The 121,896-nt window shown below is 47.8% G+C and overlaps 1 protein-coding gene across 1 annotated transcript; it reads left to right on the forward strand.

The window, feature by feature from the left end:
* The first annotated feature begins 12,995 nt into the window (after positions 1–12,995).
* PPT2 (palmitoyl-protein thioesterase 2) lies at positions 12,996–117,884 on the forward strand. The gene is made up of 9 exons (XM_069237186.1): positions 12,996–13,170; positions 18,861–19,062; positions 78,281–78,434; positions 94,499–94,594; positions 99,626–99,733; positions 100,946–101,029; positions 108,378–108,462; positions 111,032–111,086; positions 112,267–117,884. Exons 1-9 carry the CDS (start codon positions 13,034–13,036, stop codon positions 112,408–112,410), a joined length of 1,065 nt encoding a protein of 354 aa, XP_069093287.1. The 5' UTR covers positions 12,996–13,033; the 3' UTR covers positions 112,411–117,884.
* Positions 117,885–121,896: the final 4,012 nt, after the last annotated feature.

Genomic DNA, 121,896 nt, shown 5'->3' on the forward strand with positions numbered 1-121,896 from the left:
CAGTCTTTCAATTTCTGATATGGTGTCCATCTGCCTGTCCCACACTCCTCCTCTACAGTAGGGAGCTAGATTCTGGTTCCAGTACCCCCCACTTTTCTGCCTGGTTTTTAGATGCAACCTCGACTGAAGTGCACTGGGTTCATGCTAACCAGGTCCCCTGTGCTAGTGTTCCTTCCCTAAAACAAGGCACCTGGTCACTTGATACCCAAGTGGCCAGGCCCTTCAGCCCCTGTAAGTCCCTAGTAAATGGTTCCCCTGGTACCATGACATGGGTACTGAAGAGGGCCCCTCAGAGCTGCAGCACAAATTATGCGACTCTGAGGGACCCAGCATCAAAATTATGCAGACTGCCATTGCAGGCTGCGTGACAAGGTGCTCCCAAAATTTAAAACACAACATAGCGTACACTTGTGTGCCTTGTCCCACACAACACTGCTTGGAATATCTGTAAGTCGCCCCTGCAGCAGGCCTTCAGCCCTAAGGCAGGGTGCATTATATTACAAGTGAGTACATATATGCATGAGCAAATATGCCTCTACTATGTCTTTGTCGATTCTTAAACATAGTAAGCTTGCAGGGAAGCTGTTTTAAATACATGTGCTGGACGCTGGTCAATACGAGTTCCACAACTACATGATGGCTTCTCAGAGCCCAGGGATGTTTAGTATCAAACATCTTGCATTAATAAACCCTCACTGATTCCACTGCTGGTGGGGAGAAAATGACTAAGTCGACATAGCACTCCCCTCAGAGTGCCATGCCAACCTTACACTGCCTGTGGCATAGGTAAGTCACCCCTCTAACAGGCCTTACAGCCCTAAGGCAGGGTGCACTATACCACAGGTGAGGGCATATGTGCATGAGCACTATGCCCCTACAGTGTCTAAGCAACACCTTAGACATTGTAAGGGCAGGGTAGCCATAAGAGTATATGGTCTGGGAGTTTGTCAAACACGAACTCCACAGTTCCATAATGGCTACACTGAAAACTGGGAACTTCTCAGCACAATAAATGCACACTGATGCCAGTGTGGAATTTATTGTAAAATGCACCCAGAGGGCATCTTAGAGATGCCCCCTGAATACCAATCTGACTTCTAGTGTGGGGCTGACCAGTTTCTGCCAGCCTGCCACAACCAGACGAGTTGCTGGCCACATGGGGAGAGTGCCTTTGTCACTCTGTGGCCAGGAACAAAGACTGTACTGGGTGGAGGTGCTTCACACCTCCCCCTGCAGGAACTGTAAACCTGGCGGTGAGCCTCAAAGGCTCACCCCTTTTGTTACAGCACCCCAGGGCATCCCAGCTAGTGGAGATGCCCGCCCCTCCGGCCACTGCCCCCACTTTTGGCGGCAAGGCTGGAGGAGATAATTAGAAAAACAAGGAGGAGTCACCCACAGTCAGGACAGCTCCTAAGGTGCCCTGAGCTGAGGTGACCCCTGCCTTTAGAAATCCTCCATCTTAGTTTTGGAGGATTCCCCCAATAGGATTAGGGATGTGCCCCCTCCCCACAGGGAGGAGGCACAAAAAGGGTGTAGTCACCCTCCAGGACAGTAGCCATTGGCTACTGCCCTCCCAGACCTAAACACACCCTTAAATTTAGTATTTAGTGGCACCCAAGAACCCAGGTAATGAGATTCCTGCAACCTGAACAAAAGAAGAAGGACTGCTGACCTACAAGCCTGCAGAGACGACAGACGACGACAACTGCTTTGGCCCCAGCCCTACCGGCCTGTCTCCTGACTCGAAAACCTGCAACCAGCGACGCATCCAACAGGGACCAGCAACCTCTGAAGCCTCAGAGGACTGCCCTGACCCCCAGGACCAAGAAACTCCCGTAAGCAGCGGCTCTGCTCAACAACCTGCAACAAACTTGCAACTTTTCTTCAACTTTAAAGACCTCACTCTTCCTGCCGGAAGCGTGAGACTTCACACTCTGCACCCAACGCCCCCAGCTCAAGATCCAGAGAACAAACACCACAGGGAGGACTCCCTGGCGACTGCGACCCCATGAGTAGCCCGAGACGACCCCCCTGGACCCCCACAGCTACGCCTGCAGAGAGAATCCAGAGGCACCCCCTTACCGCGGCTGCCTGTAACAAGGGACCCGACACCTGGACCAAGCACTGCACCCGCAGCCCCCAGGACCTGAAGGAACCAAACCTCAGTGCAGGAGTGATTCCCAGGCAACCCTCTGCCTAGCCTAGGTGGTGGCTGGCCCGAGAAGCCCCCCACTGTGCCTGCCTGCACCGCTAGAGTGACCCCCGGGTCCCTCCATTGAAACCTATTCAAAACCCGACGCCTGCTTTGCACACTGTACCCAACCGCCCCTGTGCCGCTGAAGGTGTGTTTTGTGTGCCTACTTGTGTCCCCCCCAGTGCTCTACAAAACCCCCCTGGTCTGCCCCCCGAGGACGCGGGTACTTACCTGCTGGCAGACTGGAATCGGAGCACCCCTGTTCTCCATAGGCGCCTATGTGTTTTGGGCACCTCTTTGACCTCTGCACCTGACCGGCCCTGAGCTGCTGGTGTGGTAACTTTGGGGTTGCCTTGAACCCCCAAACGGTGGGCTGCCTATGCCCAGGAATTGAGACTTGTGTCTTACTTACCTCACAATCTAACCAATACTTACCTCCCCCAGGAACTGTTGATTTTTGTACAGTGTCTACTTTTAAAATAGCTTATTGACATTTTAACAAAAACTGTATATGTTATTGCTCTGATTCAAAGTTCCTAACTTACCTGTGTGGAGTACCTTGCATTTTATGTATTTAATTAAAATCTTGAACTTGTGGTTTTAAAAATAAATTAAGAAAATATATTTCTCTATATAAAAACCTATTGGCCTGGAGTTAGGTCTTTGAGTGTGTGTTCCTCATTTATTGCCTGTTTGTGTACAACAAATGCTTAACACTACCCTCTGATAAGCCTACTGCTCGACCACACTACCACAAAATAGAGCATTAGAATTATCTAATTTTGCCACTATCTTACCTCAAAGGGGAACCCTTGGACTCTGTGCACACTATTTCTTAATTTGAAATAGTATATACAGAGCCAACTTCCTACATTGGTGGCAGCGGTGTGATATTGGGTCAAGACTAGGGTGACCAAGACTTCCACAGGGGGTGACCAAAAGGAAGGGGTCACAAAGCCTCCCCAGGGGAAGAGTGTTGAGACATCCAAGGGAAAAAGTTAAGAGTCTTCTACATGGCCCCAAAAACCTGCTCAGGAGGGTGGGTCCAAAGCCTCTTCATAATCCTCATTTGGGTATAAGCGTAAAAACTTTTATCCCAAAAAGACCTGGTGTTGCATCTGTACTCAGCATGGACACCAAACTGGAGACAAGGCCTGTCCCAAGAAAAGTCCCACTACTACTACTCCAGTTAGCACTGGAATAGCCAGTCTCCAGGTGGGATCAACAGTGTGCCCTGAGCAAATCAGGGTTTACACTGAAGCTACATTAGACTCAGAGGGTGGGGTGGACCTAGCCACCCTTGCTGCCTGGCCGCCTAACATGCAAAAATACAGGCAGCAACTCTTAATCAATGGCACTAGGGTAGAATATCTGAGGGATACAGGTGCCAGTGTCACTATGGTGGCAGGCAAACTGGTTTCTCCAGGACAATACCTGGCTGGACAGACATATCCAGTCACCAATGCTGACAATCAGACTAAAGTCCATCCCATGGCAATGGTGACTTTAGAATGGGGAGGAGTCACTGGCCTGAAACAGGTGGTAGTCTCTTCTGCTATACCAGTAGAATGTCTGCTTGGAAATGATCTGGAGTCCTCAGCATGGGCTGAAGTAGAACTCAAAACCCATGCAGCCATGCTGGGTATCCCTAAACTGGTGAGTGTCAAGACAATGGTACAGTGCAGGGCCCAGGGTGAAAAAGGAGTGTTGGAGTCTGGAATAATGGCCCGACCTTCCAAGAGAAAAGGAAACAAGACTGGGAAACCAGCTTCAACACAGCACAAGAAACAGAACCTCTCTTCCCAGGAAGAAATTCTATCCTCTGAGGGAACTGAGTCCATGGAGCTGGAACCTTATTAGGTTGAGCTCATGGGCCCGGGGGGACCCTCAAGGGAGCAGCTGTGTAAGGGGCATGGAACCTGTCTCTCTCTTGAAGGCCTGTGACAGCAAGCAGCTGAGCAAAAAAAAAGAAATGTCAGTGGAACACACAGGGTCTATTGGGAAGATGGACTCCTTTACACTGAGGCAAGAGATCCCAAACCTTGTGCCACTAGGAGAGTGGTAGTGCCTCAGGAGTTTAGGGAGTTCATTCTGACCTAAGCCCATGACATTCCCCTTGCTGGGCATTTGGGACAAACCAAGACATGGGAGAGGTTAGTCAACCATTTCTATAGGCCCAATATGTCCCAGAAGGTAAAGGAGTTTTGCACCTCCAGTGTCACCTGTCAAGCCACTGGTAAGACAGGTGGCCATCCAAAGGCCCCACTCATTACACTTCCAGTGGTGGGGGTCCCCTTTGAAAGAGTGGAAGTGGATATAGTGGGTCCACTTGAACCTCCCACAGCATCAGGGAATCAGTATATCCTAGTAGTAGTGGATCATGCTACTAGGTACCCTGAAGCAATTCCCCTTAGGTCCACTACTGCGCCAGCAGTAGCCAAGGCACTCTTTGGTATTTTTACCAGAGTGGGATTTCCTAAGGAGGTGGTTTCAGACAGAAGTACCAACATCATGTCAGCTTACCTGAAACATATGTGGAATGAGTGTGGGGTGACTTATAAATTCACCACACCATACCATCCACAAACCAATGGCCTTGTTGAGAGATTCAACAAGACATTGAAGGGCATGATCATGGGGCTCCCTGAAAAACTCAAAAGGAGATGGGATGTCCTCTTGCCACACCTGCTTTTAGCCTACAGAGAGGTGCCTCAGAAGGGAGTAGGGTTTCCCCCTTTGAACTTCTGTTTGGCCATCCTGTTAGGGGACCACTGGCTCTTGTAAAAGAAGGCTGGGAGAGACATCTCCATGAGCCTAAACAAGATGGATGTGGTGGACTATGTACTAGGCCTACGTTCAAGGATGGCAGAGTACATGGAAAAGGCAAGCAAAAACCTTGAGGCCAACCAACAACTCCAGAAGATATGGTATGACCAAAACGCTGCTATGGTTGAGTTTCAGCCAGGGCCGAAAGTCTGGGTTCTGGAGCCTGTGGCACCAAGGGCATTTCAGGACAAATGGAGTGGCCCTTACCCAGTGCTAGAAAAGAAGAGTCAGGTCACCTACCTGGTGGACCTAGGCACTAGCAGGACCCCGAAGAGGGTGATCCATGTTGATCGCCTCAAACTCTTCCATGATAGGGCAGATGTAAACATGTTGATGGTTACAGATGAGGACCAAGAAGCAGAGAGTGAACCTCTCCCTTATCTCCTCTCCACTGACCCTAAGGATGGCACAGTAGATGGAGTGATCTATTCAGACACCCTCTCTGGCCAACAGCAGGCTGACTGCAGGCAAGTCCTCCAGCAGTTTGCTGAATTATTTTCTTTAACCCCTGGTCAGACACACCTGTGTACCCATGATGTGGACACAGGAGACAGCATGCCTGTCAAAAACAAAATATTTAGACAGTCTGATCAAGTTAAGGAAAGCATCAAAGTGGAAGTCCAGAAGATGCTGGAGCTGGGAGTGATTGAGCACTCTGGCAGTCCCTCGGCTAGCCCAGTGGTCTTGGTCCCCAAACCTCACACAAAAGATGGCAAGAGAGAGATGCATTTTTTTCTGGACTACAGAGGGCTTAACTCTGACACCAAGAAAGATGCTCACCCCATTCCAAGAGCAGAGGAACTAATAGACAAATTGGGTGCTTCCAAATACTTAAGTACCTTTGACTTAACAGCAGGGTACTGGCAAATAAGAATGGCACCAGGAGCAAAAGAGAAAACAGCATTCGCTATACCTGATGGGCACTACCAGTTTACTGTGATGCCCTTTGGCTTAAAGAATGCCCCTGCCACCTTCCAAAGGTTGGTGAATCAAGTCCTTGCTGGCTTGGAGTCGTTTAGTGCAGCTTATCTTGATGATATTGTTGTCTTTAGCTCCAACTGTCAGGATCACCTGGTCCACCTGAAGAAGGTTTTGCAGGCCCTGCAAGCAGCAGGCCTCTCTATCAAGACATCTAAATGTCAGATAGGACAGGGTACTGTGGTTTACTTGGGTCACCTTGTAGGTGGAGGCCAAGTTCAGCCACTCCAACCCAAGATCCAGACTATTCTGGACTGGGTAGCTCCAAAAACCCAGACCCAAGTCAGGGCATTCCTTGGCTTGACTGGGTACTATTGGAGGTTTGTGAAGGGTTATGGATCAATAGTGACACCCCTCACAGAACTTACTTCCAAGAAAATGCCCAAGAATGTGAACTGGACCGTGGACTGTCAAAAGGCCTTTGACACCCTGAAGCAAGCATTGCGTACAGCACCAGTTTTGAAAGCTCCAGATTACTCTAAGAAGTTCATTGTGCAGACAGATGCCTCTGAACATGGGATAGGAGCAGTCCTGTAGCCACCCTCCGGGACAGTAGCGATTGGCTACTGCCCTCCCAGACCTAAACACACCCCTAAATTTAGTATTTAGGGGCACCCAAGAACCCAGGAAATGAGATTCCTGCAACCTGAACTAAAGAAGAAGGACTGCAGACCTACAAGCCTGCAGAGACGACGGACGACGACAACTGCTTTGGCCCCAGCCCTACCGGCCTGTCTCCTGAGTCGAAAACCTGCAACCAGCGATGCATCCAACTGGGACCAGCAACCTCTGAAGCCTCAGAGGACTGCCCTGACCCCCAGGACCAACAACCTCCCATGAGCAGCGGCTCTGCTCAACAACCTGCAACAAACTTGCAACTTTTCTTCAACTTTAAAGACCTCACTCTTCCCGCCGGAAGCATGAGACTTCACACTCTGCACCCAATGCTCCCGGCACGAGATCCAGAGAACAAACACCACAGGGAGGACTCCCCGGTGAGTGTGACCCCGTGAGTAGCCCGAGACGACCCCCCTTGGACCCCCACAGCGACGCCTGCAGAGAGAATCCAGAGGCTCCCCCTGACCGCAACTGCCTGTAACAAGGGACCTGACGCCTGGACCAAGCACTGCACCTGCAGCCCCCAGGACCCAAAGGAACTGAACCTCAGTGCAGGAGTGTTCCCAGGCGACCCTCTGCCTAGCCCAGGTGGTGGCTGGCCCGAGAAGCCCCCCCTGTGCCTGCCTGCACCGCTAGAGTGACCCCCGGGTCCCTCCATTGAAACCTAATCAAAACCCGACGCCTGCTTTGCACACTGCATCCGGCCGCCCCGGGACGTTGAGGGTGTGTTTTGTATGCCTACTTGTGTCCCCCCCAGTGCTCTACAAAACCCCCCTGGTCTGCCCCCCAAGGACGCGGGTACGTACCTGCTTGCAGACTGGAATCGGAGCACCCCTGTTCTCCATAGGCGCCTCTGTGTTTTGGGCACCTCTTTGGCCTCTGTACCTGACCAGCTCTGAGCTGCTGGTGTGGTAACTTTGGGGTTGCCTTGAACTCCCAACAGTGGGCTGCCTATGCCCAGGAACTGAGACTTGTAAGTGTCTTACTTACCTCCAAATCTAACCAATACTTACTTCCCCCAGGAACTGTTGATTTTGCACTGTCTACTTTTAAAATAGCTTATTGCCATTTTAACAAAAACTGTATATGTTATTGCTCTATTTCAAAGTTCCTAACTTACGTGTGTGGAGCACCTTGCATTTTGCGTATTTACTTCAAATCTTGAACTTGTGGTTCTAAAAATAAATTAAGAAAATCATTTTTTCAATATAAAAACCTATTGGCCTGGAGTAAATCTTTGAGTGTGTGTTCCTCATTTATTGCTTGTGTGTGTACAACAAATGCTTAACACTACCCTCTGATATGCCTACTGCTCGACCACACTACCAAAAAATAGAGCATTAGAATATCTAATTTTGCCACTATCTTACCTCTAAGGGGAACCCTTGGACTCTGTGCACACTGTTTCTTACTTTGACATAGTATATACAGAGCCAACTTCCTACACCCACTCCCCATAGGAAGTGGTCATCTAGGGTGTATAGTGACCCTCTGGGGAAGTAGCCCATTGGCTACTACCCTTCACTACCCTTCATGCCCCCTAAATTGAGTATTTTGGGGACCCCCTGATACCAGATCATCAGATCTTCGCTGGACCCAAAATTAAGGGGACAAGATGAATGCTGGACCTGAGAACAGAGGAGCCCAACTGACTTGGCGCCAACCCTGCTGGCCTGCCTGCTGCACCTGACCCTCGAGGAGCACCTGAAGCCAGAAGACACCCCTGCACTTACATCCTACAGCCCGAGGAGGAGTGGACTGATGGTGTCCCCATGTGCCTGAGGACCTCAAGGGTTGAGCCCCCCATGGGCTCCCCTGGACTGTCTTCCTGTCCACCCTTGCAGCGACTTTGTAACCGGACTGATCCTCATAGACTTGAATGGGACACCCAATGCCGTAACACACCTCTGCACCCGGATGCACCGGGACCTTGGACCTTGACCCAAAACCCCCTTAAGCCCAGGAGATCGGTCCAGTAAGGCGTTGTACTCTACTTGGATTACCATATTTGTTTTCCTCCATAGGATTGCATTGCAGCTTCCTGAAAATGCACTGTCTACTTTTAAGAATTATAAAAATTCATAACTCGAAATGTACTTACCTGACTCCGGTGATCTTGGTATCAAGGTTTACATAAAATTATGTGTTATTTTTATGAACTGGTGTCGGATTTCTGTATTGAGTGTGTGTCTCAGTTGCTGCATGAGTGTGTGTCTTACATACTTAGCACTACCGTTTGATATACCTAACTCCTCCACTACCCTCCCCAAAAAGAGAGCATTTGGGATGTAATTTGTGCCTCTGTGATACCTCTGGGGATTGCTTGGACTCTTTGCACAGTGTACCTCATTTTGGTCCACCATATAAAGAGTCAGCTTTGTACAGTCATTCTCTTTCTCACTCTTCTGACCCTGTGTACCCTTCTGTCCCTTCTCTAGTGATGGCAGAGTGAACAATATTTGTAGACACCAGACTGTGTGCAGACAGGTTCCTCCCTTCTGAGGTTATAATGAACTTCTGCAAACAAAGTTCTGTTCTGTAAATGTATAAATACACACCTACATCTCATAGTGTGAGGGGAAGTGTAACCAGAGCAGAAGGATCCAGCCCTCCACCTTCATCGAGTGGGGCAGAACACCCAGAAACCACCAAGTCCAAGCTATGTGAAAAAAGGCTGCTTTAGTGAGACAGGTGCATAAAATCAGATAACAAACACTTAGCACTTTGTCATTACAGACTAAACAGCCCTGGTCTCACCAAACTCTTCAATAACCTACAACCCTCATGTTCTCCCTCGCCTGAAAAGTCCTTAAACACCCCTCTTTATAAAGACACACTCTAATAACTCCAAGGTTCCATCCACCTGAAAGATCTCCATATAGTATGCAACTAGTATCCTACTCTTGACTTTCCGATCGCCCACTCATGCCACTCAGTGTGATGCTCCATGTAAGCAAATTTGGTTTTGAGTCCTGCAAATTCCTCTCAGAACCTGCCTACCCATACCTGTTGCACCTGCCCACGGTATACAATACCTCCATAAAAGCTACACTGCTCACAACTGCCTCACCAACATAGCCCAAAATAATTCCAAGTAGGAAAAACACCCAGGAAACCGCCTCTCTAAGGGGAAGTGGGGAGGGAAAAACTTGCTGCCACAAGACAGACATGCCTCCCATCTATGTGAAAAAAGAAGCAGTCAGTATTAACTACCCACCCCTTTGAAGCCCAGGCTCTGCACATCCCTACCAACTGACCAATGATGCCCTGTCCTGACCACATCACCCACCCGAAACACCTTTGGGATAGCACTCCCATGTAGCCCCTGCCTGCCCCCCAAGCGCTCATCAGGCGGCACAGAGCATCCAGAAACCACAGAGTGAAAATTATGAGAAAAAGATTGCTTTAATGAGACAGGTGCATACAATTAGGTAACTGGCCCTTGCCAGTACAAACTAACCACAGCCTCAATAAACATGTCAATAACCTACACCTCTCCCTTTCCCCAAAAAGTCCTTAAACATTCCCCTCTACAAAGACACACACTCATGACTACAAGCTTCAATTAATCCAAAACACCCCAACATATAGTCCAGTTGATATCCTACTCTTGACTTTCCATCTCCTTGACCTCTTGCCTTGCTCCACATACGCAATCTTGGTTCGAGTCCTGCAAATTCCTCTTGGAAAATGCCACCAGAAAAACCCTTCTATGTCACTATCCCCCCGCCCCTCCCAAACTACAAATTCACTCCCACCAATGCGCCCAGCACACTTCTCAACTGAAGCAAGTACAACTCCATGCCAGTAACAGACAAACGAACCCCATTGTCTCAAAAAACTTCGATCTCAAACTTAATATCTGGTATCTCAACCCTAAAAATACCTTCCTCTTTGCAAAACGTGTGCATTTCCCTATTGACCTTCCAAAGCACGCTATCAATTGCCCCTGGTTTCCTCGTGTCATGCCACTCTCTTCTGGCTAGAAACTTGTCCACAAGATGAAAGTACCCATCCACGCCCTCTTTACTCCAGTAAATATCCTTTAATGCACTTTAGCAGTGCCAAGCCTTTCATTTTCACCACACCATTCTCCCCTAGGTGTATCAACAGCGCATTTGGACAATAACAGCTACTTGACAGAGCATTCAACTTTTGCAATAACCAGGGCCACTGGAATTATGTGGCTGAAGAGAACCAAACTATGTGGCAGGGTTGAATAAATTATGCTGCAAGAAAACCAAATTATGCGGCATAATGTGGCCTATTTTGTAATAGTATTACTTCATTATTTCATAATTTTTTAAAACTTGGTAACACTGTTAAATTCTGCATATTTTGCTGCAGATGATGGATTATGTGGCAAATGTAGCAAATCTATACTTGTGCGGAAAACTCAGCATCTGCATAATTGAATAATTCCAGTGGCCTTGGCAATAACTCATGCCAATGCATGCCCCCTTTTCCCAACCCATTTAACTTGGAAACTACAGTTATCGTAGCCAAGCTGCTGTCCAGATTTCCTTCTCTCCCTCTGATATGCCGCCCACTTTATGAAGGAGTGGCAGTAAATACAAATCTCAATATGGTCTCACCTGGGACCCACAACCTATAATAACAAACAGCAACAGACGAACATTTAAAACAGGTACTTCTTTAATCCAAGGATCACATGGGTCGTACATAGCACACATAGTAATCAGATTTCCACTTCCCTAACCTGTGATATCATCCCATGTACCACCCCTCATGTCTGCTGCAGTTGCCATCAGTATGTGAAAAGAATGTGTACTGAATTCCACAGGAAGAAATTAGAATGCCAAAAAGGAAGGGAAATCAGAGAAAAAAGACACAGGGGTAAGTGGTGATGACAGAGTGGATGAGGGTGAGACGGAAAGAGGAACAGAGAACAAGAATAAGGAGGTAAAAGACAAAAATGGCTATACATCAGCATTACAAAACTTTTCGGGCGCATTTAGTGGCGTCTACCAAGGAGTGCATATGGAAAGGTGAATATATTTATGCAATGTTTTAAATGGAAATATAGAAGTGCAGGTAATTACTATTTAGAGTACCTGTTTGCTCCTGGGAAGTGTTGGTACGTTCTAATTAAACGTATTGCTGCAGTGCTGAGAAGTGCTGTGCTCTCCCTTTCAAATTAAAAATGTGTAGGTGTTCAGTACCGGACAATACCTATGCATTTAAAGCACTGTTTTTAAGTCTTCAAATTATTGCACCCAGAGGTCAGAGCAAAAGAAGGTTATAAGGAAGATGAATACGAGCTTTCTAGCTAGGGCAGTCCATCCCTCAACGAAGTCCCCTTTCTGAGGCAGGCTCGCTCAACAACTTCTACTGCTAGGGAATCTGATAAAGATAGGGATTACAATTACATTAGGGGCAATTAATAGTTTATTCATGAATGAATGTTAGTTATAAAGCACACGGTTATTCTCAGAATGTGATGGCTGACGCGAATCTCAAGGGGAGGAGCGCGGGAGAAAAGAACTGGGATGGTGGGGGGCTGGGAGGGAATACAAAATTAACCTACCTCTTTCCGTCGCCACTGCTGCCACCTGCTGCCTCGATCCTCTTACCATCACAGGCTCTCCTGCAATTCTGGCGCTGCTTACATGCTATACCGAGCAACAGTCACTGCCGCTCAGACACAAGCCTGGGGGTCTGTGCAATTTCTCCAGCCGGGCTGTGTATGCAGCCGGGTTGGAGAAACTTAAGTGTGCATGTGTGTTTGGATGGCCTCAGACTGCCAGCCAAAGACATGTGTACCTCATGCACTCTCCCCTCTTCCCCCCTCCCACAGCGCGGCCCTGCCCCTTCCTGCTCTGCTGTGCCAGAAGCAGAAAAATAAAACTATAGCACACCATAGCGAAGGAGCCGCCCCTGCATGGCACTACCCATATATAATGGGTACAACATACAAGAGTGTCAGAGAGCGGAGCATTCATTCTGCCAGAAAGCTTAGCACAAAAGTGACTGAATGAATGCGAGGTTCTTATTTAGCGCACAGCTGTTCCCGGGAGTGTCACGGCGCCCATTACTTATGTGTCACGGTAACACCTATTAGACACAGTTTTCACAAGAGGCAGAGGTGTAAAGGTGAGTACTGGTGTGACATCAAGGGGGGGGGCACTAGAAGGGGGGCTACATTGGATTTTCCCCGGGGCGCTATCTGAGCGAGGGCAGGCAGTGGGTCCGCTGCACCGGTAAAGCTGGAGACCAGGCATGCACGGTGCCCGGAGCGGAGCGCACGTGGCTCTGTGTCCATAGACTCCGCTGCCACCGGGGCCTGCGGCGTGCCCGGTTGCTACGGACGCCTTGCCGGTTGCCAGGGCCTGACCGGACGTGACGTCAGGGGGTGGGCACCATCTTGCCGGCAGCCGCTCGGCCGGTTGGTTCTAAATGGGAAGTAAACAAGAGGGAGGAGAGCAAACAGCGGGAGGTGGTGGAAGGGAGAGCGGCGGCAGGAGCGCTCCTAGCCGGCGAGAGGAGGGAGGAGAGAAGGGACGGGTGAGAGCTCCGGGCCGGCACGAGGGCAGGTGAGCACTGAGAGGGGCGCGGGAGCGAGGACAAAATAGGGCAGGAGGAGGCGAGGGCACGGGAGGGGGTTGGGAGCACCGGGACAAAACAAGTATAGGGGTTAACAGAGGGGGGGGGGGGGGGGACCGGGGCAGGCCAAGAGCACAGGGGCAGTGAAAAGTACACGGGCGAAGAGAGGGCAGAAAAGGGGCTTGATGAGGGGCACGGTTTGGGGGCGCTAGAGAGAGCACAGAAGGCGAGCCTGTGAGAGCACGGAAGGCGCAAACCACATCGGAAAATTCGCTCAGTTTGGCGTAAGTGACTTTCACGGAGAGTAGATCTCGGTGGTCGATTTCTGTGGCCACCGGCAGCCCACACTGCCTGGTATGTGTCTTTGCGCCCCCCCCGCCCCCCTCCTCCCCGTACACACAGCCGTGCCATTCCTACAGAGGGCAGGCTCTCTGTCCTGGTGTGTGGTAAACTCTTCCCTTGACCTTACCCAGCCCTATCATCTTCATAGAGGGCTGACCCCGCTGCCTGGATCAGTGTGTCCCTTCTCGTGGCCTCATGTGCCCAGTCGTTTCATCTCTACAGAGGGCAGTCTCCGCCGCCAGGGTCTGTGGGTTCCTTCTCGTGGCCTCATGTACACAGCCCCATCATCCATATAGAGGGCAGACTCCACTGCATGGGTCTGTGTTTACCCCTTCTCGTGTCATCATGTGCACAGCCCTATCATCTCTACAGAGGGCACACTCCGCTGCCTGGATCAGTGTGTCCCTTCTCGTGGCCTCATGTGCACAGTCGTATCATCTCTACAGAGATCTGTCTCCGCCGTATAGATCTGTGTTTTCCCCTTCTCGTGGCCTCATGTACACCCCCCTATCATATCTATAGAGGGCAGACTCCGCTGCCTGGGTCGGTGTTTCCCCTTTCTCGTGGCCTCATGTACGCAGCCCTATCATCTCTACAGAGGGCAGTCTCCGCTGCATAGATCTGTGTTTACCCCTTCTCGTGGCCTCATGTGCCAATCCCTATCATCTCTACAGAGGGCAGACTCCACTGCCTGGATTAGTGCGTCCCTTCTCGTGGCCTCGTACACTGCCCTATCATCTCTACAGAGGGCTGTCTCCGCTGCCAGGGTCTGTGGGTTCCTTCTCGTGGCCTCATGTGCACTGCCCTATCATCTTTACAGAGAGCTGTCTCCGCTGCCAGGGTCTGGGGGTTCCTTCTCGTGGCCTCATGTGCACAGCCTTATGGGCTCTACAGAGAGCTGTTTACTTCTTCTCGTGGCCTCGAGTAAACAGCCTTGTTCTATCTACAGAGGGCTGACTTCACTACCTGGGTCTTTCCTCGTGACCTCATGTAGCCAGCCTGTTCCTCTCTACAGAGAGCAGAATCCGCTTCCGTGGCTCCTTCGCGTGGTCTTATGTGCACAGCCATATCATATCTACAGGGGGCAGTTTTTCTACATTCCCTAATATGTGTATATGCATTCCTCCTGTACACAATCCTTTTTCTCTACAGAAAGACTGTTTAGGTTGCTTTGTAAATGTTTTCCCTGCAGTCCATTTATTAAACTCTCTGGTCTCTGCACAGTGTATCTCCTTGCTGGTATATGTCCCTCTTATCCCACCTTTTTTAGGTCACAGCCTACCACGCAGCACAGCTGTCTGGTTTGTTAAAGACTTCTTGGGGACTTTCAGAAAGGTGACCTGTGAATGCATTCCGCTCATTGATTTCCATAGGCTTTGTGATTTGTAACCCACACTTGCTGGATTTATTTGCTTTGGGCTCTCCGGGATGAGTTTCTCCTTCCCTTGCCCAAATCATGTCTTCTGTATACTTCCACAAACTTGCTTTATGTTAAGAGGCATTTAAATCTTTTTCTTGTTTTGTTATATATTTTCTGTGCATTCAAAGACTGAGGTCAAATGTCAATCAAGTGCTGTCTTCTAAGGGTGTTTGTTTATGTGAGTGTCTTGTTGGACGGGAGTAGGAAAGAAGTTTTTTTCTGGCACATGACAATATTTAAATGAACTATGTAAGTATATCAGAGTTATGAACGTACAAATGAAGAACAGTTTTTGTTATTTCTGAAGTGTGTTGGAAACAAATATTTTAATATGATCAAAACAAATCATTAAACTAGGTGATGCAATTTCCACACATCTTAGTCGGTACACTGTATAGTTCTATTAAGAAAACTGTATGAGTGTGCAAATGTAATGGTCATTTCAATTGAAAATGTGTTGTCTGTAATAGCAGTGTGCTACCACACCACGAATACTCCACACTACACCACTTCACTGTACTCTGAACCACTCCACTTTACACCATGCCACTGAACCACTACACTCTGTGCCACTCAACTCTATACCACTTCATGCTATGACTCTCTACGCTACCCTGTACCACTCTACTCCATGCCAGTGAACTTTTTGTCACTGTACTCTACCCCCCTGCACTCTTCGCCACGCCAGGCCACACCAATCTACTCCACACAAGTCCGCTGTACTGTATACCACTATGTAACACTGCACTTTATGCTAATACACTTTATGGAAATTCACTTTACTCTGTAACACTCAACTCTATGCCTTTGCACTCTATGCCGATCAGCTCTATTCTGCACCACTGCCCTTTGCATCCCTCAACTCTACGCCACTGGACTCTGCACCACTGGACTCTGCCCATTGCACTCTACTATGCTTCGCTCCTAATCTGTGCCACTACATTCTACTAAGCTATATTGTATGCCACTGAATTAAATGCCAATGCACTCTACATTACTATATCCTGCAATGCTCTACACAAGTCCACTCTACGCCACTCCAGGGTATGTCACTATATGCGACTCCACACTATGGCACTCCAATACATGACAATCTCTGCCACTCCACCCTACTCCACTCTTTGCCACTCTCCTCTTAGCCATGCTGAACAGCAGCCACGCTGGTGAACAATATGGCTGAAGCACATTGGCAAAGCCAATAGCTCCTGCATAGGCGAGTTCTGCTAGTGCTATATGCCCTTGAAACTAACTGTCTCCTGCTGTTCTATGGTATCTGCAGATTGCAAGTGCCCTGCCAGCATGTGGTTTTGCTCATCCCTTGCCCTGTAGATGCTTGTATCTTCCTGAACTAGTTGTCTCCCTGTTATTGAGCTCTGAACTTTTGTTTGCTGGTTGTGGGTGTTCATGAGTGAGAGGACTTTATGATGTCAGTTTTCCCATTTGCTGCAGAGTCATCTTGTCTGCCTTAGAAAAGGGCTTGTATGAAGAAGCCTAAAGTCCCAAGAAAGTTGACTCAACTTCTGAGTATGCTTCTTTACATTATTCTGCCTGTTCATTAGGGTTTTACCACCGCCAGTCCAATCTAGGTGTAAAATTCACCATTAGGGCTGACTCGGATGCCCTGTCCTTCTGTTTCCGGAAGGTAGCACCCTCCTGGATGACCTCCAAGATGTCGGGTGCTCATGATCCCTTATGAGGACCTCATATTACCAGAGGTCGAAACGCCGTTGACAAGAGACCTATATAGATTCCTATATATTGCATTAAGTAATTTTTAGGAGTACTGTATCTTTTTCATTTGCTATGCACGTTCTTTCTTGCTCCCTTATCACCTACCACTGCACCCCTCTTCACTAGAGTGTGAGCGCTGGATCTTCGTTAAAACACTAAAAGTATGCAATGAAATAAAAAAAAATTCACTACGGTATTTATCGCCTGCCTGCTTATTCTTTACGTTGGACAGTTGTTATTGTTCTGTCTTCAATTATTGAAGAATGTGTTGTTTTTTCTACTGGTACTGATGTCCAAGGGAACCATTGTTTTTCATGATATATTACATTACCCCAGGTTGTCTTAAATATTGGGGTCACCCTTGTTCTTAATACACACTAGATGAGTACATGCCCTCTATGCCGGGTCACAGGTATTAACCCATACAGATTGCTGGAGTACCCATATGTCTGATTCCTGTTGGTCCCATAGGTGCCAGTGCTATAGTGCAGTGCCTAGAGAAGGTTAGCGTTTTCCATAGCAACTGTAAGACGCAGGTTGGGCGTCTTGGGAGGCCCAGGGTGTCAGCATGTTTGACGCATAAGTGTCAGGTGAATACATGTATGTTATCTATGAACTGCTCAATGATGGAGTTTGTGCAGTTGCCCACAGAGGGTGGGTTGGCTCTGTATGTACTGTACAGAACGTGTGCAAAGTGGAACAGTATCTGGGTAATATGCTTTGAGTTCAAGCTTTCTATTAGGGTATGGTTATTTTGGGTAGTACCCTTCCTCTTGAAGGGGGAAAGTTCAGTAACGGGGATCCCTAAAGAAGACCTCTGGTCGCCCCCGCCCCCATGGCGAGAGCATACACACCTTAAGGGCGAGTGGGTTAGTCCACTTGCAAATTAAAACCCATTGTGTGCTCGGTGCCCTAGAGAGAGGCAGGCCACAGATAGCCTTGGCGGACATGTTGGTTGTGGGACCCTGCTGCAGGTGATTTGTACTAAGAACTCCATTCACTTTACATTTGCATTTTGAGAGGCATCTCTTTTCTGATGTGATTGTTATTCCAATCAGTTGATTGTGGAACCAGGAGACGTCAGTACTGCCCGCTACTCCTTGAATGACCAAATATGCCACACTACCTGTCAAAATTGGGACCACTCACAAATGTTACATTGTGCAGATTTGTAGCGTACACTATGCCCGGGAGGGTATCCTGGTGCTAAGCAGGTGTGAGCCTAAGCACACCTAGGGCCTAGTGGGACTGTTCAAAACGCCCGGTCTTCAGATTCTTACGGAATTCAAGAAGTGAGGAGGAGACTCTTATGTGTACGACCGAGAAGAGAGGAGGAGACTCTTATGTGTACGACCGAGAAGAGAGGAGGAGACTCTTATGTGTTCGCATGCTGTAGGAGTGAGATACCAGAAGGCTCAACAGCTGGATCTGGTTTTCTGTATTAGTGGGATGTGTGCACTTTTCTGTATTAGTGGGATGTGTGCACTTTTCTGTATTAGTGGGATGTGTGCACGTAGGAGTCTGGATTAGCCGAGGTATCTGGAAGGTTTGTGAAAGCAGATGCAATTGATGAGGTATACTGGGCCAGTGTTATGTAGTGCCTCGAAGGCGTGGGTGAGAAATCGGTTTAACATATTTATTATGCACTCCATAACAAGAAACGCTGGGCTTCTACACACACATTCCATCTGCAGGCCTCTACTAATGCTGAGAGAGTTAATGTACTGACATTGTGTTCCCTCAAGGTGCCAACGCCCCATGCGTAAAAGCAGGAACTAGCAGCATGGCTTGCTGACAGCAAGATTTTATAAAGCGTCTCCTTCCTCCAGCGTAGTCTTCCCTTGTGTGCTTCTTACCACCTTTCCTCTCCATAATGCTACACAATCTCCGTCAGTTCTAGGTTAAACATTGGCTGCTGCTTTAAGTTTATAGATTGTTTATTTTTGCATTGGTGTTTGCCAGGCAAGGTTTTCAAGTGTGGCAACTGAAATCTTACCTCCTAATGCTCCCAGTTGTAACTGGGATCTGATCGAAATAACTTAAAATATTTTGGCAAAAAACTTTAGTTCCTCCACACTATAACAGGCGAGGCTACGTTATGGACCTCTAACCTCTGCTGCATACTTGTGCTTGTTCTCCTTTTCCCTTAGGCCTGTCTAATATTTGCCGTCTTCTTCTTGCTCGCAGGTTGTCGGCTGCTGGGGACAGGATGGGTTGCCAGGTCTGCTCCATGCGCCTTTCCTGGGCTCTCTCTGTAGCCCCCCTGGTGCTGCTGCTGCTGTCTGCCCTGTCGGAGCTGCCAGTGTCGGGGTACAAGCCAGTCATCATTGTGCACGGGCTCTTCGACAGTCCTGCTGAGTTCAAAACCATGCTGGACTTCATCAACCAGGTGAGTCACATCACGCAGGGTGGAACGGCTTCTGGGCTGAGAAGGTGTCCCATTTACACAGGCTTTCTGGAAGATCCCACTGTAGTAGGATGGGGCCTTTTCCCCATAGACCAAGGTTGCAGCAGTAAATGGTGGTAGCACTTCAGGAAATGACTATAAACTTGGCCGCCTTCTGCAAACTTCCACTGGTGGATTCTTGTTATTGACCAGAGGTCTGAGTGGGCAGTTACAATGCTGCACTTTGCAGTAGCTGATTAGGTCACAGGAGATCTTTGAACTGCGGCCGGACATGGAATAGTTAACCTGAGAAAGTATCATAGTTCCATAAGTACCAGATGAAAAATGTCAGTAGCAAGATTAAATTGTACAAAACTGGTGCACTAGTTGGAGATTTTGGTAGTTTTATTGTTTTTTCTTTAGGTTTCCATCTTCCCACGAGTTACTTGGTAGATTGCTCAACCTATTGACTGCATTGCATTTCAGTGAGCATGTTTCTTCACACACTGATATTCGAGGGGATATGTTGCACCTTATTACTAATGTTTATCTAAATATTAACTGTTGGCCAATATTTTTCTCAACCAGACCTGCTAGGGTTATTTTATGCTAAACTGTTTTGATTAAGCCAAAATCAACCACACAGTACTAAAGTCAAACTTATTTGAAGATCCTTGCCTGCATACCTGCTTTGGTTGCCAGAATGGATGACTGGTTCAGTTAAATGTTTTCGCATCAAACAGTTACAGATGTGAGTGAAGTTGCTCTCATCCGTTTTCCAGACTTTACTTCTGAAGTGCAAATGCATGATATTCTGGCTAAGCTCTTAATTTCTCTGCTTTTGTAAATACAAAAATAAAAAGTTTGGTCCAACTATCCCCTGTAACGTTCACTCTGTTACTAGTCGCCAGATTTCAGGCAATATTATTGATAAAGCAGACGGCAGGTTCCCGGTTTCTAGCCAATAGACTGCCACAATCTCTTGAGTATGTTCAAGCAGATGTTCCTCCAAGGCATAGCAAAGAGACCGACAAGCTTCAAGTGATGGACGATCTGATATGAACAGCTGATAGTAATAACCTTTGCCTGCCTATGCTGCCGAATCTCCTAATGGCATGTGCTGTGGTTGATCACAGAAAGCCTGATCGCTGGATTAGCATGTTGGATGGGCTTCTGTCTTTGCTAAGGACATAGATTGGTTTTTGTGTGTTTTCTCTTCCACATGAACATTTACTTAAAGTCGAAGAGACTCTCACAGTGGGACCAAATTACATAAAAGATAGCAGGGGAGCATGGGCAAGGGACACTGATACCAAGCAAGGCAGCCCTGGACATGCCACAATATTAATATTTCACCAGGTCCTTGCTTTCACAGTCCTTTAAATCACCAACATCTGGGTAGGGATACTGCACATACAATCTGATTGTAACCCTTGCCAGTTGTGTTGTGTTAAAAAAGGGGCGGGGGGGTTGTATATCTGTCCACAAAGTAGTCTCTCGTAAACCTTTATTGACATTACTCTCCAATGCTTCTCCTTAAAGAGCTCGTCCATTTAGCCTCTAACAGATAGATCTAAGTTCCTATGTCACATTGTGTCGAGTTTGTTAAACATCTGTGAGTGACAGGACATCAGGGGTCTAGCCAATGGCATGCCGACTTTGCTGGATCTTGGTGTCAGGAGTACTTGTGCTTGTGCTGCCATGCACTTAGATGAATCTAAACAGTTTGTGATTAATACGAATAAGTGTTCAAACAAATCCCAGATTAACCAGCAAGAAAGGGAGTATTGTGCGCAATCTTCACACATAGACCTTACTTGGTCTCCCGATGTATCTGCGTGTCTTTCTCGGTCCCTTTTGAGTTCGTTTGGTCTCCTAGGCTGCTCTTTCAGTGGAAAAATACTAACATATTGTTATTTTTATATAAAGCCTCTTCCCTACCAGGCTGTAGATCTGGGAATATATTTCATTAAACAAACACAGCCTCCCCCAATAGTTTCATTTCTCTTTCTGCCTGTCTACAGGTGTCTAGATGAACGACTCCTCGTATAACCTGTGGGTTAATCATTAACCTTTTCCCGATTCTGCATCTTTGACCTCCGAGATTAAAAGCAATACTTCAGCTGCAGCCTTCAGAACTGGACACAATACTTCTGCTCTAGCTTCCAAAACAGAACACATTATTCCAGACAAGGCCTCCAGTGCTGGGCTTAATGCTCCAAATGAGGTCTCCAGCATCGGTCACAGTATTCATGCTATGGCCTCGCTAGCAGCTCAGTATTTTCCAGGTGACTCTTCTGGAAGTGGACACAGTGGTCCAGGTGATGCCTCCAGAGCAAAATGCAATAGAGCTGGTCACCGAAACATGACACATGTAACCAGCTAAGGCCCAACAAATTACGTGTTATGCTTCAGGTGTGGCCTCACATCTACCTGTGATATTTAATAGTGGACCATGGAAGCTGGACACTATATTCCAGGTGAGGTCTGGATAACTGGATGCAGTGGCCCAGGATTGCCCTCCTTGTAGGCCCTTGGAACCTTACACAGTGCACAGTTAAGGCATAAACTCCTCTTGCTCTGTTTGTTGTCACAATTTTGTCCACTTTGCAGTAATCTGCCAAGCGACTCAGGAACACTCTTTTAGTGTTTGTCATGATGGAATCGGTTTACTGAGTCGGAAAATCAGATGATTGGGGCATCGTAAATCTAAGAAATGTAGTCATTGTCTTACAAATCTTACAGAGGTATGTGGTATAGGTTCTAAGGTAACACTGAGCCCAGATTGGTGTATCCACCTTAGGTTGATATTTTCTGGTTTGTAGCTGGAAATCTCAAATTGTCCCAACAGGTATTTCTTTCCAGTTGTGATCTCTTTATTGTGCGTCACTGTACACGTATTACACTTCAAACATGGTGATGGTTTCAAGCTGTTGATTGTCTATCAGTGGCTCTCTATGATCCTTAATTTGATGTCGGTGACAGCTGAGATTTGTGATTATTCTTGATGATTGCAAACTGTTGTTTGTACATTGATGACACAGTTACATCTTGATGACGGCTGAGCCCTGTTGATTATTCCGTGATTACATAGACACTGCTGATCTTTGCAGCAAGTGGCTTGAGAAAGTTGGAATTTGAGTTGCTTTTTAAAAAAAATCCCATTCTGATTAGAACTAGCCTTCGTCCGTACCTTATCCTTTTCCTGCTGCATGCTACATAGCATATGTTGTGAAACAAATAACTCTTGTTACAAATAACTATTGTATGTGCTGCTAAGTCTGCAAGTGCCAACGTGACCATGCTGAGTAGATTTGTGTGAGATCACAGGCTTTTTGGTCCAGAGTCTTTGGTGCTGTCGAGCTTTAGGCTCTGAGATTGCCTCCTATGTTGAAAGGTTCTGTTAAAAGTGTTGTAAGCGAGTTAGTTGAGGTAGTAATGGCAGAAACTAACATGTTTTTGCATTGCTGGAAAGGTCTTTGTTCTCTACAGTCTGGAAATCCGGGGCCTACTCTTGCAAGGGACAGAGTCACAAAATGTAGAGGACAATGGTCGTAGAGAGAACCATGACCTGGTTACTGGATTTTTAGCGATGTTAATGGAGTCGGTAAAAACCTCACCTATAAATGATGGAAGGCCCACACCCTCCCCTAGGTAGCAGGCTTCATCATAGGGACCCTCCTCACATTGCTCAAGAGTCCAGCCCTTCGCTCCTACCACCTACCAAACAGCAGTTCTTCAGGAATACGGAGTATCGCCTGTCATCACAAGACTTCTTTTAATTTCTAAAGGAGCCCCTCTTCAGTGTCAAGTTCTCCTCCCTCCAGCTTCAGGAACGTCATCAGTCCTTTTTCACTGTCTGGGAAAACACACTCCTCCATTTTGCTCACAAGTCCAGGCTTGGGGCATCCAGAATGGATCCCACAAGCCTCTGGTTCAATAAGACACACTATGCAGGTGCCACGAAGGCCACCTACAGACACTCACCTGGTGTGTTAGTGTTAGGATGTGGGTTAGCATGTAGAAGCAGAACTTTACACTAGTGGGCCAGTAGGGCATGCACTGCTGTGAAACGTGTAAAAAGGCATGGTCAAAGTTAAACTGTAAACTTCGCACTTGTATAGTGCACTACTCACCCATTAGGGTCTCAAGGCGCTGTACGCATACCGCTGTGGAATCCCTCCTGGCTTTTCCCTGTGAAGCACCCACTCCTGGACAGCCCCAGGGTGAAGCCAGGCATCCAAGCGCTGTGATGGCCGTTGTGGAGATTAAGCAAGCTATTGCCCAGAGTTACAGAGTGGGACCCATTAATTAGATGAGGCACCAAGGAAGAATTATCTGGTTCAAGGGAATTGAACCCTGGTCCTGGGCCAGATCTCTGCATTAGGGTCTGCCGCTCTAACCATGGTGCCACACTCCTCCACAGTTATAGATTAACAAAACTCGCTATGCTGCCACCACCACTCTATGCCCATGACAAGGTCAGTAGTCCACTGTGATGGCACGCCCATCCAAGTTACAGTACTGATCAAGGACCTCAATCATGCCAAGAGGCCTCTTCACACACATTAGATTAGTGTGAGGCTAGGACCAAAATCAAAACCTGGTTACCAGATACATTTCTGGGCACTCCAGATTAGAGAACATAACTGTACACCAGTGGTTCCCAACCTGTGCGCTGCGGCTCCCTGGTGCGCCGTCAAAACTAGCCAGGGGCGCCGCACACAGTCTGGAAACCACTCGGAGGTGCTTTGAATCGGTAGCTTTTCCTCGTGGTATTGGAAAAAAACACCCTGCATTAATTATTCTGACCAGCGGAGGGCGCCAAAGTACCATTAATAATATCCCTGTAACAAAAATTGTTTCCAATAAATGGTTTTCAGCAACGTGAAGGAGAGAATAAAGAAGACAAACGGTAAATAGTGTAGGTACAGGTACAGGCTGGGATTACGTTCCCCCACCCACCAAAAAAAGTAACGTAACGGGGAGCCGTGGCCAACACGGCCAATAGGTCAAAGGAGCCGGGGATCAAAAAAGTTTGGGAGCCACTGCTGTACACCATGCACGAAACAGTCCATCCAAACGTGAAGTGTCTTAAATGGTAACAAAATGGGAACATATAAAGAAGATAAAACTAGCTGTTATTTGACAAATGTTTTACTCTTGTATCTAGTGAGTTTGTTTAAAAATAAAAACCGCAGGGCAGTACTTTGACCCTGCTGTGAGCTCAGTATATTTTAGCCAGAACATCAGTGGCTTACTAAAGGGTCCTGGGGTTTGCTTCAGGACCAAACCCAACTCTCTTTACATCCCCTTTCAGTAGATGCTTTTTCCTTTGTAGTATCAGTGAGTTACTGTGACTTTAAAAAATATACACTGAACAAGGTGAAACCGTGACTATAATAGCTTTTCACCGTCCCTTGGAACCTTCAAAATGAAAAATAAACAACGTGAAACAATATTAAAAAGTAATGTAAAGTGTACATAACAAAGTGGAACATTATGTCTTGGGTGCCCTTATGCAGTGGGTCCCAAAGTATCAATGTGTAGCTTTGTAACCTCTTGCAACAAACATACTTCAGCTCTTATGTGCTTTGTGACCATCTTTCATCGTGATCACATTGTCAGCGTTTCCTTCAGCACCCCTCAACTGCGGTGGGGGTCACGCTTGCTACTGGAACTGCTGAGGCTCAACACAACCGGTCCAGATAAATGGCTTTGTGTCTGTGGCAGTTGTGTCATCTGGGTTGGGGTCAGGTCTTTCACGTCAGCACTGATTGTGGTTTCTTGGAGGAGTACTCCCATGTCGACAGCAGCAGCAGACCTGTATGCATGCTGCAGGGGTGCCGGATGACACCCTGTTTAGTTTTACATGCTTCAAGACATGAACCCTGTTCTAGGAGGCCAGGCGTGTCCCCTTACAACTCCGCTTAGTACCGGCGATGCTCCCACTTAGCAGCTTGCTTCTTCTTGGTGCTCCAAACGCCGGGAACATGGCGGGGCTTCTGCTCCTGGCCAGTCTCACCTCCCGCAGGGCCACGCACTCTCCTTCCCTCTGAGCAGGCAGCTGGGCTTTTGGGCACTAGAGTACATTCTAGACTTCAGCTGGTTTTTCGCTCATCTATGGGATACTGGCTGACATGCGAGTACCAGCCCTGGTCGTAAAAATAGCTCTTCGAGTACTCTCATCCCTAGTCAAAAAGGAGATGTAATTGTAACAAAGTGTGGGATGGTTGGGCCCACTCTCATATTCATTTTCCGAACAGGGAATGTGCATCCGCTGTGTAAGGTCGTGGAACATTGGACAGTGAATCCACAGGCTTGAGATGTTTCCCTCTCAAATGCCACTTCGCAGCCTAATGTAGACAAATCCTTAGTGCAAGGTGATGGCTGTTACAGCAAGCAGTGATGTTCCTGGCTCCGAGCAGAAGTGTCCCTCATATGGGAACAATGAAGTGTGAAGGATCATCCTTCCTGAAGTAGCACTCGGGAGTGGACAAAAGGGCAGGTCCTACTTAAATAGAAACTTCCTCATCATTAACAACAGAAAGTGCCGACTCTGCCTTTTCTCCATAATCCACCACGACAGTGCTCAGGAAAATGTAATCGTCAATCCCTTGCTAAAAGGTCCTCATAGAATGCCGAAGCTCAGGACTATCTCCATCCTCATCCACGTAAGAGCCTGGTCCTTCTTCCTGCAGCCACAGCAAGGTGAGTATTTTACTTCTCCTACCTGGGGAAGCTGCTTCCATCCTCGATCTTGTTCCACGCTAAACCAGAGGCCATGCAGACTAGATCCTGCGGATCCCAGCAAACATTATCACATTGCATATGATCTCGTTGTCATCCATGTGCCACATATGCTCAATGTACATATGCACTGGGGAGACGCATGAGATGTCTGCTCGAGAGCTTGGGAATTACACTGAAGCCGAACCTTCACCATGGTGGGGCCGGTAGGTTCTTCCTTCATGCCACAGAGAAAAGGTCTGTTCAGGACTATTCATTCTGAAAAATCAGTATGCTGCCACCAGCACTCCGTGTCAGGAGCCCAGGACATCACTGTAGCCTAATGCTGACCAAAGAGGGCACGCTTGCTGTGCCCCTCCAGGCCGCTGAACCAGCCTTGGACCTTGGCATTACAGTGAACCAGCCTGGGCTGCAGCAAGCACAAAGGTTTAGCTGCTAGCTGGGCTGGTAAAATGCCAGGATACCATTTTCACATGCAGTTTAGTTACTCGGGGCAAAGGTGCGTGCCAGTCTACAATGCAAGGGACGTTCTCTTCGTAACAATGGTACGTAGCTGTCAATTGAGGTTTGTTGTTTCAGTAATCATTGCCATTTGTTAAGTGTTGGGCGACGTGTTGGCTGTTTACTGTTTGTTGTAGAACAGTGGCAATAGCATCCTGTTAGTGGTCGATGATGATTATAATCTGTTTATCGTACCTCAGTGATGATGCCCACCTGCAGATCACATGTCGATGGGAATTGTGATCGTCGGAGTGTGTGCTAATGGCTGCTGTGAGCTGCTGGTTTATTTCATCATCAGGCACAGCGTCCTCGGCTTGTCCGGTTGGACCGGTCAGATCTTGTATACAGACCGCTTTAGCTGTGTCATTGACAAACCTGTTGGACTGAAAATATGCCCTTCGTGTGATTGGCCCATTTTGTGTTCGATATTCATCGCACCTGCTAAGTGATAAAACTGTTGCATGTGTTATTCATTGGGTGTGGTCATGTATTTTTCCCTAAAACGGGGCATAGTATGAGGATTTATGAGTGGGCGCCAAAATGTGCGTTGTTCTGTATTTTCTGGGACTTTTTCTCCCTTTGAATTCCTGAAATTTAACACACACCCAGCATGTAATAACAGGAGTTACAACACATATCTGACTTTATGGGGGCACTCAGAATTAGGCGGGACTGTTGGTTCTGCTCAGGGTCAGCTCACCTCAAGAAAGCTTTGGCTTACTGTGTTCTTTCTGTATCAGCCAGTGGCTTTGGAAGTTGTCAGTCATATTTTAGATCCACCCAAAGTGCTGTTATATCATGCTTGTTGTGTGTTTTAATGTGCTTGTTTAGGGGTCTATTTTTAGTTCCCTCCCCCTTTGTCACTCTCCCTTAGTGGCCTAATGATGCTCTCCAACTTTCCGCTCTCCATCCCCCCCCACTCTTTCTTCTGCTTTCCCGCCCCCTGCAGTCACTTGGTCCTTCATGTGAGGGGTACATGTTGTTGCATCTTTTATTCCTTCACGTTGCTCTGACGCTACTGCTTTTGCCCCCACTAGCTTTGATTTTATGCTGCCTCTGCGCAACAGTATTGCACAAAAACTTTGTTAAGGCATTGGAGGAGGACACTCACCTTGAAATAGTCCTGTTTTGATGATGTTCTTAAAATGGTATGTTTGTAGTACGTGTACCATTAAAGCACGACTGCCACATTAGTTCTAAACGCAGCACGTACATGCAGCGTGATTGCCATGGAGACGGGTCCTTTGGTACCTAATCGTCACCTATTGCTCGGAGTACTTGGGAAGCTTGCGCGCCCTAGTGGAGGCGATAGAAATGCATTTCGGATGTTGCGGAGATGTTGGGCGAAGGTGTCTGCAAAGAGCATGTGTGAGGGTCCCATACTCGGCTGACATATCTATGGAGACATGGGAGGTCCTACCGCAAGGGTGAGACTGGCGGGGATATTATGTGGCCGCAGGAGCGTCAGTTCTAGGTGACGTGTTCGGGCTGAGGTGCTCCTCCCATTCGAGGAGTTCCGATTGGGGCACGATCTGTCTCTGGGCAACTTCTGCCCCTGGTGCCGGGATGGCTGCAGTCCGTAGACCCTGGGGTGCGGGCATGTCAGAACCGCCATGCCACAAGAGCTGTCAGTATATAGTCCTGTCGTCCGCAAGAGCTGTCAGTGTATAGTCCTGTCATCCGCAAGAGCTTGTCAGTATATAGTCACGTCATCCACAAGAGCTTGTCAGTATATAGTCACGTCATCCACAAGAGCTTGTCAGTATATAGTCACGTCATCCGCAAGAGCTGTCAGTATATGGTCACGTCATCCACAGAAGGTCTCGGTATATAGTCACATCATCCGCAGGAGCTGTCAGTAAGTTTATAGTCACGTCATCTGCAGGAGCTGTCAGTATATAGTCAGGTCATCGGTAGGAGCTGTCAGTGTATAGTCCTGTCATCCGCAGGAGCTGTCAGTATATAGTCCTGTCATCCGCAAGAGCTGTCAGTATATAGTCCTGTCATCCGCAAGAGCTGTCAGTATATAGTCACGTCATCCACAAGAGCTTGTCAGTATATAGTCCTGTCGTCCGCAAGAGCTGTCAGTATATAGTCACGTCATCCACAAGAGCTTGTCAGTATATAGTCCTGTCATCCGCAAGAGCTTGTCAGTATATAGTCACGTCATCCACAAGAGCTTGTCAGTATATAGTCACGTCATCCGCAAGAGCTGTCAGTATTGAGTCACGTCATCCACAGAAGGTCTCGGTATATAGTCACATCATCCGCAGGAGCTGTCAGTAAGTTTATAGTCACGTCATCTGCAAGAGCTGTCAGTAAGTTTATAGTCACGTCATCTGCAGGAGCTGTCAGTGTATAGTCCTGTCATCCGCAGGAGCTGTCAGTATATAGTCCTGTCATCCGCAGGAGCTGTCAGTATATAGTCCTGTCATCCGCAGGAGCTGTCAGTATATAGTCCTGTCATCCGCAAGAGCTGTCAGTATATAGTCCTGTCATCCGCAAGAGCTGTCAGTATATAGTCCTGTCATCCGCAAGAGCTGTCAGTATATAGTCCTGTCATCCGCAAGAGCTGTCAGTATATAGTCACGTCATCCACAAGAGCTTGTCAGTATATAGTCCTGTCGTCCGCAAGAGCTGTCAGTATATAGTCACGTCATCCACAAGAGCTTGTCAGTATATAGTCCTGTCATCCGCAAGAGCTTGTCAGTATATAGTCACGTCATCCACAAGAGCTTGTCAGTATATAGTCACGTCATCCGCAAGAGCTGTCAGTATATAGTCACGTCATCCACAGAAGGTCTCGGTATATAGTCACATCATCCGCAGGAGCTGTCAGTAAGTTTATAGTCACGTCATCTGCAGGAGCTGTCAGTATATACAGGGAGTGCAGAATTATTAGGCAAATGAGTATTTTGACCACATCATCCTCTTTATGCATGTTGTCTTACTCCAAGCTGTATAGGCTCGAAAGCCTACTACCAATTAAGCATATTAGGTGATGTGCATCTCTGTAATGAGAAGGGGTGTGGTCTAATGACATCAACACCCTATATCAGGTGTGCATAATTATTAGGCAACTTCCTTTCCTTTGGCAAAATGGGTCAAAAGAAGGACTTGACAGGCTCAGAAAAGTCAAAAATAGTGAGATATCTTGCAGAGGGATGCAGCACTCTTAAAATTGCAAAGCTTCTGAAGCGTGATCATCGAACAATCAAGCGTTTCATTCAAAATAGTCAACAGGGTCGCAAGAAGCGTGTGGAAAAACCAAGGCGCAAAATAACTGCCCATGAACTGAGAAAAGTCAAGCGTGCAGCTGCCACGATGCCACTTGCCACCAGTTTGGCCATATTTCAGAGCTGCAACATCACTGGAGTGCCCAAAAGCACAAGGTGTGCAATACTCAGAGACATGGCCAAGGTAAGAAAGGCTGAAAGACGACCACCACTGAACAAGACACACAAGCTGAAACGTCAAGACTGGGCCAATAAATATCTCAAGACTGATTTTTCTAAGGTTTTATGAACTGATGAAATGAGAGTGAGTCTTGATGGGCCAGATGGATGGGCCCATGGCTGGATTGGTAAAGGGCAGAGAGCTCCAGTCCGACTCAGACGCCAGCAAGGTGGAGGTGGAGTACTGGTTTGGGCTGGTATCATCAAAGATGAGCTTGTGGGGCCTTTTCGGGTTGAGGATGGAGTCAAGCTCAACTCCCAGTCCTACTGCCAGTTCCTGGAAGACACCTTCTTCAAGCAGTGGTACAGGAAGAAGTCTGCATCCTTCAAGAAAAACATGATTTTCATGCAGGACAATGCTCCATCACACGCGTCCAAGTACTCCACAGCGTGGCTGGCAAGAAAGGGTATAAAAGAAGGAAATCTAATGACATGGCCTCCTTGTTCACCTGATCTGAACCCCATTGAGAACCTGTGGTCCATCATCAAATGTGAGATTTACAAGGAGGGAAAACAGTACACCTCTCTGAACAGTGTCTGGGAGGCTGTGGTTGCAGCTGCACGCAATGTTGATGGTGAACAGATCAAAACACTGACAGAATCCATGGATGGCAGGCTTTTGAGTGTCCTTGCAAAGAAAGGTGGCTATATTGGTCACTGATTTGTTTTTGTTTTGTTTTTGAATGTCAGAAATGTATATTTGTGAATGTTGAGATGTTATATTGGTTTCACTGGTAATAATAAATAATTGAAATGGGTATATATATTTTTTTTGTTAAGTTGCCTAATAATTATGCACAGTAATAGTCACCTGCACACACAGATATCCCCCTAACATAGCTAAAACTAAAAACAAACTAAAAACTACTTCCAAAAATATTCAGCTTTGATATTAATGAGTTTTTTGGGTTCATTGAGAACATGGTTGTTGTTCAATAATAAAATTAATCCTCAAAAATACAACTTGCCTAATAATTCTGCACTCCCTGTAGTCAGGTCATCGGTAGGAGCTGTCAGTGTATAGTCCTGTCATCCGCAGGAGCTGTCAGTATATAGTCCTGTCATCCGCAAGAGCTGTCAGTATATAGTCTTGTCATCCGCAAGAGCGGTCAGTATATAGTCTTGTCATCCGCAAGAGCTGTCAGTATAAAGTCGCGTCATCCGCAAGAGCTGTCAATATATAGTCACGTCACCCACCGGAGCTGTCAATATATAGTCTTGTCATCCGCAAGAGCTGTCAGTATATAGTCTCGTCATCCGCAAGAGCTGTCAGTATATAGTCTCGTCATCCGCAAGAGCTGTCAATATATAGTCTCGTCATCCGCAAGAGCTGTCAATATATAGTCTCGTCATCCGCAAGAGCTGTCAATATATAGTCTCGTCATCCGCAAGAGCTGTCAGTATATAGTTCTGTCATCCGCAAGAGCTGTCAGTGTATAGTCCTGTCATCCGCAAGAGCTGTCAGTGTATAGTCCTGTCATCCGCAAGAGCTGTCGGTATAGAGTCACGTCATCCACAGGAGCTGTCAAGTATAGAGTCCTGTCATCCGCAAGAGCTGTCAGTATATAGTCTCGTCATCTACAAGAGCTCTTAGTATATAGTCCCATTATCCACAGGAGCTGTGTCAGTATATAGTCACGTCACCCACAGGAGCTGCCAGTCTATAGTCACGCCATCCACCGGAGCTGTCAGTATATAGTCACGTCATCCACAGGAGCTCTCAGTATATAGTCACGTAATCCACAGGAGCTCTCAGTATATAGTTACGTCATCGCAAGAGCTGTCAGTATATAGTCACGTCATCCACAGGAGCTGTCAGTATATAGTCACGTCATCCACAGGAGCTCTCAGTATATAGTTACGTCATCGTAAGAGCTGTCAGTATATAGTCACGTCATCCACAGGAACTCTCAGTATATAGTTACGTCATCGCAAGAGCTGTCGGTATATAGTCACGTCATCTGCAAGAGCTGTCTGTATATAGTCTTGTCATCTGTAGGAGCTGTCAGTATAAAGTCACGTCATCCACAAGAGCTGTCAGTATAAAGTCCTGTCATGCGCATGAGCTGTCAGTATATAGTCACGGCCTCCGGAACTTTTAAAGCTGTCACCTGCTTATTTAAGACGATCAGAGAGCACTCGTTGCCGCCCCTGACCTCCCTCTGAACCCCATGGGAGACCTGGGGAACCCCAGACTGAGACCAATTGGGCTGGTAGATTAGAAAGAGTACCCAAAATATTGAGGACCGCCCATTTTAAACACATTCATTTCTATGTTCTACAAAGGGCGTACCTCACTCCCGGAAGAATAAATGGATACTTTCATGCAGCCGATGCGAAGTGCCCGAGGTGTGGGGAGGAGGGAGTTGAATGTATACATATGTTCTGGAATTGCCCGATGCCCACTGCCTACTGGGATGAGGTTACAGGTATGACGGCTGGTGTCATTCAGAGGGAAGTCCCATGCGCTCCAGGGCACTGCTTATTGAGCTGGTTTCCACATACTGCCAAGTCCAATGCCACCTGTAGGTTTCAGGACCCAGCTTTTATTCTTGCGAAGCTAGAAATCACCAGAAATGGGAAGGCTCCAGGGGGCCCTGGATGCTGGTATGGCAAAGGGAAACTGAAGGATGGGCAGGCTATGAAAGAGCAGTGCTGCTCCAGGAGGCTAGATGTGGGTCACTAGATATGGCCAGGGCCTGAGAGGCGCTAGCAGATTGTGTGGAACACCCAGATCTCCCGTCACCAGGGGCATCACCAGGTACTCACTAGGGATGACTTAAAACGTAGGTTGTTGAGGTAGACGCCTCGATAGGCCGCCACTGGACCACAAGCTCAGAGCGAGGGTTCTTTGGCTCTGATTGCGCTGTGATGATTTACACTGGAAAACCAACCTAAGCAATGAAGATGAGGGGCACGACTGACGGTGGTGGGTGGGCACTGTGACCACAAGGGTAATGCAGCTGCTCTTCTGTCATTGGCAAGTATACGAGGGGGAGATTATTTTATTTACCTTGACTGTGTGTTGTTCTGAGATGATAAAAATCAATAAAACGCGTTTAAATAAAAATGCAGCATGATTGCCATCTTGGGCTGGCAGATGCATTAAAAAAACAACGTCATGGCCCATCATACTATTACTTTGATAATGCTTGCGCTTCAGTGGGCCAAGCATGGACGCAGGCAAGATTGGAGCAAAATTAAGAAGACTAAAAAACACCGACAATGCCAATTTTTCACACGAGACCGATTGGCTTTGCCAATGCTTTTTTTTCTTCTTTTTTTTTTTGCTGTATAAACATTTCTTTTTCGCTTGACAAGACCCAATACTGGGAGTTGTAATCTGCGCCACGGTTTCTTACTTCTCTGTTTCCCTTACATAGGTCTCCTTTAACATCTGTAGGGGGGGGACAGTGTTATTTCAATGTCGTAGTTTTTTTATTTATTTTTTATTGTGTTGTGCATATTTGTTTATGGGTATGAGTGATGATTGTCACAGTTACTGGTGTAAAGCTACTATATTATAATTGAAACATTTTAAAACTATGGCAGTTTGTACTGATTTCTTTCTCATTATTTTTTATTTTTGCAATAAATCCCAACATAATTCTATGAATTATGGTGGAAACCACTTATGGCTCATGTGGGCTGCATCTGTTCTTCAGGGTTGTGATGTGCAGTTAAAGCTGAAGTGGTGGCCTCGTCTGTGTAAGAACGCAGGCATTCTTAGCTCCTCCAAATGAGTTAGACTCCAGTAAATTAACCAATACAATGTTCTGGAGCGTTTAGTGCTGTCTTCCCTGTCTTTTGGGAGTCTTTATCTGAGAAAGATTAGAGTCTCCTCTTGGTGATGTGGATAGTTGGTGTTTTCCCATTGGAGAGGTGCATAGAATTCCAGAGGTTGGGGCTGCTCCATAGAAAGCCTGCTGCAAGCCCTCGGGTCTCATAAACCTTTAAGATTCTTGGTGTGTTCCTTTCTTCCTTCTGGATGAAAGAGCTTACGTGTCTATGCTATGTTCAGATGGACTGCTTTGTACGTCATAACCACACGTTCAAGTTGGCATCTTGTTTGGAGTGAAAGCCATTCAAGATCACTTAATACAGCGGTTATATGATGCTTGCAGCTGGTGGCAGCTGTCGGGTGCAAAGCTTTCCTGAGGATCTGCTTTTAGTGGGGTTAATCTACATTTTAGGGAAACCAGTTAGTAAGGCATTCCACAATCAGTCCTACTTGACATCGCTGCTTGGAGACTGGGTCTAGTTGTTGATCTTGTGCTCGTTCATCATTAAGATTCAGGTCTCTACATTGTTGCAGTGCTTAATTTGAGCTGGTGGTTTCCGGTGCTTGACACCAGCACTTGTCCACACACAGCACTTACGACAGTCTGCCACACAATAGCACTGTGTGTCTAATATAGAGATGAGCACAGCAGTTGTTTATTAATTCAAACTCACACCTTTGGGGGGCCTGGAACAGCGTGATGTGTCACACCTGTCGGAGAGTGATGGAAAATATTTGTGTTGGCACTGTTATTGGCAGCGCTGGCAAAGCAACGTGGGGTGCAAGCAGCAGTGGCAGACTGACGAGGGTCCTGGCACTTCTTTTTTTTTTTTTTTTAAACAAATATACAAATTAAGCTTTGTCTCCTTTCTAAATTCCAATTGATCCCGCATGGTCGCCGCTTGGCGTGAAGGAACTCCATGCTTCAGTTCTGCAGGCGGAGGATGCTGGGGGCGCGAGCGGGCCTGTCTCTCCTCCCCACCTCTCCGCGTGACGTGGCACGTGAGCACAGCTGGCAGTAGCGCGTGGCCTCGTGCCATAGGGGCGGTCCCTCCTGACGGGGGCGGGGCCTTGCTCTCAGGCTCCCACTGCTTTAACCTGCCCATGGAATACTGGGATACAGAGCAAACTAGAACAGCAGCTCGTGCACGGCCCCAGACCCGATTCAGGCGGGAGACTCCCGATTTTCCAAGCGAATAAATGAATTTTGTTTCGCTGTCTCCCGCCTGCAATGGCCTCTGCTGCAGTAAAAGTCAAAGGGGGAAATAGTCTCCTGATTTCTTTTTCAAACTATCCCACTGCCCTGTTCTGAAATGTTGGCATGTCTGGGGGGTCAGGACTGAGGTGCACTGGCAGAGCAGTGTGCAGTTGTCAGTAATGGAGGCGTTGAAGGTCAAGGCTGAGGTGTATTGGCAGAGCAGTGGGTGAATCCAGTGCTAGAATGAAGGTGTGGATGGCATCGGCAGAGCTGACTGAGCCCTAAATTCTGTAATAACAGGAGGAACTTCAGGGCAGGGCCGAGAAGCGTCGGCAGAGCTATGAGTGAACCTCAGTGCTGTGGTATCAGGAGGTGCTGCAGGACTGAGGGGCATCGGCAGAGCTGTGGGTGAACCTCAGTACTGTAATAACAGGAGGTGCTGCAGGATTGAGGGGCATCGGCAGAGCTGTGGGTGAACCCTGGTACTGTACTAACAGGAGACCCTGCAGGATTGAGGGGCATCGGCAGAGCTGTGAGTGAACCCTGGTACTGTACTAACAGGAGACCCTGCAGGATTGAGGGGCATCGGCAGAGCTGTGAGTGAACCCTGGTACTGTACTAACAGGAGACCCTGCAGGACTGAGGGGCATCGGCAGAGCTGTGAGGGAACCTAGTACTGTAATAATAGGAGACCCTGCAGGACTGAGGGGCATCGGCAGAGCTGTGGGTGAACCTCAGTACTGTAATAACAGGAGGACCGGCTGGGGTGAGGGGCATCGGCAGAGCTGTGGGTGAACCTAGTATTGTAATAACAGGAGGTGCTGCAGGACTGAGGGGCATCGGCAGAGCTCTGAGGGAACCTAGTACTGTAATAATAGGAGACCCTGCAGGACTGAGGGGCATCGGCAGAGCTGTGAGGGAACCTAGTACTGTAATGATAGGAGGAGCTGCAGGGCTGAGGGGCATCGGCAGAGCTGTGAGTGAACCCTAGTACTGTAATAACAGGAGACCCTGCAGGACTGAGGGGCATCGGCAGAGCTGTGAGTGAACCCTAGTACTGTAATAACAGGAGACCCTGCAGGACTGAGGGGCATCGGCAGAGCTGTGAGTGAACCCTAGTACTGTAATAACAGGAGACCCTGCAGGACTGAGGGGCATCGGCAGAGCTGTGGGTGAACCCTGGTATTGTATTAACAGGAGGTGCTGCAGGACTGAGGGGCATCGGCAGAGCTCTGAGGGAACCTAGTACTGTAGTAATAGGAGACCCTGCAGGACTGAGGGGCATCGGCAGAGCTGTGAGGGAACCTAGTACTGTAATAATAGGAGACCCTGCAGGACTGAGGGGCATCGGCAGAGCTGTGAGGGAACCTAGTACTGTAATAATAGGAGACCCTGCAGGACTGAGGGGCATCGGCAGAGCTGTGAGTGAACCCTAGTACTGTACTAACAGGAGACCCTGCAGGACTTAGGGGCATCGGCAGAGCTGTGAGTGAACCTACTACTGTAATAACAGGAGGAGCTGCAGGGCTGAGAGGCGTCGGCAGAGCTATGAGTGAACCTCAGTGCTGTGGTCTCAGGAGGTGCTGCAGGATTGAGGGGCATCGGCAGAGCTGTGAGTGAACCCTGGTACTGTACTAACAGGAGACCCTGCAGGATTGAGGGGCATCGGCAGAGCTGTGAGTGAACCCTGGTACTGTACTAACAGGAGACCCTGCAGGATTGAGGGGCATCGGCAGAGCTGTGAGTGAACCCTGGTACTGTACTAACAGGAGACCCTGCAGGACTGAGGGGCATCGGCAGAGCTGTGAGGGAACCCTAGTACTGTACTAACAGGAGACCCTGCAGGACTGAGGGGCATCGGCAGAGCTGTGAGTGAACCCTGGTACTGTACTAACAGGAGACCCTGCAGGACTTAGGGGCATCGGCAGAGCTGTGAGTGAACCTACTACTGTAATAACAGGAGGAGCTGCAGGGCTGAGAGGCGTCGGCAGAGCTATGAGTGAACCTCAGTGCTGTGGTCTCAGGAGGTGCTGCAGGACTGAGGGGCATCGGCAGAGCTGTGAGTGAACCCTAGTACTGTAATAACAGGAGGAGCTGCAGGACCGAGGAGCATCGGCAGAGCTTTGAGTGAGCCTACTACTGTAATAATAGAAGGAGCTGCAGGGCAGGGCAGGGGTGAGGGGTGAGGAGCATCAGCAGAGCTATGAATGAACCCTAATACTGTAATTACAGGAGGAGCAGAGGGGCAGGGTGGAGGGGCATCAGCAGAGCTGTGAGCGAACCTCAGTGCTGTGTTAACAGGTGGAGCTGCAGGACTGAGGGGCATCGGCAGAGCTGTGAGGGAACCTAGTACTGTAATAATAGGAGACCCTGCAGGACTGAGGGGCATCGGCAGAGCTGTGAGGGAACCTAGTACTGTAATAATAGGAGACCCTGCAGGACTGAGGGGCATCGGCAGAGCTGTGAGGGAACCTAGTACTGTAATGATAGGAGGAGCTGCAGGGCTGAGGGGCATCGGCAGAGCTGTGAGTGAACCCTAGTACTGTAATAACAGGAGACCCTGCAGGACTGAGGGGCATCGGCAGAGCTGTGAGTGAACCCTAGTACTGTAATAACAGGAGACCCTGCAGGACTGAGGGGCATCGGCAGAGCTGTGGGTGAACCCTGGTATTGTATTAACAGGAGGTGCTGCAAAACTGAGGGGCATCAGCAGAGCTGTGAGTGAACCCTGGTACTGTAATAGCGGTAGGGGCCCCAGGTTGTGGCTGAAGGGCATCGCCAGTGCTGTGAATAAACCCCAGTACTGTGATAGCGGGAGGGGCAGAGGGTTGTGACTGAAGGGCATCTCCAGTGCTTTGAATGACTTCTAGTTCTGTAATAGCGGTAGGGGCAGCAAGTTGTGGCTGAAGGGCGTTGCCAGTGCTGTGAATGAACCCCAGTACTGTGATAGCGGTAGAGGCCCCAGGTTGTGGCTGAAGGGCGTTGCCAGTGCTGTGAATGAACCCCAGTACTGTGATAGCGGTAGAGGCCCCAGGTTGTGACTAAAGGGCGTTGCCAGTGCTGTGAATGAACCCCAGTACTGTGATAGCGGGAGGAGCAGAGGGTTGTGACTGAAGGGCATCGCCAGTGCTGTGAATGAATTCTAGTACTGTAATAGCGGTAGGGGCAGCAAGTTGTGACTGAAGGGCGTTGCCAGTGCTGTGAATGAACCCCAGTACTGTGATAGCGGTAGAGGCCCCAGGTTGTGGCTGAAGGGCGTTGCCAGTGCTGTGAATGAACCCCAGTACTGTGATAGCGGTAGAGGCCCCAGGTTGTGGCTGAAGGGCGTCGCCAGTGCTGTGAATGAACCCCAGTACTGTGATAGCGGTAGAGGCAGCAGGTTGTGACTGAAGGGCATCGCCAGTGCTGTGAATGATCCCCAGTACTGTGATAGCGGGAGGTGGTGAGCAGCAGGTTTGCACCTGCACCGCTCTCAGTGGGCAGTGTTTTCCCGCCTGTCCTTCACTGCCCAGTGCAGGCGGAGCCTGAAGTCTCCCTGGGCAGCTTTTCAGGAGCCCTGCCAGGTCCTTCCTCGAAGAGCCAAGGCCTGGATGGGAGGAGAGAGGGAGGGCTGTGCCCACCTGGGGTGCCCGAGGCGACCCGTGGCTGCTGGTGGAGTATTCCTCTTCTGTTCTCTGACACCCTGCGTGGTGCAAAATATATCATATTCCACCTTACCAGATCAGTTACTGGTCCAGTTTTATATCACACCTGCGCATACCCTGTGAGAACACACTGTGCCTGCACATACCCTGTGAAAACCCGCGGTACCTGCGCATACCCTGTGAGAACACACGGTACCTGCGCATACCCTGTGAGAACCCACGGTGCCTGCGAATACCCTGTGAGAACCCACGGTGCCTGCGAATACCCTGTGAGAACCCACGGTGCCTGCGCATACCCTGTGAGAACACACTGTGCCTGCACATACCCTGTGAAAACCCGCGGTACCTGCGCATACCCTGTGAGAACCCACGGTGCCTGCGCATACCCTGTGAGAACCCACGGTGCCTGCGCATACCCTGTGAGAACCCACGGTGCCTGCGCATACCCTGTGAGAACCCACGGTGCCTGCGCATACCCTGTGAGAACCCACGGTGCCTGCGCATACCCTGTGAGAACCCACGGTGCCTGCGCATACCCTGTGAGAACCCACGGTGCCTGCGCATACCCTGTGAGAACCCACGGGACCTGCGCATACCCTGTGAGAACCCACGGGACCTGCGCATACCCTGTGAGAACCCACGGTACCTGCGCATACCCTGTGAGAACACACAGTGCCTGCGCATACCCTGTGAGAACACACGGTGCCTGCGCATACCCTGTGAGAACCCACGGTACCTGCGCATACCCTGTGAGAACCCACGGTACCTGCGCATACCCTGTGAGAACCCACGGTACCTGCGCATACCCTGTGAGAACCCACAGTACCTGCGCATACCCTGTGAGAACCCACGGTACCTGCGCATACCCTGTGAGAACCCACGGTACCTGCGCATACCCTGTGAGAACCCACGGTACCTGCGCATACCCTGTGAGAACCCACGGTACCTGCGCATACCCTGTGAGAACCCACGGTACCTGCGCATACCCTGTGAGAACCCACGGTGCCTGCGCATACCCTGTGAGAACCCACGATACCTGCGCATACCCTGTGAGAACCCACGGTACCTGCGCATACCCTGTGAGAACCCACGGTACCTGCGCATACCCTGTGAGAACCCACGGTACCTGCGCATACCCTGTGAAAACCCACGGTACCTGCGCATACCCTGTGAGAACCCACGGTACCTCCACATACTCTAAGAACACACGGTACCTGCGCGCACACTGTGAGAACCCACGGTACCTGCGCATACCCTGTGAGAACACACAGTGCCTGCGCATACCCTGTGAGAACACACGGTGCCTGCGCATACCCTGTGAGAACCCACGGTACCTGCGCATACCCTGTGAGAACCCACGGTACCTGCGCATACCCTGTGAGAACCCACGGTACCTGCGCATACCCTGTGAGAACCCACAGTACCTGCGCATACCCTGTGAGAACCCACGGTACCTGCGCATACCCTGTGAGAACCCACGGTACCTGCGCATACCCTGTGAGAACCCACGGTACCTGCGCATACCCTGTGAGAACCCACGATACCTGCGCATACCCTGTGAGAACCCACGGTATCTGCGCATACCCTGTGAGAACCCACGGTACCTGCGCATACCCTGTGAGAACCCACGGTACCTGCGCATACCCTGTGAGAACCCACGGTACCTGCGCATACCCTGTGAAAACCCACGGTACCTGCGCATACCCTGTGAAAACCCACGGTACCTGCGCATACCCTGTGAAAACCCACGGTACCTGCGCATACCCTGTGAGAACCCACGGTACCTCCACATACTCTAAGAACACACGGTACCTGCGCGCACACTGTGAGAGCACACCGTACCTGTGTATACTCTGTGAGAACCCACGGTACCTCTGCATACTCTGAGAACACACAGTACCTGTGCGCACACTGTGAGAACCCACGGTACCTGCGCATACTGTGTGAGAGCATAGTTATCTGTACATACTCTGTGAAAACACACAGTATCTGCATATACTTTGTGAGAACACACAGTACCCACACATACTCTGTGAGAACCCACGGTACCTGCGTATACTCTGTGAGAACCCATGGTACCGCCGCATTCTCTGTGAGAACACACGGTACCTGCGCGCACACTGTGAGAACACACGGTACCTGCGCGCACACTGTGAGAACACACGGTACCTGCGCGCACACTGTGAGAACACACGGTACCTGCGCGCACACTGTGAGAACACACGGTACCTGCGCGCACTCTGTGAGAACACACGGTACCTGCGCGCACTCTGTGAGAACACACGGTACCTGCGCACTCTCTGTGAGAACACACGGTACCTGCGCACACTCTGTGAGAACACACTGTACATGTGTAGGAAAGTACCATCTTGCCTGGCATGTTACCCCCATTTTTCACTGTATATATGTTGTTTTAGTTGTATGTGTCACTGGGACCCTGGTATCCAGGGCCCCAGTGCTCATAAGTGTGCCTGAATGTGTTACCTGTGTAGTGACTAACTGTCTCACTGAGGCTCTGCTAATCAGAACCTCAGTGGTTATGCTCTCTCATTTCTTTCAAATTGTCACTAACAGGCTAGTGACCAATTTTACCAATTTACATTGGCTTACTGGAACACCCTTATAATTCCCTAGTATATGGTACTGAGGTACCCAGGGTATTGGGGTTCCAGGAGATCCCTATGGGCTGCAGCATTTCTTTTGCCACCCATAGGGAGCTCTGACAATTCTTACACAGGCCTGCCACTGCAGCCTGAGTGAAATAACGTCCACGTTATTTCACAGCCATTTTACACTGCACTTAAGTAACTTATAAGTCACCTATATGTCTAACCTTTACCTGGTAAAGGTTAGGTGCAAAGTTACTTAGTGTGAGGGCACCCTGGCACTAGCCAAGGTGCCCCCACATTGTTCAGGGCCAATTCCCCAGACTTTGTGAGTGCGGGGACACCATTACACGCGTGCACTACATATAGGTCACTACCTATATGTAGCTTCACAATGGTAACCCCGAATATGGCCATGTAACATGTCTATGATCATGGAATTGCCCCCTCTATGCCATCCTGGCATAGTTGGCACAATCCCATGATCCCAGTGGTCTGTAGCACAGACCCTGGTACTGCCAAACTGCCTTTCCTGGGGTTTCACTGCAGCTGCTGCTGCTGCCAACCCCTCAGACAGGTTTCTGCCCTCCTGGGGTCCAGCCAGGCTTGTCCCAGGATGGCAGAACAAAGGACTTCCTCTGAGAGAGGGTGTTACACCCTCTCCCTTTGGAAAATGGTGTGAAGGCAGGGGAGGAGTAGCCTCCCCCAGCCTCTGGAAATGCTTTCATGGGCACATTTGGTGCCCATTTCTGCATAAGCCAGTCTACACCGGTTCAGGGACCCCTTAGCCCTGCTCTGGCGCGAAACTGGACAAAGGAAAGGGGAGTGACCACTCCCCTGACCTGCACCTCCCCTGGGAGGTGTCCAGAGCTCCTCCAGTGTGCTCCAGACCTCTGCCATCTTGGAAACAGAGGTGCTGCTGGCACACTGGACTGCTCTGAGTGGCCAGTGCCACCAGGTGACGTCAGAGACTCCTTCTGATAGGCTCCTTCAGGTGTTGCTAGCCTATCCTCTCTCCTAGGTAGCCAAACCCTCTTTTCTGGCTATTTAGGGTCTCTGTCTCTGGGGAAATTTTAGATAACGAATGCAAGAGCTCATCCGAGTTCCTCTGCATCTCTCCCTTCACCTTCTGCCAAGGAATCGACTGCTGACCGCGCTGGAAGCCTGCAAAACTGCAACAAAGTAGCTAAGACGACTACTGCAACTCTGTAACGCTGATCCTGCCGCCTTCTCGACTGTTTTCCTGGTGGTGCATGCTGTGGGGGTAGTCTGCCTCCTCTCTGCACTAGAAGCTCGGAAGAAATCTCCTGTGGGTCGACGGAATCTTCCCCCTGCAACCGCAGGCACCAAAGAACTGCATTACCGGTCCCTTGGGTCTCCTCTCAGCACGACGAGCGAGGTCCCTTGAATCCAGCAACTCTGTCCAAGTGACTCCCACAGTCCAGTGACTCTTCAGTCCAAGTTTGGTGGAGGTAAGTCCTTGCCTCCCCACGCCAGACTGCATTGCTGGTAACTGCGACTTTTGCAGCTACTCCGGCCCCTGTGCACTTCCGGCGGAAATCCTTTGTGCACAGCCAAGCCTGGGTCCACGGCACTCTAACCTGCATTGCACGACTTTCTAAGTTGGTCTCCGGCGACGTGGGACTCCTTTGTGTAACTTCGGGTGAGCACCGTTTCACGCATCCTCGTAGTGCCTGTTTCTGGCACTTCTCCGGGTGCTACCTGCTGCTGAGAGGGCTCCTTGTCTTGCTTGACGTCCCCTCTGTCTCCTGGCGCAATTTGCGACATCCTTGTCCCTCCTGGGCCACAGCAGCATCCAAAAACGCTAACCGCACGATTTGCAGCTAGCAAGGCTTGTTGGCGTTCTTTCGGCGGGAAAACACTTCTGCACGACTCTCCACGGCGTGAGGGATCCGTCCTCCAAAGGGGAAGTCTCTAGCCCTTGTCGTTCCTGCAGAAACCTAAGCTTCTTCTGTCCAGTAGAAGCTCCTTTGCACCCTCAGCTGGCATTTCCTGGGCATCTGCCCATCTCCGACTTGCTTGTGACTTTTGGACTTGGTCCCCTTGTTCCACAGGTACCCTCGACTGGAAATCCATTGTTGTTGCATTGCTGGTTTGTGTCTTTCCTGCAGAATTCCCCTATCACGACTTCTTTGTCTTTTGGGGAACTTTAGTGCACTTTGCACTCACTTTTCAGGGTCTTGGGGTGGGGTATTTTTCTAACCCTCACTATTTTCTAATAGTCCCAGCGACCCTCTACCAGGTCACATAGGTTTGGGGTCCATTCATGGTTCGCATTCCACTTTTGGAGTATATGGTTTGTGTTGCCCCTATCCCTATGTGTCTCCATTGCATCCTATTGTAACTATACATTGTTTGCACTGTTTTCTAAGACTATACTGCATATTTTTGGTATTGTGTACATATAACTTGTGTATATTTGCTATCCTCATACTGAGGGTACTCACTGAGATACTTTGGCATATTGTCATAAAAATAAAGTACCTTTATTTTTCGTATAACTGTGTATTGTGTTTTCTTATGATATTGTGCAAGTGACACTTGTGGTACTGTAGGAGCTTCACTCGTCTCCTAGTTCAGCCTAAGCTGCTCTGCTAAGCTACCATTATCTATCAGCCTATGCTGCTAGACACCCTATACACTAATAAGGGATAACTGGGCCTGGTACAAGGTGCAAGTACCCCTTGGTACTCACTACAAGCCAGTCCAGCCTCCTACAACCTGTGCATACCTTGTGAGAACACACGGTACCTGCGCACACTCTGTGAGAACATAATTTACCTGCGCATACTCTGTGAGAAAACACGGTACCTGCGCACACTCTGTGAGAAAACACGGTACCTGCGCACACTCTGTGAGAACATACTGTACCTGCGCATACCTTGTGAGAACACACGGTACCTGCGCACACTCTGTGAGAACATAATGTACCTGCGCATACTCTGTGAGAAAACACGGTACCTGCGCACACTCTGTGAGAAAACACGGTACCTGCGCACACTCTGTGAGAAAACACGGTACCTGCGCATACTGTGTGAGAGCATAGTTATCTGTACATACTCTGTGAAAACACACGGTATCTGCATATACTTTGTGAGAACACACAGTACCCACACATACTCTGTGAGAACCCACGGTACCTCCGCATTCTCTGTGAGAACCCACGGTACCTCCGCATTCTCTGTGAGAACACACGGTACCTGCGCGCACACTGTGAGAACACACGGTACCTGCGCGCACACTGTGAGAACACACTGTACCTGTGCATACCTTGTGAGAACACACGGTACCTGCGCACACTCTGTGAGAACATAATGTACCTGCGCACACTCTGTGAGAAAACACGGTACCTGCGCACACTCTGTGAGAAAACACGGTACCTGCGCACACTCTGTGAGAAAACACGGTACCTGCGCACACTCCGTGAGAACATACTGTACCTGCGCATACTCTGTGAGAAAACACGGTACCTGCGCACACTCTGTGAGAAACACGGTACCTGCGCACACTCTGTGAGAAACACGGTACCTGCGCACACTCTGTGAGAAACACGGTACCTGCGCACACTCTGTGAGAAAACACGGTACCTGCGCACACTCTGTGAGAAAACACGGTACCTGCGCACACTCTGTGAGAAAACACGGTACCTGCGCACACTCTGTGAGAAAACACGGTACCTGCGCACACTCTGTGAGAAAACACTGTACCTGGGCACACTCTGTGAGAACACACCGTACCTGCACATACTCTGTGAGAACCCACGGTACTTGCACATACTGTGTGAGAAAACACGGTACCTGCGCACACTCTGTGAGAAAACACGGTACCTCCGCATTCTCTGTGAGAACACACGGTACCTGCGCGCACACTGTGAGAACACACGGTACCTGCGCGCACACTGTGAGAACACACTGTACCTGTGCATACCTTGTGAGAACACACGGTACCTGCGCACACTCTGTGAGAACATAATGTACCTGCGCATACTCTGTGAGAAAACACGGTACCTGCGCACACTCTGTGAGAAAACACGGTACCTGTGCACACTCCGTGAGAACATACTGTACCTGCGCATACTCTGTGAGAAACACGGTACCTGCGCACACTCTGTGAGAAAACACGGTACCTGCGCACACTCTGTGAGAAAACACGGTACCTGCGCACACTCTGTGAGAAAACACGGTACCTGCGCACACTCTGTGAGAAAACACGGTACCTGCGCACACTCTGTGAGAAAACACGGTACCTGCGCACACTCTGTGAGAAAACACTGTACCTGGGCACACTCTGTGAGAAAACAGAGTACCTGCACATACTGTGTAAAAACACACAGTACTTTTGCATACTCTGTGAGAACACACCGTACCTGCACATACTCTGTGAGAACCCACGGTACTTGCACATACTGTGTAGGAACACTCTATACCTGCGCATACTCTGTGAGAACACACGGTACCTGCGCATACTGTATAATATCACACGGCGCCTGCACCTACTCTGTGTAGTTGAGTTTTCAGGAATGAAGAAGTGACATAACTCTGGTAGCAATATAGTATTTATGAAAGAATAATACAGCTGGGAGCACACACCTCAGTTCTGTAACTAAAACCACACTCAACTCAGCTTTTACAAACAGCGTCTTTTATAGGCTTAATTTGTATATGCTTTCTTATAATTTTTCCTATTACCACAGTAGCTCAATATAATGTTATCTACCTTCATTCTTGGAACAAGCAATAATTCTCAAAAAATGCATCTGACTACTTGTCACTAAAATGCAGCTGTAGCATATAATATACGTATGCATCCTCTAATGAGCATAGTTTCTTTTGATCTCACCTTTGGAATTCTATTTGTTTCCTCCCTACACTGCTCCCATACTCTGACGTTTTACAGCCTATCCTCCCCCATCTACCAACCTTGACACTCACAAGAATCCTGTGTCTTCCTTTCAGGTCTGCCATGATGTGCTCCTCCTCCTAACACTTGTATGAGGAAGTGCTCAGGCTCTCGTGTGTGCAGCCTTCTAAATTAACTGTGGTATGCGAGGACCGGCTGCAACTGCTTTGCCCTGCACCTGGCCTGTTCCTTCGTTTTCCTTTCTACCCCTGTGCTCCACTTTAACATGGTACCCTGGTTTAGGCCTGTATTTGTCCCGCACTTTGTGTGCTCCTGCACATTTCCCTCTTATTATCTAATAAGCTAACATGCATATTGTGGGATAGATTCTTATACTCGTATGCTTCTCTTTGCAAGCACACAGTATTTGGACATGATACTATACATGAATTAAGATTCCATTGTATTACAACTGTAAATATGATAAAACGTAAGCAAGAAAACAAAACAGTAATCCATAAATGACTTTTGGCAGAGCCAATAAGGTATTCCGCTTGCTCTTTAAAAGAAAACAGTGTCACTTCTCTTTCTCTTTCCTCTCCTCTAAATGTTCCTGTAACAATGGCGATGTTTGACACAGAGCAGGGGCCAGTCGAATGTCCACTAGGAGTATCCACTGTTTCCTGCCCTCTACTTTCACTTGGGTGGGGGTGCTCTGGGTGACTGGATAAGGCCACTCGAACTTGCTGTCTTTCCATTGCCTTACAAAATTGTGAATGTACACTTGTTGTCTCACAGGAATTGGACTAGTCTGCTAGGCTGTGTTGGTGCACTTCTGCTGTTGTGCCACCTGTTTAGAAAAGAACGTAGCTATTATTTGTTTCAGTTGCTGACGTCTGCTAATTTCATTCCCCAAAACCTCTGCTGTTTTATGATCTGCTGTTTTATGAGCATCTATCTTTTGTCTTTCTATTGTTAAGGGGGGTCAGCATAGGGCGCCGAGTCACTGTCTGGTGCGGGGTCAGGTGATGATCACTTCCTGGTTGATTTCTGAGGGCATAGGCTAATAGGGGGCAGTGGAGCCAGTTCTTATGCAGTGTAGCGCACAGTTTGCTTATCTTGTTTTTCAAAAGGCCATTAAGGCGCTCCACTATATCATTACTTTGGGGGTGATAGACAGATGACAATTTATGTTTTATCCCCAGGGAGGTGCAGATGTGTTGAAAAATGGTATTGACGAAGTGGGTTCCGTTATCTAAACAGATCGCTTCTGCGATTCCCCACCTAGATAATACTTCTCGTATAAAAAAGTTAGCTGCTGTTTTGGCATCATTATGTACACAGGGTCCTGCCTCAATCCACCTTGAGAAAGGACAGATGACTACAATTAGATGACTGTAGTTTTTACATCTATCAATCGTGGCAACAAAATCTCAGGTGCCAGGCCTTTTCCCCCTCAGGTGCTAGGCCTTTTTTTGGCTATTTGGGGCAGTTTGCTCTTAGGGCCTCATAACTTTTTGTCCACATAAGCTACACACGCCAAATTTGCGTCATTTTTCCCCCCCAAAATCCTAGGCATTCTACAGGTACCCAGAGTTTGTGGGTTCCCTTGGAGGATACCAACAAATTAGCCAAAATACAGCAACATTTGTTTTGTAAAAAATTGTTTTATGGTGAAACAAGGGCCACAGAAGAAGGCTTATGTTTTTTTCCCTGTCAATGGCATCAATAAAGGGTTTGCGGGGCTAAATCTCCATCTTCCCAGCTTTCAGGAACAGGCAGGCTTGAATCAGAAAACCACATTTTTCAACACAATTTTGGCATTTTACTGGGACATACCCCATTTGTACTATTATTTTGTGCTTTTAGCCTCCTTCCAGTTAGTGACACAAATGGGTGTGACACCAATCTGGATCCCGGAAAGCTAAACATTTAGACAAAATTCTGAATTCACCAAGGGGTCATTTGTGTAGATCCTACAAGGTTTTCCTACAGAAAATAACAGCTGAAATGAAAAAAATTGAAATTGAGGTAACAAAAAGCAATTTTTCTCCACGTTTTACTCTGTAACGTTTTCCTGCATGATTGTTTGCACATATCTGAATTCTGGGGTACCCATACTAGCACGTGAATTACAGGGCATTTCTCAAATAGATGTCTTTTTTTACAGACTGTCTTACATTTGGAAGGTAAAAATATTGGGAAAGACAAGGGGCAATAACAGTTATTCTGCTATTCGATGTTCCCCCAAGTCTCCTGATAAAAAATAGTACCTCTCTTGCATGGGTAGGCCTAATGCCCACAACAAGAAACGCAACATGGACACATCACATTTTTACATTGAAAACTGATGTGTTTTTTGGAAAGTGGCTAGATGTGGATTTTGATCTCCAGCTCAGCCGGCACCTAGGGAAACTTACCAAACCTGTGCATTTTTAAAAAACTAGACACGTAGGGGAATCCAAGATGGAATGACTTGTGGGGCTCTCACCAGGTTCTGTTACACAGAATCCTTTGCAAACCTAAAAGATTTCTCACATTTCGGTGACAGAAAGTTCTGTAATCTGAGAAGAGCCACAAATTTCCTTCCACCCAGCATTCCCCCACGTCTCCAGACAAAAATGGTACCTCACTTGTGTGAGGAGGTCTAGTGCCCACGAAAGGAAAGGCCCCAAAACACTATGTGGACAAATCAAAATTATCAAATACAAAAGTACCTTTTTTGGGGGGGGGGAGGGGGGCACCTGCGTTTTTGGTCCTGGGCTCAGCAGCCATATAGGGAAACCTGCCAAACCCAAACATTTCTGAAAACTAGACACCCGAGGGAGTCAAGGGAGGTGTGACTTGCGTGGATCCCCTAGTGTTTTCTTACCCAGAATCCTCAGCAAACCTCAATTTAGCTAAAAAATCTAATTTTCCCCACATTTCTGTGTGGTATCACCACACTGGGACAGATTTCCTACCACCCAACCTTCCCCTCAGTCTCCCAGTAAAAATAATACCTCACTTGTGTAGGTGGGCCAAGTGCCTGTGACAGGGAAGAGCCAAAAACATGTCTAAATTGAGGGGGAACCAAAGCCGGTCCAAAAGGGCAGTTTGAAAAAAAAAAATTTTTAGGCTGACAAGTGGGGCAGAATTTTTATCGGTATAGATGCAACAATGCTGGGTAGTAGGACTTTTGTGGATTCCTGAAGTTTCTGGAAGGTTCCATCACAAAAATGTGGGAAAAATGTGCGATTTCCAGCAAAGTTGGAGGTGTGCAGGGCATCGTGGGTAAGAAAATGGTGTGGGGTGCATGTGAAGCACACCACCCTGAACTCACCCAGATGTTTAGTTTTCAGATGTGTCTAGGTCTTGTGGGTTTTTCTACATGGCAGCGTCCCAAAGTCCAAAAAGTGCAGCCCTCCCCATTCCAAGTGGGACGATTTTGAGAGTTAGACAAGCTTTCATGGCCCAAATGTAAAACCAAAACCCAAAATAATCAAATGTCCTTTTGCTTGCCATAGGATAACATGTTTTAGTGTGCTGGGGAGAGCTGAAAGACTGTTACCCCCCTTCAGCTGGGGTGGGGGCATATATTGATTGGTAGCCACCTCCCAACTGTTTTTTACTTTTTTAAATTCCCTGGCATCTAGTAGGCTTTCTGCCCCCTGCTGGGGAGTGGATTGGGGGTAATTACACCTTTTGGCCCCTTTTATTTGGGGTGGGGGTATGGCCATATCCTCACCCTCTCTTTTTGAGAAAAAAACAAACTTCCCTGGTCTCTGGTGGGCTCTCTGCCCCCTTGGGGGCAGATGGGCCTTCCAAAAATAGGCCGATCTGCCCTCAAGGGGGGCAGATATGGCCAACAGTAATGTGCCCCCATGGGAAGCGACCCTTGCCCAAGGGGCTGCCCCCCCCCCCCCCCCCAAAAAAAATAAAACACACACCATTCCCTGGTACCTAAGTGGTTTCTTCCTCCCTCGCTCCTGCCAGAGGCAGATCGGCTTAGTAGAAATAGGCCGAGGGGCAGAAATGGCCTAAAATCAATTTGCCTCACCGGGGAGCAACTCTTGCCTAAGGGGTTGATCCCTTTGCGTGAAAATGGCACAAAAAAAATCCTTGGTGCCTAGTGGTTTCTGCCTCCCTTGGGGGCAGATCGGCCTAATAAAAATAGCCGATCAGCCCGTAGGGGGAGACAGAAATGGCCTAAAACAATTTGCTCCCCAGGGGAACGACCCTTGCCTAAGGGGTCGCTCCCCTTGCGTGAAATTGATGCAAAAAAATAAAAATCCCTGGTGTTTTGTGGTTTCTGCCTCCCTAGGGGGCAGATTGGTCTAATAAAAATAGGCTCATTGGCCCCCAAGGGGGACAGAAATGGCCTAAAAAGACTTTTTACCCCCCAGGGGAAAGACCCTTGCCTAGACCCTTGTCGCTCCCCACGCCTAAATATATATATATGTGTTCGATGGCATGTGTAGCTGCAGATCCACATGCTATGCATATTCTGCCATCTAGTGTTTTCGAGTCACGGGATCCAGTGAATCATCCTCTTCGGCTCCATTGCGCATGGGCATGGACTCCATGTTAGATTGTTTCCTTTCCGCCATCGGGTTCGGACGTGTTTCTATTCGCTGCGATAGTTCGAGTCAGAAAAGCTCTATAACTCGTTAAATTTCATCGGTATCATTTAGATCTCGTAACATTTCTCGTCGACACTTCCGTACGGTCGGATCAAACATCTTTACTCACCCTTCAGGGCGCCTGCGCATAACTCGGGCCTGGTCGGGCCGACCGCGTGGAAGCCTCATGGACCGGACCCCATACCGCTTTTGTCCTCAGTGCCACGCAAAATTTCCATATACAGACCAACATCTCGTCTGTAATCTGTCTCTCCCCAGACCATAGAGATGAAAATTGTGAGGCCTGCAGATTCTTCCGTTCAGAGAAAACTCTCCGAGACAGAAGAACACGAAGACTGGAGATGGCATCAAGGAGCACAGAACGTCTCAACGTCGAGGAAGAGGAGATCGTAAACACCGCAGTCTCCATCCGAGGGTCCGACTCCGAGCAGGAGTCCGAGGAGGACAAAACGGTCACGGCAGGACTCCAAGTGAGTACGCCTACCCCTGTCCCATCCAAGCCCAAACATAAGGCCTTGGGAACGCCACTGCTGGAAGGCCATGGCTCGACCAGCAAAAAGACCTTCAGTGAGCAAGCAACAACTTCGGCACCGAAAAAGGCCACGCCACCGAAGCCTTCGGACTCGAGCCGAAGCACTGGCTCCGAAACTAGCAAACATCGAAACTTCGAGTCAAAACCTCGAAAATCGCTCTCGGAGCCGTGGCCAACATCCACTCCCAGCCTTTCGATCCCGAAAAAACCCATCTTCGGAGCTGAAAAGTCCAGTTTATACGGAGCAACATGGACTTTCCAAAGTACTTAAAGAAAGCCATACATTTTCGGAGGAACACACACAAATGGAGGACATTGATGAAAGGGAATCCAGAATTCACATTCACAAGGACACTGGCAAGATCATAACTGCAACTCCTGTGAAGCCTAAGAGGAAGCTGGCCTTTGAGGAACAATTGGACACTGCTCAGCCACCAGCTAAAGTGCCAAAGCCTAAACAAAGATCTTCACTTCCACAATTTTCACCTCTGCAGTCTCCTCCTCATTCTCCTCACCTGCTTGTCTCTCAACCTGCTACTCCCACACCTGCACAGTCTCCTGCACATTCTTTCAATTCGCAAGACAATGTGGGTCCATGGGATCTCTATGATCCAGATCCCATTCCTGATAACAGCCCAGGCTACTATCCCTCCAAACCATCACCACTGGAAGATAGCACCGGATACACTCAGGTTCTGGCTAGGGCGCCATCCTACCACAATGTTGCCATGCACACCGAGCGCTTAGAGAATGATTTTCTCTTTAACACATTGTCCTCCACACACACTACCTACCAGTCCCTTCCGATGCTTCCAGGCATGTTAAAGCATGCACACCAGATATTTCAAGAGTCAGTCAACCACCTCCCTCTGATCCGGCATTTATTACACTACAGCTGCCTTCTGATTCTGTAGTTGTAAGCGCGGCCAGAAAGAGAGCCAACTCCCGGTGATGCACCACCACCAGACAAAGAGAGCAGAAAATGTTATGCTGCTGGCAAAAGGGTAGCATTGCAGGCAACCAACCGATGGAGGTAAGCCAGCACCCCAGCACTATTGGTTAGGTATGATAGGGCCCACTGGGACGAGATGAAGGATATCATACAACAGCTCCCCAAAGACCAACAAAAAAGGGCACAACAGATAGTCGAGGAAGGGCAGGCTATTACCAATAACCAAATTAGATCAGCCCTAGATTCAGCAGACACAGCAGCTAGAACAATTAATACTGCTGTTACTATACGGAGACGCGCATGGCTCTGGTCGTCAGGGTTTAAGTCTGAAATTCAACAGGCAGTCCTTAATATGTCGTTCAATCAAAAACAGCTTTTTGGCCCTGAAGTAGATACCTGCTATTGAGAAAATGAAAAAAAACTCAGACACCGCTAAGGCCATGGGTGCTTTCTATACAACACAATACAGGGGATCCTTTCGGAAACCACGATACAGAGGTGGTTTTAGAGCACAAACACCTGAGGCATCCACCTCACAATCAAAGTCAACCTACCAACCTCAATACCAACAAGGTAGGTTTAAAGGTAATTACAGAGGCCAAGTCCCCAGAGGCAGGGGAAAATATCAGCCAACAAAACAAGCCTCATGGCCAAAACAGTGGCTTACTCCATCTCTTCCCAATTCACATCTCACCTGTGGGGGGAAGACTGCAAAGGTTCCACAACAATTGGCTACCCTTTACAACCGACAACTGGGTATTATCTATTATCCGCAATGATTATTGCATAGAATTAACACAAATTCCCCCAAATATACCTCCAAAACCACACAATCTCTCCTCCCAACATATCTCAATGTTGCAAGAAGAAGTGAAATCGCTATTAATCAAACAAGCCATAGAGCTTGTACCACAACATCAGATAGGAGCAGGGGTTCACTCACTGTACTTCCTTATTCCCAAAAAAGACGGAACCTTAAGACCAATATTAGATCTCAGAACTCTCAATCTTTACATCCTGTCACAACACTTTCACATGGTAACACTACAGGATGTGGTCCCACTGCTACAGCAGCAAGATTTCATGTCAACATTAGAGCTCAAGGATGCGTATTTTCATATACCCATCCATCCAGCGCACAGAAAATATCTCTGGTTTGTAATTCAGGGAAAACATTACCAGTTCAAAGTGTTACCCTTCGGGATAACAACAGCTCCCAGAGTATTTACAAAATGCTTGGCAGTAGTAGCTGCTTACCTAAGAAGACAACACATTCATGTCTTCCCATATCTCGACGATTGGTTAATAAAATCCAACAGTCATACACAGTATCAAAACCATACACAGTATGTAATACAAACCTTACACACCCTAGCGTTCTCCATAAACTACCAAAAATCTCACCTACAACCTGCGCAAATTGAACAGTATTTAGGAGCCACACTAAATACACAAACAGCACTTGCAAGCCCAAGTCCACAAAGAGTGCAAGCATTTCACAATGTATTAGCACAAATTCAGCCAGGCCAACAGTACATAGTCAAATTCGTAATGAAACTGTTGGGCATGATGGCATCATGAATCCCATTGTCCCAAATGCACGATTAAACATGCGGCCTTTACAACAGTGTCTTGCACAGCAATGGTCCCAGGCACAGGGTCAACTCCAAGATCTAGTGTTGATAGACCGCCAAACATGCATATCACTTCAGTGGTGGAATTCCACAAATCTAAACAAAGGGAGAAGAGTTAGTGAAATCTAAGCTTTCACTATTCAAGAACCGTTAATACAAGTACACAAACATAAAATTGTCCTTCGAACACACCCAAAATTTCTCCCAAAGGTTATATCAGTTTAATATCAATCAAACAGAGGAACTACCAGTCTTTTTACCACAGCCAGACTCTGTAGCGGAAAGAGCCCTGCATACATTAGACATTAAAAGAGCTCTAATAGATAGAACTAAATCATTTAGGAAAACCAAACAATTATTTGTGGCGTTCCAAAAACCACATACTGGTAACCCTATTTCAAAGCAAGGGCTAGCTAGATGGATAGTAAAATGCATCCAGACACTTACCTCAAAGCTAAAAGGCAGCTGTTAGTTACACCTAAAGCACATTCCACACGAAAAAGGGGCTACAATGGCTTTCGTAGGAAACATACCAATGGCCGAAATCTGTAAAGCAGCCACTTGGTCAACACCTCATACATTTACCGAGCATTACTGTGTAGATGTGTTAGCAACACAACAGGCCACAGTAGGACAAGCTGTACTAAGAACACTATTTCAAACAACTTCAACTCCTACAGGCTGACCACCGCTTATGGGAGGTAAAACTGCTTTGTAGTCTATGCATAGCATTTGTATATGCAGCTACACATGCCATTGAACGGAAAATGTCACTTACCCAGTGTACATCTGTTCGTGGCATGTTCTGCTGCAGATTCACATGCCCCCTCCAACCTCCCCGGGAGCCTGTAGCTGTTTAAGTTCAACATTCACTTGTGTGTGTGTGTATATGTGTGTGTATATATGTATATGTGTGTATAATATATATATATATATATATATATCCAGAAAAATTACCCGACTTATCGAGGCTCAATACTGGCAGTCTTGATATGGGATCGGGAATCCCATAAAATATTTTCAAATTATTTCACCCAGTTGGACAAAAATCAAGACACCAGACAGACAGTTCAAAATATATTAAGGAAAGTCGAAAATGTTCTTCCACCCAACGCGTTTCAGCCGTAGCCTTGTTCACGGATGGGGGTATGTTACACACAACACATATAAATACACATACAAATATATAAACATAAACAAAGGACTCATACCACAGTGTATATATACAACACCCTGAAAACGTGAGTGCCATCTTGTAAAGGTATATAAAGTAACCTGCCTATAAAAGGATACCATAAATATCTGCAAATTTCTTACTTGATAAGTGCCAATTCATATATCATATTGTATCAACAATTATTTATAAATATATAAAATATGTTTCAAATTGCATATTCGATATTATAGTTGTTAAATATGTAACCTTTTGTTATATATTAAACATATCCAATTACATTTAATACCTTCATTAAGATAAATACCCCAAAATAATTATAATTAAAATTAGAATTCCAATAAAGACTTATAAAAGTCTCCACAGTCTCATCATAGAGGCTCGGAAAATCCAGTACGTTAGTCACTTAGCTGCCAAGATGAGTATTCATCTCCTCACTCAAATTTAGTGAACAAGGCTACGGCTGAAACGCGTTGGGTGGAAGAACATTTTCGACTTTCCTTAATATATTTTGAACTGTCTGTCTGGTGTCTTGATTTTTGTCCAACTGGGTGAAATAATTTGAAAATATATATATATATATATATATATATATATATATATATATATATATATATATTCCATTTGCATGGACATCTCTTTTCTTTATACTCTATCACTCCTACCTTACCCTCTGCGGGAAAACAATCTAACATGGAGTCGATGCCCATGCGCAATGGAGCCGAAGAGGAGGAGTCACTCGATCCTGTGACTCGAAAATAACAACTTGTAACACTCCACCCCAACACTAGATGGCAGAATATGCATAGCATGTCAATCTGCAGCGGAACATGCCACGAACAGATGTACACTGGGTAAGTGACATTTTCTCTCTCTCTCTCTATATATATATATATATATTTTTTTTTAAATATATCCCTGGTGTCTAGTGGTTTCTTCCTCCCTTGGGGGCAGAATTGGCCTAAAATAAAATTGCCCCCCCCCCCAAGGGAGTGACCCTTGCCTAAGGGGTCACTCCCCATCTGTAAACATTTTTACAAAAAAATTACAAAATCCCTGGTGCCTAGTGGTTTCTGACCCCCCTTCCTGAAAATGCCTTTAAAAAAATTGCCTCCCTAGGTAGCGACCCTTGCCCAAGGAGCCACTCCCCTTTTTCATATATATAAAAAAAAAAAGTCCCTGGTGTCTAGTGGTTTCTGCCCCCCTTGGGTGCAGACTGGCCTAATAAAAATAGGCCGATATGCACCTAAGGGGGCCAGAAATGGCCTAAAAATAATTTGCCCCCAAGGGGAACGACCCTTGCCTAAAGGGTCACTCCCCTCCTGCAAAAAATAATAATAAACAATCCCTGGCGTCTAGAGATTTCTGCCCCCCCCCCCCCCCCCCCCCGGGGCAGATCGGCCTAATTACAATAGGCTGATCTGCCTCCAGGGGGGGGGGTGAGGAGGGGGGAAGGCCTTTAAAAAAAATTACCCTCCTAGGGAGCGACCCTTATTCAGATATATACAAAAAAAATAAAAAATCCCTGGTGTGTAGTGGCAGAAATGCTGAGAGAAACATCAAAGGAAAGGCCTTTCCTTTGATGCCTCTCCTGCCCCACCTCCCAGTCGGAAGAGAAATGCGTTTGCATTTCTCTTCTGGGATCGCACTGAAAGCACAGCTTCCAGCGTGATCGGAGGTCACATCTGATGAGGTCAGTGTGCGATTTCCTCGCTGACGTCATTGGATGTCAGTGGGGGCATTGGGGTGGAAGGGGAAGCGATTCCCCTTCCATCCCTGCCCTGGCTCATGAGGGGCCGGGTGCAGGACAAGCTGGTCTCGTCCTCGGCACATGGCGACCTTAGCCGAGGGTGAGACCAGCTCGTCCAGGGCACCCAGAGGGTTAAATGGACCTGTTGGGTGGGGAATTGTTGATGTAATAACTTTTAGTGTGGGTCTTGGGCTGTATTGTTGCATTACTGCACATTCAAAAAATATACATAGTAATCATTTCAGATAGTTGTGGGATAAACCAATCTGCCTGTAATGCAGCAAGAAGATATTCTTTGGCCTTGTGTACGGGAAGATGTAGTTGCTCTAGTGCTGTATACAGCAGGACTTGTGGCATTACAGGTTTCCCAGTACTTTCCTTCCTATAAATGAAATCTGTTGGTGATTGTATGCACCCTCTCTGTTCCCAATTACACTTCATGTGGTTGTGCCTGCTCTTGCAACTCACGTAGATGTAATTGTGATGTTTCTGTGTACGGGGGTGGTAATTCAGTATCATTCTGTTGCCTACTCGTCATCATTTCTAATGTGTGTCCTTCTAATTCAGTATAATTAGGAAATGTTTTGGCAGCCTCTTTGGCTGCCCAGTCTGCCAAAGCATTACCCCTTGAGGCAAGATCTTGCTTGTTTGTCTGTGCCGCACTTTTTATCACTGCTTCCTTGGATGGTAGAGCTAAAGCTTGCACTAATTTTGCCAGTAAATCTTTGTGCATCACAGGGGCCCACCAGATTTAAGAAACCCTCTCCTCTCCCATTTGTGGGTGTTAGAATGTACAGTGGTGGTAACATGTGCTGTATCTCAATAGATAGTGACTTCTAACCCCTCAGTATGCTGCAATGCTTCGATGATGGCCACTAGTTCTTCAGCCTGTGCTGAAAAATGAGAGGGTAGAGGTATGTGACTCACTCTCTGTAAAGTATTAGATGGGCCCTGCTATTTGGCTCTTACAACTGCTGCTCCTGAATGTCTAATCCCTGTTTCTTGTTCTATGAAAGAGGATCCATCCACAAAGAGCAGCGTGCTCCCAGGGATGGGGTCCTCTCCCACCTTGGTCTCTTCTTCTGGCACATAATTGGCACAGTCATGCACTTGTTCGTCGTCAGTAACTGGGTGTAAGGTCGCTGGATTAACTGTGTGATATCTGATCACTTGCAAGGATGGTAATGAAAGTATTACTTCGTAGCCAGATACTCTCTGAGTTGTAAGAGTGCTCTTGCTTCTTTGCAAGATAGTGAATACTGCATGCTCTACATACAGTGTTAAAGGTGATCCCGTCACGATAGTGGTGCTCTTCTGGACTGGAAATGCTGCTGTAGCCAGGGCTTACTCACATGGATAGTGACCTTTCATGACGGGATCTAGCAGCTCACTGTAGTAGGCAATTGGCTTATGTCCCATAGATGTCTTTTGAGTCAGTACTGCAGTCATTTTCATTCTGTTACAATGACAAAAGAGATAGAATTGTTTGTTGTAGTCGGTGTACCTAACACTGGAACATTCGTGATCACTTTCTTTAGCTCCAGGAATGCTGTCTCTCCGTCATTTGTCCAATGTATTTTGTTTGCAGTGAAGAGTGGTGCTGTCAACATAGCATAATCATACACCCACTGACTCGGGTAATTAGTCCTAAGAATTGCTCCATTTGTTTGGTAGTAGTGAGCTCGGGCATGTTTCTAATGCTTTCTACTCTTTCATGTGTCACCTTTCTCCCGTCTTTAGATATTAGTTGTCCCAAATAGTGGACCTTTGTCTGCACATATTGTAATGTATTTTTGTCGACTTTGTACCCTTTGTGTGCAGTTGTACAGAGGAGGCCAATGGTATTGTCTCTACATAGGTCTTCATTGGTGCTACAAACCAGGATGTCACCCACATATTGTCAAAGCGTACTCTTGCATTGTACGTTCGCTAAGTCTTTATTTCGCGGTCCTATTAAAAATGCTCGGGGACTCGCAAAAACCTTGAGGGAGCTGTCTGTGGCAGAATTGCGTATTTTTAAATGTGAACCCGGTCAAATATTGGCTGTATGGATGTAATGGAATGCTAAAAAACACATTTTTCAAATCAATTACAGAGAAGAAAGTGGCAATTTTGGAGATATTTGTCAGTATAATAGATGGATCAAGTACCACCGGGAATTCTGGAATGACTGTTGTTCAAAGAGTGCAAATCTTGAATCATTTTCCAAGTTCCTCCCTTGGCCTTTTTTATCAGACAAATTGGTGTATTACGTGGTGTTGGTCTTCATATATTTCTCCCCGCTCAAGTAGCACCTGAATTGTAGGTAAGATACCTTCCTCCGCTTCTTTGGACAGGGGGTACTGGCGTATCCTGGGCAATATGGCTCCAAGTTTCATTATAATATTCACAGGCTCAGCTCCTTTAATCAGTCCCACGTAATGTGGCCCCTTTATCTATAACACTTCTGGTACCTTTGCCAAATCTCTTTCTCTCGTTGTAGTATCTTGAGCGTGTTTTGACACTGTCCTGTATTGCAACTGCATTCTAATGGAGATGTCAATTTCAAACACAACTGTTCCAATCCCGGTGTGTTCACTGAACAATTCTTCGTCTGAGATATCCCTTAATTTGAACCGGGATCTGTAAACACTATTGATGCCCACATTTCCTACCTCCTGTCAAATGCGATGAGCACCGCATATGTTGGTCTTATTTCGAGAACTGATATGTCCAGTAACATCTCTTGTTCTGATTTGGGTCTATGGGTTCACAAGGTCTGAACACCAGTTCTTTTGGTAACTGCACTGTCTTCCCTTGCAGCGCTGGTGTGCGCGCTATCAGAGTGTATATGACACGTAAGAAAGCGTCTGTATCAACTGGTACTGCGCTAACCTGCTGCCCTGATTTCTCATGAGCTATGAGGGACAGTATTCTGCCTGGCGAGACACTGGCTGTTGAACACACCATCGATCCATCTTCCAGGAACAAAATGGTCATATTCAACTTGCTCTTTAGATCTCTTCCGAGAAGGTTGACGGGTGACTCTGTGGAATACAACAATTGTCCGTCAATTTGTGCATCACCCACAGTCATGTTTACTGATCTCATAAAAGGAACCCGTCTGACAGCTGCAGAAAACCCTGTGTGTCCATTGAGTCGCACAAAAGTGGTAATGTTTCTTCCTTTATGCAAGATTTGGTGGCCTCAGTGTCAATTAAAAACTGATAGGGGCGCTCTTCTATGGCTACCGTCACAGTGGGTTCCTCTTCTGACCTGTGGGTTACCGATAGTATGGGACACATAGTTGTTACCTGTGGGCTTTGTCATTGGACATAGTTAGGAGTCAGTGTCCCACTGAATGCTTGGGGTGACGTGTGAAAGGGGTTACCTCCTTGCACCATCACTCCTCCTACCTGAACCTGTGCTTGCCCTCCCTATGGTGTTGCTGCCCCCAGGGCCCATTTTGCAACAGGTGGCCCCTGTGGTGCCATCCAATGAGCTTGAGAGGTCTGGGGGTACTCCTGTCTCCCATTCTGTTGTGGTCCCCATTGCATCTGCAGCGGTCCAGTCTGTCTTTGCGATGTGGGCCACCCTTGCATGCGTTCATCTGACCTCTTTGCCTGCCTTCTCTTACAAAATGACCCACCTTGCCACATTAATAACACTGCTGTCCCACTCTGTATCCTCCTTGCCTTCTCCCCTGCATTATTCCTTGCTCTCCTGACGGACCTCCTTGTCTCCTCCCCCTCTCACTTGCTCTTTGCCCTCCTGATGTCTGCCCTTGCACTGGCGTTGCGATGGTTGCTGGCGGTGCTGTCACCAGTGCCCCTTCTGTGCTCGGTTTCTTGAGTTTCTGATGCACCAACTTAGCGATAGCTCCCTCTGCTTGTTCTGTTCTTTCTTTATCTTTTTCTTGTTTCCGTTTAAAATAATGTATTATGTGGGCCTGTATTTCTGCCCACAGTTTAGCTTCAATTCCCACTACCCCATCCAAATTTGACTGTATTTCGGTGGGAAGACCTTTTTTCAGCACGTTGTAAAATAAAAGGGAATTTCCTCCTGTATTCTCCCAATTACACCTGACCTCCTGTACCCATCGTTCTTTCATTCTCGTGATGAACTCTGCAATGTCCACAGTCAGCTTAATACTTTCTGCCATAAGTCTACGATATCTGGTCTGTCAGGATATGTCTGCCGAAGCGCATTCCAAACGTGTTGGCTGATATTGTCGAAAGAGGACCCGTCAAACTGCGTATTTATCAACGTGACTTGAGGGAGTCCTGCTCTCGTAAATATGGTGGTTACCTCATCTCCCACTAGGGGACTCAGCAAACTTTTAATGTCGCCCAAGGCGAGGTTGACTCCGGATGTGTGTTTTTCAAAACATCCTGTCCATTTTCCTGCACCTTTAGGCAGCGGGGGCAGTGCTCTCTTTAAATTCTCTTTGTCCATCTGTGGCCAGGACACATATGTTGGTACTTGCCCTCCCTTAAAAATGAGGGGTAGCTGCGTGATGGGTGGGAGACCTGGCAGCCTGCGGCTTAACCTCTGGCCTGTTACCACATATCACTTCAGTCAGTTTGTCCTCCGCATACATCTCCCAAATTGCAAGGCATTCCTGCATGGATGGATAGTTCCAATCTGGGGCACCCCATCCCTGCTGTATACAGTGTTCTACCGTGGCTAAGTCAGAGGTTTGGAAAGACCCATGTCTGGGCCACGGTGTCCTCCCGTTTCTCTCAGTCCATGCTGCCAGTTCATCTGAAAGTGGCTGGCAATAATAACTACCCTCCTTCTGTTCTATTGTCTCTATAGGTGTTAGCCCCACTCTGGATGTTTTTTTAAATTGTCCTTCTCTCTATCTCTACGGGGTCCCTTGCTCTTAATCATAGTCTTCGTGTGGGCCATGGTTGGAAATTATACTGGCTTCTGTCTCTTCCGAAGGTACTTTCTAATGCTTCAAACCCTTCTTCCCATTCCTCATCCTCTGCTTCTGCCCCTGCTCTCCATTCCATCTCATCTCGATGTTCGTCATACCGTGATCTTGCCATCTCTTTTTCCCACTCTCTTTCTTCCTGCATCCACTCTCCAGCTGCCTCTCTGTGTTTCTGCTGATGTGTTTCCCAATTTTAGAACGATCTGCCTAGTCGTCCATTGGCCTTGAAGAGGGTCAAGGCTCCTGGATCTTCCTGCCTGTTCTCTAGTGTACCACATATTAGGTGTTGCCCTGTCTCTTCTTTTCTGCTCATGATCCACCCAAGGAGCTGTTGGGGTGGGACTGGGCGCTCTCCCAGCCCCTTTCACATCTGTCCTATCTTCCTCGGGTTCAACCTGTTCTGGATCCTGATAGCTGGCAGAGTAGGATAGATACCATATGGTGGGGGCTCCTCTGGAGCCTGCTCTGGGGGTTTCTCTTGCTCCTGCATTGCTGCCTCTTTAGGCTCTGTCACTTTTACATTTGTCTTCGTATCACAGAAAACCCGCTATAATGACAGAATAGCTTCCCTCTTCTTCCTCTGATACTTAGATCTAATATAAGTCAGTGTGTGTTCAAATATGTCTTCATCAACTGTCTCTTCCTTTGGCCATGGCTGGGCATGGTCCTTAGTATCTCTGTCATTGCTTACAATATTTCTGTATTTTCCTTTTGTCTGATGAGAAAGTTTTTATCATATGTTCCAGGGGAGCATTCGTGGCTTTCCCCAGTACATACGTTTCCTGTATTTTCCTCTTATTATTATCCTCTCTTTGTGTCCCTTCTCTGCCCTTTTGTCTCCCTCGCTGCTATGTATGTGTCCTTATCAATGTCACTAACTTATAGCAGTGTGGTTGGTGGAGAAGTGTTCTCATGGAGTGTTGCCTGACTTGACATACATCGTCGTAAGGCCGAGCTGGTGAACATCAGTGATACTGATCGCTAATCTGTGCAGCACTTCTTCTATATTAATGTTGTTTGCGAGTGCATTTATGGGTTTGGCGAAGTGGATTGGTGCCTGACGGAATACCTGGTCTAACGTTATCATGAATAAAAATTATCAGTAGTGGTGTCTGGGAATGTGGCGTCCCTTCCACCATTTAAAACCCCAGAATTCTACAAGTCTGTGAAAAACGCTTCAAGAAGTATTTCTAATATGAGAGGGTCTTGCGCTGGAATGCTAAACTGAGGGGTGTTACACGGGCATGGGGGTTGGTCGTGAGCCCATTTAAATGTTCGAGGGTGTCTGTTTCCCGCCACAGGGAATTGCTAACTTCACTCATAAGGTCTTTCTATTTTTTCCCATTTGTTTTGATGTTTTCTGCTTTTAATTTGTGTATTTTATCTGCACTAATATTTCCCCACTTCCCCGCCGCTTTGAGTTCTTCTATTGGGATATCAAAAATATAGCAGAGATCTCGCACCCTCTCTTCCTCACTTATTTCAGATTGTACAACCACTGGCGAGAACCCTTGCCTTTTTTTCTATAATTTGACTGTGGCTGTGGACTATCATATTCTTTTTATCCTCCCTTTTACTCATTATTTTTATTCATTACTGTTGCACTTTTTCTGGTTCGCAACCAAGTGTCTGACCGTGCTCAGGGTAAAGTCAATTGAGGCCGACCATTCGGTCGTCTTTTTACCTAAGCATCAGACTCCCCTTCCCCCCTCCTCCCCCGATGCTTCAGTCTCGATTGTTCTCCCTCCAAAGTGCATTCCTGATGTTTTAAAACGAGGATTTGTAAACCGGGCGTCTGACCTTTTTTAGAGTAAGGCCTGCCGGCACCGGTAAAGTAACAGTTTCCTGCAGCGTCAGACTTTGTACGCATTACCAGATTCACCTCACTTTCTCTATTCTAACCCTCTGGGTCTAACCAGGATATTTGATGGACACAAACTGTCCCTTCCAGGAACTGCCTCCGGGGTAATGCTCTAGTACCTAACTATTTATTCCAGGAGCTGTCCCCTGGGTAATACACGAGTTCAATCTATTTCTTCCAGGAGCTGTCCCGCGGGTAATACTATTACAATCTATTTCTTCCCAGAGCTGTTCCCTGGGTAATGCACTATTATTTGTTGTACCTCCTTTTTTCACAAAATGGGAATCCCTACTAGCTAGTCTTCCGGCCTGGCCGGGAAATCACATTTCATTTCTGCATCACCATTGTATTTCAAAACCCCACACAATCCTCGCAAGGCACTTATTCCCCCATACTACAATTGCCACAGAATTATGCACTTTAAATAATAAAGTTTGAAGCCCGACCTCTCCTCACCCTTTAGGACAGCAACTTCTGGAACCCCGACCGGCCTCTCAAATAGGCAGGTGTATGCTCCCCTGATTTGCACGCAATTTTCTATTCAAGCGACTCAGGCGGTGTTTCCTTCAGCTGCGGCTCAGGGAGTTGAGGAGATGGGCGGCTCCTGGCTGCCGCTTGCCAAAATGTAGTTGAGTTTTCAGGAATAAAGAAGTGACACAACTCTGGTAGCAATATAGTATTTATCAAAGAATAATATGGCTGGGAGCACACCTCAGTTCTGTAACTGAAACCAAGCTCAACTCAGCTTTTACAAACAGCGTCTTTTATAGGCTTAATTTGTATATGCTTTCTTATCATTGTTCCAATTGACACAGTAGCTCAATATAATGTTATCTACCTTCATTCTGTGAGAACATATTGTACCTGCGCATACTCTGAGAAAACACGGTACCTGCGCATACTCTGAGAAAACACAGGACCTGCGCATACTCTGAGAAAGCACGGTACCTGCGCATACTCTGAGAAAGCACGGTACCTGCGCATACTCTGAGAAAGCACGGTACCTGCGCATACTCTGAGAAAACACGGTACCTGCGCACACTCTGTGAGAAAACACGGTACCTGCGCACACTCTGTGAGAAAACACGGTACCTGCGCACACTCTGTGAGAAAACACGGTACCTGCGCACACTCTGTGAGAAAACAGAGTACCTGCACATACTGTGTAAAAACACACAGTACCTTCATTCTTGGAACAAGCAATAATTCTCAAAAAATGCATCTGACTACTTGTCACTAAAATGCAGCTGTAGCGTACATACATATTATAGGTATGTATCCTCTAATGAGCACAGTTTCTTTTGATCTCACCCTTGGAATTCTATTTGTTTCCTCCCTACCTGCTCCCATACTCAAGTTTTACTGCCTATCCTCCCCACCCTCTACCAACCTTGACACTCACAAGAATCCTGTGTCTTCCTTTCAGGTCTGCCATGATGTACCCCTCCTCCTAACTCTCGTGTATTGACCAGAGTGAGCCTTCTTTTTTTCTTTTGAGGCCTATTACGTCTTTAAGAAGACATGGTGCCTGTAATACTCTGTGAGAACACACAGTACTTGCACATACTCTGGTAATACACAGTACCTGCTCATACTCTGTGAGAACACACAAAACCTGCACATACTCTGTAAGAACACACACGGTACCTGCACATACTCCGTGGGAGAACACGGTACCTGCACACACTCTGTGAGAACATACTGCACCTACATATTCGGTGTAAGAACACACAGTACCTGCGCATAGTTTGTGAGAACACACAGTGCTTGCACACACTGTAAGAACACACAGTAGCTGTGCATACTGTGTGAGAACATACGGTACCTGCACATACTATGTAAGAACACACAACTGTGCATACTCGGTAAGAGCACATGGTACCTGCACATACTCTGTAAGAACGTACGATGCCTGCCCACACTCTGTAAGAACGTACGATGCCTGCCCACACTGTAAGAACACACAGTAACTGTGCATACTGTGTAGGAACACACCGAAGCAGCGCATACTCTGTGGGAACACATTGTACCTGCACATACTCTGTCTGCGTATGGTGCCTGCACATACTGTGCAAGAACACACAGGACCTGTACATACTCTGTGAGAACACACAGTACCTGCACATACTCTGTGAGAGCACACCGTGTAAGAGCACACAGTACCTGCACATATTCTGTGAGAACATGCGGTGCCTGCACACAATGTAATAACACACATGACCTGCAGATGCCTGGCCTGATTCCTCCAGCTCCTTTCCTATAGTTCAGAGAGTGCTAGCTCAGGCCACAGGTGGGCTAGGTATGTACAGAGGCCGAGAGGCTCTCATGGCACGATACTCTGAGAACCAGTCCAGATTACCCGTGTGTTGTTCCTTTACTCATGCAGGTAGTCTGTCGTTTCTGTGTTCTTCGACCTAGAAGGGCGGGTGCAGGGGTAACCCTGGTAATCGTGCATCATTTCCTTGATTACCGTTACGAGAGCGCCTCCTGGCATTTGAGTAAAATTTACTAGATTGGAGACGGTGCTGTTGACTGAGTCTTTAATCTCTCTCCCTAAGAAAGTTAACAGCTCAGTCAGTAGCAATATACCGTGCTCACCCGGCTAGAGAGCTGCATAGCACTGAATAGTTCTTCTTGTGAGGCAGAACTTTCCTGGGTGGTGCTCCCTATTATGCGGAGGTGCAATGAATGAATGAATGAATGAATGTTAGTCCGGATTCTGGGAGTGGAAATGGAAGGCTCGTGTTTTGGTGTTCTCGTTTTTAGGTCCAGCCTACCAGAGAGCGGAAGCTGCCTGTTTCCAAAAGACCTATTATCAGTTTAGCACAAACCTACAGTGCACGCATTGCTTGACTTTATCGTGGCTCTCGTGCTTGCTTTTCATTCCCTTGCTTGTCATGTCCATCTTGTGTTTTCTTCGCCCCGGCAGCATAGCCTCTTTATTTGTGTCCTGCTGATGCTCACTTACAGGAAACTATTTTGTTTCTTTTTGCTTAAGTGCTCCATAAGAGTACATGTGTTTCATCCTGTCTCTCTCCCTCTCCCCCGTGCTCTCTATTGCTCTCACTATGTGCTTCTGTTTGCCTGCACTCTGTGTTGCCCTCACCCCTGTGCATCTCCCACTGCCTGCTTTGTTGCTCACTCCCTCTTATGCCTATTTCCTTGTCTCTCTCTCGCACCCGGAACCTTGACCCACTCCTCTGTTGCCTCATCTGCTGTCCTGTATTTTTTATTATTAATTCATGCCAGCCCTTCCACTTCATAAATAAAAGGTGCTTTGGCGCTATTTCATTTCATGTTTTTTAGGTCGAGCACAGCAACGCGCAAGCGCTCCTTTTCCAACGTGTTATCTATTTGGGCTTTAAACCACGCCCACTACACACCCATCACTTTCTGATGGATACAACTACCTGTGGATTCCTCACCTCATGAATACTCCCATGGCGCCAGCATTCGACGGAAATCTTCTTACTAGTCTCTGCACGTCGACGAGGACGTCACTGTCGCCCACGCGACGCCGTCTGACGTCATACAGGCAATAAGAGGTCCTCGACGACGTGCGGACGTCAGTTCCCTTTTTTCCGTGCATTCGAAACGGTTATCTTCGAGGGAGCAACTGTTACTCTTGCGGTTACAGTGTATATCTTGCTGCGTAGTCTTTCGCTGTGGAAATAATGTCGCAGAGAAAGTCTGGATTTAAGCCTTGTCGTGAGTGTGGAGGCAAGATGTCGGTGACGGATCCTCATTCCGATTGCCTTTGGTGTTTGAGCTCCGACCACGACGTCTCGACTTGTGATTCATGTCAGCACATGAATCCAAAGGCTCTTAAAGAACGTGAGGCGAAGCTGTTTATGGCCAAGTCAAAGGAGAAGCATCACAAGAAGTCTTCTCCAAGACATCGGCGTCATCGAGACTCCCGGCGCCGTAGAGAATCTCGGCGTCATTCAAGGGAGGCTCGTTCCAGGTCTCCGGATCGGCGCCGAAGAACATGGGAGGTCAGCCCCACGGTTACGCCGCATCCTTCGACGCCGTTGCCTTCTCCGGCGTCTCCAACTTCACCTGGACAGGCGTCGGTGATTGAGGTATTGGAGCCTCAAGTGTTTTCTCCGGCGCAGACGCCGAGGCCGGCGTCGGGGTCGCCTCCGAGACAGGCACCCCAGTATCCGGCTTTTCCCACCCCTGGAGCCGATAGTTCCGCATTCTTGAATGCGATGTATGCCATCTTCCAACAGATGGCTCCAGGGGGTGCTCCGGCTGGGCCTTTGGCCTTTTCTTTGGGTGATCCTGCGCCTCTTCGGCCGGCACCCTTTATGCCCTTTCTCCCGTTTGGGAACGTGGGCTCGGCGCCAGTGTCGGCGCCGGTGGCCGCTCCGGTGGCTTCGGAAGGATTGGCCCCAGGGATTTCCATCCCGTCGACGTCGAGATTTCGGCCTGTGACTCCGGTGGGTCCATCCGTTTCAACTGCTCTTCAGTCGGCGCCGAAGTTACCTGTGGCGCCGGATGCGGCGTCGGTGGCTTCGGAAGATCGGCGCCGATCTCCGACTTCGGCGGAGGCATTGTCGACTCCGCGGATTGAGCAACGACTGCATTCAAGGAGACGTGCTCTCCGGGTACTAGAAGAGCAGGAGTACCAACGAGCCCTAGAGGAAGGAGAGCTAGAGGACTCGGGTGATGGGCTGCGTGGACTGGAGTCGGCCAGTGGGCTGGACACTTCCCCTGAGTGGGACCTTTCGTCCCCGGGGGAATATACTGAGGAGGCTGCTTCCTTTCATGCAGTGGTACGGAAGGCAGCTAGTTTTTTGGACCTGCCTTTGCCGGTGGTGGAGGCGAAACAAAACCTTTTGACAGAGGTGTTGCATCCGGCCTCAGCCGCGGCGGAGCCTCTGTTACCTTTTAATGACGCTCTGCTGGATCCGGTTTTAGAGGTGTGGAAGAGGCCGGCATCTTCCCCAGCAGTTCACAGAGCCGCGGCCAGGAGGTATTGGGCGGCTCCAACTGACCCTGGTTTTCTGTCCAGGCACCCTACGCCGGAGAGCTTGGTGGTGCAGGCCTCCTGTTCGTCCAAGTCAGCGCCTGGTTCTTTTCCGACGGTGCCTGGGGACAGAGATTCAAAGAAGCTAGAGGCGCAGTCGAAGAAGATTTTTTCGTCCTGCAGTCTGGCGTTAAAAGCCACCAATGCAACCTGTATCCTGGGGAGGTATATTCATGCTCTGATGGATGACATCTCCTCTTCGTTTACAGAGCTTCCCCAGGGTCTTTTGGATCTTGTCTCAAATGCCCAGGCTGCTGCGACCCAAATTATCCAGACGGGACTGGATACCACCGACTCGGTAGCCAGAGCAATGGGCACAACTGTGGTGGCAAGGAGACAGGCCTGGCTCCGTAACTCGGGCTTTTCGGCTGATGTACAGTCCACATTGTTGGATCTCCCGTTTGATGGGGACAAACTGTTTGGGGCTAAGGCTGATTCGGCCTTGGAACGTTTTAAGGAAAGCAGGGCCACGGCTAAGTCGTTAGGGCTCCAAGCTCCTTCTTCCACGGCCTCTTCCAGATTTTTCAGGAGGTTTCGTGGATTTGGGCGTGGCTCTTCCTCCTCTTCCTTTCGGGGAAGATATCAGCAACCTGCCTCTTCCCATCCCTATAGATCTTTTAGGGGGAGAGGTAGGGTCCGCACCAGAGGAGCCTCTCAGCAGCACTCTGCCTCTTCCTCATCCTCTGGCGGGGTGCAGCAGGGGAAGCAGCCTTAGGCTTCCACCATTTCCAACTCACGCCTCTCCTGTAGGGGGAAGATTACAGCATTTTCTCACCAAATGGGAGACTGTTACGTCGGACAATTGGGTTCTCAGTGTTGTGGGAAAAGGCTACACCCTTCCTTTTCGGGAGTTTCCGCCCCTCATCCCGCCCCGCCCTTCGTATTGTTCACAAGAACACCTCCTGTTGCTAGAACAGGAGGTAGAAGTCCTCCTTTTAAAGGGCGCGGTGGAGTTGGTCCCGGAGCAGGAAAGGGGTCAAGGAGTTTACTCAAGGTATTTCCTGATTCCCAAGAAGGATGGTCGTTTGAGACCAATTCTGGACCTGAGGATCTTGAATTGGTTCCTCAAGCAGGAAAAGTTCAAGATGCTGACCCTAGCACAGGTGCTTTTGGCGTTGAACATGGAAGACTGGATGGTGTCTGTCGACTTGCAGGATGCTTACTTTCATATCCCGATACTCAAGTCACACAGGAAGTATCTCCGGTTTGTGGTGGGATCGCAACACTATCAGTTTGCGGTCCTTCCGTTTGGTCTTACTTCAGCACCTCGAGTCTTCACGAAGGTGATGTCGGTGGTTGCGGCAGAGCTCAGAAGGAAGGGGATAGCAGTATTCCCTTACTTGGACGACTGGTTGATCAAAGCCAAGTCCCCGGAGCTTGTGTTGCGTCCTCTGCAGTCAACAACCCAGTTGTTGTTCGACCTGGGCTTTTCGTTGAACGTGCCCAAATCTCACCTAGAGCCCTCTCAGCGCCTCCTGTTCATAGGGGCAGTACTGGATACAACATTGGGTCGGGCCTTTCCTCCGCCTCAGCGGATTCAAGATATTCAGGATTTGGTTCCAATGTTTCGAAATGGAGCGGTAGTTCCAGTCCTCAAGGTCCTTCGTCTGCTCGGTCTTTTTGCCTCCTGCATTCTGTTGGTCACGCATGCTCGCTGGCACATGAGGGCTCTTCAGTGGTGCCTCCGAAGGCAGTGGTCTCAACACAGAGGGGATCTAGAGGGTACTGTCAAGATCTCCAGAGATGCTGCTGTGGATTTGAAGTGGTGGATTGTAAGCAACAATCTTTCGCAAGGAAAGCCGTTCCAGCAGTCGCCACCAGTGGCCACAGTCATAACGGATGCTTCCACTCTAGGGTGGGAAGCTCATCTGGGGGATCTGGAGATCAAAGGTCTTTGGTCTCCAGAGGAACAGATTTTTCACATCAATCTGTTAGAATTACGGGCTGTACGTCTGGCTCTCAAGGCCTTCCTCCCTTCCCTTCGTGGTCAGTCGGTACAGGTCCTAACGGACAATACTACCACGATGTGGTACATAAACAAGCAGGGAGGAGTGGGGTCGTACCTTCTCTGCAGAGAAGCTCTTCGACTATGGTCCAGGGCAAAGGACCATCGGATTTGCTTGATAGCAAACCATCTGGCCGGAGTTTTGAACGTGCGTGCGGACAGTCTCAGTCGCCACTTCTCGGCAGACCACGAGTGGCGTCTCCATCCAGATCAAGTCCGTTTAATCTTCCAGAGGTGGGGGTTTCCTCGGGTAGATCTGTTCGCCACTCGAGAGAACGCGCATTGTCCGTTGTTCTGCAGCCTTCAGTATCCGATGCAGGAAGCGTTGGGGGACGCGTTTCAAATGACCTGGTGCGGCCAGTTGCTTTACGCGTTTCCTCCCATACCCTTGATTCCTCGAGTATTGAGGAAGATTCGCCAAGACCGGGCTCTAGTAATCTTAATAGCTCCGGATTGGCCAAGGAGGGTGTGGTACTCCGACCTTCTCCAACTCTCAATGTGCCCGCCGCTCCGTCTCCCTTTCAGGGCAGACCTCCTCTCGCAGTCGCAGGGGCAGGTTCTACACCCCAACCTCCAGAGTCTGCACCTACATGCCTGGAGATTGAACGGGGCAACCTGAGTTCCTTCTCTCTCCCGCCTGAGGTAGTGGATGTTATATTAGCGGCCAGGCGACACTCCACTAAATCTATCTACGCTAATAGGTGGTCTAAATTTGTTGCGTGGTGTGGAGAGAGGCAGATTGATCCTTTGCATGCTCATCTATCGGACGTTTTGTCTTTTGCTCTATCTCTGGCGCAGAAAGGTTGTGCAGTGGCTACCATTAAAGGTTATTTATCGGCCTTGTCAGCCTTCTTATGTCTTCCAGACCAACCATCTTTATTTAAATCCCCTATTGTTATCAGATTCTTGAAAGGTCTTCTAAATCAATATCCTCCAAAGCCATTCGTTATGCCGCAATGGGATTTGTCCTTAGTCCTGACTTTCCTTATGGGGTCCCCTTTTGAACCTATGCATTCTTGCCCCTTGAGGTATTTGGTTTTAAAAACAGTCTTCCTGATAGCTATAACATCAGCAAGGAGAGTGAGTGAGTTGCAGGCCTTATCAGTAAAACCCCCTTATACAACTTTTTATGGGGATAAGGTGGTGTTGAGGACCAAGGCTGCTTTCCTCCCAAAGGTTGTTTCACCCTTCCATTTGGCTCAGGCAATTACTTTGTCCACGTTCTATCCTCCGCCTCATCCTTCCAAAGAGGAAGAAAGACTGCACCGTCTGGACCCAAAGAGAGCGTTGAGCTTCTTTATCGATAGAACAAAGGATTTCAGGCTGGAGGATCAGCTGTTTATTGGATACGTGGGCAAGAGGAGAGGAAAGGCAGTCCACAAGAGAACACTATCCAGGTGGGTTGTTCTTTGCATTAAAATATGTTACTCTTTGGCAAAGAAGGATCCTCCTGAGGGCATTAGAGCTCATTCCACCAGAGCTAAGTCGGCCACTTCGGCCTTGGCCAGAGGTGTTCCTGTGGTCGACATCTGCAAGGCCGCAACTTGGTCGTCCCTTCACACTTTTGCAAAACATTACTGTTTGGATTCTGAGGTTAGAAGGGATGGCCATTTTGCACGGTCAGTGCTGCAGGATTTCTTGGTTTGACCATTTAGGCACCCACCGCCGGGCGTGGTACTGCTTTGGGACTCTGTTCATGAGGTGAGGAATCCACAGGTAGTTGTATCCATCAGAAGAACGAGTTACTTACCTTCGGTAACGACTTTTCTGGTGGATACATTAGCTACCTGTGGATTCCTCACGGTCCCACCCGCCTCCCCGTTGCCTTTCTGGTCTTACCAAGTAATCCTTGAGTGCGCTCCTCTTGGTATTTGAGGGTGCAATAGATGTATATATAATATATTTATATATATATATGTATATATGTATATATCTTTGTGTATATACTTGGTGTGTGTATATATTTTAAAAGAGAGAGTTTTATATATATATGTACATAAAAAGATTTACAGTTATTCATACAATGTGGTGTATTTTTTTACAATATAATGGATGTTGCCTTGCTCTTTCATTGCATTGCCTGGTTGTTCTCATGCACGTAAAAAAATGATTGGTACTGACGTCCGCACGTCGTCGAGGACCTCTTATTGCCTGTATGACGTCAGACGGCGTCGCGTGGGCGACAGTGACGTCCTCGTCGACGTGCAGAGACTAGTAAGAAGATTTCCGTCGAATGCTGGCGCCATGGGAGTATTCATGAGGTGAGGAATCCACAGGTAGCTAATGTATCCACCAGAAAAGTCGTTACCGAAGGTAAGTAACTCGTTCATCGCGTTCATGGGCTTGCCCTTCAAAAATCCTTTGTTATCATTGGTAAATGCTTTACGTTTGTCCCTCCTTGGGGCAAGTTTGTTACCGCCTTGGCCATTGATCCTGTTACATGAATACATGAGCACTTTTGCTGATACCTTTGACTGCCAGCGAACTTCTATTTCCTTTTGTGTGTCTCTTTACGCTGATGCTCATGGCGGCCGTGGTGCTGTGAATCGGCTTGCTTATGTGAAACTGTTTTACTTGTCATTTTCGATTTGTGGCAAGAAAAGACTGGTTAGGAGTTTACAACGCTAATAGCCCTAACTCGAGCAACTGCGTGACCTATTGCATTGCAAATGCTTGTTTTAATTACCAATCCATCTCACGTCACAAATTAAATGTTTTTTTTTTATTTTATTTTTTTTAAATGGCACTGTGTTGCACGCATGCTTCGTGAAGCATGTGCACCCATGTTTGGAGGCCAGCAAGTGCTTCATCACTTTTTTTTTTTTTTTTTTTGCAATTTGAGCCGAAGTGCCTATAGGTCTCAAAGGCAAGGCCTGTTCGCTTTGCTAATGCTTGTTTGCAGTTTCTGTTTTCTTATCTGGCAATGTCTTGGCTTTGCATGTGGAGTGTATGCCTGAAGTGTTTTTTAATTTTTTTTTATTAGGTGAGCATCGTTTGAAACTCTCTGACCCCAGCCTGCCCAAGAAAAGACTATGCCAGGGCGGGATTTGGAGGTTGAGGAGGGCAGATGGAACATATCCCCAAGAGAGTGGTTACGAAGAAGTTATTTCTAAAGCGTGAAAGAATTTCTGTGAGGTAGCGCAAATAGTGAATGCAAATAAGACGAGCAAAGTCCTGCAATTACTCACAGAAACCCAGAGCAAGCTTCCTAGTTAGGTGAAGGAGTTCTAAAGCCTTAGGGGAATAGGGGAGGGTTCAGGCTTAATATGTATGCTGCTGAAGATGCTCAGAAACGTGGCAAGAGCAGAGATTCTGGTCTGGTTTTGTTCTAAGGTCTGGAAGTCTCATCTTAAGTGAAGTGAGCATTTCTGTAAGCTGGAGTATTGAGTGGTAGCAATGTTCTGATTGTTGGAGGCCACAAATGGAGTATTTGTTCACCGCCTCTGGCTTATTGTGTCCTGTATATGAGGCCTCCTTGTGGGGAAAATCCTTTCTGAAGGCCATACTTGGGGTATGGTGCCCAGGTCTGGAGGTCAGCCTTCTAGTTGATAGACAGTCTACAGACTGAATGAAGTGGGAATAATTTCTGTGCATTGTATTAAACAAGCATTTGCAAAGCAGTGGGTCTTGCGTTTGCTTGGGTTAGAGCTATTAGCGTTGTAAATTCCTAACTGGACTTTTCTTGCCACATAAATTGAAAAAGAAAAGTAAAACAGTTGACATAAGCAGGCCAATTCAAAGCGCCACTGCCGCCATGAGCACGAAGGAGAGACACAAAAGGAAAAAGACGTTCGCTCGCAGCCCAACGTATCAGCAAACGTGCAATTATCCATGTAACAGGGTCGGTCCCCAAGGCAGTAACAAAACCGGTCCAAGGAGGGACAAACGTAAAGCATTTTACCAATGTCGTCAAAGGATTTTTGAAAGGCAAGCCCACGAACAAGTGAAAGTGATGGGCGTGAGGTGGGCGTGTTTAAAAGGCCACATAGATTCCAACACGTCGGTAAAGCAGCGATTGCGCTCTGCTATGTTCTACCTAAAAAGGGGAAGGTGAAGGGGAATGAATAACAGTCCATTCAGTGGACTCAGCCAGTTGACATTAGTCGTAATCTGTACGGCACAAGTTTGAATTTCCGACTGGACAGCCGAGGCTTTCATCCTTCCAATATATTGAGGCTCACTGAATTGTGTAAAAGTAACAAATGTTCTTACAGTGATCATAAGTGGAAAACACTTCGGTTTAAGGCATTATGTAAAAGACCAGTTATGTTTTTTCATTATTTAAAGGGAGTTCTTCCTAGGAGAAGTGGTTGGGTAGAAATGGTGAATGGATTGAAAGGACAGCACAGACACAGGACGGCCAAAGTGCTGAGTTAACAAAAGTAAAACTGGAGACTACGCAGGGCTTGCCTATCACGTATAGGTACAGGCAGAATAGCCCCCTTTATGTCAACGGTGTTAATTTATAATAAAACAAACCTCCACAGGACAAAGCTCAGTGTTAAAACCATATAGGTTTATTAGAATTTAAGAATCATTACAGAAGGCAAAACGTAATTTGTCAAATTCAAATCAGCATCAAGATTGCACAGCGTGACTAATAGTAAAAGGACAGGCCTTTTTACCTGACCCCTTCATGGGGAGATAGATGACTGCCAGCCGCCCCCACATAAAAGACCCCTTCACCCCTCCATCCTTCCATATCTGGGTTGGTTTACCGCTATTCACTAAGTGACACATAGAATGAGTGAAAGTGCATGCCTATGTGTGCTTGTTCTTTAAACCCCACGTGTGTGTAGCAACCGTAAATAATGAGTGGCATTGTTCAAGGCGGCCCAGGGTCCACCTCGGCCCTTGAAACCTGCAAGTTCATGTTCCAGACTCCTACCCTGGCTCCTTAGTACACTTCTTGTAGATGGTGCTATCGGACCTGTGTATTAGCTGGCAGACAGCTCTCTGCTCCTTTCCCCTGCATATCTGAACGTTACGATGCACATTCTCCCTGTACCCGCTGGAACCAACCCATGGGAAGCGATGGTTGATAATACTGCTCTGTATTCACTGATCATACAGTTTTATGGTTCTAGAGTTGATTGGGCAGCTCTGACCAGATCTACTGAGCATTTCAATCAGTATAGTGTTCCAGTATTCCTCTATATTCAAGGCAGAGCTGCACACAAGTGTAGCTGAGAAAACTGATCTGAGGATGACCATCTTCAGGCCAAAGAGGAAGCGCTGCTGCACCCATCCTGTGTGAGGAGTGACTGCTGATTTAGACTAATATGCCGAACTGCACCATTCTGAAAGAGTGCTGACTTGCCATGTGGTCCAGAGCCCAGCTGACCACAGTAGCTGGGCTCTGGACCCTTTGTAGGGTTGATCCAGATCTGGATGATGGTTTGTATCGACTGTGTGGAATGTATCGGCTGAAGTCACGAGTCGAGTCAATACCTTCTGCTTCTTTTCACCCCGATCCTGTCCAGGCTGCAGAAGTGCCTTGGCATCCCTTCCTTTAGAGGCCATGAGGATTACCTCTACTAGACCTTGGCTTGGGGGATTTGGAGAATTGGGTGTCGGGGACCGTCGAGAACAGTTGCTAGCATTCTTATAGCTTGTGTCATTCCAGAGTTATTTGCATTTGAGCACCCAGTTCTTACCCCCGAAGGTACAATGTCTCTAGCCTTGTTTTTGCTGTTTTGGTAACATCGGTCTGTGCCCTCAGACCTGAGGGTACCCTTGGCAAAGGAATGTCTAAATCATGACCGGCAGTTCCCAGAACATACGGCCTTGTACATATTCCAGAAACACTGTAGTCCTCTGGTAGATTGTGCCCAGTCACTGAGGACGGATGTTGTCCACACATCCCTGAAGGTTAAACATTGGCTTACAACACCAGGGTGGTTTATCCTTGGACATTTATTTGAGTTCAGAGAGGTTTCATGGCAGGTGCGATCAAACCTCATACATATCCCAATATCTCACCTGAAACCCAAATCATTTTTGTGATTAAATGTAGCAAATTTAACCTTTGACCCCTTTGGAGTGTATTTTTACTAGGCCTAGGAGGAGTTGGCAGACCTCCGTGAAGTGACAAAAAAACTCTGTCACGCAGGAGGATTTCTGCAGGCGGGCGAGTCTGTTAGATTGCACTGTTCACACTGATTTTTTAGCACCGGGTGTTTGTCCTGTGCTGTAAAATCAGTGCAAACAGCACCACGCACAGCACAAGAGGGCGCTGCTTTTCTGCAGTTAGAGTAGATTTTCCACTCCAGTGGCAGCTTCCTCAATGCAAACGGAATGTTTCTCAGTGCAAGCGGTAATGACCATCCGTGACTGCCCGCGTTGAGAAATCCCGCCGGGAGGTGGTCTAGAGTAAGATTTTCCTTGTTCGCGGTCGCCAACATAATGTTGGTGAGTGCAAGCAAGGAAAAACTCCGCACTGTAGACTTTTTTTGCAACTCCATGCTCTAAGCGGAGCACGGAGTAGGAAAAACTCTGCGCTCACCCCTAATTTTTACTACACAGATCTTCCTGCAGATGTTTCACAGGTTCTTTTGCGGAGGACTGCGGATTGTGTCGGACCTCAAGAACATGGTCTTCGCAAACATTGTCCGTTGAATAACATTGTCCATGGGTGCCACTGTTAAAGATCATTGTTGCACTTTCTACCTAAGCGTTATATTAGTGCTTTCGGTTGTATCTTTGGACACGTAGAAGCTAGAGACTTAGTTTTTCACATCTATCATCATTGCATGTACAGGTTCTTGTTTTGTGTGCGTAAAAGTACGTTTGTTTTTATAAAGTAAAACTCTTACTGAAGGGGTAATCTTATTGAGTAACATTGCTGTGTTAACTGACCATGCAGTACTGTGACCAGAGTACACCAGTGGTGATTTACTCCAGTCATTACATTTGACGCCCAGTCACTTGAACTGACGTGTGATTTTTAAATCATCCCATAATGATAACTTGTTTTCAGTATGCCACTTCATACCATGCTTATCACATCTCTTACCTTACCTGTTATTTACAGCACTGTCAAATGATATAATGCTGAGTCAGCCTTGTCGAGTTTTGTACTCATGACCTGTAGATCCCCACACATCCCAGTGGTGAACATTCAGCTCACTGAGCCCACCTACCCGCTGTCTAGTGCATGACTCCAGTGCTGTGGCGCAGGGTAAAACAACCTCTGCCCTCTAGGGTTGTATAGACTGCTTGTTATTGTACTACTGGATTTGCTCAGGGGGTTGGCAGATGGGTACCTAGCTGGTCCCCTTCACTCCTAGATGTCCTGGTCTTGTGTAGAGACTGTTGCCTCTAGTTCTGTATGAGCTGTGTGGATACGCACCAGGTCACCTAGTCGTGGCTCAGGGGAAGGGCCCTCTAGGACTGCACGGCCTCTGGGGGTTGCCATAGGGGTTCACCTCTAGTTCCAGATGTGCTTCCCTCTAGAGATGCATCACCTCTGGCTTGGTACTAGGATACTGACCCATCCAGCTCTAGGACTGCTTGATGTACCCAGCAGGATGGCACAGGGCCCATCACCTCTAGTGCTGAATGGGCTCAGGGCGATTGGACCTGAAATACAAAGGTGTTGTTCCCATCTCTAAAGCTGGATGTCTGAGAGCCTTGATGCACTGCCTGTGGCCCCTAGGGCTCAGAGGATTGCCGCAGCGATAGTTGCCCCCTCTAGGGTGTATGGTCTCATGGTGGATTAGGTCATGCATGCAAAGCCCGTGTAGTGCTGGAAGGGCTCAAACGTTGTACAGGGGTGCAGAGCCCATGTCCTGTCGGGTTGGCTGGGCTGAGACATTGACTGGATACTTGGCATGATGTCACTTCACCTGTCGAGTACCACTGGGGCAGGGGGGCATCTGCAGTGTCATCTAGCCCAGGGCTTCAGCGATGCTAACTTTTCTTCCCAATTCTCACCCCTCCCACAGACCCACCCGGGCACCAACGTGACGGTCGTGGACCTGTTTGATCGCAGCGAGAGCCTGCAGCCCCTCTGGAAGCAGGTCCTGGGCTTTGGGCAGGTCATCTACCCCATCATGCAGAACGCGGCTGACGGCGTGCACCTGCTCTGCTACTCCCAGGGTGAGTACGAGTACTGTCTGCACCTGCTCTGCTACTCCCAGGGTGAGTACGAGTACTGTCTGCACCTGCTCTGCTACTCCCTGGGTGGTACTGCTAGCGCCATGACTGCTCCTCTCGGTGTGAGTACTGTCTCCACCTGCTCTGCTGCTCCCAGGGTGAGTACTGCTAGCGCGATATGGCTGATGCTCTCGGTGTGAGTACTGTCTACACCTGCTTTGCTGCTCCTGGGGTGAGTACTGCTAGCGCCATGACTACTGCTCTCGGTGTGAGTACTGGCTGCACCTGCTCTGCTACTCCCGGGGTGAGTACTGCTAACACCATGACTGATGTTCTCGGTGGGAGTACTGTCTGCACCTGTTCTGCTCTCGGGGTGAGTACTGCTAGCGCCATTACTAATGCTCTCGGAGTGAGTACTGTCTGCACCTGCTCTGCTACTCCCAGGGTGAGTACTACTTGCGTTATGACTGATGCTCTTGGTATGAGTACTATCTGCACTGTGCCTGCTTCTGTTGGGTGATTTCTGGTGGCACGTGCCTGCTGTTCTCAGGGTGAGTACTGTCTGCACCATGCCTGCTGCTCTTGGGTGAGTAGTAGCATCACTGCATCTGCTGGTCTCAGTTGACTACTGGCAGCACCTTGCCTGCTGCAATCAGTAATTACTATCAACACTGTGCTGCTGCACACAGTAAGTATTCTCCGCTCACTGCCTGCTGCTCTCAGGTAAGTACTTTCAGCACTGTGCCTGCGGCTCTCAGTTGAGTACTGCTAGCGCTGTGACTGCTTCTCTCGGCGTGAGTACTGGTAGCACTGTGCCTGTTATCCCCAGACTGAGTACTGCTAGCGTTGTGACAGGTTTTCTCTGTGTGAGTACTGTCTGTGCCATGCCTGCTGCTCTGTGGTGAGTGCCGTCAGTGCCTCTCCTGCTGCTCTCGGGCAAGTACTGCAAGGAGTCCACCTGATGCTGTTGGTGTCAGTACTGGCAGCACCATGCCTGCTCCTCTCGGGTGAGTACTGCTAGTGCCATGAATGCTTCTCTCTTGAGTACTGTCAGCACATGGCTTCCTGCTCTTAGGTGAGAACTGCTAGTGGTGTGACTGCCTTGTTCGTGAGTACTGTCTGCACTGTGCCTGCTGTTCTCGAGTGAGTACTGGCAGCACCACTCCTGCTACTCTCTGGTAAGTACTATCAGCATTGTGCCTTCTGTTCTCCGGTCCGTAGTGCCAGCACAGCACCTTCTCTTGCTGCTTTCAGGGCAGGTAATGTAAACTTGATGCCTGCCACTTTCAGGGTGAGCACGACCCACCTGTTACTTTTTGGGTGAGCACTGTCGGCACCACACCTGCTGCTCTCAGGTAAGTACTGCCGACACTGTGCCTTCTCTTGATTGGTTAGTATTGCAAAGTCCTTGCCTGTTTTTCTCAATGTAAGTATCAGCACAGAACCTGTTTCTTTAGTTTTGGGTGAGTACTGCTAGTGCTGTATTTATTCTGCTACTCTGTAATACAGCCCTGACAGCTGCTAGTCTCAGGGTGAGTACTGACAGCTTTTAGCATGCTTCCCTCATGGTGAGTACCTCCAACGCTGCATTTGCACTTTCAGCATGAACACTGCCAGCTTCACACTTGGCATCCACGGGGTGATGCTACCAGCACTTGCTATCCACGGGATGATGCTGCCAGCACTTGCTATCCTCGGGTGATGCTGCCAGCACTTGCTATCCACGGGGTGATGCTGCCAGAACTTGCTATCCACGGGATGATGCTGCCAGCCCTTGCTATCCACGGGATGATGCTGCCAGCCCTTGCTATCCACGGGATGATGCTGCCAGCCCTTGCTATCCACGGGATGATGCTGCCAGCCCTTGCTATCCACGGGATGATGCTGCCAGCCCTTGCTATCCACGGGATGATGCTGCCAGAACTTGCTATCCACGGGATGATGCTACCAGCACTTACTATCCACGGGGTGATGCTACCAGCACTTACTATCCACGGGGTGATGCTACCAGCACTTACTATCCACTGGATGATGCCACCAGCGCTTGCTATCCACGGGGTGATGCCACCAGCGCTTGCTATCCACGGGGTGATGCCACCAGCGCTTGCTATCCACGGGGTGATGCTACCAGCGCTTGCTATCCACGGGGTGATGCTACCAGCACTTGCTATCCACGGGGTGATGCTTGCTATCCACGGGGTGATGCTGCCAGCGCTTGCTGTCCACGGGGTGATGCTGCCAGCGCTTGCTGTCCACGGGGTGATGCTGCCAGCGCTTGCTGTCCACGGGGTGATGCCGCCAGCGCTTGCTGTCCACGGGGTGATGCCGCCAGCGCTTGCTGTCCACGGGGTGATGCCGCCAGCGCTTGCTGTCCACGGGGTGATGCCGCCAGCGCTTGCTGTCCACGGGGTGATGCCGCCAGCGCTTGCTGTCCACGGGGTGATGCCGCCAGCGCTTGCTACCAGTGGCGGCTGGTGAAATTTGAAAGTGGTGGGGGTGTAAAATCAGTGAATAAATTGTAGCGTGTTTGAGACCGATGTTTATGAGGGAGGGTTCGAGAAGGTTCTCCCCCTGAGAAAAGTTTTGAAAGTTGGTATATTTTGGTGCAATTTTCTACAATAGTTTTGTGATAAATGGACAAAAAATTGAGTTCTTATACTGGCATCATCCTGCCACCCTCCTTCTACCCAGGATGTGGTGTTACGGCCAGAGCTGCAGAATTAGGTCTCAGCATGAATATCCTCTGAATCACTTAATCTCACATGTGCCTATAAAAATGAATCTCATAATGTGTAATGTAATTGCTCATGAAAGCGCTAAATTACTTCGGGTTGTGTTTGTGCTATATAAGAACTGCACACAGAGGTTAAAAACAAGCCTTAATATAATGAAAGACAAATTGATACCCATTTAGTGGCTGATTTGTACAAAGTGAAACCAGAAATTATTGATAAATCACTGCTAGCCTACTTAAATTATGTGACCTTAGGCAGATATTTTATTTCACAAAAACTCAATTTTGTTCACTATTGCATATAAAAGAACGTTTAAATATGAGTTCAGAATATCAGTGGTATAAAAGATGTTGCTAAAAAAAAATCCACCTAAATATTCTGTAAGTTTCACTGTTGGGTAGGTTCCATATAAGATAACATGCAACTTAAAGGATCAATAAATAATAGTGACTTGTGTATTTGTAGTGCTACGAGGTCACAGCCTGTGACAGAAAGCACTGTGAATATGGAAATCATTATTTTAAACTTGTATAACACACAGTATAAGATGGACTGCTACAAAATGTGCAAAAGTTTTTTAGATAAAATGTAGCTTCCAAAATAAAGATTTCAATAATACCGAGCCCGTACTTAATGTTTTTTTTTTTTTTAACATAACCGTCCCTTCAACACCTTGTCAGGTGTAGTAAGCGCTATATAAATATAATCACAATTAAAAGCACGCACTTCACAGCTCAGTTGTTAACTCTTTGCACTACCACTAAAAAAGAATAAATCTTTGCCATCACAAATGTTCCAGTAATTTGACGAATTAAAGGGGCTCCCAAGCATCCTTTACATTTGTACATTACTCTTAACATTTGTTAAGGCTAACGCGTAGTGCACATTTGCATTTCTTTCAGACAGCAGCATCCTGGCAGAAGGCTTGATTAGCTGTCTTGCCCGACTTCGGTTTCACAGCTGAGAAGACTCAATGAAAGAGACTGTAAAAGGGAAGCATTTAATTTAACATATTGGAATTAACTGAAGGACACGAGACAGAAAAACGGGAAAAAGAGAGAGCGACATGACAAGGGCAGTTGGAAAAGGAAGAGAGGAAGGGGTTAAAGGGAGGGAAAGTGAACCTAACAGCGAAGGAGATAACGCCACTCACCCCAGCTCGTCCTGTGATCTAGTAACAGTTCACGGTGCTTCCAGAGAGGCCCAGGTGCAGCTCCTAAAAACTCCTCTGCAGGAAAGCTCTAAACAGACGAGGTGCAAAAACATGTGCAGTGTAACTCTTTAGAGCACATAACCATCGACATCAGGCCATCTTGCTAATGCTGCAACCCCTCACCCTGTAATGACTTGGAAAGGGAGGAGTGATGAGAGGCTGCTGATGATAGTCAAGCAGCCGCGGGAGTACAGGGCGGATACTGTACACGCCCGCATCTGTTAAAAAATGTGATGCTTTTCAGCGTCATTTGTGGGCGGTCCCAGAGGACCCCAATTATTGCAGTATCTGGCTGGCAGCTTGTCGGCCCTTATTGCTTGCTTAACTTTCCCTGCTGTCAACAGGCACCTGCTGTAGGAAGCTGGCCTGATGTGTGGTGGGTACCTGAGGTACTTACACCTTATCCAGACCAGGTCCAGGTATCCTCTATTAGTGTGGTGTAGACAGTGTCTAGAAGCCAGACTCTTTAGAGGTAGCTGTGGATGAGCAGCCAAGGCTTATCTAGGAGACATGCAAAGCTCCTGCAATACCACTGTAGTCACACAGCATTTACACATGTGAAAGAAAACACTCAGTATTATGAAAATAAAGGATCTTTATTATAGTAACTCAGTACCAAAACACTAGATAGGCAACCCTCCAATAGGAGGTAAGTAAACACACTAAATATGTACACCAGTAATCAGAAATAGGCATAGAAAATCATAGAAAACAGTGCAAATACAAACAGACAATAGTCACCCTAGGGGGAGCCCAAACCATATGCTAAAAAAAATGGAATGCGAACACAGGACCCCCACCTAGGTAAGTGGAACGTGTGGAGGGGAGCAGGGGGTACTAGGAAACCCCAAAGGTAAGTACCACAGTGCCCACCTAGAGACCACGAAGAAAGGCGTAAATCACTAGATTTTCCCCAAACCACCCAAAAGGAAGGAAAAGAAGAAAATGCAACACCCTGAGAAGACTGCAATAACCAGTGATGGACTCCTGAAGAGGAAGACTTGTGGGAGAAGGGGACCATGTCCAGAAGTCAGAGAAGAGTCCAGGAGGAGTAGGAGCTTCTGCCTACCCAGCTGAGGATGCAGGAGTTGGTTGATGGTAGGGCAAAGACAGTCAGGAATGTAGCCCTGGAGCAGGTGAAAAGTTCCTGGAGGATTCAGTTGACGTCCCAGGCTGGATGGATGATTGCAGTCTGTCAGTGGTGGGGAAAAGCCACCAACACACCTTGGCAAAGGCAGAAGTCACTTTGAAGAAAAAGTGGAGATGCCTGGGACCATCAAGGTCCTTGAGGACTCAACCCACAGGGGAAGTCCTAGGGAGACCCTCAGCAAGGCAGAGAGTCCAAAGAAGAGCCAACCCCCACAGGAGACACACTGGATGAGGAACCAGGAGTCACAGAGGAGCCCACGCAGCACTACTGGAGAAGGGTCCCACGCCGCAGAAGCACGCAGAGGGCTGTGCGTCGCAGGAAGGAGTGCTGGGGGCTGGGGCTACACAAAGCTTGAAGATCACTTGGAGGAGACGCAAACAAGCCTTGGCACCTGCAAGAGACGTGTTGAACGGGGGGGGTACTGTCCTGCTTGGGAAGGCAAAGGCTTACCTCCACCAAAGTTGGACAGCTGGCAGAGAAGACCAAGAGGACTACCCCGGACCACCACCCGTGATGCAGGATCCACGCAGCTCAGGATGAGAGGAGATCCCCTCTGCCGGTTGTCATTGCAGTTGGTGCCTGCAGATGCAGAGAAGTGACTCCTTTACTCCAAGGGATATTTCTTCCTTCTCATGCAGGCTGAAGACCTGCTGCCCTCAGAGGATGCACAGCTGGGGAAATGTTGCAGAAGCTGGAAGGAGCCATGGAAACAATGTTGCAAGCAGAGTCTTCATCATGGATGCAGATTGTCGGTTCCTGGAGGTTCCAGTCATGGTTCCAGCGGCTAGAAGTTAAAGTAAGGTTGCAGAGGAGTCCTGCTGGGATCTTGCAAGCCAAATCTGAGGACCCACCCAAGAGAAAGTCCCTAAATAGCCCTGAAAGGGGGATTGGTCACCTAGCGAGGTGACTACCTATCTGCCTGACGTCACCTGCCTGATCTGGCCACCCAGATGCTCCCAGAAGTCCCTGCCAACCTTGGATTGCAGAACACAGGGACTCTCTGGAGGAGCTCTGGGCACCCCCTGGGGTGTTGATGGACAGGGGAGTGGTCACTCCCCTTTCCATTGTCCAGTTTTGCAGCAGAGCAGGGACTGGGGGTCCCTGCACTGATGTAGACTGGTTTATGCACGGAGGGCACCAAATGTGCCCTTCAAAGCATAGCTGTGGCTTAGGGCGGCTACTCCTCTCAAGCCCTGTAACACCTATTTCCCCCTCTCCCAAAGGAAATCCTTTATTCTGCTATCCTGGGCTTGAGCTGTGCAAGCAGCAGGAGGGCAGAAATCTGTCTGAGGGGTGGCAGCAGCTTGGGGTGCCCGGAAAATTCTAGAAGGCTGGAAGGAACAATGCTGGGGGTCCTCTAAACAGCCCCCTTAATGCATGGAATCATACTTCCAATACTGGCAACAGTATTCAGGTATGATTCCAACATGTTTGATGGCAAACATGCCCAGGTTCGGAGTTACCATTATGTAGCTGGACATAGGTAGTGACCTATGTCCAGTACACGCATAAAGTGGCGTCCCCGCACTCACGAAGTCCATGAAAATGGAACTGGCATTCGTGGGGGCACCTCTGTTACTGCAGGTGTGCCCTCACACACAGGTACTTGCGCCCTGCCCTCTGGGCTAGGAGGGCCTGCCATAGGGGTGACTTACAGTGACCTGGTGCAGTGACCTGTAGTGAAAAAGGGTGCAAGCACCAGTTTCATGCAAACTGCAATAGCAGGCCTACCGAACACTTTGCATGAGCTCCTCATGGGTGGCATAATACATGCTGCAGCCCATGGGGATCCCCTGGTACCATATACTAGGGACTTACATGGAGGCACCAGTATGCCAATTGTGGGATGAAAGTAACTAAGCTACTAAGTTAGAAGGGAGAGAGCATAATCACTGGGGTCCTGGTTAGCAGGATCCCAGTGAACACGGTCAAACACACTGACAACAGGCAGGAAATGGGGGTAATCATGCCAAGAAAAAGGGCACTTTCCTACAGCTGCGCACTAGCACAGGTGTCTAATTAAAACTGCTTTGTAGAACATGGAGTAGGCAGGTCAAAGCAGTGAATGCTTTTAGTATAGTTTAAATAGGTCGAATGGTAATTGCTTTTCGCAGTTACCATCCATCACCTTTTAATTGGATGGGCGTAGCCCCTCAGCCCACCCCCAGAAGCCTCAGCTGGGTGATACTACCAGCACTTGCTATCCCAGGGGTGATACCACCAGTATTCACTGGTTGTGTATTATTCACTGCTCTTGTGTAGATACTGCTAGGGCCACACTTACTACTCTCAAGGTGAGTATTGCCAGCTTCACTGCTGCTTCTCGGGGTGAGCACTTCACCTCTGGGCCTGCTACTCTTAGCATCTGTACTGCCAGGGCTGCGCTTCCCTTCTATGTTTGGGGTGAATACAGGCAGCTTTGTGCCTGCTACTCTCAAAAGGGGGAGGGGTATCCCTGCAGTACTACCCTCAGTGGCTCTGCACTGCAATGTCCATGCTTGATACTCTTGGGGTCAGCTCAGCGTCTGCTGCTTTCAAGGGCGTACTGTCAGCTCTGTGCTTCCTACTCCTTGGGTGAGTACTGCTAGCTCCATGTCTTCTACTCTGTGTGAGTACTGATAGTGCTGTGCTTCCTACTCTTGGGGTGCGTACTGCTGGCTCGGCCCTGCTGCCCTGGCAGAAAGAGGAGCCAGCACTGTGCCTTTTACACTCATAGTGAGTACTGCTAGCTCCGTGCATGCTAATCTGCAGGTGAGGGCTGCTTCTCTCATGGTGAGCACTGCTGGCTGTGTGCATGCTAATCTGCAGGCGAGGGCTGCCTCTTACTCTCACGGAGAGTACTGCTAGCTGCGTGCATGCTAATCTGCAGGCGAGGGCTGCCTCTTACTCTCACGGAGAGTACTGCTAGCTGCGTGCATGCTAATCTGCAGGCGAGGGCTGCCTCTTACTCTCACGGAGAGTACTGCTAGCTCCGTGCATGCTAATCTGCAAGTGAGGGATGCCTTCTCTCATGGTGAGCACTACTGGCTCTGTGCATGCTAATATGCAGGTGAGGGCTGCCTCTTACTCTCATGGTGAGTACTGCTAGCTGCGTGCATGCTAATCTGCAGGCGAGGGCTGCCTCTTACTCTCATGGTGAGCACTGCTAGCTCTGTGCATGCTAATCTGCAGGCGAGGGCTGCCTCTTACTCTCATGGTGAGCACTGCTAGCTCTGTGCATGCTAATCTGCAGACGAGGGCTGCCTCTTACTCTCATGGTGAGTACTGATAGCTGCGTGCATGCTAATCTGCAGGTGAGGGCTGCCTCTTACTCTCATGGTGAGCACTGCTAGCTCTGTGCATGCTAATCTGCAGGCGAGGGCTGCCTCTTACTCTCATGGTGAGTACTGCTAACTCTGTCTGTGCATGCTAATCTGCAGGCGAGGGCTGCCTCTTACTCTCATGGTGAGTACTGCTAGCTTTTAGCAACTACTCTGGCAGTGAAGGCTGCCAATGCTGTGTCCCCCACTCTCAGGGTGAGTACTACTAGCTCCACGTATGCACCTGCCCATTTAAAGGACTGCTGCTAGCTCTGTGCTTGTTACTCTGCCGATGAGCTTCCAGCTCTGCGCATCTTACTCTGAGGAGTACTGCTAGCTCCTCGCCTGTTACTCTGGTAGTGAGGGCTGCCAGTGCTTTCCTGTTTCCTCGCCTGGTGATTCGTTGCAGCGCCACCCTTGGGGTGCTGCTGTAGTTTGAGTATTTCCGGTACTCCCCACCCTTAAAGTGACGCAGCGCCCCGGGGATCTTCCTCGTTGCAATGGTTTCTTCATATATGCTCAGTCCCAGTGGCACAGAACACTGAGTGCACCTTCAGACGTCACTGGGACGCTTCCCTGATTGGAGCTCGGGTGATCCCTTTAACCTCACTTCTGGGACATGTGTCACGGGATGCAGGTGACCCGGCTCTGTAGAAACGGTTTCATGGCTGCTCGAGTTTATCACGTGAAATCTAATCCCACCCCCGACAAATCCCTGAACCCCAACATGATCTCCCAGTAAGTTAATGAAAACCACCGAAGGCAAAGGGTTAAAAGCTGCAGTTTCGAGCAGTTCTTGCTAATCCCCCATATAAAATTGCACTGCAGGGTGGAAGTAATCGATCCTTAGTAATATGTAGGTGCTTCCTAATTACTGCAGTACCACCACACCTGCTCCCAAAGATACTCCTCGCAGAGGGCAGCATGTGCAGCTAGACCTCTTTCCCGGAAGTGACGTCAGATTCAAGGACTGCTGCCTCCTGGCCTGGAGGATTAAACTTGGAGTTCTATGTACCTAGTACGGTACTAGAGTCAGCCCTGCATGCTACCTCTGCAACCCCCAGTAACCCACAGAGCATGACAAGACTGGAGCATGGCAGGAGATTGAAGATGAACCGGAAGATGAGGTCAGACCCCAGCTGCACGGGCCTGATGGACCTCTACCTGAAGTCTATCTTTGTTCATCAATGTATGCTGGCCATGTAGGGCTGTAGAAGAAACATTACTTTCTGCAGTGAACCTACAATAGTTCCCCCTTCTCCTTCTGTGTCGTTTCTATCTTTCTTCCATCCTCCTCCTATCTCCACTTCCTTCCATGGCAAGCGTTCTCCCTCCATGCATGAAGGTGGGGTTCCCACTGCATGCATGAAGGTGGGGTTCTCCCTCCATGTATGAAGGTGGGGTTCTCCCTCCATGCATGAAGGTGGGGTTCTCCCTCCATGCATGAAGGTGGATACTCCCTCCATGAAGGTGGGGTTCTCCCTCCATGCATGAAGGTGGGGTTCTCCGTACATGTATGAAGGGGGTGAATGTATTTAGGACAAAGCTCTGGAGCGCTCTTTTCGCTATTGTTTTTTAATCTCGTTTTCTATTTTTCCCCTCTCTTCAGCCCCTTCTCTTTTCCTTTCTTTGTCTCTTATTACTGGGCTAATTCTTTTCCTTTAATTCTCCCTGTGCCTGGCTGTATTTCTGTGTTAATTTACACCTCTCCCTTTACTCTTTTTCCTAATTCCTCTCTCTGCCTATACATCTAGTTCAGTATGTTTCCCTGGCTCTCCCTTAGCCCACTGAGGGAGTGCTCTCAGGTGGCACATGCCAATAGCTGCTAGGTAAGGATGACCTCAGTGTGTCTTGGTTGTATCCGCTTATGTGGTGAATGATCTCAGTGATCAGACAATCTAGAACACTTGTTGCACAGACAGGCACACCCCAAGTTACTGCGAATAAAACCTGGCTGTCAGCGGCACGTCAGCTGCGGTTGGTCCACATTCCTGAAGTACAGACAGTGATGACAGCACCTGGGTGGTGGTAATGAGGCGTACTTCCGCGTGTTGCCAGCAAGCATGTGAATTAAGGCTTTTATGCTGAGATGTTGGCGAGGGATTTAAATCTGTGACTTCAAAGAGGGACTTAGGGCCACATGTACGTATGTTAGAAATTGCAATTTCTTAATTGCAGTTCCATGCGAATCGCAATTAGGAAATCCCAATTCCTAAGGTACGAAACTCCATTGAGTTTCTTTTTCGATTCCCGGTGGGTTGCAAATAGACCTAGCTCATGAATATCAATGAGGTAGGTCGCAGTTTGAGACCTATTGGGAATCGCAAAAATCACAGGGACGGTGGCCTGCTGGGGTCAGCAGACTACCATGTCTGTGATTGATTTAAAATAAAGCAATTTTTTTTAAAGCACAGCCCATTTTCCTTAAAGGAAAAAGGGCTTTGTTTAAAAAGGAAATAATTAAACGTTCAAGTTTAATTTTTTAAGAGAAGGCAGTGGTCTTGATCTTAAAAAAATATTTTCCCAACCATTCACAAAGAGGAAAGGAGTCCCCTGGAGACCCCTTCTGATTTGCGAATGGGTTACCACCAACTTTTCATTGGTTGTAAAATGCGAATGTTTTGCAACCGCATTTCGGTTGCAAAACTTTCATACATGCCTTTCAGATTCGGTATTAGGAAGGGACGCCCTCAACACACCCCTTCCTAATACTGAATCGAAAACCTAGCTTGCGATTTGCTAACAAGTTACCAAATCACAGTGTGGGCTTTGTACATCCCAAATTGTGTTTTTCCAGTCGCAAACGGGCTGATTCTGTGAATGGGCCCATTGGCAACTGGAACGAAGCTTCGTACATGTGGCCCCTACTCTCCGTCCTTTTGAGGTTCGATTAAGTAATAATAGTTGCATAGAACACTTTGGTAAAAGCATTATGTAGTTAACATATTGGGGGCATTCTAAAAGTGATAACCCAGACAGCTTGAGGTAGAATTATTGAAGCAGAGACTGTTCCACTGCACACAGAAACTTCACTAAGAAACTGTGACCTCCAAAAGTAGCTTTCAACTATGCACCACAGGAGCGGCGTAGGCAACACCTACTCCTCTCCCGCTTCACCGCAGTCGACATAGTGACGCATCTCACTCCAGACTCAGCTCGGTAACTTGTGGCTTATCCACAGCACAAAAAAGAAGAGCCCAACAGGACACCCACCAGATATGTGAGGTGGCAGCCAGTGGACAACTTGTTTATTACAGCACCCCAGAAGGTCAACGAACCCCTTGACAGCAGCAGGTAGCACCCTGAAGAACAGACCCGCTTAAGACCAGCTGATGCCAACATCTGGCCGGTGCACCGTTCCAGTAAATCCTCATACCAGGGATGGTCTGTGGATCTCGCTTCACCCAAGGCAGCTTTATGGAGTGGTCAACCAGACACCACCCCTCCATGCAGATGCCTCAGCTCCCCTCAGAACTCAACCTGTGCCCGCCTTCAACCTTTGAATGGAAACTCTGGGCAAGTTACTGACATGTTGATCACAACCACCTCTATCTTCTGGGACTTTACCCACCTAAAACCCTGCCAAACTCCTTGGAATCAGCCCTGCTAACTGCTTCGTTCTGAGTCTTGGTGTAATTGTGAAATCGACACAAACGCTGTTTGGTCCTGATTTCTTATTGGGAGTTGTACGCAAATTGTGCTCGCACTCCAGGATTTCTTCCACGTAAATTACCCGAAAGGATGTGCATGATGAAAACAGTGCATGTTCCGAAGTGGAAATCTCCACATCGACCAGTAAAACCACACAGAAATGTTAATGGTGTATGAATGCAAAATAATTGGCTGTCCTTTTACGGCACAAAACCCCACAAAATCCTGCACCCCAACTTTGTTAATCCATGCCTATTCCCGTAATTTTAGCCAGGGGATATTTTAATCCCCCTATTTCTGGTAGGTAAAGCACACAAATGGGGCTGTTATCTACAATGTCGTTCTTTCATTTACTCCATTCCACCACATACGTCTGGTGAACATGGTCTTGTTGCTTCTGCCCTGCTTGTAGTGACCCTAATCCTAGTCGTGGTTGTGTCACGCCTGGATTATTATTGTAGCCGTTGCACTGGTCTACCCAACACATTTTTCTCAAAACTCCAGGTAACACAAAACTGTAACTAACTTGTGTTTGGCCAGAAATGAAATAACCACACCACACTGCTCCTTACATCTCTCCATTGAGTAAAGATACAAAGGGCCCAAGGCACTCCTGGTCTTCTCATTGGACTATCTTGCAAAACTGTCCCTTACTAAGAACCCAGAAGCCTCCATTTCACCAACCAAAGCACAGTGTCGCCCCGACTGTTCAGTTACTGCAGGTATGGGGGGGTCGATCTTTCCACATTCATCACTCCTTTTTCCTGCTCTTTAAACTGAACCCGGAAACTTCTTAATCTAATTCAGAAGATCCTTAAAGATTCACTGCTTTACCTTGCATTTGAACATTCAAAAGCCATCCTCTGCTGTATCTCATGTCCTTTGTGGTTGCCCACCAAGAGCCTTCGCCTTTGCTCCTAGGCCCTCAGGACTCTTAGGGGGTTATTACAACTTTGGAGGAGGTGTTAATCCGTCCCAAAAGTGACGGTAAAGTGACGGATATACCACCAGCCGTATTACGAGTCCATTATATCCTATGGAACTCGTAATACGGCTGGTGGTATATCCGTCACATTTGGGACAGATTAACACCGCCTCCAAAGTTGTAATAACCCCCTTAGTCTCCCAAGGCTTTTGTTGGGTACTTATTGTGCTAGTCGACTTTAAACTGTGTCCATTACTGCTGGATGATCGGCTCGCATCCTCAGTTCTAGTAAGTATACTGTAATGGTCTCCATTTCTTATCACGGCTAAGTGCTGGCTTTTCCAGTGCTAACTTCTGCGTTGATTCAAACAACTTCTCCCTGCCCGTGGCTCCTGCACACTGTCAGTCATATAGTGGAGTCTGAACAGCTTACCCCAGTCCTGACGTAGCACTCATGGAATGTATCCATCACCCTAGTCTTTATCCAAAACTTTGTCTCCCATACGCAGCTTGTGTTGCCGTCATAGCTCTCAAGTCTGTCAAGTTGTGCGAACCAGCATCACTCACCTCAGAAGGAACTACTGGCAGCAGGCCGCTTGATGATGACAATGAAGTATATTTCTAGAGCACATCTTGTACCCGATGAGTGTCCTGGCGCCAGGCAACTGGAAACAAGCTTATATTTGTTGGCGTAGCCAGGAGTTCATGCTTCCACAAAACCTCCAGTGGTTGGTGTGGGCTCTAAGCAACCGAGGGAGGTTATCCCACAGGTTTGGAGAACGAGAACAATCTTCCGCCCCTTTGTTTGTAATTAATTCCAAGTATTTTGAGGAGCAGGGCTTCCTAAGCTCATAAGGATCTACTCGGTTTGTAAATGTCAAGGCCTCGTTTATAAAAGGCCCCGAAAGCCAGACTCACCATTTTGAAGAGTGCTCTCTTACTTATGGGTAGCCAGTGAACCTCTTTTAATGCCGGGGTGACCGTATTTGCCCAGTTAATAATCTTGCTGCCCAATTTTGCACTCTTTGCAATCCTGCCCTAGTTTTAACTGGAAGTCTCAAGTCTAATACATTTCCATAATCCAGGCATGAAGAAATCCTAGCCTGGATATTAGTTTGTGGTTCTGCATAGGGAGCACCATACAGAGCATCCGTAGATAGAAGAAATGGGAAGCTGAGTCCGTAGTCAACTTAGCTCCTTGTCAAAACTAAAACCTACATTTTTTACAACTGTCACCGTAACGGGAGGTTCGCGTAGAACAGGGGTCTTCAACCTTTTCTGTAATAAGAGCTACTTATGTTCAATGAAAATCATCCCGAGTTACTGATATGATTAGCATTGTAATAGTGGTCGTATCAGACAAGATTACATTATTGGTCACCGTATGCAAGATGACTAGCAGCGATCACCTCAAAGCATCAGGCAGGGTTGCCAGCAGCAATATTAAAAGAAGGCTTTTCAGTTTGGAATGCCTGTACATGCGCAATACATAACTGCCATTGCAGCAATGCCTCAGGTACCAAGTTCATAATATTAGTAATGTCTCCCACGTGCCATCTGATTTATCACTCAAGTATCAGCTTTTAATCCATTTTCAAAATTATGAGGTCTAAAAATTAATATTTTTGTCTAGAATACACCATTGAATTTTGATCAGCACATTATTCAACCAAGCAAAAGCTTCTAACTTAGTAGGCTGGGCTGCACACAGGAGAGCTACTTACAGGTAATGGGAGAGCTACCAGTAGCTCACGAGCTACTTGTTGGAGAAGCCTGGCTTAGAACTACTGGCCACCAATTAGATGAACTGGTAATGGATAGGGGACCAGTATATATAAATTCAGTATTGTCACCATTTAATTTTAGTGTATTGGTGCACATCCCACTGCATTACTGCCTCCGTACTGTTATGGAAGTTAGTGGTCGCTGCTCAATGACCTATTGAAATCTCTTCCCGAAGAGCGAGGTCAATAGGGTATCTTCCATGCTCTGGGCCACCTGACCATTAAACTTTCTGGAACGCTACCTCTTGTGCTGGTACTAACTCCCCCTCTTTTGCTCGCTTAGATTTCTTGTCTTTATCCCCCACTCACTTTCTCGTATCCTTTCTTTTTTACATTCCCGCTTCTCATTTCTGATTTGGAAACTCAACTCTCATTCCAGTGCTTTCTATTCTCAATTTGGAAATCTCTATAATCTGTCCTTCTCTCTGCATACTGTGGTGAGCCCACCACTGCTGTTTGATCTGGTTTTTGTGCAATAAAAGTTTAACAGATAAAATATCCCATAGTCACAACTGTGTAAATCTGAAACTAAAGATGTCCTGCTTTTGGCCTTCTGCACCCTCTCGGGGAGGGAATGCTCTGTCTACAGCAGACATAGCAGAGGCTAGCGGACTACCATCTACCAATGAAGGACTGCACGGGTCCTCATTGGCGTATCTTGCTACGGGTAAGGTGTCTACATGCGCTAATAAAGAAGTGCGTGGAGAAACGCATTGGCAGACCTTCCAAATGGGGGTCTGCACACATTTTCATTATGCTAATGTAAGGACTGGTGCATTGGTAGATTGCTTGCTATTCAGCGTACAGCATATGAATCTGCAACAGATTCATGCGGAAAAGCCACATGTTTCTTACTGTAATATTAGTTTTAGCAGCTTGACCTCTATTGTAGAGTCACATGCAAGCCACATGTTGGCAGGTTTTGAGTGGGTTTCAAACTAAGACCATAAAAGTAATTGGAAATTGTAGGCCTGTACTCATCGTACTAGAACACCACTAGCCCCAGTTCGACTGGGGCTTGTTTGATTTTGCTGTCCAGACCAGCCAATAGTTGCAGGTAATCCACAGTATTTGCCTCCATTGCAGGCATGAAACTACAACACTCTGAACCATATTTTAAATAGTTGATTGACTTTTCGCTTTAGTCTAATAAGGTGCCATTCGTACCATGGGCTTCTTCGTCAACGGCCACCCTGGGAGGCTATTGAGAATGATCTGCTCTCTGTACTCCCCTTTCTGCTACTTGCATTTTGTTGTTCTCTTTCCATTATTATTTTCTCTGTCCATTAACCACAATTTTATATTTGCAGGTGGCCTGATCTGTCGAGGTCTGCTAGAGACTATGCCTGACCATAACGTTGATACCTTCATCTCACTATCATCGCCACAGATGGGCCAATACGGGGGTGAGTGGAAATGAAGTAGTATGTATTACAGGTTTAGAGGAGAGGAGTTGGATAGTGAGATCGCATTGAACCTGCTCTGTGCATCTACGAAGCAACGCACACTGTCGTTGACCATTGGGAGGCAACAGGAGCGAGGGTGGTAATGTGTCTAGATGACTGGAATTGACAGTCACAGAGAATGGGAGTTAGGAATTTTGAGGTTGTGTGAACCCAGGCAATGCTCATTGGTTGACGTCCAAGATGGACAACTGGGACTCTTTGGACTATGTAGAAGTATAATGCTGGACCCTTTTGGAAGGTCCTTATGACTATCCACAGGAAAGACTGGCTTTACAGGTGCAGCTCTGCATGAAAATCCCATAGTTTTAGGAGGACTGTAGGAAGCTGTCTCTCTATATAGTGCACTAAAGTGAAGTGCAGATAATCCATTGGATCCCCAAAGGTTTGCAGAGGCAGATATAGATAGGTCTAGTGCTCTTTTTGAGGTAGTGTGGGCGAGCAGTTAGTTTTTTTCAAAGAGTTGTGTTAAGCTTTTGTTGTACTCACAGAGGCAATTATTGAAACACACACTCAAAGACTAAATCCGAGACCAACTTAGAAAAATAACAGTTGCTTTTATATATGCTTTGAACCAAAGAACTTCGTTATAAGGTAAGCAGTTTTTAAATTAAAAATACTTTGCTGTTTCAAAAATCAACACTTTTGGTGCAATTTTCAATGTTAACCTATAGGAGGAAAAAATAATTCAGTTTCACAGGTAACTACACGACTTACAACCTCAGTATTCAGGGTTTTAGACCAGCACTGGGCAAGGTTCAGGTTGGTACCGAGCCCAAGAGTGCAGTGGCAAGTGGGCGGCTGGGTGCAGAGGTCAAAGTCCAAACTGGTGCACCTTGGTAATCAGTGGAAACTGGTGGGGGGGGTTGCCGCGCTGCTCACAGGTAGGTACAAGCGGTGTCAGAAATTGCTCTCCAGGGATTGAGGCAAGCACCAGGGGGGTGAAGCGGGGGTTGGGTGTCACAAGTCAGCAGCCCAGGTGCATAGTGCCAACAGAGCATTGGGCGCCCAGTGCTATCCAAAGGAGACAGGGTATCTGCTGAAGCTCTGCTTACAGGAGAGTAACGTGGGGTCAGGGGTTGATCTCCTGGAGTTTGAGGTAAGTACAAGGGGGGCCACAAGGCAGCACCAAACTTATACCCTCAACGACATGGGCGGCCGGGCACCGAGTGCCAACACAGCGTCCGGCACCCAATGTTATTCAATGGAATAACATTACACAACATTGCAGGCTCTGGCCAGGAGGCCGGGAAAGGTCAAACCACAGCTGCCCAGGCAAGTTGAGCTGCCAGGGTTTGTAGGGACACCGACAGTTCAGCTCCCCAAGACCCAGGAGCGTCTTTTGGCATCAGAAACAGCTAACCAGGCAGGTCACGGTCAGGGAAAGTCCCCAAATTTAGGCTGCAGGCATTGCTGGGGAGTCCGGTAGGGTCAGCCCACGGTGGACTCTTGGTCAGAATCCCTGGGGAACCTTTAATGGACTGGTGGGCCACTTGGACTCGGGCCGGGGGCGTCAGGTGCAGAGGTGGTTCCAAGTGGCAGTTTTGTGGTTCCTCAGTAGGCTGCTTCTTCTTTGGAGATGGTTTCTTCTGGAAGGGTCTGCTGTCCACAGGAGTTCTTGGTCTTTATCGAATGCAGGCAGTCCTTGAAGGCCTTGGAGGTCGCTGGGCTGCAGGAAGAGTCGTCTTCTGGGTGCAGGTTCTTTGAAGGCTGATAGGGCTGGGGCCAAGTCAGTTGTTGTCTTCAGTTTGCTCTGCTTGGTGACTTCTGTTCTGTCTGGCTCTTCTTAGGTCGACAGGAATCTGATTCCAGGGTTCAGGGGTGCCACCTAAATACTGTATTTAGGGGCGTTACAGAGTGCGCCAGGTGGTAGCCAATGGGCTACTCACTTTTAGGGTGACTACACCTTCCTATGACACCTTCCTTTGGGAGGTGGCATAGCCCTAACCCTATTGGCCTAATTCCTTCCATGCAAGATGTAGGAATTTTGAAAGTAGTGTCCACTTCAGTTCATCCCCCTTAGGGGTGGGACTGGCATGAAGTGGGCACTCCTCCTAATTTAACTCTGACCCGCTTGTGCTGCTGCCAAAAGTGGGGTCAGGGTGGGGTGGGGGGGGGGAGGGATGGATGGGGGCGCGAAGCTGGTTGGTCATCTCCATCTTCTGGAGAGACCTGGGTCCCATTACAAAGGCTGTAAGGCCTTTGAAGCTCCCTGCCCTGGAATATCCATCCTGCCTCGGAGAGGAGGTAATACCTCTGCCCAGTGCAGGCTTTTGTCTCTGGGCCTCGAGAGTACTGGCCCTCACCGTGGGAGTCCAGAAACAAGTCCGTGGTGGCTGAACTTGTCAGGACTAGGCAGTCAACATGCTAGTAGTTGGTAGGTTTCCAAAGGACACCTCTAAGGTGCCCTTGGTGTGCATTTTATAATAAATCCATCACTGGAGTCAGTGGGGGTTTATTATTCTGAGATGTTTGATACCAAACATCCCAGGATTCAGAGAAGCCATTAGAAAGCTGGGGAACTCTTAATGACCAGTGTACAGCACATGCATTTAAAAAAGCTTCCCTGGACACATACTATGTCTGAGAATCGACAAAGAGCTAGCAGGGACATATCTGCTAAGTCAGATATGCCCTCACATGTAATATAATGCACCCTACCTAAGGACTGTAAGGCCTGCTAGAGGGGTGACTTACATATATTGCATGCAGTGGTTAGGGGACATGACACACAGGCTGTGCGCCATGTCATGTTGTCATTTTAGCTCTGCACCAAGACACGCAGCCTGTAATGGCATTGCAGGGTGCACTTGGTGACAGGGTCTCTGAAGGCAGAACAATCTGTGCTGCAGCCCTATGGGGCCTCTCTTTAGTACCCTATGCCCTAGCTACCAGAGGTATCACTTACTAGGGACTTACAGTGGTAACTAAAGGTGCTTCCAATTGTAAAAAGAATTGTGCAGTTTGAGGGCAAAGGCCACTGGCACTGGGAACCCAGTGCACTAGAGTCAAAGTTACAGCCAAAAACAAGGAAAAAACTGTGTGTGGGAGGGGGGTACTGCAACCAGAACTCAACTCCCTACAAAGATTGTTTCTGCCACCACTTTCAAGATGTTCTTTCACACCCAAGGCTCAACAATTAAATGCCCTACTGCGATCCAGCCCTCTGCTATTTACAGTTGTTTCCTTTTTGACAAGCGCAGTGTTAGTTAGTGGGTGATAGTAACAGCCTGAAAGAGAAGGCACAATCTCTGTCTTGCACACTGCAGAATGTTAGAACCTTAAGCAAAAGACTCCACAAGAACCGTAAACATCTTCCTGGTCCCTGAATGAATCAGTCTGCTTAAAAAAAGAATGTATCATAGGCATGATTGTATGCCAGATGATGAACACAGAACCTTAATCCTAATCTAGGTAGTCACTGTTATCCAAATGAGAGACTCAAATGATGATATAAAATCTCTGTGTTTGGATTTACACAGGAGACTTGATAGTACATTTTGGAATATCTGATGGATGTAAAAGAGAGAGATAGTCCTAAGTAAACATCATCACCAGAACCAGCCCAGCCCATGCCTGTGCCATAAAGGCTTGTACAGAGCTAGGGCTTGGTGGTTAAGGAATAGTGCCCCTCTGTGGGTGCTTGGAAGGCATGGAAAGCTGAAGGCAGCAAGACATAGGTCATGAAGCCAAAGGTGCAATGACATTGAATCTCTCTGGTATTCCCAGGCAGTTTATTTGCTCGTACCATAAGGTGGCCAAGCAGTCAGCAAACCTGGAGTTAAAACTGGAGTAGCCTGAAGCATCTCCTCTAGGTGTGTACTTTGCTTTGGAAAGTTACAAAGTACAGTGCTGAACCTTGAGAACCTAGAATGAAGGTGACGACAAAGAGTTAGAAAATACTTATTATTTTTGCAAGCCTTGGGAGGGATCCCTGCCTCCTTGGGTCTTTGATTAAAGTAGTTGACCGTGTCGAAGGCTAGCACTAGACCCAGGATGAGATCTGAGGCACCCACGAGGTGTACCTCCATTCTGAGATCATCTAGTAAAGACAGGACATCTGATGCGTTGGCTCCAAGATGTTGTTAATTTCAATGTATGGATGCTGTTCCATTCAACAAGCCCCATTCTATGCAGGTGGGAAGCAGAAGACAGACATGGTCAGTGGCAACCTACAGGCACTTTATGTCTCTTTTGTGATGGAGCTGATGAGCTCACTTCTTATGCAGCAGTAGGCTTGTGATTGAGACCTGACTATGCCATCATTATCCAGCTGTTAATTTAGCAACTGCAGATGCCGCATGTAGGTTTAACTCTGATAGAGATATTAGATTCCATGAAAAAGACTGTGTAGAAGAGGTCGATTTGGCAAGGAAAGATGTCAGCATTTCACACCTACAGATCTATGCTATGAAAGATGTTTGTGCAGGAGAACCAACTACAGAACCAACTACTCCAGTCTTCACCTGTCGCACACACAATTCTGATGGATTCTGTGCACTCTGTTTCTGTCATTACGAGAGGACACCACCTCCATTACGTTTCTATTTCTGTAGGGTACCATGTCTCTTAAAGGAGACCACTCTTGTATATGGGGTTTCAGTTGGCTGAATGGTCACCACACATCTCTGAGACATTCGTTTGGGAGTAGAACTTTATGTAATTTGAAGCTGAGAACGTCCCCCTGCCATGTTTGATGCCAAACATTGACCTCCACTGCCAACCTTGACTACAAACAGATTCTCTGTCTGAGTGTGTGTGTGTGTGTGTGTGTGTCTGTGTGTTAATGAGTAACTATTCACTAAAGAACTGTGGGGGGAGGGGGGGGTCTTTCAATATAGTGGCTGCACTCTCCTACTCAAGCTGTAGATGTGCACCTGTCCTTGAAGCAACATGGTCTGCAGTTCTTAGTGTGGAAGTGGTGCACTGCCGCTGTCCTTTGGCTAATCTCTTTGAATGTTTCTGTCTTTGTAGACACAGATTACCTACGGTACCTCTTCCCACATTATGTCAAGTCCAATCTGTATCGCTTCTGTTACAAGCAGCTTGGGCAGACGTTCTCCATCTGCAACTACTGGAACGGTGAGTACTCCCACGTGGTAATATGTGCTGGTTTGATGGCATTCAGACTGGCAGTGAATCCTAGTGTGTGCCTGTATTTTCTTTGTGGAAGAACTCTTACAATCTCCATATCTTGTTATGTGGAACTGCGTAATATCTGTAGAGTTCTCACAGAGTTTTCCATTTTCAATTTCACTGTCTCTGACTTGGTTTTTTAGGTCAAGAATAGCAGCGCGCAAGCACTGCTTTTTCAACATGTTGGTATCTGTGTGGGCTTTTAACCACGCCCACCTAACGCCCATCACTATCACTCGTTCGTGGTGTTGCCTTTCAAAAATCCATTGATGACATTGGTAAATGCTTTACGTTTGTCCTTCCTTGGGACGGTTTTGTTACCGCCTTGGGGACCGACCCTGTTACATGGGTAGTTGCACGTTTGCTGATATGTTTGACTGCGAGCAAACTTATTTTTCCTTTTGAGTCTCTCCTTCACGCTCACGGCAGCCGAGGCACTTTGAATTGACTTGCTTATGTCAACTGTTTCACTTTCCATTTTCAATTTATGTGGCAAGAAAAGTCCAGTTGGGAATTTACAACTCCAGCAAACGGGAGACCCATTGCATTGCAAATGCTTGTCTTTGTCAGTGTCCCTCCACTCTTGCAGACCCATTATTGAGCATTTGTTATTTCCAGTTTCCTTCCATTGTTTTTTTTGTTGCAACTATTGCCTATAAAGTACTTTTTGGAGATTTGTATTTTATGGAGGGATTTATTCTTTCAGAGGTCCAATTTTCAGGAAGGGTTACTGTCACCCTCTGGTTGGATCGAAGCACCTGTGGTTTCCTTCATCCAAGATGGCTGCCACAAATACTGACACTATTACTCTTGAGTGTCGGAGCTAACAGTTTTCCTAGCATGTGATGCTGAACTCTTTCCTCCTGCAAGAACACTGGCACCTCTTGCAAAGCGTGTGCAGCTACTGCCCTGTTGGGTCTGAAGTCTAGAGTGGTTGTCTGTTCTGCTTAAGCATTGATTGCACCCTGGTACCACTGTGGGCTGTTTATGTTACTCTGCCTCGTGTGCGGATGTTACTTTGGTCAGCTTTCTGAGGCTCCTCTGTACCCCGTTCTGAACACTGTTGTGATTTCCTATACTTTGCACCTTGCTTTCTTACTTCGGGTATGATCTCAAAGAATTTACATTTATTTTGTTTTTTTTAACTATTATTTACAGACCCCCATCACCACGACCTCTACTTGAACAATAGTGATTACCTCGCCCTGCTGAACTCGGAGAGGAGCTGTCCAAACGCCACCAGTAAGATGATATCTGAGCCACACGGGTGCTTCTTGGAGGAAGGGAGAGAGGAAGACAATTGAATAAGGTGGTGGGTTTTAGCTGGTAATAGAAGAGTTTACAGAGACTTAGACATTTCACATACAGAAGAGAAGGCCATTGAATAATAGGGTGTGTTTATGACATTAACTGAAAGGCTCTGGTGGAGCCCAGACAATTCACCTCCAAGAGTGCAGCATTTTTTAGAATGAAACTTAAGGTTTTGCTGTAACGAGCGGTTATGAGTTAAAGTGCCCAGTGTACTCCTCTGATCTTCTGTATGAAAATGGAAATGGGCAACAGGTTTTGAAATCCATCCTTGTTGCTGCATTGTAAAATGTGTTTTACTTATTGCAGCTGCCCAAATGTGGTTGGACTTTTCTAGGGCTAAAATTGATTCTGATCTACAACAGTTGCTCAGACCTAAGGTCTGATTATAGATTTGGCGAACAAGGTAGTTTGTTGCAAACTCAACTGGGTTACCTGTCCACCGAACCTTCAGTCTGGCCACGTCATAAAGAGACACGTGGACGTTGAGTTTTCCCTTGATTGAATCCTCCGTTGGCTCTGTCAACAGCAAAATTCCTCTGATGACCCGACAGACCAGGGTCGATTGTGGGAAGGACATTACTCCACCCTGCCCTATTTAGTGTGGATGCTGTAATGCCTCTTTTTCCTCTGTCCGTCCCCACCAGTAAAGGCCTGGCAGTGAGGCAGAAAAACAAAGTCCACCAAAGTGTAGGGTCATTCGTTTTTAGTTTTTTCTGAAACAAACTTTGAAAAATGGGCACCAAGCTTTTTGGACATTAAAAGGAACCACCTTAACAGCAGTTCCTTTCAATGTGCGGAGGTGACTGCTGATCACCTCTAAATTTGACAGATGGTAGTCCCTCAGGATGGCAGAGGTAATGTCCTCAACCACCATGACGGGTAGACTACCATCCATCAGATTTCTAAATTAGACCCATAGGCGGTCATTCTGACCCTGGCGGTCAAAGACCGCCAGGGCGGAGGACCGCGGGAGCACCGCCGACAGGCCGGCGGTGCTCCAATGGGGATTCCGACCGCGGCGGTAAAGCCGCGGTCGGACCGGCACCACTGGCGGGCTCCCGCCAGTGTACCGCCGCCCCATTGAATCCTCCACGGCGGCGCAGCTTGCTGCACCGCCGCGGGGATTCCGACCCCCCCTACCGCCATCCAGATCCCGGCGGTCCGACCGCCGGGATCCGGATGGCGGTAGGGGGGGTCGCGGGGCCCCTGCAGTGCCCATGCCACTGGCATGGGCATTGCAGGGGCCCCCGTAAGAGGGCCCCTACATGTATTTCACTGTCTGCTGCGCAGACAGTGAAATACGCGACGGGTGCAACTGCACCCGTCGCACAGCTTCCACTCCGCCGGCTCGATTCCGAGCCGGCTTCATCGTGGAAGCCTCTTTCCCGCTGGGCTGGCGGGCGGTCTGAAGGCGACCGCCCGCCAGCCCAGCGGGAAAGTCAGAATTACCGCCGCGGTCTTTCGACCGCGGAACGGTAACCTGACGGCGGGACTTTGGCGGGCGGCCTCCGCCGCCCGCCAAGGTCAGAATGAGGGCCATAGTGTCTTAGCCAAAAACTTTGTACACTAGAACTACAAATCCTAAACACCAGGGACATAGATAACCCTACGCTGTGGGAGGTGGACCCATGAAGTATCAGCTGGAAAGAAAGTTAGAGATAATGCATCAAATTATTGAATGGCTCCTGTGTCTTTGACCTGGAACCAGGGCATCTGACACCTGGTGGAGTAGGCCAGATGCCACAGGATACTGGGAATTGAAGCCCTGGTAGCACATGTCCTTGGGTACAAGATATCCACAGAGATGGATCAAGGTTGGTCAAGAGATGGGATTTAGAGGCAAGATTATTACTGCTGATGTTTTTGCTTTATATGTAATGTAAATATGTAGACATCAACCACAATGTGTGCTGTGCAGTACAAGCACAATTAGATCAGATCATGCTTTCTGTAACCCAGTGGTTCCTATGGATCATCTTTATTAACCACTCATTGAACCACTCCTTTCACTCACTGAACTCTCCTGCATCCTTGACACACTGAAGTCCACCTCCTACAAAGGCTGGATTCTACCACCATCCACTATCCAATCTCTTTGAGTGGCTGCTCTTGCAGCCTTCCTCAACATTGTCCAAGTGTCCCTTAGACAAAGACAACTACAGGATCCCATTAATGCAGCACAGATCCTCCCCTTACTGAACTAATCAACGCTGGACCTAGATCACTTTTTCATCCCGCCCCTAACCTTCAAAGGAACAATCTTTAAAACAGGCATGTCAACAAAACTACAGGAAGATTTCAACAAAGATAACTCTACAGACCATGATGTAGCTTATTAGAGATAGCAGTAATTCAAGGATTCAATGGTGCCCCTCCTCTTACATGATAAAAAAGACCCCTGCCTCCTGCTCCTTCTGGACATTTCTGCTGCTTTCAAGATAATTAACCACCAAACACTGTTACATAGCTTGCATACATGCATGTGTTTCTCAGACACGATCCTATAATGATTCACCTCCTAGCTTGGCAATCGCCATCAGCGCTTGTATGAATGAAAACATCAGGATCCCAGAAACTGCGTATCCCCGGGCATCCATCCTCTGCCTGACAATCTTCAGTCTCTATGTGGAAACCCACTGGTCCATAATGACTGACAAAATAATAAAAAGCCATCAATATGTTGAGGGCTCTCAACAGAGCTTTGAAATCTCTTTGGCCTGTGGCATTCATTGAGTCAAAAAAAACAGGCCTGAGCGTGACCCAGAAATGCATTTCAAGAATTAGACTTCCCATCTGACTGAGTTCTTCCTGTTCATTAAGAGCACCAAAGCACCTCATATTCACGCTTTGCTATCCATTATAAACCTGAGTAGCTTCACAACTTCAATCTCCACCACTCCTGACACCAGTGCTTAATTTGACCAGTGGTGTCCGGTGCTCAGCACTGGCCCCGCATTGTCAACTGCTGTACATATGGCAGTCTGCCACCTGGTGCCGCTGTTGTCTAATTTAGAGATTAGTTCTTTTTTAATCCAGTACACATCAGAAATGACTAATACCTGCTGTCCAAGCGATTCTTATAACGATGGGGCACTGAATAGTCTGAATTGTCACACTTCTAGAAGTGCGATGGGTAGTAGTTGTTTTGGTTTGTTGTTGGCAGCGCTGGCAGGGGGAAATGGGTGGTGCAAGCTGCGGTGGAATCCTGATAAGGGCCCTGGCACTTATTTATTTATTTATTTTTACAAATCATCTACTGCCTGACAATGTGAAATTACTCGGATTCACTCGACTCAAAACCCTCGTTCAAAACACATCACCAAGAAAGTGACAGCTTGAGCATGTTGCATCACTTACAAGTCCCTCAAAAACTAAAGAATGTTAGAGGTGGCCAAGAGAATAACCACCACAAGCAGAACACCTGAGCCATGGACGTTGCCAGACTGGAGACAATAAAATGCAAGAAGGAAGGCGCTAGAAGGAAACCGGGATCTGGAAGGACATTCCCATCAACAACAGAACTGCCCCAACTCTCCTGCAAGTCATCTCCTCAAGGAGCAATCCTCAACAACAAGAGCTTCTTACTGGCCTAAGGGTAGAAGATCTTAAATCATATCTTGGGGTCTAGTCCATTGCGGAGGGCTCTGTTGCGCCCTGGCAGGTTCATGCGATACAAGTAGGATTACATATATAGGACCCCACAGCACTGGTGTAAGACTGTGTGTGAGCCAAAGAGCTTGTAAACTCTAAATGTTCAACTTTGGCCATGAGACAGTAGTGTTCCGAGTGACCATAGTTGGGGAATTTTGCAAATGGCTGACCATCCTGAGCATAAAGAGGGCTACAGGCTCATGCTCGTCATTATAGAAAAAGTTGTGAGAGTGACATTTTAAAAGACAGAGTTTGATATTGAAGACCCTGACGGTTCATTAAAAGAAGGTTTGGTCAGTCATTTTGACTATAAAAATACTTTAAACTTAACAACTATCAAGTCCCTTCCTCAATTTCAAATTCCTGTTTCCTCAAAAACTTTGGAAAAGGAAAGAGGCTAATTCTGGTGACTTGCCCACTCCTTCGACTTAGATATAAACTGACAAATCAGCAAAGACGCCACAACCTTCCCGAGTGGAAGTCAGACAAATCTACCCCATTGACGCAGGCTGCATTTCGCCTGCAGCAAAGGAGCAGAAATACTATAGCTAGAGATTTGCCCTAGTTAGTTTTGTCATCGAACAAAGGCACACAGCAAGCGTTGATTTTGGCATCATGCCGATACTTTAAAAAAAAAAAAAAAAAAAAAAACAAGAGTATGAGCCAGTTGGCCATAGTCAATGACCGTGAAAAAGATACAATGAGATGCTCATCTTTGATGTGCTCAAAATACACTAAATTATGAGTGGACACGCATTGACCCTGCTCCGCATAATACCATTATATGGCGGGCTGCAGATTTTGAGTTGAAGAGGAAGACGAGGCTACTTTTTTCAGATGCACAAGTGCGGTGTTACATCCTGCAGAAGATGCATTCTGCAGTGAGATTGCTCACAACCAGAATGGAGAGACAGTGCAGTTATTAATCGTGGGTCTGCGACAGGCCCTTCCGGAGTCCTGGAAACTGGAGGCGCGAGGAAGGTGAGACCGTGTGAGGTCTGGGATCGGCCTGAGCTGGGGAGTACTCGACTGTGGTACTCCTGGCTGTGTGAGTATTACTGTGAACAACAGAAGGCTGTGGAGCGGTTCTTTTAACAGTGACCAGAGGGGCATAAAGTTAGGCGGCTTCAGAGTGCTGGAAATCAAGGCCACTTCTTGCATCCGGATCACACTGTTCCCTACAGGGTACCACCAGAATTCCTACTCGGATATCACTTCTGCTTCACAGTTCAGATGTCCAGGCCTGGGATGAACATGCCACTTAATGTCAACAACCTTTGATCAATGGGTGACTGATGTGTTCAACAAGCTAAAGAATGGAACTGGCATGGCCATAGCAAGGTGGGCATCGCAACAGGCAGGTGGTCTACTGGAAAAAAGACTACAGATCACGCCGACAATCATCATAGAAGAGTTATTCACTCAACAACCCCGACTACACGTTGTCATCTCTCAGTTTAATGACCATTTGCTGTTTACAAAGCTAACAAGTTAGACAGATCTCTTAAGCCCGTCATGCATGCCACACTGCAACAAAGCCACCTAGTTGGCAAAGTGCTGCCAACTCTGCCCCCGCCACAACGCATGCCCTCTGCGCCTTGTCATTCACCAGTCCTCTCCGAAGCGCCAACCAGCATGTGCTTTGAAAGAACTGTGCATGTCAGTCGGTTTAAAGGCGGCTCAGCCAGTTGGAGTGTTACCGCCATGTTGCTTTATCACCTGGAGCATCCTTCTCAAAGCCCCTCACGCTTCCCACGTTTAGCACATTTTCATAATCTGTTCACTGACACGAGAATAGCGATGGGCCTTTCATCCTTTTTCAACGCCCACTCATCCAGTGGGACACACTGCCTCTGACTGGCACGTTTTCTTCGGAATCAAACGCATGTTCCTCCAGATCAATATGTGAAACTAAGCACACGATTTTCTTGTAGGGAGTTGCAGCATTTTCTGCTATCGGAAAATATTGCAGTTCACCCTGAAGTACTGTAATATTTCATTAAGCCACAATCAAATGTGCCTATAAAGCATTGGCGTTTTCGGAAATGCCGGGGCTCCATTTGTTTTTTTAACAAAACTTTCATGGGGGTTGGTTGAAACACCCTGAAACCAGTCTAGAGAGGATTGTGGTTAAGCTTGCTTTCATGGGGGCTGGGTGAAACCCCCCGAAACCAGTCTAGAGAGGGTCGTGGTTAAGCTTGCTTTCATGGGGGCTGGGTGGAACCCCCCGAAACCAGTCTAGAGAGGGTCGTGGTTAAGCATGCCTTCAAGGGGGCAAGATAAAAACCCCCGAAACCAGTTTAGAGAGGGTCGTGGTTAAGCTTGCCTTCAAGGGGGCAAGATAAAAAACCCCGAAACCAGTTTAGAGAGGGTCGTGGTTAAGCATGCCTTCAAGGGGGCTGGGTGGAACCCCCCGAAACCAGTCTAGAGAGGGTCGTGGTTAAGCATGCCTTCAAGGGGGCTGGGTGGAACCCCCCGAAACCAGTCTAGAGAGGGTCGTGGTTAAGCATGCCTTCAAGGGGGCTGGGTGGAACCCACCAAAACCAGTCTAGAGAGGGTCGTGGTTAAGCTTGCCTTCAAGGGGGGGGGGCTGGGTGGAACCCCTGGAAACCAGTCTAGAGAGGGTCGTGCTTAAGCATGCCTTCAAGGGGGCTGGGTGATACCCCCTGGAACTAGTCTAGAGAGGGTCGTGGTTAAGCATGCCTTCAAGGGGGCTGGGTGATACCCCCTGGAACTAGTCTAGAGAGGGTCATGGTTAATCTTGCTTTCAAGGTGGAATTGCAAAGGTCTTTCCAAGAGCTGCTTTTCATGAACAGTCTCACACTGACTACACCTACTTCGCGCCTAAAGGCGGATCGTACATGTCCTCCGTACACTCTAGCTTTGATTTTAAATTCACAATTACAGTCTTTTCACTAATTCTGAATGTGGAACCCGCGTGCGGTGCATTGTCCGTTTCAGGTCAGTGCCATACCTGACAGGCTATGAAAGGTTTAGAAGCAGAAAAGCAGTGTTATCAACCCAAAATAGACAGTGGAGTATGCACAGCACGTGACTCTGCAACTGAGGCAAGTAGCACAATGATTAAGTTACTTTTATTTTATGACTTTTCTCTAGATTAACTTTTTTGCGCTTAGAAAAAGCTTTGTGAATTGGCCCATAGGATTTGGCCACCTAAATATTAACAAAGATAATGGAATAGTCAAGCAGTCAAGAAAGTCTTCTATTGGGAAGTGTGTTGCCAGGAATTGGAAAGTTTCATAACCGAAAGCTACAAGCTGCAAACTTCTTGTTTCTTGCTCGTGAACTGCTTGCCTTCTCTCTTGACTTGCATGTTTGTCTTCTCTGTTGACTTGTATGTTTGCCTTCTCTCTTGACTTGCATGTTTGCCTTCTCTCTTGACTTGCATGTTTGCCTTCTCTCTTGACTTGCATGTTTGTCATCTCTCTTGACTCGCATGTTTGTCTTCTCTCTTGACTTGCATGTTTGTCTTCTCTCTTGACTTGCATGTTTGCCTTCTCTGTTGACTTACATATTTGTCTTCTCTCTTGGCTTACATATTTGTCTTCTCTCTTGGCTTACATATTTGTCTTCTCTCTTGGCTTACATATTTGCCTTCTCTCCGAAGTCTGGAAGAAGAACTTTCTGCGTCTCCGGAAGCTTGTTCTGATTGGGGGTCCTGATGATGGCGTTATCACACCCTGGCAGTCCAGGTGAGATGAAGCAGAGTGGTAAGAGGGCACCACATTGTAGGGGTGAGGGGAGGCCAGGAAGGTTAGCGAGTACCATGGCTGATAATCTGTAGCAGCGGGAGAAGTGTTGAGTGGCTCTGGGAGCTTATGAGGCAATGTGGGATGGAAAAAGGCAGCGAGGATAAGCATCAACTAGGGTTAGAAATAAAGAGGGATGAGAATAAGAGGGAAGAAAGAAATGGATAGTTGGGAGAGAAGGAGGAGAGGGAAAAGGAAATTGGGGGATGAAGAAGGGGAAAGAGAGAGTTGCGAATGCTTATTATAAGAGGGAGATTTACGGAAAAATAGCCATATGACCAAAGAGAGCCACAGTGAAGGAAGACAGATACAAAGAAGGAAACTGTGAAATTGGTGGATAAAAGGAAAATAGGGCAGTGTAGGGCTGAAACAATAGGGCAAAGTTATGGTAAGAAGCAGAGGCAAGCATTGGCAAAGCCAATAGTTCTCGTTTATGAGAGCTATTGGTTTTGTCAATGGTTTTTAGCCATGTTGTGATAAACAGTGTGCTTAGTGATGTGATGGTGCGCTTGAGAGGCCAGGAGAAAGCATAGAAGCACTGTGTGCAGTTATTGTGTGAGTGCTAGATGACATTAAAAAAACATCGCAACTCCCCAGATCCGCTAATCCTTCGGGATGCTGTATACTGGATCCGTTCTGTGTCAAACCCTGCTGGATGAGGCGCGGCCGGCCTGCATGGCAACCCAGAGTCGCGTATATCAGTGGGGTGACAAATCTAGCAAAACCTTGCACGGGCTTTGTTCAATTGTATCTTCCCGTGACCCCATCCCAACCGTTTTACGCATTTAAGGGGAGCACGTGATGGGAGACTGGCTCATTGCCAGTGTTTTCGCGGCCTACTATGAAGCATTATATGCTTGCCACGAAACAGACAGCCCCTCTGAGGTGGAGGCATTTGTGCAAGACCGTTCAACCTGCCCCCTCTCAGATGTAGACAGAGGCATTTTGCAACTGGACATTATGGTAGAATAGTTGGGGAGCTCCAGCAGCTTCAGTCGGGGAGATCACGAGGCCCAGACGGATTCCTGGCTGAGTTCCATAAAACAACTTGGCACTCACGGGTCCTCCTTGCTGGGAGGCCTTGGGGGGGCAAACTAGTACCCTCCAACCTTAGGCAGACATTGGGGTCATATCGAGACCCCGTCAGCCACTGGATCTCTGTGAATCGTACCGGCCAATCTCCCTCCTCAATATTATGCTCAAGGTTTGGCCCAAGGTCCTGGCCACTGGCTGTTCCAGGTCATAACCACATTGGTCCACCCAAACCACTCTTTTTTTTATTTTATTTTTATTTTTTTAAATTTTTTATATAGAGTTTAAACTCTACAGGACTCCGTTCTCCATGTACTTACATTTCCACCATGCTCTTACACCAATACATAGCACACCTAGAAGAGATCCCAGAATTTAGCCCATTAGTAGGTAAAATACCTCTGACAAACATCCCACACCACAAGATCTCAGTTATATACCGTTCCCTAGTCATTAATACTCCAGACGCTTTTGAGCCGCTGCAGGAGGGGTGGGCTCACGACCTGGGCCCTTAGCATAGAGAGGCGGCCATAGCCTCCCAGTACCACCTCCTAAAGCTGTGCCTACACAGAGCTTACTGCACGACTGAAAGGCTCTGGAGGAGGGGACTGATTGCATTTGCCACCTGTCGGTGTTGTCAGTCTGAGACTGGTGATTTCCTGCATGCGGTCTGGGGTTGTGCTGTCCTGGCCCCCGTCTGGCAGAAGTCTTTGGCTGTTTAGAGAGAGTAATGGGGCTAACAGTGCCGAGGATCCCATGGTGTGCCTTGCTGTATTACTCCGAAGGGATAGATGGGGACAGGTATCCGCGACTCCTGCTGTGGCTGGGCCTGGTCATAGCCAAACGTGATACTGCAAAGGCATGGAAAGATACTCTTGGTCCCTCACTGCAGCGGTGGAAGGGGGATTGGAACGCCCTATCTGTACAGCAAGGGGTTGCACCCGGAAATATCATAAAATCTGGGAGAGATGGGCGGCCTATGCTAGGATACACCTAGACCCATGCCCCAGACAGAGGGAGTCGCTTGAGGCTAAAATCCGAGCGGTCACTGCATGTATTGTTTTGGTTTGATATTTTTTTCATGCAGCTCCGAATATTGTTAATGTCGGCCATAGGGCAAGGCCAGTCGGCCTCCATGCTCCGAATGCCTATTAACCTAGATGACGTTAATGCCCGTGGGCGGCCAGTTTTTGATGCATGTTTTGTCAAAAACCAAATAAAAAGTTATGAGGGGGAAAAAAAAACATAGAAACTATGTGATCAGTGATGTCTTCATATGCACTGGAGACAGCATAGAAACGTTGTGTAGTGATATTAGCGTGTGGGAAAGAGGACACAAGAAATCATCGAGACGGTGAGCACAAGAGGTCCAGAGAAGATGTAGAAATAGTGTCTGCAATGCTGTCGTAGTGTAAGTGAGGTGACGGGACAATATTGTAGAAGCACATTAATAATTGAATGGTTCTTTTCTGTTTTTCAGCCAATTTGGGTTTTACAATGAAAACGAGACGGTGATGGACATGTATCATCAGAAGGTAGGAGCATCATCCCTGGGCTCACGCCCTTCGAAGCCCACACTCCCTAGCGGCCAGTTTATTCACACACCGAGTCTGTACGAACACCTAAGGGCTGTTCTGGTCACAGCATCCTTACTGAAGGACATTTACTCAATCTGCCATTTTCTCCAGTCCTCGACCACCGCTTCATGATCCAGACCCCTAATGATCTGCGCGTACGAGTGCATAGCGCTTACCTTTGAAACCAGAGACCTGCTGCTGTTGTTTGCTGCAGAACTTGCAGTGGACAACCTGGTGTTTTTACAAAGTATCTTGAGTGCGCGTGTCTCGCTGTGTGTACATCAGTGTCCTATCCTGCACGCTTGGTGGCACGTCCTGCTCCGGAGGCTGCATCTTAGCTGCACTAAGCCAGAAGACAGTGGGAGGCATCAGGAAATTCTTGTCTACTCAGCTTCACCGGGGTCAGCCGTGTGAACAGCTTAACTTCACCATTTCATTATGCTGTGTCCTCTGGCGTCACCCAGTAGTGGCGCATGGCGGGGGCAGAGCAGCGTGTAGTGGCGGGGAAGGGGTTTGGAGGATGTGTGTGAGAACAATTAATTTAAATTTTATAAAAAGGTACCTGAATCGCCTTTGGCTCCGCCACCACCGCGCAACTCCTCTTGCCTTGGCTGCAGGCACAGGCTCCCACCCTGCCCTGCGGCCAATCTGAATGCTGCTGTCATGCATGATAGTAGCGTAACGATTGGTCGGAGCACCCTGCCAAGGCGCTCCAAGGCAGAGTGGGAGTCTCTGGCAACGCAGTGCCGGGTTGGAGAGAGCGTAGTGTGCATGTGTGTTTGGCTGTTCCGAGACAGCCGGCCAAACATACATGTGTACTGACGGGGAGTGTTGTGCAATGTCCCTCTTTGCTTGTCGCAGCCTGTGGCCCCGCCCCTTTTACAATAAAACGATAATAAACGTTCATCCAAGCACTGAGTCATATGGCATTTCACCCTAGCGTTCTCTCTCTGCTTCATTAATTTTTTCACTCTTTCCTTTTTACCATCTTGCTTTTCAGTCTATAAATGTGGTTTGTGTTTTCTTTTTTGGTTTTCCTGTCAACGCTGCACTGCACTGCCGCCCCCCCCCACAGTGCTGCCGCTCTTTCACCCGCTGTGCTGGAGCAGATTGTCTGACACTCTTTCTCCTGTTTCAGGTGTACCTGCAAGATGCATTTGGCCTGAAGACGCTGGACGGCCGGCGGGCCATCACGTCTTACACCATTCCAGGAGTGCACCACACCACCTGGCACTCCAACCTGACCGTCTACCAGTCCTACATTGAAAAATGGCTGACATAGTGGAGCCAAGAGGCGACTTGAAGACTCTCCTATCTACCACAGACCCTCCACCCTCCTCACCCCATCCAGAGGCCACCAGCTGTTCGGGTGGCTCATACTGGGTTGTGAAGGTCGCAGGTGTACTAAGGCTATGACGTAATGAACACAAAATGTCTGCTGAACCTCGGTTGCGATTTCCAGGATTGGAATCAAGGAGTGAACGGTCATTGCGTTTCTGCTCAACAAAATAGGTTTCGTTTTTGTAAACAGTTCTACGGTAACGGGAAAGTGGACAACAAATCCATCGGGAAACAAGTGTGGAAATGACAGCACTTTTCCTCTCTTTTATATGTATTTATTTTTTAAGCTGCTATTGGTGTCTGAAATTTTCTGACCTTGTGCAGAAATGTGCCTTGTCTGCATGTCAGAATTTCAGTCTCCTTAGCTGATGGTATATTTTGGTTTGTGTAACATCCCTCAGCGAAATCCACTCCAGCGACTGCATCTCACTTTCAGGATGGAGGGGAGGGGTGTGATGCATTAGACCACCGGCGTCCCATCTATTTGCCCTGATCATCTCCAAACTCCTGAAGTTGACATGAGTGGAAACTGCTGCCTTTACTTGGGGGTGTCTAGCTATCCAGGAGAGCCTAGTGCATCACAACCCTGCCCAATTTAGTTGTTTGCAGATTACCAGAATCCGGGGAAATGAAGAGAAGTCTCTCCCTGAATATTTTAGTTTTTATCATTCTAGATTTTTTTTTAAAGTTACTATTTAAAATTCCTGCATGAAAAAAAGGTTCAGGAGTTCAACTTGCATTAGCGATGCGTTTCCCTGTTCATGTTGACGTTTTTAGGATTAACGGGCTGGATGGAAAAGGTCAGAGCTTGCTTCATGCCCTTTTGGACCATAATAGTCTGTGAATGACTTTGGCTATGAAACCTAAAAATAGCTGTAATTTAAATATGAAGTCAAAAATCAGCAAAAGCTTATATAGCGGCTGATTTATAATTTTACAGACGGTACTCAGACCGAATTGGAGGAGGACATTATATCCGCCACCTGGACAGACACCAAATTTAGAGATCACCGCTGGTCCCAGAATGATCTTTGTACCTTAAGGTGCAATAAGTTTGGTAGATGGTCACTGTCTGTTTTGACGGCCGTCCACCAAACCTTAAGAAAGTTTGTGTTTTTCAGTAACAAACTCCCAAAGTGGGCCTCCACACCCAGCCATTTTTTTTTCTGTAGATATGGGCGTCATTATAGCCCTCATTATGACATTGGCGGTAAAAACCGCCTACCACCGCGGCGATGGCTGCCAAAAGACCATCGCCGCGGCTACCAGCCGTCCGCCGTATTACGACCACAGCCGGATTTCCGTCAGAAAGATAGCAGAAATCTGGCTGTGGCCATGCCGGCGGGTGGCAGTAAGGTGGCGCTGCTGCCAGCAGCAGCGCCACGCCAGTAGACCGCCCCAAGCCGTATTATGACCCGTAATACGGCCTGGCGGTGTTCTGCTGGCAGCAGCGCCCGGTCCCGTCTTGTGCTGGAGGACCCTTCGAACAACACAGGTAAGTGGGTAGTGTTGTGTGTGTGAATGTTTGTGCGTGCGTGGATGCGGGTGGGTGTTGAATGTGTGTTCATGTATGGAGGCGTGAGTGCATGTATGTTGTGTTGTGTGAATGCGTGTATGTATGAAAGTGTGAGGATGTGTGTGTGAATGGATGTATGCATGCGTGGATGTGTGTGGGAATGGGTGTGTGTATGCTTGTGTGTGTGTGAAGGGGGTTGTGAATGTAGGGGGGGTTTGGAGAAGATGGGGGGGGTGGGTGGGGAAGACCCCTATCAGTGACAGGGAAGGGACTCCCTGTCACTGATAGTGCCTACCGCCATGGTTTTCGTGGTAGGTAAGGAAGCCACGAAAACCATGGCGGTAGGTGGGGTCATAATGCCGCCGGCGGTAGAGTGACGGCCGCCGGACTGGAGATTCATATCTCCAGCCCGGCGGCTGTTACTGCCGTGGCGGTCGGTGAGGTACATTGGCGGTTTGCCTTCAGCCAAACCGCCAATGTCATAATATGGTGGAAAGTACCACCAGTCTGTTGGCAGTACTTTCCACCATATTACTGCCGACTGCCAGGTAATTAATGAGGGCCTATGTGTTTTTTTCTGTCCCACACCTGTAAAATCTGGTGGTGACTGACACAAAAAATATCATTACATAATCAACCCTAATTAGGCCAGGCGGTGTAATACTCTTCCTCCGACGGCCCCTACTCTCTCAGGACATTAGAGGAAGATGTCTACAGAGAGAGCTCCATCAACAGAAAGGTGGCGGTCCTCCCACTTTTGCTTTGGGCGTTCAGACCATCAGTTTGGCAGACAGGTACTCTTGCGTTGAGTTCTCTCCTCATCACCATAAATCAGTCCATAGTTTCAAACGTGATTTTTTTTTCTCTGTAAATTGCAGTAAGTATCACCTTGGTAAGAGTCGAAAAGGAACCTTTTTTTTTTTTTTTTTAACTTTCTGAACTTCCACCAACGCGTACCTTACTTATTTATGTAGAAGTTTGCAGCTACAACCACACACCTGGTTAATCCAGCCCAGGTCAGTTTGGGATTCTCTTGTTCCAAACAATGTCTTATTCTCAGGGCACCTCAGTGAAGTACCCAGACACAGAGCAGTGACATTACTAAATCTTCCTGGCACTGCAGTGTCCGACTTGGTACCTTCTGCTGGTGGCATTACAGTACTGGCGACTGCTCAGCTTTTCCTTGCACGAGCAATTACGGGCACAACACCACTTACTTTTGATCTATAAATTAGCAGAGTCATCTTTTCCTATGGCTGATTCTTTCTGACATCCTTTCGAGCATCTGTTACACTTTACAGAATTCCCTGGAATGGGGCAGAATGGTTAAAAACTAGTAAATCGTGGTCGTTTTTCTTGATTTTTTTTTAAATATTGAGTAACGATTTCTACAACCCTTCTTTTTTTTTTTTTTGCATCCTTCTGGAGGCAAGCGGAGCAAGAGTGGTACAAGTTCTGAATAGAAAAATGAACAGGTTGACATTCTGGATCAGAATTTTGATTGGTATTTTAGATAGGTTTTCTCAAGATCGGCTGTACAGAATCACGATTGCTGCTTCAGAATCCGTGGAAACCACAAGGAAGGTTTTAGGAGTCCAAGATCCTGTTAAGCAAACTACTAGATTTGTTGGCCCAGTTGTGTTTAATTGTTATAAACTTTAGTCGCTCTCATGCTTGCCATTGTTGAGTGCTTTGTTTAGCATGGAGGGTAGGGCTCCCTCATCTTCCATATGAAGGATTAAGGGCCAGATGTAGCAAAGGGATTTTCCCATTCTGTGTCAATGGGAAAATGTGTTCGTACATACGGCCCTAATTTACTAGAAAGGGACTGGCAGGACCACACCACTGCCCAACAACAAGCTGGTGACCCCTGAGCATCAACAAACTGAGTATGAGAATCCGCATACAGCTTGTTGGTCCCAGGAGGAGCTTGGCCCTTTTTTACGTATTTATTTTGTCCATCGCTGGTGCGGGTACCTCAGGTAGGTGGGTTAAGTTACGCAGTGCAGGGACTGGTAGTGTGGGGCTACGAATAGGGGAGAGGTCTTACGAGCCACATTCAGGTGGGTGTCAAAAGAACATTTACATCGATTCACTAAAATATATGTGATAGTGGGTTTGACATCACACATGCATTTTGACCCAAACTACATTTCAGTTTTGACCCCTTCTGTCAATCGAAGCCCCTCTGCTCAGTCTGCTGCTGAGATACTGTTAGAAAGGTAAGGAGTGGGAACAAGCGTGGGCTGAGAGTCCAGTTTACCTCAAGTTCTGCCGCTGCCCTCACGACTCCTGAGACGAGGGGGGTAGGCAGGGCAGTGACATTTTATACCAGGGTGCCAAGACCAGGTAGCAGCTGGTTACTCCCTTTGTTGTCCATGCAGTAGATGAAGCCTTTGCCTAAAGTATCTTTGTGTCTGCAGACTCCAAACCTTGTACCCCTACCTTCCCACCGAAACAAGCCTGCACACCGCAACACTGTTTGATGCTCAGAGTCACCCGCGTGGGAGATGCCCCAGATCTACCAGTATTTTCATGTTTCTTTGTGCCCTTTCTGAAGTTACTGTATATTATACAACAACAAAAATGATGCCACCGTGTGACAACATCTTTGTTGTTCCACCAGCTGGGAGATGGGTTTTCTTAGTCTCTGCTAAATGCCAATTGAACAACCTTTCAGGATTGTGATGCCAGTCAAAGTACTTTAACCAAAAAAGTGTTGGGTTTCCTGTGAAGAGCAGTCTTGGGTATGAGTGGGAGGGGACTAGGGATTTTTTCCTGTGCACAAACCCTGTATTTGGGTGGGATGCTATGTAAGTTTGAGGGGTAGCAGTTGTTTAGGGGTGGGAGTTTATAAAAGAAGGGGCAAGATTTATAACGTTCCTGTCTGATTTTCTAATGGTACAATTCTATACTTGCCTTGCACAAGGTCTCTGTTTTGTGGCTGTTAGCACTTTGAAGTAGGTTTCTGTTTATTTAAAGTGTCTGTGTTTTGGGGATACAACCTGAGGTAGTGAGCCTCATCACGCATTTCAACTGGACGTGAGACGTGGCCACCAACCTTGCTCAGGATCTGACTCCAGACGTCATTAGATTGGGAGCTACTTATTGGAAACTTGTTCACATGGGCATCCACGGGAGGGGATAGCATGTGTTTTATATCTGTTTCTTGAAACTTTTTTTGGGAACATTTGTGCTTAGTTTTCCTTTGCGTTGCATTGTGCAGAGAGAGCGGCATGGTTTTTGGTCCACAGACGTGGGTTGGGGATTGGTTAGTCTGGTTGTGGGGTGTCAAAAAAAGGCGTTTTGGGAAATTGTTCGTTTGCGGAAATCCACCCTCTAACCATGTTGGAAGCTCGTAAAAAGATTTGGAAATATTAGTGTGGACGGGCTTTGTTTGGATCTGAGTAGATCAATGGGGCAAATTTCTTCCAAAAGCTTCCTTCAGGGAGGTATATAAATGCAAAAAATGTGTGGCTGAGCGCAGAAAGTCATGGCTGCAAAACAATTGGACTACAACATAGTGTTGTGAGGCTGAGTATATGTGATAGAGGATCCCTTCAGGAGATGAACTAGTGTGTCCTTGGAACTGCTCACCTAGTCATGTTGAAGAAACATTTACTGGAGGGAATTGATGCAGTTGTTGCAGTTCGCACTGCATCCCACATCGACAACTTTTAACGCCATTGTGCCCCAAGGGATTGCACAGACAGTGTTGGTGGTGGATGTACATTGTATATTCACTCACTGCTGCCCCCACTGGACTACATTGGACTTGTGTGTGTGTGTTTTTTTTTGTTGTTTTTTTTTTGCCTCCCTAACTTGTTTGTTTTTTTGGTCTTACACATTTTGTAACACTTGAAGCACATGTAAATTAAAGAAAAACATTTTACCTCCGATTTTGCTTTCTGGTTTTCACTTTTGACTTGTAAGGATGTTGACCAGCCATCTTGCGTGGAGTGAAAATGGGAGGAGGGCAAGGTTTGGGAAATGGCCCTGGCTCAGTAGTATATTCTTTACATAACAAATCCATGCCCCCAGGACTGCCCCTTGTTTTTGTTTGTGTTTTTAGAACTAAGAAGATGAGGTTGTTCCTATGTGGTCAAATAACCTTTCCCAGAAATTAGCAAGGGGTACAAGGTGAAAAACTAGTTTTGTACCAATAGCTTGGAACACCTCGAGACTGACATGCAGTCCTCCAGCCTTCTTGGTGAAAGGGGTGAGCAGTCAGAAAAATTCTAAGCTCATCAACATGCTAAACATGTAGGTGGCATAGACTCCGCCCGTGTTCAGCGCCCAAAGGAAAACCTTTAAACTTGTTCAGGAGACTGCCAGACCTGACCACTAGACTGCAGAATAGTGCAAAGCATGTGAATGTAGCAGAGTGCCATGCTGCAAAACCTGTGTTGAAGGTAACTAATTTATTGCACAAAGAAGCCCCAATGACATCATACATTGTAAAGAACTCCAAATGTTTCTCAGTAGAAAAGGAGGGATAGTGTAGTATGAATAAGAATTATTTATGGCAGCGTCTCCCACCTTATACTGCCTAAATTCCTATACAAATATTACAGAATGTTGTAACAGGATCTTTTAGAGACAGCGCCCAATTTTCGACTACTAGCTCAGTTCTGCAGTGGCTGAGTGTTTAAGCAAGGATCATATTGGCAACCATCGGAAGAAAATCGAAAATCAAATTGTTACCCCCAAAACTGAACTACTCTCCACGCAGCCTCTAACTCATATCATCAGTGCGAGAGCGCCTAAACCCTGAGGTAACCAAGTGGTTAGTGAATTATCCATCCCACCTGAAAACTCGAAGCTCTTAAGAACTTTCCTGGAACTGAGGTGTTGGTTATGAGTCATAAATGATCAGGGGGTTCATTCCAAGTGCACGGTCCTGTGTAGGGAATTCTTGTTCACTGAAATGGGCGCAGTAGTGGAAGTTAGTGCAAAGGACTTGTTGAGTAGTGTAAAGAAATCTATAGTATGTCAGGTAGTTACATGCTTTATTAGATTACTTTATGGGTGGTTGTAAAGATTTTAAATCCCTATTTGTACAGGTACCCTTTGAGGATCTGTTTGTGCTTGAGAGGCGTAGTCATGCGAACGGATGGACTGAACTACACTTACAGCTGAATTGTGTACTGCTTGTATTTTGAATACATTGTGTTTGCTGTTACCAGCAAGTAAAGCTTTTCAGTGGTTTTATATAGCCTCATTTAGATTCCCTCTGACGGGGCCTTCCCTGGTGCCAAATGACCCCACCCGGCCTCCAGTTACCGGCATCGGCCCCATGCTTTTAGTCTATGCACCAGGCCTATACCTGGTGTGCAATCACCAAGGTCCAGGTCCCAACTTTAGAAGACCTCACAGCCTCTCCGTTGATGCCAGAACTGTTGTGGGCTGGAAGCCTTCTTCGATTCAGGTTCAGACGCTCTTCAGGGCCTTCAAAATGTCTCTTGACAAATGTGACGACAAGAAGGCGAGTCATCCACTCCCCTCTCTTTACACTGATGCTGCCTTGTATTTAGATTACAGAATCCCATTGGTCTAGACACAGAGTCAGAGTCTAGAGACTGAGTTCCCCTGGGTAGTTGAGTTCCCTTGAGACGTAGGTTGGACTCTCCCCTGGGTTGCTTTACAGAATAGTATTTTATTTTTTATGGGAGCAGTACGCAGAGCAGCAGTGCTGGAACTTCAGCTGCCCACATTAAGTCTAAGGCAAACGTACTCCTGCAAATTCTCCAGCCTGGGCCTGCTGGTTTGGAGCCCTTGCTGTTTTTTAATGAGGCTTTGAAAGAACCCAACACTGGAGTCCAAGGCCTCCTGGCCCAGTTGGGTATATCTTGGCTAGATCTTTTCACCACAGTTGTAAACCAGCAGTGCTGTGTTTACTGAGCGATGGAGATACCGTCCCAAGGTTCTCTGGATTGTTCATTCTCCCTGCAGTTGGACTCCTCTCCGTTTTTGCGTCGCTGCCACCAGAGGGCTCAACTCATCCTGCTAGCTCCAGATTGGGCCAGGAGAGGTCGGTACTGCGTCCGCTGAGCCATAACACTTGCCCCCCTAACAGTCTACCTCTTCTGGAGAACCTTCTGTCTCCAGGACAGGGCAGGGTCCTGTGCCCAGATCTTCACAATGGACACATCCATTCATGAAGATTGAGTGACACCAGTAGAGTGGGTTTGAGCTGCCTGAGAAAGTTGTTGTTGTTACCCTTGCAGCTCAACGCCATCCACCAAATCTGTCTCTTCTGCTCTTTTATCCCCCAGGCCAAGTTATCTGATGTTTTTGTCACTAGCCTGGCAAGGCTTTGCTTTGGATGTTGTTAAATGCTATTTATTGGCCCTTTCTGATGGATACAACTACCTGTGGATTCCTCACCTAATGAATACCCCCATTGCGCCAGCACTCAACGGAAATCTTCTTCCTAGCTTCTGCACGTCGACGAGGACGTCACAGTTGCCCACGCGATGCCGTCTGATGTCATACAGGCAATAAGAGGTCCGTGCCGACGTCAGTTCCCTTTTTTCCGTGCCATTCGAAACGGTTATCTTCGAGGGAGCTACTGTTGCTGTTCGACAGTTACAGTGTGTTTTTTGGATCTATTTTTTCTTTGAGATTACAATGTCACAAAGAAAGTCAGGATTCAAGCCCTGCCGTGAGTGTGGGGGCAAAATGTCGGTAACGGACCCACATTCTGACTGCTTGTGGTGTCTTAGTTCCGATCATGATGTTGACAAGTGCGATTCTTGTCAACATATGAATCCTAAGGCCCTGAAAGAGCGCGAGGCCAAGCTTTTTATGGCGAAGTCGAAAAAGAAGGAAAAGAGACCTCATCAACTCGACGGCGGAAGACTTGGGAAGTCAGTCCCACTGTCACTCCCCAGCCGTCGACGCCGTTGCCTTCTCCAGCTTCACCGACTTCGCCCGTGTCATCGGGCCAACCACCTTCAGTGTTTGAGGTTCCGCAGCCTCAGATGTTTTCTCCGTCTTTGCAGACGTCGAGACCGGCGTCGGTGTCGCCTTCGAACCAGGCACCACAGTACCCGGCTTTCCCGGCCCCTGGAGCTGATACTACCGCATTTTTAAATGCGATGTTTTCCATCTTCCAACAGATGGCTCCAGGTGGTGGACCAGCTGGTCCTTCGGGCCCTTTGGCCTTCAACATGGGTGCTGCGGTTCCGCTTCGACCAGCACCCTTTATGCCCTTTCTCCACCTGGGGAACGTGGGCTTGGCGCCGGTTTCGGCTCCGGTGGCTCCTGAGACTTCGGCTCCGACAGCTTCGGCTCTGGCGGCTTCGATGTTTCAGCCAGTGACGCCGTCTAGACCTCCTACGACTCCGAGGCAGTCTTCACTCCATCCGGTTCCTCGTTCGATGTCTGCTGACGCCATGTCGACGCCGAGAATAGAGGAGAGGCTGCACTCGAGGAGGCTTGCTCTCCGCCTCCTTGAAGAGCAGGAGTACCAGAGACAAAACCTGGAGGAAGGAGAGATTGAGGACTCTCGTGAGGGTCTCCATGGGCTGGACACTGCTAGTGGCCTAGATACCTCCCCCGAATGGGACTTGTCATCTCCTGGGGAGTACACAGAAGAGGCGGACACTTTTCATTCTGTTATCAGGAAGGCAGCTGGCTTCCTGGACTTCCCTTTGCCGGTGACTGAAGCCAAGCAGAATTTGTTGACAGACGTGTTGCATCCTGCCTCTACATCGGCAGAACCACTTTTGCCATTCAATGAAGCGCTACTGGACCCTATAATGGAAGTCTGGAAGAAGCCGGTGTCTTCTTCAGCTGTCAATAGATCTGTGGCTAGGAGGTATCGGTTGCACCGGCTGACCCAGGTTTTCTTACCAGGCATCCAACATCTGAAAGCTTGGTGGTCCAGGCTTCCTGCTCGGCAAGGTC

The sequence above is a fragment of the Pleurodeles waltl genome, chromosome 6 (assembly GCF_031143425.1).
Source record: "Pleurodeles waltl isolate 20211129_DDA chromosome 6, aPleWal1.hap1.20221129, whole genome shotgun sequence".
Taxonomy (NCBI): domain Eukaryota; kingdom Metazoa; phylum Chordata; class Amphibia; order Caudata; family Salamandridae; genus Pleurodeles; species Pleurodeles waltl.

Coding starts and splice junctions, on each gene's coding strand:
- PPT2 (XM_069237186.1), top strand. CDS start 13,034: ATGGGAAGTAAACAAGAGGGAGGAGAGCAAACAGCGGGAGGTGGTGGA. Junction 78,435..94,498: donor CCTGCTCTGCTACTCCCAGG/GTGAGTACGAGT, acceptor TTATATTTGCAG/GTGGCCTGATCTGTCGAGGT. Junction 99,734..100,945: donor CATCTGCAACTACTGGAACG/GTGAGTACTCCC, acceptor TATTATTTACAG/ACCCCCATCACCACGACCTC.